This window comes from Xenopus laevis, chromosome 6L (genome assembly GCF_017654675.1).
Source record: "Xenopus laevis strain J_2021 chromosome 6L, Xenopus_laevis_v10.1, whole genome shotgun sequence".
NCBI lineage: Eukaryota > Metazoa > Chordata > Amphibia > Anura > Pipidae > Xenopus > Xenopus laevis.
Genome location: NC_054381.1, coordinates 45,088,385 through 45,232,563, shown reverse-complemented (window position 1 = coordinate 45,232,563; position 144,179 = coordinate 45,088,385). Strand labels below are relative to the sequence as shown.

The following is a 144,179-nucleotide window of genomic DNA, read 5'->3' as shown; positions in this document are numbered from 1 at the left end:
ATGAAATATTCACCACAAGGAACAGCATGAAGAAACTCCTTTGTTTAAGAGGCCCAAATAGCATGACATTTAACTGAATTCATATAAATTAGTCAGTGTTTGTCATGACATATTACTTGGAAGTAAGCAAGGGTGGTGCTATCAGTAGGACAATATTCAGATGGTACATTGCTCTGTATAAGGAATAATATACCCATTATTTAAAAAAAGCATATTAGAAGTCATGAAAGAAGTTCATTAATCACGTCAAGCTGCCCTACCTGTACGTCTGTTCTCTAAAAAGTGGATTGAGGGAGGGGATCCAATCTGCTAGGGTGAATTTACACGCTGTGCTAGCGAATCCTGGAACTAAATAAAGCAACTAATACAACATTGTCATCACTTATCCCTAATATGACCACAAATGTGTGAGTTCCAACCCCTTAAAAGTTCTAGTTAAATGCAGTCTATAGTTTTTGCAGAGTATGTTTCTGTTGACATCAAGCAGCAACCTGTTGATCCTGTGATAAAATTCTGGGCTTCTTAGAGACTTCTTTCAGCATCTGGTTCTGTTCTCAGGCTGAACAGAGAACCTGGGCAAATTAACAGTTAGAAATTGTCTCTGCCTGTCCATACAAACTACACTATACAATAATACCACAAAATGTAAATACTGGTTTGATATCCTGTTTATAACTCCGTATTTCTGCATTTTACCCACTTAATTTGACCTGTCTTGAGTTTGGCATGCCTGTTCTGTCTTTTCTTTAACAGTGTGGGGGGGGAAAAAAGGAATCTGTATGAAAGCAGAGTCATAAAAAAAATTGCAACTTAGAAATATGAATATTTAATGGATCTGTTGACCCATTCTGTGTGTAACTTCTGTTTCACACCATTTCTGCAGATTAATGGGAAATATGTATTAAATAGGTTGTTTGCCTTTAAATTACACTTGGTATGATGTTGAGGGATATTCTGAGTCAAATTTTCATTTTTTGATATTTGTGGTTAATAATTACCTTATCAGCCATGCACTGATTTGAATAACAGACTAGAATATGAATAGGAGAGGCCTGAAAAAAAATTAATAAACAATAGCAATAACAGAACATTTGTAGCCTTATAGAGCATTTGTTTTCAAATGGTGTCAGTGACCCCCATTTGATAGATGGGGGCAAATAGAAACAGAAGGCAAATATTTAAAAAAAAACTATAAAAATGAAGAAATGAAGAGCAACTGAAAAGTTGCTTAGACTTGCCATTCCATAACATAGTAAGAGTTAACGTAAAGTTGAACAACCACTTTAAATGCATACTAAATTCAGTAAGTTCACCAAAAAATTGTTCACATTTAAATTTATACCCTACAACACCTATATAGTTGCAAAAATATACAGACCCTTGGCCAAGGACATAATACTTAAAGGGGTTGTTCGCCTTTAAATTAACTTAAAGTATGATGTACAGAGTGATATTTTAAAACAATTTGCAATGGCCTTACAGAGCATTTCTTTTTAAGATGAGGTCAGTGACCCCCATTTGAAAGCTAAAAAGAGTCTGAAGAAGAAGTCAAATAATTAAAACATTATAAAAATAAATAAATAAAGAAGACCAATGTAGAAGTTCCTTAGAATTGACCATTCTATAACTTACTAAAAGTTAACTTAAAGGGATCCTGTCATTGAAAAACATGTTTTTTTCAAAACACATCAGTTAATAGTGCTACTCCAGCAGAATTCTGCACTGAAATCCATTTCTCAAAAGAGCAAACAGATTTTTTTATATTCAATTTTGAAATCTGACATGGGGCTAGACATTTTGTCAATTTCCCAGCTGCCCCCAGTCATGTGACTTGTGCCTGCACTTTAGGAGAGAAATGCTTTCTGGCAGGCTGCTGTTTTTCCTTCTCAATGTAACTGAATGTGTCTTAGTGGGACATGGGTTTTTACTATTGAGTGTTGTTCTTAGATTTACCAGGCAGCTGTTATCTTGTGTTAGGGAGCTGCTATCTGGTTACCTTCCAATTGTTCTTTTGTTTGGCTGCTGGGGGGAAAAGGGAGGGGGTGATATCACTCCAACTTGCAGTACAGCAGTAAAGAGTGATTGAAGTTTATCAGAGCACAAGTCACATGACTTGGGTCAGCTGGGAAATTGTCAATATGTCTAGCCCCGTGTCAGATTTCAAAATTGAATATAAAAACATCTGTTCGCTCTTTTGAGAAATGGATTTCAGTGAATAATTCTGCTGGAGCAGCACTATTAACTGATTCATTTTGGGGTAAAAAATTTTTCCCATGACAGTATCCCTTTTAAGGTGAATCACCCCATTAAGCTATGACATTTAAGATTTCAGGCGTTTTGTGGTCTGCCAAAAATACATACAACTTACTGTAAAATAGTTTATTTTGAAAGAAACTTATCCTATTCTACTATTGGTTGGTTCATATAGATTTATTCATGGTTCACAACTTTGAATTAAGATAATCTAATGTATGTAGCAGCATTATACAATTCCATGGACATGGTTTTGGCTTGATTACTTCCACTGTAAATTTATGGCTTTATCATTTGTTTGTTTCAGATCGCAAGAGAAACTCCTCTAGATGTTGTGAGTAATTGTTATAATTGTTACAAATCAATACAACTAATTAGCTTGGAGGCACCAGAGCATAAAACAGGAATCCATCCTTTCCATACTTTATTCCTGCATTTGCATTTATATTGCACAGTCAGTTCTAAAGCAACTTGAACATAATTACTTTCCATTTGACTGTGCACTACTATTAACAACTAAATAGAAAACATAAAAGCACATTTGTAGCGAATACTTGACTTAGTGTAGAGGCTTACGTCACTAAAATATTATTAGGGAAAGGGGTTTCAGTAATAGCAAGTCACCCTATTATATTATATAGATACCAGCCTGTTAAAGCAGGTGGTAGAAATGAATTGCACAAACACATTTCAAGGGACTCTAACGTGCCGTTCTTTATTTTAAATGTGTTAAAGTCATATATAAATTTAGGGGGTAAATGTCTTCCATGTTAATGGTTGCGTTTTGTTTCAGCTCATGGAGACTTCAGGTACTGACATGCTGAATGATGCAGATACCAGGGCACCCATAAGCCCGTTGCACCTAGCTGTAAGTACCTTCATTATGTTACGTGCCATAAATTAAGCAAATGAACTGTTACATAACCACATACAGTCATATGAAAGAGTTTGCGAACCCCTCTCAGCCTGCATTATAATTTACTCCACTTTCAACATAAAAAGATAACAGTGGTATGTCTTTAATTTCCCAGGAACATCTGAGTACTGGGGTGTTTTCTGAACAAAGATTTTTAGTTAAGCAGTATTCGATTGTATGAAATTTAATCAAATGTAAAAAAAAACTGGCTGTGCAAAAATTTGGGCACCCTTGTAATTTTGCTAATTTGAATGCATATAACTGCTCAATACTGATTACTGGCAAACAAATTGGTTGGATTTGTTTGTTAAGCCTTGAATTTCATAGGCAGGTGTGTCCAATCATGATAAAATCTATTTAAGGTGGCCAATTGCAAGTTGTGCTTCTGCTTGAATCTCCTCTAAAGAGTAACAACATGGGATCCTCAAAGCAACTCTTAAAAGATCTGAAAACAAAGATGTTCAGTATCATGGTTTAGGAGAAGGCTACAAAAAGCTATCTCAGAGGTTTAAACTGTCCGTTTCAACTGTAAGGAATCTAATCCGGAAATGGAAGGCCACAGGCACAGTTGTTTTAAAACCCTGGTCTGGGTCAGGAGCGGCAGTGAAGGATTGTGAGTGGTTACAAACAACCCAAAGATCACCTCCAAAGACCTGCAAGAACATCTTGCTGCCGATGGTGTATCTGTACCTTGTTCTACAATGCCGCGCAATTTGCACAAAGAACATCTGTATGGCAGGGTAATCCGAGAGAAGCCCTTTCTGCACTCACGCCACAAACAGTCGCTTGTTGTATGCAAAATCTCATTTAGCCACAGTCATTTTGCAACAAAGTTCTTTGGACTGATGAGACAAAAATTTAGCTATTTGGTCATAACAAAAGTGCTTTGCATGGGGGAAGAAGAACACAGCATTCCAAGAAAAGCACCTGCTACCTACTGTTAAATTTGGTGGAGGTTCCATCATGCTGTGGGGCTGTGTGGTTAGTTCAGGGACTGGGGCCCTTGTTAAAGTCGAGGGTTCGGATGAATTCAACCAAATTTCATCAAATTCTTCAGGATAATGTTCAAGCATCAGTCACAAAGTTGAAGTTACGCAGGTGTTTGATATTCCAAAAAGACAATGACCCTAAAGACACTTCAAAATCTACAAAGGCATTTATGCAGAGGGAGAAGTATAATCTGGAATGGCCGTCACAGTCCCCCAATTTGAATATCATGGAAAATCTATGGGATGATTTGAAACAGGATGTCCATGCTTGGCAGCCATCAAATTTAACTGAACTGGAGAGATTTTGTATGGACGAATGGTCAAAAATACCGCCATCCAGAATCCAGACACTCATCAAAGGCTATAGGAGGCGTCTAGAGCCTCAACTAAGTATTGATGTAACATCTCTGTTGGGGTGCACAAATTTATGCACCTGTCTAATTTTGTTATGATGCATATTGCATATTTTCTGTTAATCCAAAAAACGTTGTCACTGCTGAAATACGGTTTCCATGAGACATGTTCTATATTAAAAGGAAGTTGCTACTTTGAGAGCTCAGCCAATGATAAACAAAACTCCAAAGAATTAGGAGGTGTTCCCAAACTTTTTCATATGACTGTACACAAAACTGCTTAACAAATACTTATATTTTATGGGTAAAAATCAATAACTGCACTGTTACTAAAAAGCAAAATAGCTTGTTTTTACTGATGGTATTTTATTCATGCCACCAATACCCCTGTATGTTTAAGGCTTACCATGGTCACCATCAAGCTCTGGAAGTGCTAGTACAGTCTTTACTGGACCTCGATGTAAGGAACAGCACTGGCCGGACTCCTCTGGATCTTGCTGCATTCAAAGGACACGTTGAATGTGTAGATGTTTTGATTAACCAAGGAGCATCAATATTGGTAAAGGACTACGTAGTCAAGAGAACACCCATTCATTCTGCAGGTATGACATTGGATTATTGTTCCTAGATGTAACATGTTACAAGTACAGCTTATATGCCACTATTAGCAGAGTATCTGTTCTCCCACCCTCATACTTAACCTCTGTGACACTACCTTGCCATTTGTTCGGTTACACACATTGTAGGGAGTGTTTTTGCACTGATAATCATACTAATGTCTATGTCTATGAAATTGTAAAGCCTGGCCGATCATTTGCATGTTCCACTTTCTCCTCCGCTCATGTTTCTGCATGATGACATGCAAATGGGTTCCTATTGTATCACGTATGCCCTTTAACATCCATTATTTAAAGTGAATGTTTCACCAACAACTTACTAAAACTTTCTTGTTTTGTAGCTGAAACGCCTTTCTTGATTGAGAAACTTGTGCAAACCCGTGTGTAAAAAGCAGCATTATTTAAAAAAAAAAAAAAAAAAACTTTCTTAATGAATGCAGCAGATGCAGTGGGTGTGTGTGTGTGTGTGTGTGTATGCAGTGTGTGTGTGTGTGGATGCAGTGTGTGTGTGTGGATGCAGTGTGTGTGTGTGTGTAGATGCAGTGTGTGTGTGTGTGTAGATGCAGTGTATGTGTGTAGATGCAGTGTGTGTGTAGGTGCGTGTGTATAGAGGAGCACTACCCTGAAAAAATGTAGTTAACTGCCCGGGTGCTGGTCAAATAAAGAAATAGACTACCGCACCCACAAACGATGCTCTTCATCAGGAAGAGCACCATTTGTGCTAGAAACGTTGGATTTTTTTTAAAGGAGACATGTAGGGGCACATTTACTATTGGTCGAATATCGAGGGTTAATTAAACCTCGATATTCGACTATCGAAGTTAAATCCTTCATATATCGAAGTCGAAGGATTTAGCTCTATTCGTTCGAACGATCAAAGGAATAATCGTAGGCAAAGAGCTGGTTCCTCCATAGTGGGGTCTGTGGTACAACAAGTTGCTAATTTCTCTGTTTTCTTAAGCAGGTTGCTAGTTTTTGTGTTGTCTTCCACAATGTTCACTTAAAGGGTAACTATTGCGGAAATAAAAATTTAAAGGGATCCTGTCATCGGAAAACATGTTTTTTTCAAAACAAATCAGTTGATAGTGCTACTCCAGCAGAATTCTGCGCTGAAATCCATTTCTCAAAAGAGCAAACAGTTTTTTTTATATTCAATTTTGAAATCTGACATAGGGCTAGACATATTGTCAGTTTCCCAACTGCCCCCAGTCATGTGACTTGTGCTCTGATAAACTTCAGTGACTCTTTACTGCTGTACTGCAAGTTGGATTGATATCACCCCCTCCCTTCTCCCTCCCCAGCAGCCTAACAACAGAACAATGGGAAGGTAACCAGATAGCAGCTCCCTAACACAAGATAACCGCTCCCTGGTAAATATAAGAACAGCACTCAATAGTAAAAGCCAAGTCCCACTGAGACTGATTCAATTACATTAAGTAGGAGAAATAACAGCCTGCCAGAAAGTAGTTCCATCCTAAAGTGCTGGCAAACGTCACATGACTGGGGCAGCTGGGAAACTGACAATATGTCTAGCCCCATGTCAGATTTCAAAATTGAATAGAAAAAAAAAAATCTGTTTTGAAATAGATTTCAGTGCAGCATTTTGCTGGAGCAGCACTATTAACTGATGCATTTTGGAAAAAAAACATGTTTTCCTATGACAGTATTCCTTTAAGATGATTAGATTTAGTGCTGTTACTATTTCATTACCTTAGTGTTTGTGCCGTGTTCTATTATCTTTCAGTCTGACATTCAATCCTCTGCTTATTTACTAGAGTGCTAGTCAGCAATATAAATGCTGAAACCTGGGAGCTGGAGAATAGTAATGTGCCAAACCTGGACCCAACATGCTTTTCTTTTCTTTTTTTTTTTCTTTTTTTAACTTCTATGCCTTTGCTGACCCACCAGTGTCTGATTTCATTGGAAGATGAATACCGAAGGGTTTAGGCTTAAATAGTACAGCTAGCAGGACTTGGTCACTACAACTACAACTTGGTCACTACAACTTGGTCACCTAAAATGGGCTCTGAGTCAATAGGTAGGATGTCTCGTGATATTCCTGCCCTTGTGCAAATGAAGTAACTGGTTTATACGTTTATCATAGCACAGGGTTACTAGTCTATTCATTCTGAATAAATTGAGGCCCTATAAGTTATTAAACAATAGTACTGATTCCCTGATCTCTGTACAGCTCTACCCCCTTACTGATTCCCTGCTAGCTGCCATGTTATTTTTCTCCAGAACCCCAAGTGCTCAGTAAATAGCCTTGTCTGAGACAAGCAATCTTGCAGCTGCCAAATTAAACACAATTGCAATTCTAAATAAACAATATATAATAATATAGGATGAGGTTACTTACATCTGGGTTTTATACTATCTGTTATCAGCATATTTAGTTATTGTTGATTTATATTACAACGATTACAAAGCAGCAAACATTTCCCCTTACTTTGGTACAGAACAGAAAGCAATATAATTTAAGAACCCTAATATTAAAGAACCAGTAACATAAAAATTTAAAAAAAAATAGTTTGTAGTTAACGAAAAAAAACCCCAAGACACTTTTAACTTTAAATTCGCAAAGTCTTTATTAAGAAATAACTTACCGATTCTCCGGTCGATTTCTCCTTTTTTTTTTAAAAAAAAAAATGAATGTTACTGGTCTTAAGTTTTCCCATATTTTAATTTTTTTTATTTGTGGTCCCACAAATTTATATCGGATTTCAATGGGTGCATTTCCCTGTTTTTTAAGTAAGTGTTTTGCTTGATTTAACATCAAAATTTTGTCCTTATGTTCCCAAAAACTACTTTTTTTTCCTCTATCAATGTTATTTGTGAAATAAAGAGGTTTAAAATACTAACCAGATGCTTATTTTGCCTTGGTTCTGCCTTTTAATGGCTTATTCTAATTAGTCTGCCCCTTATACAGTCTTGCACCAATCACGTATTGCCTGACAGTGTATGTGACTGACAGAGAGGCCTTGCACTTGCCCCCCATAGTGTAACATTAAAGCTGCAATGCTTAACCCTCGTTATTAATACAGTAAATATTGTAGCTCTAAGTAAAACAGACTTTGTTCTTATATCCTTTCAGTACTTGAAGAAAAACTTACTTTAACACATTGATTTTTCATAATTTTTTCCTGGTCCCCTGAAAAACATAAAATCGTGGGTTTTGCTGTACATGCAGAAGACAAGCTTTGTTATCAACTGGGGCTAGGGAAAATGATAAAATTTACGTTAGCATGTTGTCCTTCTTTTTAATAAGTACCGACATATCAATATTAAAACATACCAGACTAATGATCTCCTTACATCTGGTAATCCCATTTATCATAAAAGCTAAAAAAAAAAAAAAAAAAAGTGATTTATTACCTAATAAAGTATCCCAGTGATCACCACTCCCCTTTACATCTGTAATCCATTTTAGAAATCCAAAAGGTTGATTCCAGAAATTCTGTTAATAAAAACAATACTGAACTTTGCAATTCTGCGCAACAAAAAGTAAGACCAAAGGACATGTCCGGTGGTAAGTTAATGAAACCAAAACTCGATTTTGGTGATACTTTCGCTTTAAAGCTTAAATGCTCGAGCTGTTGTATAGCGCCGCTTCCCAAAGTGTTTTAACCACTAAGCGCAAGGTATTGTTTGTTTTCGCCTTCCGTTTCTTGTTACATCCGCTAAGCCAGTTGTTATAATTCTGCTCAGCATCTGTTCAGTGGGTTTTGTTCTGTTGGCAAATTCCTCTGTACATCAACAATTCTACATTATCGTGCTTTTTGTTTGTTCTTGTGTATATGTTTCCTTTTTATCTGGATATGTCCAAGTAGGAATCCCTATAGGGATGTAGCCGAAACGTTGGCTACTTTTTTGTCTAAATAAACACTTTTCTCTTGTTTATAAGTCCTGCGAGTGCGAGCTTCTGTTGTGCATATATATATATATATATATATATATATATATATATATATATATATATATATATATATATATATATATATATATATATATATATATATATATATATATATATATATAGCGAAAAATACCACACTCAACAGGCTCAGTTAGAGTAACTGATTTTAATAGAAAAACAATAGAAAGTCAGTTTCTTTCACATCATAGAAGATCACTATGATGTGATTGAAACGTTGGACAAAAGAACGCCCTAGAATTAAGCTTTCAAATCAAGCAGCCTTGTAAATATGGCTTGGGTTGAAATTAAGGATGCCCCAAATGCAGGATTCGGCCAAATCCTTATGCCTGGCCGAACCGAATCCTTTGTAAACTGTAAATTAGGGGCTGGAAGGGAAAATCACGTGACTTCATCACAAAACTAGAAAGTAAACAATTCCACTTTTTCCTTTCCTGACCCTAATTTGCATATGCAAATTCGCTTTGGTAGTCGGACGAATCTTTCACAAAAGGATTCTTGGATTCGGCCGAATCCCAAATAGAGCATTTGGTGCATCCTGAGTTGAAAGTGAACCATGCAAGAGTTTTAATCACTTGAATTCTGTCCTCAGCACAGTGTTTAGATTAGATACTCTAGTAGGGGAACCTGTTTGCTTTCTATATCTGTATTTTCACTGATTTCTTTGGTTCCTTTATAGCTATCAATGGACATTCAGAATGCTTAAGGCTCCTCATAGGAAATGCTGATGTGCAGGCAGCGGTGGATATTCATGATGGAAATGGCCAGTAAGTAAAGAGCAAGCATGGAGATACTGGGGGAAGAAAGCTCTTTGTTGTAGGGCCATTTTTATTTCATTTCTTCAAAGGTGAAACTACAGTATTAAGACCCGTTTTACCATATAACTTTAGGTAAGCACCTTCCTGGCTTTCCTTCGACTGAGTGCAGGTTACATTGTGGTCACCTTCCACAGATAGCAGAATCCATGAATACTTCACAGCACTCCACTATTTTTTAAGTCTTTGCACCCATTAACCCAAAAATGTGTAACTTCTCATCTCCCATAAACCTTTAAGCTGAAAAGTGTTTTCATATAATTATTTACACTGTGCATGGTGTAAATGCCAGCGCATGTGTTTCCTATCCTTATTATATTATTAGAATGTATAATATATTTAAATGTCTTTAGTATGCCTTCACTGCTATACTTTTATGGTGCGTTGTACAGATTTGTTAGAATATACAGGCTGTGCAATTTTCTGTGTCTGGACCAAAGTTCTACCCTGTAAGGCTGGCTAATAGCCATAATGTAATTACTTTGCTGATTGATGCACTTTCCAGTAAAATACAAGTTTTTCTTGCTTTCTGCCTTGTATTACGCAGGACACCTCTGATGCTTTCTGTTCTAAATGGCCATACAGAATGTGTCTATTCTCTGCTAAATAAAGGAGCCAATGTAGATGCCAAAGATAAATGGGGAAGGACAGCGCTGCATAGAGGGGTAAGAATATTCAAAATGCAGATTTTCAGAACTGTCGGCTTTAAATTGTATTACCAATTTTAGTGTTTTACTCCCCTAACAAGGTAAACCTGCATGCTTTGTATAAACAGTATGAAAGTTGCACTGCATACAGAACAGTCACATATGCTAGGACAAAGATATGGTGTAAAATGCAGGAAAACAAGATGTAATATCTGAGGAAAACACTCCCTGTAATCAATTATAGTTGCTGGGACTGTTGGACATTTTAAAAATTGGGAACGTAAAAGAAAAAGTGACTAATTTTTAATGTTCTCTCCTAATACTTACTTTTTTTTGTTGCTGCTCTTTCCTTGTTATGCTTGTCTGCCTGCAATCTGTGATGTTATCAACTAGTCAATAATTAATTTAGAAAATGCAAATCATGTCTGAGCCTAATGAATATGTTGTAATTTATTGCACTTATGATCAAGTGTCATACTGTAAAACCTAGCTATAAAAATGTAAATGGTACACTTCAATTTTTATAAATAAAAATCCCATTGTTGAAAAAAAAAACAGCTGAACACATTTCATCGAATAAATCCAATTGAAAGAAAAAAAAATCCCAGTTCCCAAGCATTTTGGATAATGGGTCCCATGTCTGCATATGTGTTGTTGCCAATCTGATAATGTATTTTGTTTAAAATAGTAGATTTTGGTGACACAACAGTAACTCCTTCATTTTGTGTGTGCTCCCTAGGCAGTGACCGGACATGAGGAGTGTGTAGAAGCACTGCTCCAGCACAATGCCAATTTCCTACTACGCGACTGCAGAGGTCGGACTCCTATTCACTTAGCAGCAGCTTGTGGTCATATAGGAGTTCTGGGTGCTCTTTTGCAGACTGCCGTTTCTGTAGATGTTGTACCAGCAATAGCAGACAATCATGGATACACACCACTTCATTGGGCTTGCTATAACGGTAAACATCAGTGCATTTTCCATTTGTTTTCTGGAATTGTGTTTAAAACTGTAAAACCTTTGACTGCTCTTTAAAAATCCAACACATGCAACAACCTTGGATACAGAGCTATATATGGTGAATATCAATTTATAGACCTCTAGTGACCAAACAGAGGTATATCAAAACTTCTCAAAAACTTATATAAGCATGCTCTTTGATTATAAAGTGTTTTTATTCCATCATATTAAAACATCAAAAACAACCCACACATGGAGCCTAACGCATTTCATGCTCACCTATCACTTAGTCATAGGTAATCCCTATGGATTATGTACATTACATCTGTACATCTGTTCCTTATTTGTGGGCAGTTACAGTGAAAAAATGTTCTTTCTATGAAAGTTTGCATGACTGACATGGAGAATTGAAAACTTGCTGTGCTCAAGCAGAAACCACCTTGATGAGTGTTCTTTTCTTTGCTTAGGTCATGATGCGTGTGTAGAGCTGTTGTTGGAGCAAGAAGTGTTTCAGAAAATGGAAGGAAATTCTTTCAGCCCCTTACATTGCGCAGTGTATGTTCATCACAAATAAAAATGTAATTCTGTTGCCAGTGTTAGAAATTATTCTTATCACTCATTTGTTTTCTCATAGGATAAATGATAATGAAGGTGCTGCCGAAATGCTAATTGATACCTTAGGTACCAGCATAGTAAACTCAGTGGACTCCAAAGGAAGGTATGTTTTATTTACTAAATAATACCTAAAAAAGAAGCCAGCGCCACAGGCACCGGGCAAAACAAACAAATATAGGGCAGTAACGTTTTGCCAATGACCCCCTTATTTCTGTGCACAGGTTTTATTGTAGCTTCACCGTGCTATGTGTAACCCCTTCTTATCCACCACCACAATTATATATAGCCTTTTAGGGAAGAGGGGTTGCTTCTTGCCTCGTGGGCCTTATAGGTGGATACTCACAAACATATGGTTCAAATAGGCGTAAAAAATCTTTGTTGTCCCAGCGCGTATCCTTTAGAACTGTGAAGTAGATGCGGCAGCGAAATAGTGTAATATTGCCTTTAATATATTTAAAAATGTAACATTAAAATTGCACTCACATGGCATTCCGCAATAATAGCATGTATAGCATATCGTCCTAGAGAGGCTTTCTCTCCACGCCTATCCACAATCGGAAATCCTGCTGCCAGAGCGCTCGTGGCTTTAGGGTCCCTTGCAGTATATCGGCGGGTCGCTCTCCTATGGCGTGCTATTCCGTGCTCCGTGCCTTACGCGTTTCGTCTATCACTTCGTCAGAGGCTTCAAACGTGACGAAGTGATAGACGAAACGCGTAAGGCACGGAGCACGGAATAGCATGCCATAGGAGAGCGACCCGCCGATATACTGCAAGGGACCCTAAAGCCACGAGTGCTCTGGCAGCAGGATTTCCGATTGTGGATAGGCGTGGAGAGAAAGCCTCTCTAGGACGATATGCTATACATGCTATTATTGCGGAATGCCATGTGAGTGCAATTTTAATGTTACATTTTTAAATATATTAAAGGCAATATTACACTATTTCGCTGCCGCATCTACTTCACAGTTCTAAAGGATACGCGCTGGGACAACAAAGATTTTTTACGCCTATTTGAACCATATGTTTGTGAGTATCCACCTATAAGGCCCACGAGGCAAGAAGCAACCCCTCTTCCCTAAAAGGCTATATATAATTGTGGTGGTGGATAAGAAGGGGTTACACATAGCACGGTGAAGCTACAATAAAACCTGTGCACAGAAATAAGGGGGTCATTGGCAAAACGTTACTGCCCTATATTTGTTTGTTTTGCCCGGTGCCTGTGGCGCTGGCTTCTTTTTTAGGTATTATTTTGTGGACTTGAGGGATACAAGTGAGAGCCGGCAGGGGATTGTGAACACAACCAAACCTAGGACTATAATTTGGAATGTTTTATTTACTAGGCAAATTCTACACATAATCTATTCCCTCCGTGCAATGCAAATATGAGCCAGTTGTAATAAATAATTCTCCAGCTGCATTTTGGACCGTTTTGTTGATGAGTTTGCACAGTAATAACCCTATTTTAGTAATCTATTAAACAGAGCTTTGTATTTTGGGAAGTACTTCTTTTGTTTTTATAGGAGGCACCCTAAAACATTATGCTTTGTTACAATTAACACAAACTGACATGTGAGGAAGTACACACTGCTTTACAGATATCACAATTCACAGCTTTTAATGCCGAATAATTCAGCTGGATGCACAGGGAAAATTCAAGCTGCACCACTGCTTACTGCTCTTTATGTATACTGGCTGCCAACCCTGTTTTTTCATACATGTATTATTCTGTACACTACCCAATTGTTATTCAAGAATTATGGCCTGTAGTATAATGCAGCAGTGCATGTAACCGTTAAGTTAAAGCAGAATAAAGAATGGATGCATCTATTTTTTTTTCTTTTTTTATTCACATAGGACACCTCTTCATGCTGCAGCCTTTACAGACCATATTGAATGTTTACAGCTTTTGCTCAGCCATAATGCTCAAGTGAATGCTGTGGATTCTACTGGTAAAACACCATTAATGATGGCAGCTGAGAATGGACAAACGAATGCAGTTGGTAAGCCTTCACTGGACAATTGCAAAGTTTATACAGTTTGCTTTTGTTTAGCCTTAAGCTGGCCCTAGACGCAAAGATCCGATATTCGTACGATTTTCAGACCGTGTGTGGACAGTCCTGACAATTTTCGTCCCACAGAGATCGGTCGATCGGACATGTTAAAATATTTCTGTCGGCTGCCGATAATATCTCTGCAGTTATTGGCTATCAGACGATTTTCAGTGGGAGACTGTCACCAGCTTTTGTCGGACATAAACTTTCATACGTTTGCTGTCATGGGCAGAACATCGTCTGATATGTTCTTTTACTACTTTATTTAATCTGAATGGTTAGTGGCAGGTCAGGAGATGGGGAAGTCTGATCGTTTGAGGATTGGAACGATCGGATCTTTGCATCTATGTCCAACTTTATTCAGCTTCCACCGTGTGGGGCACAAGGCACGACTTATGCTAAAAACAGATGTGATCTCCAGCTATACCATGTGGCATCATTTAACTTCTGTTGAAGTCTTATCCAACTACACAGTTTAACTTTGAACAGAAAAGCTTTCTGCTTGTTGGTAGTGGCTTGAGTTCTCAGAAAGCTGCAATTCAGCCTCTTCAAGGACAAGGAAAGTTAAACTAAAGAAGTGACTAGAAATGTTGTACATTATGTTTTGGGCTTTTGCGCCAGCCAGAGGCAACCATAGCCCTTAAGCAGTAAAGATCTGTGTCTCCAAAGATGCCCCAGTAGCTCCCCATCTTCTTTTCTGCTGATTCACTGCACATTCTCTGTGCTGCTGTCACTTACTGAGCTTAGGGACCCACTCACAATATACTGTACACATAAATATAAATGTCACAGTATAAGGCTGATTAGTAATTAATATGGATAATTACTACATGGCAGCACATAAACCAGTGCAACTAGCATCAGAATTTAATAATCATCCCTGTAGCATCAGCTTATATTACAGACCAAACTCATTTTCTGCTGGATAATTAGTGAGGAGCCCTAAGCTTAGCTTCTCAACAGCTGCTCAGAGCCCACTGAGCATGTGAGTGTCACAGACACCTTCCAAGATGGTGACCCCCCTGTGACAAGTTTGAAGTCCTGGATCATTGCTGCTATTGAAAAGCTCAAACTTTAGGCTGCTGCAATAAGTTCAGTATATAAAACATGGCCGTTTTAGCCATATTGATTTTTAGGGTTTAGTTCTCCTTTAAGTCCAGCAGTCTGAGCCTTCCCACTGAAATTAATGCTGTAACTTAATTCACCATGATTCTAAACACACCCTCATTTGGACCCTTTTTTGTCTTTGAGGACCACCTTGTTTTTGAAATATTATGTTTTAAATTAGGCCTATGCTATACAGGTATCGGACGTGCCTGGGACCTGGGGTTCTCCGGATAAGGGATCTTTTCTTAATCTGTATCCCCATGCTATAAGTCTGCTAAAAAAATAGGATTGTTTTGCCACCAATGAGGATTAATTATAATTAAGTTAGGATCAAGTAAGGGTACTGTTTTAATATTACAGAGAAAAGGAAATCATTTAAGAAAAATGTGAATTAATTTAATTAAAATGGAGTCTATGGGAGATGGCCATTCTGTAATTCTGGATAACGGGTTTCCGGATGAAGGATCCCATACCTGTACAACATTACAGAAGAAGTTTTACCAACAAAGCACTGGATTTTGACTGTTAATGTTCCAGCAGGTGTCACTAAAGGCTAAGCTGATTTATTGTTTACCGTATTAAGCAGAATGTCTCTTTGCCCAACCAGCTGGTGCCGGTAGGAGCCTATGTAAAAAGTACTTAATGATAACAGATAACAGATAAGCTATGTCATTGAATACAGTTATATTCTACAGAGTGCATCTGTTATCTGCTGTGTAACCTGAGCCTTGAATGGCTGCCCCCATGGCTACACAGCAGCTTATTATATATAGTATATATATTATTATGTATAGTAGTGTTTTTGAAGCAAACACGCCAGTTTTAATCAGTGCAAGGAAGCAGTACATTTTGATTAATTTAAAACATTTTAATTTTGTTGCTGTTCCTTTAATATATATATATATATATATATATATATATATATATATATATATATATATATCTCCTATTAAACTTCATAGGAGCACAGCAGAAACATGTGTCCAATATTTCCTCTATACTCTATACCAGTAATATAGTTTGTATGGGCAAGTGAAGCAACATTTTGACCAGACCTTCCGTAAATTGCAGTCAGTCAGTAGAGTACCAGGGTCACTGAGTGTTATGAAATTCCTGGTACAGGTATAGGACTTGTTATCCAGAATGCTGAGGACCTGGGGTTTTCCTGATAAGGGATCTTTCCATAATTTGGATCTTCATACCTTAAGTCTACTAGAAAATCATGTGAACATTAAATAAACCCAATAGGCTGGTTTTGCTTTCGATAAGGATTAATTATATCCTAGTTAGGATCAAATACAAGGCACTGTTTTATTAGTACAGAGAAAAGGGAAATCATCTTTAAAAATTTGGATGAACTGGATCTATGGGAGATGGCCTTTTTGTAATTAGGAGCTTTCTGAAAAATGGGTTTCCGGATAACGAATCCCATACAAATACCTGTGATGCTTATTTTACAGATGCCCCTGCGGGTTTCTTTGCTACTATGCGATACACATCTGAAAGATGAATCATCCCAGTGGCATGTGCATTTTCATATGTATTCATTGTTTTTGGCACAGAGTTTCCAGCATGACTAATACTATATATTTGTAAAAGTATTTGTGATTCATGGCCCAGTTAAAACTCAATCTGTCTGGCAAATGATGCTGGTGCCATGATTCTTATGACTTCATTATAAGCCAGGGACATTCTATGATTGGTCTTATATTCACATTTAGTATTTCTCTGTGACATTTTGTTTCCACCAAATATTTAATGGAGAACTTGCCCTTGTTTTTTTTTCCAGAGGTAATGGTTAGCAGTGCTAAAGCTGATCTAACGTTGCAAGACAAGAATAAAAATACTGCATTACACTTGGCATGCAGTAAGGTATGTTATTATTGTCATCTCTCTATTCTTTTTGTTTTGTAAAATTCATAAGGATTCAATAGCAGGTTTTCAAAATCATTTGGAGTTTATCAAAGTGTAAAATGAGAATTCACCAGAGGAAAACTCTGTGACACTCTTTTCTCCTTTTTTTGGACTGTTATTTTAGCCTTTTATGCATTTTCTCATGTTGATTCCCCCCCCCCCAAGCGTATGTGCCCATGTAAAGCAGATATCTCATGAGTGCAGTGTTTGACCTTTAATATGCATGTGTTGTTTTCTAGGGTCATGAAACTAGTGCCTTGTTAATATTAGAGCAAATCACTGACCGAAACCTCATCAATGCAACAAATTCAGCTTTGCAAACGTAAGTATGGTTTACACATAGTAATATAGTAACTTAGATTGAAAAAAGGCACACATTCATTAAGTTCAACCTTTTATGTCTGTTTATAACCTGCCTAACTGCTTGATATAGAGGAAGGCAAAACCATCCTTCTAGAACATCTATTTGCCTCAGATGGAGGGAAAATTCCTTTCTGATCCAAGATGGCAATCTGATTAGCCCCTGGATCAACTTGGCTCTAACAACTATTTTCAATAATCATGTATTTTCTCCCTTGCTAAAAAGCCATCCAACAGTTGGTGGGGAATACAAATCACTCCAGCTTTCCCCCTTCTCTTAGTTAAATTTATTTGTGGCTCTGGCTCATCACTCACTCAAAAATGCTTTCTTATTGTGTGGACAAGACCCTCATACTGTTATCCATTCGAAAAGACCTCAGTAACAAGGCGGATAATCATACGGCTCTGACTGGATAGTCCAGCCTCCTCCTCCTTCTGTCCAATTCTTTGCTATTATTAGTGTTTAGGAAACAGATCAATGACATGCCAGATTTGTATAGTTTTATCTCTACTATGCTCCCATCAGACTGATCTATGCTATATAACTGAATCAGTGAAGGCAAACTTTCCTAGGTACCATAAGCACCTCATTTAAACGTCTTGTTTACTCTGTACCTCATACTTCTACATTCAAAGATCATAGACTGCAAGCTCTCTGGTGCAGTGTCGGACTGGGCCGGCGGGAAACCGGGAAAAAACCCGGTGGGCCCCGGCCTTCATGGGCCCCCGCCAGCCCAGCCCCCCCTCCCCCAATGTTCTGGCCCCCCTCCGCTGATGTCTGGGCCCCCAAATAAAAATGAATTGGTGCGCCGGTATCGCATGCGTGTCTGTGTTTGCGCATGCGCACCTGCGTTTGGGCACAAACCAGCGTGCGCCAAGACGTTCGCGCATTCGTGCTGGCGTGCGGCCAGACGTTCGCGCATGCGCACGGGGGGCCGGAGTATAGTTACCCGGTGGGCCCCCCCCATGTCCAGTCCGACCCTGCTCTGGTGTAGTGACTTACTGTGCATTATGCATATGTACACTGAAGCAAGCGGAGCTGTCTGGCACACAGATGGAGACCCAGACAAATGGTCTATTCTTGACTTCCCATACCCAGTTACCTGCCTAACCAAACGTTACATGAATATCCTGCCAAGGGCCCCTTACACTGTACACCTTGGGTCTCATTGATCTAGTTTATCATTGTATCAAAGTAATACAAATATAATGTAGTGTTGCTCTGAACGGGTGTATTTGCTTCAGAAACACTACTATAGTTTATATAAACAAGCTGCAGTGTAGTCATGGGGGGCAGCCATTCAAGCTGGAAAAAAGTGAATTAAATTAAAAAGTGAAAAGGCACAGGATACATAGCAGATAACAGATAAACACTATTGTATTGCACAGGGCTTATCTGTTATGTGCTATATGTCCTGTGCCTTTTCTTCTTTTTCCCAGCTTAAATGGCTGCCCCCATGGCTACACAGCATCACACGTCTTGAAAAAGCTGACATTGCGAAACGCGCGTCGGCGTTCCTGTGTCTACAGATCTTTGTCTTTTTAAACGTATTTAACCTAAAGGTTAAACTATTGGTGGGGTGGTGGAATTTGCTCAGCTCATAACTATATCTCTCTCTCTACACCTAATTTCCCAGGAGGCCGTGGATTTGTAGTTTTGTAGGATATCTTAGCCTTCAACAGCATTAGGGCTTAACTAAAATTTGAGACCACAGGCCCGGTTGCTCTGCCTTCTCAGTTTTTGTGGTGTCCCAGGGATAGAAAATATTTAGGTAGTAGATTTGGGACAACTCCACCTTCTTTTCGTTCCAATTTCTCTCTTTTTTCATGAACTCGAGCATTGATTATAATTTTTATCCCATTAATTGTGGTCTCTCTAATTAATTTACCTTTTACTATATTTATATACTCCGCACTACTAAGCACTTTAAATCCAATGAATTAATTCCTCAAGCCTAATTTGATGGGGGAATAGAATTATTCATATTTCTAAGCAACGTTGCTATTTATAATATTATAGCGGATTCATATCCCGGCTAAGGGAACCTGGTGTTTTATAATTGGTTCCAGCTTGGGCATAAGTATACATTTTTGCCTTTTAAAATCGAATCACTGAATGAACTATATTGCACTGCACTTTATTAATTTATCAAGAATCAACTTCAGTAATTGTTTATTGGATTAAATGCAATTATAGCACTGCACTTTATAATTAAATTTTTATTTATAAAGTAATTAAATAAGGCTACAGGGTAGCCTAGTTTGTGACTGCTGTTATTTGAGCGATTAAGCGGGGTACTTTTTCTCCTTTCTTTCTAATTTACACAGCATCTTGTTTATATAAACTATAGTAGTCTTTCTGAAGCAAATACATCAGCTTTACCAGTTCAGAGCAACAGTACATTATATTTGTATTACTTTGAAAAATTGTAGAAGATGAAATAAGACAGATGGTGCAATGTTTCATATGTGGTGATCCTGCCCGAATCTCTCACCATTCTGGAGTTAAGTATCGCAAATAATCACTCAAATAACCCAAAATTCAATGGTACTGACCCCAGAAAAGGCATTGCTAAACCAAAAGCTACATACCATCTCACTTACTCATAGAATGATCATATTTCATATCCTAACAGTGTCAAGATTGTTAATACCCAGACTATGGAAATCACAGGAAAATACAGAAAAAGAAAGACCTGGTATATTTAATAGACTCTAACCTTACCTTTGAAGGTCTAATTGCTAGAAGCAAAATACCTTTAAAGTTCAAACTGCCAACCAACAGTGACAGCTATGGAAATCTAAATATTTTAATCAGCATTGATGCTAAACTCGTTTAATATATAGAGAGACTAACTACCTGACTAACTATCTATTTATTTCTACCTATCTATTTACCTACCTACCCTTATATTTTATTTCCTTACCTACCCTTTTATTTACCTGTTTGTCTATTTCATCTTTTTCTTCTTTATTTCTTTTATAAAATTATTTTTCTTTTTTTTTTTCTTTTTTTTTTCTGTATTTTCTGTATTTGTTAGAAAAAAATATGCTTTAATATTCTGGTGTTAATGTTCCTTTAGTAACTACTAACTAATGTAAGTACACAACCTACAAGGCATTTCAACACTGCCAAAGCACTGATACAAACTATATATAAGCTACATCCTTTGGTAATTCTAAAACAAAATCAAAGTTAAACTACTTAAACCAAACACATTTGGAAAATTTAAAACAACTATATATCTTGGCACCTCCTTGCATAATTACTGTACATTTGTTTGCAAAATTGACTCCTGGCCAAAGTATTGGCCCTACAGGGTGACCTCCCCTTTTGCAGCTGTTGTAGCATAGAGATCGCAAACACTCATTGATGGTCTTGTGTTATTGCTAAAACATGGTATTTATGCTTTAATTAGCCTTGAAGTATTCCCACAACCCCATTTTTATCTTTGTATCTTAGCAGTTTTCTTTCAGGAATAAAGGCCAAACTTCAATTGTAACAAACCCACCCCTTCCTTGGCCTTAGAGTTTTCGCACAAAACCCCTGAGGTTTGGGTTTGACGCTGGCATCATTATTAAACTTAATCAAAAATACAAGTGGTGGGCCTGGAACTACAGACTGTACAGCCCTGGATTGTTTTTCAGGCCATGCTTAATGCTTGTGTTCTCCTTTGGGCAAAAAAATATCTGATGTGTTTGTGTCTTTAGTTTTGCAAAATGAAGTTGAATGTCCGACATTAATTGTCATGGGACATTGTATCTTGCAGACCTCTCCATGTAGCTGCTCGAAATGGACTGACGGTTGTTGTTCAGGAGCTTCTGGGAAAAGGAGCAAGTGTCTTGGCAGTGGATGAAAATGGTAAATGTTGTTTGACAGGCAGTGCATAAAATACTAAGAATTGTGTAATTTATGTTGTATTGGAGAAATAACGGTAATTACAAGTTGCTCCATTATCAAAAGTCAAAAATCAAAATATTCTGATTGTGGCTATGAAGGGAAATAGATAACAGGGCTTTGCTTCTACACATCAAACTAATAATACTGAGGTTTCCGGATTTGCCAGTGGCAGATTCAGTCTCACATAATGGTCTGACTCACAAGCTATATTATCTCCTAGACCAGTGCTGTCCAACTTCTATGGTACAGAGGGTTGCAATTTTTCTGGCCTACATGGTGGAGGGCCGATAATGGAAGTCTGTGTTGACCACTCCCTGTTTTTAAACCGCACCCATGTTACCACAAGATTACCATGTCTTCCAGGCAGAGTATGGCACACACAGGGAGCATACAGCAGGCAGAGTATGGCACACACAGGGAGCATACAGCAGGCAGAGTATAGCACACACGGACCATAGGACAGGCAAAATACAGCAGGAGACAGGGAAACCTATTGGAACTCTAAGATGAACAGTTCATACTGTGCTACACACAGTGCTGGTGCCCCTCCAGCAGTTTGTATGAGGTAAACAGTGTGGGCACTCAGTCTGAGGTGTGAACAGTACAGGGCTTTAGGGTTGTGAACAATAGAGGTGTTACAGGTGTGAACAAAGCCTTTTAAACCTACGCAAGGTAAGCAGTCCCAGCAGGCAGACTTTCATGTGGGGGGGCCACACAAGATTGGGTCGCTTGTCAGATGAGGCTATAACCTGCTTCCTTCAGTTTTCTTCATCTAGCAAAATTGCACAGCACCTATTACGAACCACACTGGGGGAATGAACAGTGTTCCACATGTAGCAGGTCTTGTATTCTTGCACTGCTTCTAGTACAACTGGGTGTATTATTATAAGTATATTTTGTTTTGGGTAAGACTGTATTGTCCTTAGGAAAGTAAATGTAGAGACATAACATAACAGTAGAAGTTACTATTGCTTCAGAAATATTAAATTTACTCTTCACTGTCCTTCTCTCAGCATCTGTCTCTTTATTGTATTCAAACAGGAGTCTGATTTTGATTGATAGATCCAAAAGGACCCCTCCCCCCATCCCCCAAAAGGCTGTATTAGATCTACATACAAAATCAGACAGATGTAGGGTGAAGATAAAACTATTTCAGAAACTGGTCTGAATTTTTCATTGATTATGTTTAGAAGATTTATTTCAGCATGATACAGCTTATATTCACTGATTATATTTAGAAGATTTCATGATGCAGCTTATATTACATTTTCATTGCCTGGATTAGGTTCAGGATTCGGCCAAATCCTTCTGCCCAACCGATCCGAATCCTAGGAAGTAAAAAATGTTTCCCCTGCGTATGCAAATTGGGATTTGATTCGGTATTCAGCCAAATCTTTCGCGAAGCATTCTGGGTTTCGGCCGAATCCAAAATAGTGAATTTGACGCATCCCTAATTTTTGTGATAGTTCCCTTTTAGAGCAGGACAGAAAGTAAACTTTGGATTGTGCACCTGTTTCATTACATTGTACCCTGTGCAAGAATATATGCAGTGTTATACGAATGTGTTTCTCTTTGGAATTGCTGACCATTTTGCTTTTCTAATACTGGCAGGCTACACACCAGCATTGGCTTGTGCTCCCAATAAGGATGTTGCCGATTGCCTCGCTCTCATATTGGCTACAATGATGCCCGTATCCTCTAGCAGCTCCTTGCCCTCTATGACTTTAAATGCCATTAACCACTACAACAACACCTCAAAAACTGTCACTTTTGACTCTCTACCTGTAATGAGAAGCGAGCACAGCTCCTACTGCAGTTTTAACAACATCGGCAGGGAAGATGGCTACCCATACACAGAAGAGGATGAACTCAATGATTCTGACTCGGAGACCTATTAATATTCTTGAATTGCTCCGCTTTTAAATTGTTCAATTTGTGCAGATTGGAAGTGTTAATAGAATGACCCACACTAGCAGATTGGCCTGGAACGCCGGGCACAATCGGCAACTTCACAGCAACAAGTGATTTTCTTTCTTTTTAAAGTGTACACTGATGTATCGAATGAGAAGAGTTTTACTTCTGACCACATTTGTCGGATGAAAATGTCAAATTAGCTGTCGTTTCCAACCCTCACTTAAATGTTTTCTACAGATTTCAGCCCAGCGGCAAGAAGAAAGGCTGGAGGGGGGGAGGGATCACTGAGAACATCTTAACCTGTCGTTACACTTTTATTTCATTTTTTATTGTCTGTGTCAAGAGTACGTTTTATATCACAGGGCACAGAGGTCCGCTTCAGCAGACGACTCCCACCACTGTACAGGAGACAATATATATAGTGACAGATGTATAAATAAAACAACCATATTGATGGCAATAAATGAATTTGGTAAACTGGCATTGTGTGTACATCAGTTTGCCAAAGGACCAAAAAAAAAAGTCTGTGTTTTTCTTTTTTTTTTTATGTTTTACAAAGTTTTTGATGTGAAATAACCAGAATTTGTTAAAATCTAAAAATTTTGCATCAGTTTTGAGCATCGTTTCTTGAAAAAACTCAAAGGGTTGAGAATTTGTATTTCCTTTCTTCGCAAGCAAAGAGGAGACGCAGCAAGGGCCTCACCAGAATACTCAGCCTTGTTCAGTGGCTGTTGGGATGACGAGTTCTTCGAATGGGAACAATAACGGTTTAATTGTTTTTACTTTTCTGGTCTTTCTGTGACTTTCATTCTAAGAACCCCTTTTTATAGTCTTTGGTGTAAGGGATTTTTCGGAGGAAACATTGGTCTGTGGCTGTTGTAGAGTTAAGATGTCTATGCATGGTACGTCATCACCCAATCGAAACACAGTAAGGGCAGCGCTACTAAATAGAAGCATCAATACATGTTCAGATTCGTCATTAACATTTCCCATGATTTTCCGCAGTTATCTGTGCAGGGATAGTCATAGCCAACCAGGTGTTGCTTTGGCTGCAACTCCCAATACTGAAGGTAGAGTTCTATATCCTATCACTGGATTCAGATTCATTGATTTAAGGCAAAAGTTAGCGGTTAGTGCACAAGCTTCTTTCCCTTGGCTATAATCAGTGCTCCCCAAGTTTTCCCTATAAACTGCAAATAGTCAATCACTTATTGCTTCCATGTTTTTTTGATTCCTTAAATATAAGTTGCTTAGCTATATTTTCCAATGGTCCTCTATGAAACGTAGCGCCCGTTGCATTTGCACAGATGGCCGTATGCGATGGTGGAACTTGACTTGAGCCCATTTGCCCTTGGGAGCTTTATAAGAAGTCATTTTCTGTTAATGCTGTAGTTAATTTTATCTGATACAAATGAAATTCCCATGTAAATGGGCAGGCACATGAATATTTAAGAAGAGATGTCTATTGCGTTTGAAAAATATGAAACATGCAGGTCCCATGTGTGTAAAGTTCATAATAAAATGGTTTCTTATTTTTATTTATAGGTTGGCAGAATCCAAAAATAAAAAATTAAAAATAAAATTCAGCCACTTAGCAGAAAAATATTGGTCTAGAATAGTGAATCAAATGCTTCTCCCGATCAGAGGAAGCCAATCAAAACAGCTTTGAAGTCTGCAGGTAATCGTAGGCTTGTCCATGAAGGAAGGATGGGGACTGATGAATGTGATTAATGTGAGTTTTCTTGGCTCTGCTTTAACAAACAGGTTTGGTTCATTTTCAAGTGAAATCAATAATGTTTTGTGTCCAGGTTTAGATACAAATCTGTTCTAAATCTAATTTTAATTTTTTTTTTTTTTCCCTTTTGTATTGTGAAACTGGAACGCTTTTAAACTGTAAATGATCTGCTGTTTTCTGACCAGGGTGAAAACAGGACAGTATTTTGATCTATTTGATAATTTTGTGAGTTTTTCATTTTAAAGACAATATGGGCATGTACATAGAAATAGTGACTGCTTGGATACTGTATTTACCTGCACTCTTTCAGTACTGAAATTCCTGTATATTTTATGGAGTATAATAAACAAAAATGTGAGTTATGTTTCATGTGTGTTTCAGTTGCAGTACATTGTTCTTTATCAACTCCACATATATGAAATGTAAAGAGGACAGAGAGTTTAGACTCTACTCGTCCCTTATTTCTACTCATCTACTGTGCAACTTAAATTCGAATGAATTCCAAATTTGACTTGGGAAGATTTATTAAAAAAATAAAATTTTTAAAAGTCTGACTAATTTAAACAACTCGCAAACTCAATTCAAATTTGATCAATTTCAATTGGAGTTTTTCCCCCTGAAAAAAACTTGAATGTCAGGAAGACTGCAAATTGATCCCTCGCCCTCTCCCATTGATTTAAAGAGAAATTCAGCAGGTTTTAGGTGGTGAATAGTCAAATTCGAATTCTTAGGGCCAGAGTATGATATATCTCTATTCAAATTTGGATAATTCCCTAGTTAAATTTGACAGTTTTGACCATAAAAAATATTAGAATTTTCAGTTGGACCCTTAATAAATCTGCCTCTAAATTTATGGTTTCAAAGAGTCATATATCTTATCGGCTATCATGAGCTAATTGTTGTTGCATTTTATTTTTGAAAATCAACCCTGACTTTTTTTTTATGGTTTTTTCAATTTGGGCTATAATGAAATTGAAACGATCAGTAGTTTCATGTCGCCATATCCTAAATGCCGTAGAAATCAATCAGAAATGAGTATTGTAATGTAACATGAGAGTCCTTCAAGGAGAACTAAACCCCCCTAAATAGAAAGGCCCCATCCACTACTCTTCATTATCCCCCCTCCCTGCTTCCTCCCCGCATAATCCATTACTGTAAAAAGGGTCCCTGAATATTAGGAATGCACCGAATCCAGGATTCGGTTTGGGATTCGTCCTTTTTCAGCAGGATTCGGTTGAATCCTTCTGTCTGGCCGAACTGAATCCTAGTTTGCATATGCAAATTAGGGGCAGGAGGGAAATCGCCTGACTTTTTGTCAAAAAACAAGGAAGTAAAAAACATTTTCACCTTCCCACCTCTTATTTGCATATGCAAATTCGGTTCGGTATTTGCCTGAATCTTTTGCGAAGGATTCGGGGATTCAGCATTTGGTGCATCCCTACTGAATTACGACACATCTATACAGGGTAGCACAGAGATTGGCACCATCTTCCACTTTCTTCTGGAAGGGTCCACCAACACTGAGTTATCTGGAGCAGTTTGAGCCAGTCTGGTATTCACGCCCACTGCGCCAGAAAGCTCCATAAATTGCGGAAGGAAGAGGATCCAAAGATGGAGCCGGCTACTCTGCATTGATAAGTTAGTGTGACATTCAGGGACAGATTTTACAGTAATGGACTATGTGGGGAGGAAGTCAGTGGGGCTTTTCTTTTTAGCGGGGATTTAGTTCTCCTTTAAATCATTTAATATGTATGAAAATCAGTGATTTTCAAAAGGTACTGTGATTATTTTCTGCGACTGAATGTGACTTATTCATGCAGACATTTTCCTAAATAAGCTCAGATTTCAGTAAATTAGAAATGATGATTGTGATCATTTCAAGGGAAAGTAATCAAGATTGTTAATGCAAAGTCTCCGTGATAAATGTGTCCCTAAAGGTAAGCCATACACGGCCTTCAGACCAATTTTGCCTGTGTTTGGGGCCTACCCAACTGATATCTGGCTGATCGGCCAGATGTCGATTGGTAGGTTTGATTTTACAGTCTGGCCAAGGTCCGTATCTGCTCGGTGATGGTGGTCTGTATACAGCCACTGGCATAGCAGCAATGATACCATTGGATCGCTTGGCCTTGGTGAAAGATCTACTCGTTAAGCAAATTCGGCAAATGATAGGATCTTATAATGTATGACGCCTTTAAGCTGGCCATACGTGCAGAGATCTGCTTGTTTGGCGACCTCTCCCTGATATGCCCACCTTGAGGTGGGCGATATTGCGCTGATCGATTGTGGGCCCTAAAGCCCAATGATTGGATCACAACAAGGAGAATACGGGAGGTTGGATCTAGGACTGCTTCAATGAACCAACGTGGTCCTCAGTCTGATGGGGTTTTTAACCCTGCCCTATTGACATCTGCCTGACTTACACTGGCCAATAATCCTCTTATCTACCTGTGTATGAGGACCTTTAGGGCTAGTCCACACGGGGAGATCGCGGCGCGTTTGCGGTCGCGGCGACAAAGCGTCGCCGCGACCGGCGCAGGCGACAGTTTTGTATGGGCGCCTATGTAAAAACGCCTGTGCTAACCACACGAGGCGATGCGCTTTTCAACAGTCGCCTGAAAATGCCTCGCCAGGCTTTTTCAGGCGACTGTTGAAAAGCGCATCACCTCGTGTGGTTAGCACAGGCGTTTTTACATAGGCGCCCATACAAAACTGTCGCCTGCGCCGGTCGCGGCGACTGTCGCGGCGCTTTGTCGCCGCGACCGCAAACGCGTCGCTATCTCCCCGTGTGGACTAGCCCTTAGTCTCCCACAGAAACCGGATGTAAACGCTCCCCCCTTTAGTTCATTTCTAACCTGCCATCTTATTTGGAAACAAACCAGCATCAGCCCCTTTCCTATGATGAACAGTATTCCTTCAGTGTATACGGACTATAGACTGCTGAGCAGCAGAAATGGCCATCAGTGGGGAAATTTACTATTTTGTTTTCCAAGATGTATCATGAGAGCAGGATTCGTTTGTTTTTTTATATACCTGTGATTTGCATTTACAGGTAAGGGCAGTTGTAGTATTTCTATAGCCAAGTTGCTACAGATACATATAAGTATTTCTATAGGTTTCTATGCCATAGCCAAGTGGAAAATAAAATGGTGCCCCCATTCACATATAGATATGGAGATGAGCTGATAGAAATGTTTGGTTCTCACAGTTAAATACAGAATTGCTCTTGTTCATCATGAGTGCAATGGATGAGTGCGGGACATACTTCTCCCCTGTTTAAATACGAAAAAAATATCTGTTTCGTTTTTTCTTGAGCCCAGCAGGGGAAACTGAATCTTCTCCATGTTTGACTAGATAATTAGATATATTATTGTGCATTTCAGCTATAAAATTCAGAGTATCATTGTACAGAATGGAGCCATCCTACAAGGTTTACTATTGCCCCTACAATTACTTTGTGTTTGGATTGAACAGGTAAATACATTTGTGTTTTGCTTTAGGCCGGACAAATGAAAAAGTTATTTATTGTTAATGATTAAGTGACTAAGGCCTCCAGGTCTGGAAAAACCAGGATTGAGACAAATTATGGAGTTTAAAAGGAAATGTGTATTACAAAAAAAAATATTCCGCCTTGGTGTGTATTGATACAATTGTGCTTCTTATGTGGCTCACTCAGTCAGGTCTATATATTGTTGCAGATGTAAGAGAGACTAGTTGCCATAGACCAGTGTGAGACTTCTTAAAGGGCTCTTGTCACCCAATTATAATATAATATATATATTTTTTTATTAAGACCTGTACCTGTTATAAAGGCATTTAAAAATCTCATCTGTCAGTCATATATTAGTGTCACTGCCTGTTTGCCTTTTACATTTCTGCACCTCCCTAATGTCATTGACACACCCACACTCTCTCCCTCCCTCCCATAGAAGTCAGTATTTAGTGGGCTGGTGGTGGCTGTGTGGGCTGATTGGGTCTCTATGTGGGCTGATTGGGCCTCTGTGTCCCTGAAATGCCAGGGCCTATTTTAATTCTCAGTCCGGACCTGTATAATAACAAATGTGCACAGAGTGTAGCATGCTGGCTCGGTGTGCTTTTGTGAAGGAAATTAGGTTTAAATCATTTTATAATGTAAGTAAAGTTAATTTGCTTGACTACACAGCAGAGAAAAGGATTTGAAATGATTGTGGCATGTGACAGCTTTAAGCAGCTGGAAGGTTCCAGATATATCAAGGAACATGTAAATATATTTCTTTTTCCTGGCACTAATCAAACACCTTGCATTATCTGCCCAACAAAACCGGATTGAGGGGTCTCACAACTCGACATAGATTTGCTAGTTTCTTTAAGCCATAATTGATTTCAGTGCCCAGAGACCCTTGTTTGCCAGTTATTAACAAATATCTGTGTATCTTGTGATATTAGACTAACATCTGAGACAGATCTCACAACACTGACTCATCCAGACATATGGGCAGACTTAATGTTCACATTGGCAAGAGCAACTAACAGCTTGTCTACAGCCGATAAGCAAACAAATTCCCAGCCCTCATATAAACACCTACATTTCTATTTTGGCAAATATTTTACTATGATTTAAAACCGCAACTTTTAACCATCCAGACTAGAAAGTCACTGTGGCTATGTACATCTCTGCTTTCTACTTGTTGTATATAGTATGTCACTAGGGCCCTTGGTTAAAGAGGAATGAAAGGTAAAACAGGACTGTGGTCCAGGAGACTTTACTGAGCCGGCTGATACTAGTCTTCAGGGGAGAAGGCAGGTTTAAAGTGGAAGTTCACCTTTAAGTTAACTTTTAGGGGCAAATCTACTTACCTTCGCTCACATTGCAACACATCCCCAGGCGTAGATTCGACAGGACAACTCTAATTCCCAAAAATCCGAAGTTGCGTCCAGGGCGTCGAACGCTGGTGAAGTTGCCCTAGCGTTGGCTAAATTGCATACGACGGGAAGTTAAAGTTGAATGGACGTATATGTAGCAGCAAATACATTACATTACACAAGTCTGGGAAACCTTAATAAAATAAAATGAAGTTGTTATAATACCCTACACATGAGCCCAGTGTATAGTTTATGTGCCATATGTTAGGAAATGTAGGGGGGAAGCCGGGTACCCCAGAAAAAATTTAACGCTATTTTTCAGCCGATCACTCTGAAAAAGGAAAAGACACTAGCATTTTTTTGGGACTTTGGAAACATTTTCAACTATTTTTTGAGGAAGCCCTATCTATTCTATTGTACTTTGCCTGGTCTGAGGTGGCGAAGGCAAGTCTGGCGAAGAGGTAACGTTCAGTAAAATCTGCATCTTAGTGAATTTGCGTAGTTACGTCCATTCGCCAGAGCGCAAATTCGTCAGGCGTTACGTCCATTCGCCAGATCGCAAATTTGCCAGGCGTTAGGGAGCGAAGTACTGCTAGAGTCTATCTCCTTCATTAGCGAAGTTACGCCAGCGACTGTTAGTAAATCAGCGAAGTATCGAAATGACGTCACGCTTTCAAACTTGCGCCCGCGTTAGTCATTTTGCCCTTTAGTAAATTTGACCCATAGTATGATGTACAGCAGCGGTACCCAACCTTTTTTGGGCCAAGGACTGGTGTAAAAAAAAAATTTTTTTGCAAGGTTGGGGGGTCAGTTACAACTCCAGTTCGGGTGCACTGGCGTCCACTTCAATGCGCCGGCGTTAATTGCGGGCTAGGCTCGGCAGCCCAGTTCAGGACTGTCCGTGGTGCAGATTTGTGGAAAAGGCACCAAGGCCCGGGCCTAGGGCGGCAGGATTTTAGGGGGCGGCATGCTGCTCAACCACACCCACATTAGTTCAGAAACACTGGGGATGCTCAGGAGAGTTTTTTAAACCTCCCATGCGCCAATCCCCATTGCTCCAAAAATTTGCGTAAATAAAGGGGAGGGGGATCGATGAACTACAGCAGGCCTAGGGGCATCCTGTATGTAAATCCAGCCCTGGCCGCAATTTGTGATTTTTGAGTTATTTTGCTTTTTATTCAGCAGCTCTCCAGTTTGCAATTTCAGCAGTCTGGTTGCTAAATTCCAAATTACCCTAGCAACCATGCATTGGTTTGAATTAGAGACTGGAATATGAATAGGAGAGGCCTAGATAGAAAGATGAGTAATAAAAAGTAGCAAAAACAATAAATGTGTCGCCTTACAGAGTTTTTTTTTTTTTTTAGATGGGGTCAGTGACCCCCATTTTAAAGCTGAAAAGAGTCAGAAGAAGCAGCCAAATAATTCAAAAACTATTAAAAAAAAAAAATAATTATGAGCAACTGAAAAGTTGCTCAGAATTGGCCATTCTATAACATACTAAAGGTTAACTTAAAGGTGAACACCCCTTTTAATGGATCATTGTGCCCAGGGCATGGATCTCATTGGTGGACCCCCATCAGCTGCCCCAAGAAAAATGGAATAGGACTAATCTCAAGCAAAAGAACTTGCCTATTATAAGGCATGAAATAAGGAAATAGTCTGTATGTAGTACATATGAGACCAACAGCTACGGGTGCAGATAAACTTTAATCACAAATACAAGCTTTACAGATTTATCAAGGGTTGAAGTGAAAATTTGAAGTAAAAAAAATTGTATTTCAAGCTATTTTTGTGTACTTTGAATAGGCCAAAATTTGATTTGAATTTGAAAAAAATTTGACTATTCGAATATCGAAATTTATCATGTACTGTCTCTTTAAAAATTCAACTTTGACTATTCAGCATCTAAAACCTGCCAAATGGCTGTCTTAGCCTATGGGGGATCTCCTAGAACCTATTTGGAGTCATTTGATGGACTTTAAAAAATCAAAGTTTTTTGGGGGCAAATACTTTGATTAATGCGCTAAAACTTCGATTCGAATGATTTGAATACAGCCTATTCACTCGAAGTTAAAAACTTTGGGTTTTTTTAAAATAAATTTTGATTGTTGTTTTTTTATTCGAATTTCTAAGTTATGGGAGTTCAAAAAACTCCCGTTACTTCGAAATTCGACTCTTGGTAAATCTGCGCCTTAGGGGTCTATTTATTAAAGGTCGCATTTTGTTTTCTCTAAAAATTCTGGGTTTTTTTGTTTTTTCTTGAGAAAAAAACAGTCCAATCTTTAATTATGCTCCAAAGCAGCAAAAAATCGAATTTAAAAATACTCGAGCAGAGGTCCCTTAAATCATTTGTACTTTTAGCCTTGATTTTCCGATGTTTTGTGGTGTTTGACGCTGGTTTTTGCTCTAAAACCCAATAAATTCAAGGTTACAGTTAAAAAAATGCAAGGTATTTAAGCATATAAACTCAAAATATTTGAGGTATTCATAAAAAGTAAAATTTTTTTCGGAAAACGAAGCGTTCCATGTGCCTGCCCCCAGGCGATTTACATTTGAGCTGGCGGAAGGCAGATCACGAAGAAGACGAGATTTGTCTCCTGGCGACTAATCTCACGAATCTGCCCATGTTGCCAGACCTTAAGGGTTGGTTGGGGTAGACGGGCAGATTCAGGGAGATTTAGTCGCCTGGCGACTAATCGCCTCTTCTGCGGGGCGACAATCTCCCTGAATGCTTTCCGTCTGCTTGAATGAAGAATCGCCTGTGCAAATGCACTTGCGACGCTTCTATTTCCGAAGTTGCTTCACGAGGAAACTTCTGGCGCCTTTGGAAATCGAAACGCCGCGAGTGCATTAGCGCAGGCGATTCTTCATTCAAGCAGACGGGGAGATTGTCGCCCTACAGAAGAGGCAATTAGTCGCCAGGCGACTAAATCTCCCTGAATCTGCCCCAACCCTAAAGGTTAAGGTTCATTGTGTTACCGCTTTGTTTTGAAGATCAAGGGAACACAACTTGCACATTGGTGTAAAAATGGTTACTGGTGCTCCCATCTAGTTGCCAAGGTCCTCAACACAGTTTAACTAGAACTGCTTCTGAGATCTTTAGAAGTACTGAGGAACATACAATATTGAGATTCTGGGATTATGATGATCAACCATTATATCTCTGAGATCTCCCTGTGATACATTTGGATTTTTTGTTTCTTTGTCTTCTACTGTGGAGAAATTCTGCTTTGGTGTTTCTGTGCCATATCCCTTGGGCAATTAGCCAAACGATTGGAGTGCACAAATGAGCAATAGATAAAAGTAAAACAAAGAAAAATGTCTAATGTCATCTAATAGCTAAATGAATTCATGCGAAAGGGGAGGCACTAGGGGGCAGATTTATCAAGGGTCGGATTTTAAATTTAAAAAACTTCGAATTTCAAATGAAAAAAGACCCGCCGAAGTTTATTACAAATAAAACCACCAAGTTATGGTCAATAGTCCATATTCAAATTAGCCTGAATTCGAAGTAATAGCACATGCGATAGAATTCGAATCAAATTCGAATCGAATTTGGACTATTCCCTAGTCGAAGTACACAAAAAATAGCTTGAAATTTTTTGTAATTCAAATTTTCATTTCGACCTTTGACAAATCTTCCCCTAGGTGTTGACTCAAGGTAAAAATGACCAAATAGTAACTGATTGTGCCTCATCTAAACCATTTACTTATATTTAGAAAGAACATGTAAACCTGACCTTTTGTACAGCTACTTTCTGTGATATTTGAACTGGGTATATAAAGGTTCATTTACTATCACTAGGCAAAGTATTTGGCATTAAAACTGGTGCAGGACTCTCCGTATAATTGTTACCCATGTATATGTAGATGTTAGTGATGTGTGGGCTGGCGCGGAACCCGCGGGTCGGTTGAGTTTGGACCAACCTCGCACCCTCCTTGTGGGTAGCGGCAGGTCCAGATCGAGCTCTTCTTCCTGTTTTCCCTGTCCGACACCTTAAACTGACCCTTCCGCTTTTATAGTCGCGCGCCTGCTGCCCCCACCCCTTTTGTGAAGTTATCAGTGGGTGGGTCGGGCTCGGGCGGTTCGCTTTGGGTTTTACTAGTACATGTGCTTCTGTATGTGAATTCTATCCCAATTTATCTCCAGTTGTATAACTCACAAACCGCAAGTCCACGTGGTTCTGCTCCCAGCCCATCCCAACTGACTCCCAATAACCTGTTCCCTTTCTTACTTATAACCCTGCCTGTTCACTCCTCTAGTTATGTATGGCTCGGCTAAAAATTGTTCCTAACTTGCCCTTCCCAACCTGCTGTGCCACAGCCCTACCCCTGCTCCACCTCTCCTGGCCGCCCCCTCCTCTTACATCTATAAAATAGAGAGAAGAGGCGCACACCCTCTAAATAAAATACAGGGTGCTGTTCCATAGGAGGCTCCCCATAAGGGTCTCCAAAAATAACTAAAGATAATCCAAATGGATAGCACACCCAATTAAAGAAAAATAAATCTATTACAAAAAAAGAAAATATATAAAAAAAAAATCACAAAATAATACTTATACGCGTTTCGACCTTAAGGGTCTTCCTCAGGTGCACAAATGATAAAGAAATCAAAAAAGGCCTGTGCTATCCATTTTTGATTATCCCTCCCCTTACATCAATCAAGCCGGCAGCCCCTAATTGTGATGATTGTCTGAAGATCAGAATGTCCAAGATTTTGTGCTTCTGGCAAATATTTGTATTTTTAAGACAGGCACCCTCCAGAGAGGATTCATGGGAAACTCCTATAAAGATATCTCATTTAATAGTTCTCTGATGAGCGGAAATTAAAAGAATGCTGTAATAATGACATCTTATTAAAATCATATGTATTTGGGGTTACAGGTCTTTTTTTATAAAGACAATATTTGTGGGAGAATGAACGGGCAGGAGATTGTGCCATAAATAACAGTGTAGCCTTGCGGAGGCCGTTTAGAGTAGAAATTGAATATCAGCCTGACGTACTCGGCTCACAATGGGCAGGCCTGAAGGACACGGCTCGAAAGGCTTTTATTTGCCACACGTACTCTGCAATTTAACAGAATAGGTGCAAATGACCCATCGTTTTTTTAAAGAACCGTACGCTATTTAATGACAGCACCCTCTCCATTCATCAGTCGCTCTCCCTCCTTCCCATTCACACACAGTCTCAATGCAGCCACTACATTAGATCTACCTTACCATTATCAGAACCTCCCTACTGTCATTTGTGGAATGCTGTTTATTACAAATGAATTTGTACAGTAAACAACAACAACCATTAGAATTGTTAAGGGTCATTCGGCCAAAGTAAGTTATTGTGAAAAATATATAACGTGTTCTGCTAATGGGTGAGAAAAAGAACCTTCCAAATAACAATGGTTCTGAGTCATTCCTGAGTGTGTAATGGCAACTGCCGCTCACAAATAAAAGTCTATTCATTTTCTTACTTCCGTGCATCCTTTAATTGGGGAACTATATTGTTTAATCATGTAAAATAGCTATGTACATTCAGCTAGATCATTAAAGGTCTGACCCCCGCCCCCACATACATATATAAGATCTATATTCCATGCCCAGAATATTTGTCTTCTAATTAGCCATACTGTAAGACGCACCGTGAGATCCTCCGGTGTTTTTCCTTCTTGGCGCGTCTGCTCGTTTAAAGGGGCGCAGGTGTCTGATGCTGAGGTCACGAGTGCGGAATGGACTCCAGCATCAATTGCTGCGCATTTCAAACCTTGGCGCCAAATCTCTTTTAAAAAGCCCAAGTGCCCAAGCTGGCTTCAGTTTTCTGATCCTGCCGAAGGGTTATATTCGTGTTTGTATTCCTGGTTATTGACTCCTGCCTGACTTCTTGACTACGATTCCTGCCACCTGCCTTTATCCCTTTGCCTGAACTTCAACTATGCTTAGGGTTGCCACCTTTTGAAGCGGCTGAGACTGGGCAGGGGAGCAGGGCCGTGATGTCATAGGGCGGGACCGTGATGGAGGTGGGCGTGTCAGTGCCATCAGGGGGCGGGCTATGACGCAGCGATCGACGATTGTTTTCCTTATTTGGAAAACCGGGCAGGAAGTTTTGACCTTTGGCAGCCCTTCAAAATACCAGGCTGCCTGGGTCAAAACTGGACAGATGCCAACCCTAACTACGCTTTTGCCTAATCCTTGCCGGTACCTTGATCTGGACTCGTTTCTATTTTGCACAGTTCAGTTCCACAGCACAAAGCCCGGGGGCCCCAAAAGGGCATCTGTGAACACCGAAAACCACAGGGGTGCCCTGTGCATCTGTGAGTACCCACAATCACATTAGGTTCCAACTAACTAGTACATTACACATACCTTCATTTTATATTGCACTCAAAGCATAAGGGGGTGGTTCACCTTTTGGTTAACGTTTAGTATGTTATAGAATGGCCAATTCAACTTACACACATTCTATCACCCTTCTAACCCATGATCACATTGATTTTCCTTTGCAATATCTTTCTCTACTGATATTTTGAACACATTAATATAAAAAGGGGCGGTTAACTTTTAAGTTAACTTTTAAGTTAACTTTTTCGGGTGTAATAGAATGGGCTAATTCTTAGCAACTTTTCAATTGGCCTTCATTTTTTCTTTTTTATATTTTTTTAATTATTTACCTACTTCTTCTGACTCTTTCCAGCTTTCAAATAATCACTGCTACTGTTTATCACTCATCTTTCTGTGCACGTCAACTCCAGTCCAGTAATTTTGGACACTAGCAGCCAGCTAAATAACTCAAGAACCACAAATAATAAAAAATGAAAACCAATCGCAAATTGTCTCAGAATCTCACTCTCTACTTCATACTAAAAGTGAATTTAAAGGAGAACAACCCGTTTAAATATTAGTTGAAAGGCTGGTTTTGCCTCCCATACGGATCAGTTATATCTTAGTTTGGATCAAGTACCATACCTGAATTCTACATTATTTGCAGTCATTTTGAAAGCACAAAATAAAGTGTCTCGTGATAAGTCAGTTATGTGGCTCTGAATACAGAGAATGACCTTCCCTTAGAGCTGAGTGTTGAGTCATACATTAGCTGGAGCATCATTAAAGGGAGGCATTTGTTTGAACAAGTGTTCTATGTGTGGGAAGAAGGTAAAGGACTTAATTCCAAGTACATATTTAATTATCTTAATTATCTAACAAAATGGTTAATCACTGTGTGTCTTTATTAACTTCTTCTTCTCATCCTAATTAAGATTAATACTTATGTCATATACATATTTCAAGTACATTAGCTCACACAGGTAATTTCCATCACATTGGGAAACATATAGCAGTACTTCAACATGCTTTCAATATACAGGTATGGGACCTGTTATCCAGAATGCTCAGGACAGGGGGTTTCCTGATAACAGATCTTTCCATAATTTGGATCTTCATACCTTAAGTCTACTAGAAAATCATGGAAAAATAAACCCAATAGGCTGGTTTTGCCTCCAATAAGGATTAATTATATCTTAGTTTGTATCGTGTACAAGGTACTGTTTTATTATTACAAAGAAAAGGAAATCATTTAAAAAAATTTGGATTATTTGGATAAAATGGAGTCTATGGGAGAGGGCCATCCTGTAATTGGGAGCTTTCTGGATAATGGGTTACCGGATAACGGTCCCATACCTATACAGAGTATACAGAAGGATTGGGACCAAGGTTAAACAAATGTATTGATATAGAGGAATGGAATTCATGAATTATATTCAGTAAGACTTGGATAAAAGAGAATTTATATAAAGTGAATCACAAGGGGTCTCCCACTCCAACAAAACCTCACAGTTGGCTCTGACCCTCAGCTCTGTGCCCCAGAGGATTCAGGGAATCTGCTAATGAACTATTGGTGGAGCTGCCCCATTCTAAAGGGACTGTATGAAGATGTTTTCAATTGAATTGATGACATTCTGGCACTAGAAACTACTCCCAATGCCTGGATTACACTACTGCTAATGAACCTTCACCACTCACTAAACGTCAAGAGAAAGGAAAGGCAGACGATATACAAGAACAGGTTGTGGTGGATCATTGAGATGGGGAAACTTAGAGCCCGAATATTACAGAAAATGGGCAAAATTTGGTTATAGAGGTGTGGGATCCATTATCCAGAAACTGATTATCCAGAATGCTCTGAATTATGAGAAGGCCATATCCCATAGATTCCATTTTAATCGAACTCTTATTTTTAAAAATGATTTGCTTTTTCTCTGTAATTATAAAAATAGCACATTGTATTTGAACCCAACTAAGATATAATTACTCCTAATTGGAGGCAAAACCAATCTATTGGGTTTATTTTATATCTACATTCTTTTTAAGTAAATTTAAAGGAGAAACAAACTGTTAATAAAAAAAAACCCTACCCTCCTACCCTACATAGAGCTATCTCCCTCCTCCCCCCAGCCTAGCTGCCCCCTGGGCAAATGCCCCTAACTCTTTACTTACCCCTTCGTGCAGATTTTGTTCAGCGACGTTCACGGGCGCCATCTTCTTCTCTTCGGTAATCTTTGGAATGAGACCAGTGAAGCGGTGAATGCACAGTTGGAGCAATTTTCTCTTTTGCGACAACTACACATGCGCTGAAATCCACAAAAATTGCTGAAGCGCCGATCTCATTCCAAAGATTACCGAAGCAGCTGAAGATGGCGCCTGTGAACTCTGCTGGACAGAATCTGCACGGAGGGGTAAGTAAAGAGTTAGGGGCATTTGCCCAGGGGAGGGGGCAGCTAGGCTGGGGGGAGGAGTGAGGGGGGGTCTATGTAGGGTTAGACCAGTTAGAGAGAGATATGGGAGGAGTGCTTAATTTCAGTTTATTCCCAGGATTTGTACATACATGACTTCTGAGCCCCACAGGTGTCTCTGCATATGGACCGTTCCATTGTCTGGCACATCTTGCTGGCATTGCACCGCTTCTTCTTTTTCAGTGTACATTATATCAGGGATGGTGTGACACAGACAGAAACTGAAACAGTCCCAAAATCTCATTCTGTGTTCCCACTAGATTGTATCTAATGGGCCTATGCCTATTCAGTTATGAATTGCTGACAGCTTGGCCTTTCTTGCATAAAGAGGTCACCTTAGACCAGAGGTTTTCTGAATTTTTGAGTTAAAGACTCCCTCTCAATAATATAGTTCCTGTTATTTCTAAGTCAGTAAATATATTTTCACAATAAATCTCACCATAACTTGGATTTCTAGGGAGTATATAAGGGAGCAGACAGTTTCCCCAAATCTCATCTGAACTGGCCTTAGGATTTGGCCCCTTCTGTGATTATTGTGGGACACATAACGGCTAGTCACAGTTTGCCTTACGTCATGCCAAATTATTCCTAAGGTTTAAGTCAGGTCTTTGAGATGGTCTATTCTAAACACAATAACCATCAACATAATGATATACATGTATTAACAGTACAAGCATGGGACCTGTTATCCAGAATGCTCGGGACCTGAGGTTTCCCAAATAAGGGGTCTGTCCGTAATATGGATCTATATGTTATAGAAAGGCCACTCCTATGCAACTTGGTCTTGATTATTTATTTTTTATAGTTTTTTTTAACTATTTGCTGTCTTCTTCTGATCCTTTCCAGCTTTCAAATGGGGGTCACTGACCCCATCTAAAAAAAAGAGCTCTGTAAGGCTACAAATGTATTATTATTACAACTTTTTATTACTCATCTTTCTATTCAGGTCTCTCCTAGTCATATTCCAGTCTCTTATTCAGATCGATGCATGGTTGCTAGGGTAATTTGCACCCTAGCAACAAGATTGCCAAACTTGCAAACTGGAGAGCTGCTTAATAAATAGCGAAATAACTGAAAAACCACAAATAATAAAAAATGAAAACCAATTGCAAATTGTCTCAGTATATCACTCTCTACATCATAGTAACAGTTAATTTAAAGGACCCCTTTAAGTTTAGAAAATGTCAGTTTTCGTTAAAGGGGTTGTTCACCTTCAAACAACTAGTTGTTTTCAGATAGATCACCAGAAATAATGACTTTTTACAAGTACTTTCTATTTTCTATTTGTGACCGTTTTTCCAATATTGAAGCGTAAAGTGTAATGTTTCACCTTCTAAAGCAGCTCTGGGAGGGGGGGGTCGCCGACTAAAAAAATCATTTAAACATTAATTAAACCCAATAGCCTGGTTTTGCATCCAATAAGGATTAGTTATATCTTAGTTGGGATCAAGGTACAGTTTTATTATTACAGAGAAAAAGGAAATTATCAATGGCAGTAATCAGTCAGAAATGATATACCACATCACTAGAGCACAGATATTCATATATCACATGGCAAGGTATGGAGCATAACATGTCAGTGTATGTGTCACATCATGAGCAAGAGGTCAGTGTATGTATACTATTACTATCACAAATGTACAGTTCTGTAGTGGAGTTTAGCATTTATCACTGGATAAACAATCGCTCTATAATAATAGATGTCATGTGAGGGCGTCAGTTATTTGCTCCACAGTGGAACTGTCGTCTATGCACCTAACACCATCAAAAACGTTTCTTTTAATAAGAGATTTATCTGTAGCTCTGTTCCAGGGTCCTTGAGCTTCAAGGTAATACACAATTTCATTATACTCTAGGAATGGACCAAATCCAGCATTTGGTTTCGAGAGTCCACCATTATTATGCCGTTTTCAGCAGGACTTGGATTCAGCCATAGTGCATGGTCAAACCTAGTCCTTAAAATCTCATGACTTTTCTTCACCCAAACAAGGAAATTGCACTTTTTTTTCTTTCCTTGTGACTTGATTTGATTCAGCCAAATCCTTTGGGAAAGATTTGGGATTCATTTTACCACTCTGTCAGTATTTTACCAGCCCAGCCGTAAATCACCAGCTAGAGCCAGGGCCGGAATCAGTGGCACAACTAGAGTGCGCCGGGCCCACCTTCAAAAAACTTTCAAAGAGGCCCAGCGCACTCCGATTCCCATCCTCCCGCCCACATCACACCGTGCCCACAACCCGACCCGACTTGCATCCTCTTCCTCGTCGTTAAGACAGTGGCTGGGGAGGAGGTGTTTCTTTTTAGCCATAGAGGATCTGGCTCCTCTGTAGTTACGCCACTGGCTGGAATTAGGAATTCACCAGTCGTGTAATTGCTGGTTTATTTGTAACTTCTGGCAAATCCCTCCCTTCCCTGACTTTCTCCACTGCAAGTAACACCTTATATGGATAGGCCCGTTCATTGCCCCGCCTACTTCACCAATGTTCCCACCTACTCCGCCCATTTTGCTGCCCAGTGATGTCACTCCACCGCATATGGTGTCACTGCCCAATCCCGACCCGAAGGCTTTTTTTTAAAAAAAAAAAAATGTGACAACTCTAGATTTAGCTGAATCCCAAAATTGTGGATTCGGTGCATCCCTAGTATACAGTTCATGTTTTAACCCTATGCTGATCACTTCGGGCATGGAGTGTTTCCCTGTAAGAAGAACTACTGTATATGAATTCTTGGTAATTGCTTGGACAGTGGCTCAGTATCAGAGGACAGACAGTGTGTGGGTGGGACATCTCTATCCTCATGCTGTTCACAGCCTAAATATCTGGTTGTTTAGGAGAATCCACTGGCTCTTGCTCTCCCATTTACAAATTCTTACTGAAAAACTCCCGCTGCCAGTTCTATATGATTAACAGAGTCCCAGGATTCTCTTGCTCAGGATTGGGTTGGGAATAGGCGTAGGCATAATAGTCACGTGCCTAGGATGCAACAGTTTGGGGGGTACTAGAACCCTAGGCACGTACCTCTTCTGCCTGATCCTAGCCCTAGTTCCAGTCCTGTGAATAAGTGCGGCTTATCCCAGCTTGTCCAGCTACTGGAGGAAGTAGAATCAGTTGACTGTATAAGAGATGAAGAGAGGGCTGGGTGAGAGGGATGAATCACAGGCAGGAGCTGGGAGGCAGGGAGTGTAGGGATTGCTTTGGTACAGGGTATTGCTGGCAGTGAGTGGTGAGGGTGTTGTGCCAAGTAGAATTGCCTCATAAGCAAATACTTGGCCTGGCTCTGCTCCAGCTTGTCTGTGACAATAAATTTGGCCTCCATCATTTCCCTGATCCCATCACAATCTCCTAAACTAACTCAAGTCAGTTGCTGTAGAATGTTGCATGCACCCCCCCCCCCCAGTGACACCTACTTTCCTCTGGTGAAGAATTTAATTTGCATTAAGTTAGAGCAAGAGATTTGTTGGGGGTGGAGGCCATAAAAAAACTTGTGCCAGGTTGGTGCAGTGCCTAACTACAAACTCATCCGTATAACAATGGTGATCTCTGACCAACACTGTCCTCTATTAATGGTGTTTGTGTGCATTTCATTTGACAAAAGTAGAAGTGCTTAAAGGTGAACTAAAGCTTAACAAAAGAAGTAGCTAGAAATGTTTTACATTACATTTTACATTATTTTTTGAGCTTCTGTACCAGCCCAAGGCAACCACAGCCCTTTAGCAGTAAAGATCTGTGTCTCCAAAGATGCCCCAGTAGCTCCCCATCTTCTTTTCTGCTGATTCACTGCACATGCTCTGTGCTGCTGTCACTTACTGAGTTTAGGGACCCACTTACAATATACAGTACACATAGAATATAAATGTCACAATATAAGGCTGATTAGTAATTAATACAGATAATTACTACATTGCAGCACAGAAACCAGTGCAACTAGCATCAGAATTTTATAATCAGTCCTGTAGCATCAGTTTATATTACAGACCAACCTCATTTTCGGCTTGATAATTTGCAACGACCCCTAAGCTTAGCTTCTCAACAGCTGCTCAGAGCCCACTGAGCATGTGAGTGTCACAGACACTTTCCAAGATGGCGACCCCCTGTGACAAGTTTGAAGTCCTGGATCATTGCTGCTATTGAGAAGCTGAAACTTTAGGCTGGTGCAATAAGTTCACTATATAAAATACGGCACTTTTAGCCATACAAATATTTAGGGTTTAGTTATCCTTTAATGGAGAAGCACTCAAAAGGGCACACATACTGGAATTTAGACTGATGCCAATGGTGCAACTAAGATGGAGCATACCTCACAACTAAAGGAGGCCAACAGACAGAGGGAGACGCAAAGAACATATGACTCCATTCCCCACCCACACTGTGGCCCATATTCTCTGTTCTGGACCATGCACATCTTGTGATCCCTGTTCAGGACCACTCCTCTCCTGCTTTTACATTTAGTGCAGGGGGGGGGTCTCTGAGTGTAGATATCAATGAGGCCTGTGGATCCCTGGCCGCTATCAAAAATTGTAGAGGTAGAAACAGACCAGAAATCAGCAGTACTAAATGGCATGTTTACTAATACTGGCCCATGGCAACCAATCAGCAATTAGATTTAAATAGTCACTTACAAGTTATAAAAGATCTTGGTAGATATTTATTTCCAATGTTAGTAAACATGCCCATTAGTCTGAAATCACCCTTTATTTGTGTTTTATAATAAAATGTTTCAGGAACTAATCCCTTTTTCTAGTTCCCAAAACATGTTGTGATAAAACACAGTGATAATAAAGGGTGATTTTAGACTAAGTACTGCTGATTCCTGTTCTGTCCTACCATTTTGGGTAGTTACCATACGGTGGATGGTGTGTGTTGGAAACAGCAGGTCTAAATTTATATTGGATTTTTCACTCTGCTACTTTTGTATTGATCCATAGCCACTGACTAGTGCAATTGTGCTCTGAGACTTGTGTCTAGCCATGTGCCTTGCAAAGACAAACCTTTTAGTTTTCTATTTGTCCCCAGCCATAATTACCTTTATAAGTAATGTAATTTGGGAGTTATCTGTTTGTCACTTTTTTGACATTTCTCTGTCGAAATTAGAACTGTACATGCACAATAAGTAATCCGTGACACCAGCAAGGCTTTGTGCGCATTTGTAGTGATGTCTTCAGGCTACACCAACAAGCCTTGCATACAATTTCTCAGCAGTATCTTATGTTGTCATTTGGGGTTGCCGTCTCCAGTCAGTCCTGGGAGTTATGGAAAGACAGTAATTGTGTTACTGGTGCTTGAATAATAAACTTTTAGACAGTCCCTGGCCACGGGATAAGGGGCTTTCTGATGCTGCCCCTCGCACCAAAAGTTCAGAGCTTCTGATTTAAAGATCATAATTTCGGGTTCTTTAAATTACCAGGAGTGATTAATTGCTGAATGAAAAGTTATCTAAATGAATCCAGATCTGTTAATACATATTAGATAATAATATGCCTTTTCTTGTATGAACATCTAGTTAGGAGTTGAAATCCCAGGGCAAGGCAGTGTATGTGTGTATGGCATACATTACTATTGTTTGTTCTTACACCCCAGGTCAACCTTGATGTGTGCCATTAATTGTGTGCCTCAGATTGCAAGGGCCACATCACTGCATACGGACCAACCTTAGTTCTATAGAGTGTCCTCTTTTAAGTCTGAGGCAGGAATTCATAATTAAGTGTAATAAATGGTTGCTAATACTATAAGCTCTAAGTCTATTTAAATGGTACATCCATACATTTACATTTCATTATCTGTCCCTATTCATTCCATACAAAGCCTGTCCTACTAGCAGGAACATTCCTATTGGCTTGAAGAATCTAGTGGTGAGTCTCTGGCTTCTTAATCCGTAATCTATTCAATATGCGCTGTCCTTGGAGAGCTCTTCATTAGAGGTACTTTAGTGAGGAGCACTTCCTATTCTCATTATGTTAGCAAAGGAATAGGTAAGCGTGCATTCTTGTAACCATCCTCTTTGAAATAATGAGCGCATAAACTCATTAAAAATATCTGTAATTATTTTCAAGCACCGTGCATTTTGAAATATACCATTATCCTTAAACTACACCGAGGGCCGTGTGCAATAATAATAATCTTTTGTGAAAAATGGCAACTTTGCCAAAAGACACTGTAACCATTGAGGTGCATGAAGGTTTAATCTTGATTATACAATCTTCCATACAAGGCAGCAGTTACTAAACCAGAAGACATGTTTTTGTTGTTCATGTAGCAGTGAGCGTCCTTCCATCCCCAAGAATTAGGGAGGTGCAAAGTCATCCCAGAGGTAAGCAGCATAGGAAAGATGTGTTTGGTGGTGAAATTGCCCCACAGCTGAAAGTTTATTATGGTACCGGCCTCAGTGACCTCCTGTCCGCATGTTTCCGGCTCCAGGCCACCGCACTTGACCAATGCACATATCTGAAGGTAATATGTTCCATGCACTGTGTGGAGACCATCAAAAACACCCAGGGCATACAATTCATTTGATACCATGGTTTTTGTATAATTCAGATAACAGCAGAAGGAAGAAGAACATACTTTTACTGCCCCTTGAACCGCTGGCAGGGGGGTAAAAGTGAAATTATCATACATCATTTCTGCCTGGAACACTGATGGTGGCATCTGGTGCCTGAGTGGTGATCCCCTACAGTGTTCTCCTCTTTCTGCTTCACAGACTTCACTATGTATCCAGTGTAACTGATTGCTATACATATTGTCAGTCCCAAAAGAAATCTGTGCATTGTGACCTGCGGACAATTCCTCAGATGGATCCACCGGAACCTTACCTATAATCAGCTTACCATTTTCACTTGTCATATCATAGTAAAAGAAGGACTTGGATGGACTGTAAATGCCACTGCCAGTCATGCCCAGTTCTGTATGGTGAATATTTGCTGCCAAGAAATTAACACCAAAAGCAGAAGCAAAAGCCCTCTGGATCTGAATGGCTGACAAAAGAGGAAGCTGGTTCATCCAAGCTGTTGGGTACAAGATATGTTTCACCATATGCTTTTCTACAAGGCCTACTGCAGGCTTGTAAAATAGTATATCAAAGCATGTTATCATTCCAAACTTGCTGGCAAAGGGCGTGTCGAATACCACATACTGTTCTTTATTAGGTGTATCAAAGCCATATTCAAAGTACAAGTTTTGCTTGAAGTAGCTGGCTACAAATGAGCCATTGGAACTAAATACAACGTTTGTATTGAATTGGTACCTGCCATCTGGGCACTGAAAATGATGAGGCTCACACGGTACTTTAGTTCCCAGATTTGCAACCAAATACATTCCACCCTTCACTGCCATGCAGCTTAGCCTCTGGAGCACCTGTCAAAAGAGTGTGAAAAATAATATATGAAAATACATTTATTGAACCGAGGCCAAATGTTGGCCTGCCTAAACCAACAGAGTACGGAGTAGCCCAAAAATGTAATGTGGATTGGCTTTTAAGGGCTAAGAATTATCAATTCAATGCAATGCCCTTTTATCTCGCAGTCTTTTGCCGTTTTAGGGACATTGAAGGTTAGTGTCTATGAATGAATGATGTCGGAGTAATGATATTAATCACCACTTCATAAGTGCTCTTTATGGGATCTTCCATTTATATCCCTAGAGAAAGTAGTAAAGTATAAGGACATACATTACTGAATGCAGACCTTTTCTCTGCATAATTTGGTTTATGACCCCTTAGGTCCTATTTGTATTCTGTAGGCCTTCTCTCTTCTCTGATCCCTGTTTGTAAAGCACTGTGTAACTTACTGCCAGTATAAAAATGAATGATGATAAGGATGGGTCCACTTTACCATCAGAGGGAAAAATGGAAGTTAATCACTAGTTATAAATAGGGTGTAATTAAGGCTGCGTGTAGGAGGCATGAAAAGCCTAGTTTTTAGAGAAAATAACATAACGACAATATAAATGACAATGGAGGGAGCTTGCACTGTTTTTAGCAGTCAGCAGACAACCATGCACAGTGCATTTCACTTATACATAACACAAGTGCTTGTCTGTGATATTATTATCTTCACATAAACTAACAGAGAAAGAACATAGGCTACTATACCTGAGAAGTGCCCATTTCCTTTGATGTTTTTAATGATACTGGGTTAGAATGCAAGCAAAAATCAAAGCTATGGAATAATGTTTATATCTTGTAGGTTCCCACCCTTTCATCTTCACTTTCACAATTTAATATTGCATCTTCTTATACCATATTTCACTCACTTATGAAGGAACCAGAAGTACTGATCCTATTGACTTTAGCTTGGATGAACTCACATAACACATATGGGTAAGGGTTGCATGTGCAGAAGGTACAATGCATGATTTAGGGGGTTATTTATCAAAGGTCAAGTTGTGTTTTTCCCGAAATATTGGGAGTTTTCGAGGGTAGTTTCAGTAAAAACTCCAATTTTTTTCAAGATTTATTATGCCCTAAAGATGGAAATAGCTCGAATCCGAAAATACTCAAGCTAAAGGCTGTCCAGGTCATGTAGAAGTCAATGGCAGGGGTCCCTTGAACCATTTAAAGATGTTTGTAGCCTTGATGATGTCTGGGTTTTTTTCTGGTGGTTTTTGCTCGAAAACTCGAGTGATTTGAGTTTTTTTTCCACCATAATTTTTTGTTTTTCCCGCAATTGCATAGATTCGATTGCATGGATCCAAGTTTTTTTACATTCACTTTTTTTCATAAATAAGCAAACATTCGAGTTGTGAGTTTATTCAAGGTATAAAAAAACCTCACAAACTTGACCTTTGATAAATTACCCCCTAAATGTAGCAATCTCTACTTAATAAAAAGGATAGAAAGAAATATGTAACATTGTACTAATTCTGGCTCCATCACCGCTACCTCTTCCCCTGCCTGGTCATGCTATTACTTCATGGGACCGATTTATCAAATGCAATTAATAACACATTAGCCTATTAAATACACAGTGCTGTGTAGCCTTTATAGTATGCCTTTTCCAGATGCAGCAAGATGCACTACTCAATCTCTCATAGACATAATCTCTGCCAGTAGTGTGTTTGCAATATATTCATAACTCCCAATATTTTAAGATTATACATTGAAAAGATTTGGCCATGCTACTGATCTGCCATAATTACACCAGGTCATGCCAGAGAATACAAGCAAGTAGGAACAACTCACATAAAACTTCTGGCACCTTGCCTTTATTTAAAGGGATTCTGCCATGATTTTTATGGTATAGTTTTTATTATTAAATTACACTGTGTACATTGCATGTAATTCATTCTACTATTTTTGTAGTTGTAATATTGGTGTGTAGGCAGCCATCTCAGTGCATTGTGCCTCATCCTGTGATTTCAGAAAGAGCCAGCACTTTACTACAGAACTGCTTTCATATATCGTTTCTCCTACTCAATGTAACTGAAGGAGTTGTGACGTGGGTATTTAGTGCCGTTCTCATATCTAACACTAGGTGGGGCACTAGGTGGGGCATGGGAGCATTTTTGGCAATGAAAGCTTCAGAGAGCTGGCTACCTTTCCATTGTTCTGTTGCTAGGCTGCTGGGGAGTAGAAAGGGAACGGGTGATATCACTCCAACTTGCAGTACAGCAGTAAAAAGTGACTGAAGTTTATTGCTCTGGGCTCTACAAGTCACATGCCTGGGGGCACCTGGGAAACTGACAACATGTCTAGTCCCATGTAAAATTTCAAAATAGAATATAAAAAAACCTGTTTGCTCTTTTGAAAAATGGATTTCAATGAGGATTCTCCTGGAGGATCACTAGTAACTGATGCATTTTATAAAATAAAACATGTTTTCCTATGACAGTATCCCTTTAAGTAACAGACTGACCCTCAATTTGTTATTCCTGTCAAAGGAAGGGATTGTAATTTTTGTACCATTGTCCTATGGCTTTACTGCCTTCTCTAACTCCGGTCATGTGGGTATTACATATCCAGAAGCAGAGCTGGACAACATGGAGTGGGACAGGTGTTGAGGGGAGAAGGGAATAGGACCAGGGTCCAGCTGGTGGAAAGGCAGGATGCTTGTGTTGAGTGCCAGTACCCCCTTGGCCCAACTCTCAAGGAACCAGGGCTACAAACACAAGAAACAACCCCACACAGAGAGCACAACTAATCATGTGTGAGCAAGCAGGGGGAGAAGCGGTATACACTGAAAAATATTTTTTTCTAAAAAAGTGGTGCAGACCAGGGGTACTTTGCCAATGAGGCGAGTTGAGGCTGTCGCCTCAGGCAGCAGCGCCCCACTAGGTACCAGGGGCAGCAAAAATTCTGCTCCTGGTACTTTAAGAGCGAATTTCCGGGGGAGGGGGGGCAGCAGCAACTGCGGAGGGGCCAGGATCGCCCCTGGTGTAGACACAGAAAGTATATTAAAGATACGTTTTTTGAGTCTTGAACCTAAAAGAAATACTTTTATGTTTGGACTATACGTCCCCTTTAACAGAATAGTGTATACATGTTTACCTCTGTATCATTGAATCTGTCAGGCTCTAGACATGGATTCCAAGGGAGTAGGTGAGTAGGCGGAAGAAAATCCAAATATGGGTAAATAGATTGCCTGGTGTAATTAAATCCATGAATTCCATCCTCAGGAAACACAATGATCTGGGCACCCTAGTATAGGATAAATGGAAAAAAAAGATTATATCCAAAATGAATGTTATCTATAGTAACATCCTATGCTTGTTATTAACCTGATACTCTCAATAATCAACAATGATATTTTCACAATAACAATGGAAAATGGTTTGTTCTTAAACAGCATTATTATTTTATTTTCAGTAGTGAGCATCAGGACAAACTACAATTACATTCAAGCAAGGTATAAGAAGGCAAAAACAGTCCAGAAAAAAAAGTATAGCAAAGAAACTAAGGATCCAACCCTCCATTAGACCGCAGGTTATTTATCATTTAATTTCATAGTGATTTTGACACTTTCCTGTACTTTTATATTATCTATATTTATACAGCTATTTCGTTCAGCCCATCTAGCCTTACTGCTGGAATAAGGTGACAAGTTTTTACTTTTTTGGTTCACTTACACATTTTGAAAAAAAACTACTCGACTGCACTAAAATCACACTCTACTATTGATTTTCTGCCTATTTACTTTTAAAAGTGCAAATTTGAAGACACCTTGAATTTTAAACATATACCACCCATCGCCTTCTCTTTTTTTTTCGATTGATAAAGCTTGAAGAGTCAAGATTGGAAAACTTGAATTCCAGAATAATCAGTCACATTTACTGTATATACTGCGATGAACAGGATTGGTGGAAAAATTGCAATCAGGGCTTGAATAAATCAGCCTCTTAGTCTTTATCAATTACCTTACCAGACCTGTATTTCAATTTACCACCAGGAGATGAACAGCCACCCATGTACCCCTTAGTACAGTGATCTTTGCTGTGTTCCCCCCATTACAGCATTGTCTGCCTTGTTCCCCAGTACAGTGGATTTCCTGAATACAAATAAATTAAAGAGCAGCCTCGCTAAGAAGTGCTCAGTCATCATGCCTGCTGTCCAGCTCATTGTGTTACTCTCATGTTCAGACTTTGGCCCTACTTTGGCCCATATCACAACTTATCCTATAGATGTCGATATCAGACTTACCTATCATCTTATATGCTAGGGATCTATATACTACAATCAAATAAATACTCGCTGTATGGTTATCTGCACAGAGATTTACAACATAAGAGCTGATTGGATAAAGCCTTGTGCTGAGCACCATAATACTAAAAAGGAAAACCACCAGGACACCCTGGCCTCTCGAAAAAAATAGGTCCGGTGCTCAGTGAGAAGGGTCGGCACCCTTCAATAAACGTGAACTAAAAAGAAAAAATACTGGCACTCAGGACTCCATGCAAGCGGGCCAGGCCCTGCCTGTTTATTACAAAGTAACGTTTCAGGGGCACCAGTGTCTGCCAAAGGGGCATGCCCCTGAAACGTTACTTTGCAATAAACAGGCAGGGCCTGGCCCGCTTGCATGGAGTCCTGAGTGCCGGTATTTTTTCTTTTTAGTTCACGTTAATTGGAGGATGCCGACCCTTCTTACTGAGCACCGGACCTATTTTTTTTCGAGAGGCCAGGGTGTCCTGGTGGTTTTCCTTTTTAGTATTATGGTGCTCAGCACAAGGCTTTATCCAATCAGCTCTTATATTGTAAATCTCTGTGCAGATAACCTTTGGCAGACACTGGTGCCCCGAAACGTTACTTTAAAATAAACAAGCAGGGCCTGGCCCGTTTTTTTTTTTTTTTCTTTTTAGTTCACCATAACACTAATCCATTAATGTAAACATTCGGAACATCTCACTATAACTTTAATACATGCAAATAATCCTCTTTAATTGCATGAGAGACATGTATGCTTAGTTAGAACAGAACTATAATACTGGTGGCCTGGGGACCAGATAGAAAGTTATTCTATGGCCTCCATCCACTTGAGATTCCCGAAACTTTATTTGTGTGCCTCTGTGACTTGGAATAAAATACCAATGGCAAGGCAATGAACAACAAGCTACCCGTCCAGATTATGACACACAGGGAGTTGTTACTTAGAGAAATGATGGATTCAGAGAGTCAACATATTGTGTTTTGTTTTTTTTTTTCTTCAAATGTTGTGACTTGAGCTATTGATGACGAATACTTAACATTTCAGTTTGGAGACTATGTTCATCTGGTACAATATGTATGCGTGCAAGATCCAAGAAAAATGACTGAAAACAATGGGACATGCCAGCGATACAGCCACGATTGCTGATGTGTGTCTCAAACATTGGCAGCTGAAGCTTTCTCTAAACACTTTCCCACCCTCACATTACTGGGTGTCTTGCCCAACAAGTGTTGTAGGTCTTACAGTGGTGTAAGCAGCTTATATGGAGTGTATACACACTGCAGGGTGCAGGTATCATTTATTTACAACACGGAGACTAACAATATTTGACCATAAGAAACAGTCTGATGAGTACAGACAAATTTAGCAATTTCCAGCTTTACTGAGCAAATCAAAACTTGTCACATCAATTCCCAATAATTAATCATCACCTTAATTTATAAATCTGAATACAGTATCTAACAGATGAAAACATAGGCGTTAGAACTGGGAAGGAAGGTTGTAGAACCCCAGAATTTTACCTCTGGTTCCAGATTTTTATGTGGAGAAAAGAAAGGTTTTTGGTGTGGTGTTCACAGGCTGATCCCACATCCTGTAGTCATTATAGAAGTGAGATCTCCAAGACATGGATGCCCATACAGACATGGTGGGGCCAAGCTCAGAGCCCAATGCAGTTTGTGCTTAAAGAAACAGTGAAAAAATAAAAACTGGGTAAATAGATAGGCTGTGTAAAATAAAAAATGTTTCTAATATAGTTAGTTAGCCAAAAACTTAATGTATAAAGGCTGGAGTGACTGGATGTCTAACATAATAGCCAGAACACTACTTCCTGATTTTCAGCTCTCTTGGTTTCCACTGATTGTTTACCAGGCAGTAACCAATCAGTGACTTGAGGGGGGGCACATGGGTCATAACGGTTTGCTTTTGTGGCCCCCCTTAAAGTCGCTGATTATCTCAAGAGTTAGAGAGCTGAAAAGCAGGAAGTAGTGTTCTGTTCTGTTACACATCCAGTCACTCCAGCCTTTACAGATTACATTTTTGGCTAACTAAGGCTAAGATTTTTTATTTTGCACATACTATCTATTTATCCAGTTTTATTTTTACACTGAACGGTCTTTTAATGTGATCCATTCCAATAACAGGTGTGGAGGCTCTCTTTTCAGCCGGTCAGATTGATTAAGAATGGCTTCTTACCTTTTCTGCTGCGGCAGCCACTTGCATTTCATAGATGTCAAGATTCTGAAGCATAAATTCCAGCGCAGCTTTGCGGTCAGTCAGAGTGGTGGAATTCTGGTTGAGGATGGCATGGTGTTCATACACAGCAGCAGTGTAATAAGCCACAATGTGGCCACTCAGGGAGGCAACCAGGCAGCAGAGGATGCAGATACAAAATGCGCTATATTTTTGTAACATTTCCGCTGAAAGAAAATAATACATAGATATTCCCAATAAGGATATTGTATTTTTGGGGGGGGGGGGGAGAAAACAGTTATTGTCAGTTCAACCTATATAGGTATGAGATCTATATCTTTAAACCGAATACTTGCTCATTATGCGCATGCATCTGACCAAACATGGTTTTCTCGAAAACGTTTCACTACTCATCCAAGTGGTCACTCCAACTGTGAAAGGAACTCAGCTGAATGATGAAACGTTTTCAAGAATTCTCAGAAAGTCCAAGTTGCTTTAGACGTCTTGAATGTATTCTAGTCAAAATTTTAAAGAACGTATAGAAGTCAATGGGACATGGGGCTCATGTATCAACTCTATAGTCACCAAACCGTAAACGTATTTTTTTTTTCACCCACCTGCAGGTAGAACAATGAATGCAACAATTTGATTGGTTGCTATTGGTTAAGGTGGCCATAGACGTAACAATTACGATCTTTCTAGGAAAAGATCTTTCCAAGAAAGACCGTTTGTTTCTACACACACGTGTAGAGCTAAATCGTCAGATATACAGGTAGAAACAATAGAATTCTATCTGTATCTGACAATCCAGCACTAAAGGTGGCCATAGACTCAAAGATCCGCTCGTTTGGCGACATCGCCAAACGAGCGGATCTTTCCCCGATATGCCACTAAACTGCGTGGCTATATCGGGGGTCGAATTACGATGCGCCAAGCGGCTCCGATGGGTGGGTTGGGTAAAAATCCAACCTTCCTGATCGATATCGTGGCCAGATATCGATCGGGAAGACCCTGTGAATTAAGCCTCTGACTATAAGGATTGCTGCTTACCCTGGTGGTCTAGTGGCCGACGGAGGCACATGCGGTGTCTCCGGCGGGGATGCCCGCTACGTTGATGTTGTCCTATCCAGCACCGGTTCACCTATGGTGCGCGCGGCCACGCGCTTCCAGGTTTATGTGCCGGCGTGATAACGACATCGCAAAACGGTGCTAAATTCTAAGTATTTAAAGGGGCTTTGTAATAAAACACATTGCTCGTTGTTAGGTTCAATTTGTTTTTTCCTGGTGCTATTTCTATTGAAACCTGCTTGATCTTCTGGTTATTGACCCTTGCTTTGCCTGACTATTCTGAACTCTGTATCCTGATCCTTGCCTGCCTGTTTATTCTGACCTTTTCAAGCTGATCCATGACCTCTCCAATCCTGAATCCGGCCTGTCTGACTATTCTAACTCTGCTTGTGTTGGCCCGGCCTGCCTGTTCTATGCTGTGTTTTCTGGCCTGCCTTCCAAGTTGTGTTCTTCCATCTCCTTGGTGAGACGATCGTGCCCCTTTGCTTGTCTAGAACCTGTAGCTTTGCTCCTCTCTTAGTAAGACTTGGCGGCATCCAATTAGCCGAGGGCTCCTCCCGAGGTGAAAGGCGGCTGTTAAAAGCAGAAGCAAGAGCCGAGACCAAGGAGCCTAGCATTGGTTCTTCCTTATTTATTGTGGTCACGAAATTGATCATACTATGTATGTGCAAGTCTAGAAACATAACTGACGGTGCAAGAGATAACCTGGGAAAGAAGGGTTAGACAGCAGTGCAGCCCTTAAATAGAACCCTGGGCCAGTATTTGTTTTTCACCAGTTAAAAGAGAGCAATTGAATTCACTAGGGTAGCCTAACATACTAACAACCCCCATGTAACAGGCTTTCCTTGCCCTTTAAAGGAACAGTAACACCAATAAATGTAGTGTTTTAAAGTCATGAAAATATCATGTAGTGTTGCCCTGCATTGGTAAATCTGATGTGTTTGCTTCAGAAACACTACTATAGTTCATATAAACAAGCTGCTGTGGAGCAATGGCGGAAATTGAAAAATGGCTATATGGCACAGGTTAAATAGTGGATAACAGATAACACCATTTAATGATACAGAGCTTATCTGCTATCTGCTGTGTAACCTGAGCCTTTTCTCCTTTGAATGTCTGCCCCCATTGCTACACACCAGCTTATTTATATAAACAATAGTAGTGTTTCTTAAGCAAACACATCAGTTTTACTAGTGCAGGGCAACACTGCATTATATTTTTATTACTTTAAAACACTTGAATTTTTTGACATTACTCTTCCTTTAATAGGGATTATTGTCAACCAGCCTAAGCATCATGGGACGCCCATTTTATGGCTCTGGCCTATAGGATAATTACCATTTCATTCTTAGCTATAATGGTTACTATATACAAAAGGTTATTTACCAAAGGTAGAACTAAAATGAAGCAATGCAGCGTTCCAATCCACGCAAGTAACTTGGTTCAGAGGATTATACCTGTTGCTCTGCAATGTCAAAAATTGATTTCCCTGACATGAAAAAGTGATATAGCCCTTTTCCATTATAGTATTACTTTCCCTTATTTTTTGTAATCTAGTTACAATCAAAAGTACATTCTTCATATTAGGTCACTATGGTCTGAAAAGGACAAATTGTGGCTCTATATAGAGTTTATGCTTGAGAGCGGGGTTTTTTCTCCAAAAGGCAAACTGAATACCAAACATAATTACAACTGGAACATGGAGATCATTGTATTATGTTATGGTATTATATATAAATAAGGAAAGAAAAAATTCAATTACTGCTGGCCAAATTGCAACTGGCACATTGTTCTTTGGCCAACTAAATATGCCTGTACATACAGACAGCTGGTACCATCCAAATCCTGCATTGTTTGTATAATGAAAGACAACGTAATTCTAATGGCGCTTTCCAATATACACTAATTACATATTGCCAGTGATTTTAGTTATTTGTAAAAGTTATTTCTATTAGAAGCAGCGCCTGCCGCTTTTTAGGAAGCAGCTTGGGGGTTCAAAACGCGTAAGCTGCCATGGTTTTACTGAGGATTGATAGATTGAGATGTTTAAAGGAATTGGTCACCTTTGAGATAACTTTTAGTATGATGATTGTAGAGAGTGATATTCTGACACAAATTGCAATTGGTTTTCATTTTTTTTAGTTATTTGACTTTTTAATTAGCATCTCTCCAGTTTTCAATTTCAGCTATCTGGTTCCTAGGGTCCAAATTACTCTAGCAATAATGCACTGATTTAGATTAAATCAAATTTAAAATTATTTATATAATTAGGAGAGGCCTGAATAGAAAGAGGAGTAATAAAAAAGCAGCAATACCTATAGGTTTGCAGCCTTACAGAGCATTTTCTTTTTAGATGGGGTCAGTGACCCTTATTTTGAAAGTCAGAAGAAGACCCTAAATAATTTAAAAACTATAAAAAAATAAATAATAAAGATCAGTTGAAAAGTTGCTTCTAATTGGCCGTTCCATAACATACTAAAATTACTGAACCACCCCTTTAAAAGTTTTCCTGACCCTTAAGGCACCGTGACCTTTCTGTGCAGTATCTGTCTGCCTGTTTAAATTTTCTGAACTGCTGGTTGCTGACTCCCAAAACATGTAGCAGAGGCCAGCTGATTAATAACAGATCTGTAGGAGAACTGACTTCTGAACAGAAAGAGATAAACAAATATTGCTTTCAATTGCAATACCCTAGACGGCTGAGTCGTCCTGCATGCAATAGCTAAAGATATCATAGTGGTTTGGGGCAGTGACGTAACTAGAGGGGGCGGGCCCTGGCGCGGGACGCGCTGCTAGGCCCCCCCGCCCCCCTCCGTACACCCGTAACCGCCGGGAATCGTGGCGCGTGAGCTGCCGGGGGGGCCCTGAGGGGGTGCGTGCCCTGGCCCAATCACACCCCCTGCTCCCCCGGTAGTTAAGTCACTGGTTTGGGGCGGAACCAAACGGGCAGTATAAAAAAAAACTGTATACAATGATAAAATATGCATTGCCTTGTCCTTTAAATACAGTTAAAGAAATTAAGGCAAAATACTGGCGGTGTGACTGCCCCAGGGTCTGCACCCCCATAGGGATTGATATAATTAGAGTTCAAAAAGGGGAGCTATTATGAAAATTCAATAAAAGCTTCAGCATACTAAAATAAGAAACTTTCTAAATACAATCAATTAAATATTTTGCATTGTTTCTGAAATAATCAAGTTTATGTTCACTATTCATCTCTTAGTATCTGTTTCCCTTAATTCTCTCTTCATTCAGGTGCTGGGTGTCAGATAGTCATTGACAGTTAGATCCAATATATCTTATAGGGGGGCTTCTTTTGCTTAGAAAACGTATTACAGCTCACGCTATTAAAATCATCAGACATCATGTTTCTCTACATGCAGTATTTGTGCAAAAGGCAGTTATTTTGTTAGATTTTGTTTGTACAGGTATGGGAACCGGTTATCCAGAAAGTTCCGAATTACGGAAAGGCTGTCTCCCATAGACTCCATTATAATAAATTAATCCAATTTTTTAAAATGATTTCCTTTTTCTATTTAATAATAAATCAGTACCTTATACTTGATCCAAATTAAGATATAATCAATCCTTGTTGGAAGCAAAAGCAGTCTATTGAGTTTATTTAATGTTTACATGATTTTCTAGTAGACTTAAGCTATGACGATCCAAATTACGGAAAGATCGGTTATCCAGAAAACCCCACGTCCTGAGCATTCTGAATCCTGTCTCTCTACATGCAGGATTTGTGCAAAAGGCAGTTATTTTGTTAGATTTTGTTTGTACTGGAATCAGGTATTTGAATGAGCTCTAATTCATCTGCTAGGAAAGGAAGCCTCCCTGTAAGATATATTGGATCATTCATCTGACACCCAACTGCTGCATGAAGACAGAATTAAGAGAAACAGATGCTGAGCGAGGGATAGGGAACATAAACTTGTTTTTTTTTTAGAAACGATGCAGAATATTTAATTTGAAATGTAAATTTAATAGAAATTTTCTTATTTCAGTATGCTGAAGCTAATATTACATTTTCATTTCGCGATAGTTTCCTGGTAGGCTTTGCGCAGTAGTGGGCAGGTGTAAAGTTTTTTTGTTACATTACTGCAGACATCTTTTAAAAACTGCTCTGCTGGGAATGAATGCTATGAACTTTGTATATCAGGCATGCCTATAGAGATTATTGATCTCATAAAAATGCCAGCAAGTTATATAGCAACAGCTACCTTCTGTTAGCCACGGCACAGGCATTGGGGCTTGCCAACCTAACCAAGGATTCTTCTCTTGCTCAAAAACTAATTCATTGCAGCACAGGGGTTAAGTACATAAACACACATTGCCTTTTACAGGAAAATTGCTGAAATTATAACTACAGATAATACCAAGAGTCTAAAAAAGGAGCGAAGAGCGTCTATGACGTAGGAGTAGAGCATCTCTCCAAACACAAGAGTCTCTTGAAGTTTCATCAAACAAGAAATTTCATAAATCTCCTCTTCATGCGCAGCCTTTGCCGAGCGAAACGCAGCAACCCTCTTACTCATGACAAATACACTCAAAGGGCACTAATTGCTGCTCCATTTGTGGGTGAACAAAACAGGTCAATTTATAATGCTCATCTGCACACAAACTCAGTGTGGGAAGAGTATTGTCATTAAGATGTATAAATTGAAGCTGGGAATTTGGCTGTAGCGCATTGTGCTGGATGATAAGACAGGAGTGGGACAGAGCTGCAAAGGGAACACTGTGATTCATCAGGTAAGGACACTATTCCCTACACACACAGCTTCATATATATATATATATATATATATATATATATATATATATATATATATATATATATATATATATATATATATATATAGGCTGCTGACTATATTTACATTTTGCTTTTTTGCCAGGATGAAAGAGTCGCAGTTGGTATTAGTCACTATGATATCTTTAGTTATTGCTTGCGTGGCGGCTCAGTCGTCCAGGGAAGGTGAATGGAAGTCATTGGAAAACCCGTACAACAGAGATCTGGTAATGTGCCTCTCTCATTGCTCTTGCCAGGTCATTCATTCTTTAGCTACAAATGTGCCGTATTGTGGAAGCTCACATCAAGTTTGCAAAATATAAGCATTTAGCGTGAGTGTAACTCCTGCATTATTAGTTAAATATTCATTGTGGAAGTCATTCAATTATTTTTCTAATTGTTTTATGGAAATACAGATACGAATAAACAACATTATATTGGTAGAAGAATACGTTTATTTCATAACAATCTCTAGCCCACTTATCTTTTATAGGCAGCTGGCAATTCCTCTCACTAACATTCTGCATACACGGACTGGGGAATATCGACATGTGGCTGTTTATTATAACCAGGTTACTGATATTTCTTAATTAGATTTACTCTGGAATAGATTTAAATATTCTGTCATTTGAAGGTAAAGGGAGCTTTTTTTAAGACCTGTTTTTTTTTTTGTATGATGAAAGGGAATATTATTCTAAGCAACTTTCACACTCATTAAAGGGGTTGTTCACCTTTAAAATTAACCTTAAGTATGATGTAGAGATTGATATTCTGAGATAATTTATTGATTAAATAAATGATAATAATTGATTTTCATTTTTTATTTGTGGTTTTTAACTTATTTAGCTTTTTTTTCAGCAAGTCTCTAGTTTGCAATTTCAGCAATCTGGTTGCTAGGGTCCAAGTTACCCTAGCAACCATCCATTGATTTGAATGAGAGACTGTAATATGAATAAGAGAGAGGCTGAATAGAACGTTTAGTAGTTAAAAGTAGCAATAACAATACATTTGTAGCCTTACAGCGAATTTGTTTTTTTTAGATGGGGTCAGTGACCCCCCCCATTGAAAAGTTGGAAAGAGTAAGAAGGCAAATAATTAAAACATAAAAAAGAAATTATGAAGGCACAGTGAAAAGTTGTTTAGAATGACCTAGTCTATAAAATACTAAACGTTAAATTAAAGTTGAATCACCACATTACATCTTTACAAATGACTTTTAAAACCATTAAAAACCATTAAACTTGTTGGAAAATTCCAACTGAAATCAGTAATGGTTTATCCCTTTCTTTGCCCTGGCTCTTACTCTACATAGTTTCAGAACCAGAAATACTGTGAATATGAACCAGGCAGATACTGCTTCCAATAACAATTACAAGTAACTTTAAAGCCAATTTTTAATAAGTCTATATTGAAAAGTTCCTTAGTATTACATTTGTATTTCAATATGTAAGATTGGGTGGAGGTGCCTTTAAAGTTTCTTCAAAAAACAGCTAATTTACTTCTTTAACGGGGTTCACCTCTAAGTTAATTTTTAGTATGATATAGAATGGCTATTTTAAGCAGCTTTTCAATTGGTCTTCCTTTTTTCTTTCTTATAGTTTTTGAGTTATTTGCCTTCTTCTTCTGACTCTTTCCAGCTTTCAAATGGGGCGTCACTGACCCCATCTAATAAACAAATGCTCTGTAAGGCTACAAATGTATTGTTATTGCTACTTTTTATTCCTCATATTTCTATTCAGGGCTCTCCTATTCATATTCCAGTCAAATTAGTGCATGGTTGCTAGGGGGATTTGGACCTTAGCAAATGCTGAATAAAAGCTAAATAACTCAAAAACTACAGATAATAAAAAATGAAAACCAACTGCAAATTGTTTCATAATAGCAATCTCTACATAATACTAAAAGTTAAAGGTGAACAAAAGTTTAGAAAATGTTTTCGTTAAAGTGTTTGTTCACCTTTAAAGGGGTTGTTCACCTTCAAACAACTAGTTGTTTTCAGATAGATCACCAGAAATAACGACTTTTTCCAAACACTTTCTATTTGTGAACGTTTTTCTAATATTGAAGCATAAAGTGTAATGTTTCACCTTCTAAAGCAGCTCTGGGAGCTTACAATCTCAGGTACCTATCGCACTATATGGTCAATGTCCATAGCCTGTCTGCATGTTCTGTGTGAGAGGAAACTGAAGTACCAGGAGAAAGATATTGATCAGGTTGGAATAAATCTATGACCCAGAACCACTGTACTGCCCCATCATTTTGCTTTAAATAATTAGATCCATGTGCAACACAAATCAAACCATACAAATAATATAATTGCCATATTTTTCTGAGTAAATAAGTTGGAGCAAAGAATATAGTACAGTGAAACCTGTATTTTAAGTACCCTGATTTAAAGTTTTCCCGCATTTTACATTTTTTATTTGTGGTCCCATCAATTTACAATGCATTGGGGGTGCATTTCCCTGATTTTACATCAAAATTTTGTCCTGATATACTCAAAAACTGCTTTTTTTCCTATATGAATGTTATTATGTATATTTTGCCAATTCTAATTAGTCTGCCCCTTATACATTCATGCACCAATCACTTATTGCTTTAAGTTGTGTATGTGACTGACAGAGAGGCCTTGTACATGACCCCCCCATAATATAACATTAACGCTGCAATTAACAAAGTGGGGGTCATTTATCATCACTGAGCAAATTTGCCCATGGGCAGTAACCCATGGCAACCAATCAGATTGCTGCATTCATTGTTCTACTTGCAGCTGGCATTAAAAAGCTAATCACTGATTGGTTGCTATAGGTAACTGCCCATGGACAAATTTGCCCAGTGTTGATAAATTACCCCCACTAAATACTGTATCTCAAAGTAAAATGGAATGGAAGAAAAAGTTGCTTTAACACATTTCCCTGATTTTACATTTTCCTTAATTTTACATAATTTTTTCCTGGCCCCCAGAAAAACGTAAAATGGGGGTTCTACTGTAATTGTGGGTGGTGATGAGCAAATCGGGCCCGTTTTGCTTTGCGGAAAAATAGTCAAAATTTTATTTTGTTGTGTGTCATTTTTGACCTCTTATCCACTATGCTACAACTGTATTTTCAAAAGAAAAAAAGGCTTCCGTGCAGCCAATTCCTTAAAAACATGTCTGTGATTTTTCACATTACCTCTGGTCGACTGGTAATAAATCTGACCACCAAAAGATAATACCTGGGTGCTATGCATCCCACATTGAAATGACTAAACCATATACCGTATGTCCTCATACAGACAGTGGGACGGAGAAGAGGGAAAGGATAAAATGACATATGCGTCTGTCGTCTCTTTTGTTTTGTCGCGCGTCTTTTTTTTTTTTTTTTTGTATCATTTTTGTTTTGACATGCAAAGCAAAAAGTTTCCCCCCGCCATCGAAACTCGGTAGTTCACGTTGAATCTGTACATGAAATTTTTCACTCATCACTAATAGTGGCCACCTTTGCTATAAGCACATCTCATAAATGCCTTTGGTATCCAGCCAAAAGTCTTTACATTTTTGTTCTAGGAACTTTTCCCACTATTCCTTGCACATCACTTCTCATTCCACGATTCTCTAAGGAATCAGGGGACTGTGAGGGGCATTCCAAAATCTTTAGCTTGCTTTGTTCAAGTTTATGGTGGCATCATGGCACATTTATATTCACTGTTTTGTTGTAGAAGCCGTACCCCATTTTCAGCTCCAGCTTCTTGTCTGCTTCACATTGGCACTCAGAATTTGCTGCTATCTAGTAGAATCTATTCTTCCCTCTACATGTACAATGTTGTAGAGTATAAAGTTATAAAGTTACTGTGTGTGTATGAACCAGGACCTTAGATTGTAAGCTTCATGGGGGCAGTGAATGATGTATAATCTCTGTAAAGAGCTGTGAAAAAATGCCGGCACTATATATAAGTACCAGGAATTAAATAAGTTTCCTGCACATGCTGCAATTACTATTTTCTTGGTTCCTATGTTTTAAAATCAAATAAAATGTAACTGTGCATTATCATTGGCATATCTGCTGGGTTCTTACAGAAGTTGGTTACTACTCACAAAACGAACTATATTAAATACGTCATTTGGCAAGGGGTGCCCAAACATAGATGGATACACCGTCATTCCTAAAGAATACAGTAAAGCAGTGGCGTAACTAGAGTGCACTGGGCCCCCCTGCAAAACAATCTTCAGAGGGGCCCAACTCACTCCGATCCCAATCCTCCTGCCCACTTCCTGCCTCAGCCCACTCCCCACCTGACTCCACCCACTCACTGTCCTGACCCTATCCAACCCCCGCCCGACTCCACCCACTTGTCCGCTCAGTGACTTGCACTCCAATACCCCGCTGCAGGTAAGAGAGCTGCTGGGGAAGGGGGGTTGTCATTAACTATAGAGGAAGCAGACCCCGCAGTCCGGGCCCTCCTCCGACTGTGGGGTCTGCTTCCTCTACAGATACGCCACTGCAGTAAAGGATTATTATATGTACCAGACACAGATTGGCCAGATAAGCAGCCAGGTCCCTCTAGATCAGTGATCAAAACATAGTGGCCTCAAAGTAGGAGTTAATTGAATTCCTCCTTTGGGGCATCTTTTGGCTGTATAAAAAACAGGTGTACTGTAGTGATGTGCAGGTCGGGATTTCCCCGACCCGCACCCGACCTCCCTTGGCCCGCACCTGCTTCCGGGTTCCTTTTATAGACCCGTGCCGCCCCGCCGATGACTCCACAAAAACGGCGGGGCAAGCAGGCGCAGCGTCTATAAAAGACGAACTCAGAAGCCGCCATTTGACGGTGGCGGGGAGAGCAGGAGAAGAGCTCAACCTGTACCTGCCCGCGACGAAGCGTGCGAGGTCGGCCCAAACCCACCCGAGGGTATCATGTAGGCCCGCACATCACTAGTGTACTGCCAGAGAGAGGCTCCTATAGATTGCCAGACCACATAGGGGATATTTTGCGGCACCCTGGAACATTTTTCATGCTCATGTTGCTCCCCAATTCTCTTTATATACAAATGTAGCTCATGGGTAAAAAGGTTTGGGGACCTCTGCTCTAGATTCATAGTTACAACTGAGGGGGGACAGGAACTGTAGACTTGCTAATAATTTCCTTTTGCTTTCTTTTGGTTCAGTTCTTCAAGTTCTTGAAATCCTATATTACTGGGAGGGGAAGCCACCTGATGAACCCTGGGACAAAGGATAAAGCTGTGAATGACTTGCGGAGTAACGCAGATTCAAAGTATGGCAACCTACAGAGGATTCTAGACAACAATGAAATAGCCGATACCTAAATCCCCACATCTGAAAAACCTTCATGTTCTAACAACTGTAAATGTAAGGGGGTGCAACATCGGCCGACCAAACATGCATACTCCTGAAAGACAATTTTTGCTGTTTTGTTTAGTCTTAGATAGAAAAACATATATATTGCAAAAAAAGTACTTTTGTTTGGAACTAATAAATAAAACTTGTACATACATGTTATGTCCCACTGCAGCATTAAAAATTATTCTAAAAACACGTTTGCCACAATATTATACAAACTCTCCTTTTAGATTAGAGTTATCATTTCATTGCGAATGCCCGTATGCCTTTCTCTAGCCTGGCATGCCAGCGGATCTCTGAAGTGCCAAGTTGTGTGCTGCCACATTACACTGGCAATGCACAAATCAAAGACCCATCTATAGCCAGGCCCGGACTTGCAATCTGTGAGTTCTGGCAAATGCCAGAAGGGCTGCTGTATGGTTCCATAGAAAGTTACCATAGAGTGGGCTGGTTGGGGACTGTTTGGGCTGGTAGGGGGCTGTTTGGGCCTCTACGTACTTGGAATGGCAGGGCCTATTTTGACTCCCAGTCCAGGCCTGTCTATAGCTTTGGGAGTATGGTGATTATATAGCCAGGGTCATAGATTTTAAAGGAGAACTAAAGCCTAACTAAAGAAGTAGCTAGAAATGTTGTACATTATGTTTTGGGCTTCTGTACCAGCCCAAGGCAACCACAGCCGTTTAGCAGGGAAGATCTGTGTCTCCAAAGATGCCCCAGTAGCTCCCCATCTTCTTCTCTGCTGATTCACTGCACATGCTCTGTGCTGCTGTCACTTACTGAGCTTAGGGACCTACTCACAATATACAGTACACATAGAATAGAAATGTCACAATATAAGTCTGATTGGTAATTAATACAGATAATTACTACATGTCAGCACAGAAACCAGTACAACTAGCATCAGAATTTAATAACCAGTCCTGTAGCATCAGTTTACATTAGAGGCCAACCTCATTTTCTGCTTGATAATTTGTGACAACCCCTAAGCTTAGCTTCTCAACAGCTGCTCAGAGCCCACTGAGCAAGTGAGTGTCACAGACACTTTCCAAGATGGTGACCCCCCTGTGACAAGTTTGAAGTCCTGGATCACTGCTGCTATTGAGAAACTGAAACGTTAGGCTGGTGCAATAAAATCAGCATATAAAATATGCATTTTGAGGGTTTAGTTTCCTTTAAGATCTGCATATAAAAGGTTGAAACCACTAGAGCTGCTGTGATAGACATGGCTTGAATGCATTTGAAGATATTCCCTATCATTCTCACCAGGGCACCAAGTGATACATAGCTGTGATCACTCTAGTAGTAAATAAAGAAATGGAGTCATGTATGTCTGAATGGATTGGTTGCTTCATTGCTGGAAAGTTGAAACAGCAGTGAATTTCTCTCCATGCAGTAACGTAACTAGAGCACCCAGGGCATGGCCCCAGGGGGGATCGCACCCCCTGTACTTCCGCTACTGTCTGCATGTATACATTTTAGGGATGCACCGAATCCACTATTTTGGATTTTCCTTTGTGAAAGATTCATCCGAATACCGAACCGAATCCTAATTTGCATATGCAAATTAGGGGTGGGAAGGGGAAAACATTTTTTACTTCCTTGTTTTGTGAAAAAAAGTCATGCGATTTCCCTCCTGTAAGGGGGGCCCTGGCACCAATGTTTTTTTTAACTTATAGGGGAGCCCTGGTCACCAAATTTTTTTTTTAACTTGTAGGGGGGCCCTGACCAGCAATCTTTTAAAAATAGTTTTACAAGGTGCCCTGGCACCACAGTTTTGTAACTTATAAGGAGGCCCTGAACATCAATAGTGTATGTATGTTACCTTCTAATGGCAGCCCTACTGACAGCACTAGCATGCAGATTTGAAAATGGATATGATCCTGTGGGACTGAGACATATAGCAACTCTAGGAGAGACAGGCTTGGGCACCAGCCTGAGAGCAAAACTGTAATGGAGCTTAAAGATGTCCAACCTGTGCCCCACTACATGTTACACTACAACTACCATCATCCCCCAACAGCCTTAATCTGTACAAATTGGATATAACTGATATGAATTCCTTCCTGTAATTCCGGGGGCTCAGGTGCAAACAACCACTGTAACTAAGGTTGCCATCTGTTCGGTTTTGACCTGAAACAGTTCGGTTTTTGTAAGGCCTGTTCGGGGCTCAGCTTTCTGTTCGGTTTTCAGCCTTATGAAACCCGAACAATAATCTGGCCAATACATGAAAAACATTTACAGGTAAATACTAAGATACTCACCTCAACGTGGCTTAGATACTATCAAGGGCAGTTAATTTCTTATTATTACAAGTACAAAAAAAGCAAATCAATCAAAAATAGGTTTTTTTCTGTATTTCAGAGCTTTCTGGATAACTGATTTCTGTATAATAGAACTCATACCTGTAATTAAAGGATTGGGCTTACTCATCAAGCAAAATATAGCTATAGATATGGTAGTCACCTGTGTGGTTTTGAACTGGGCATCAACACTTTAAAACATTTAGAAAACTGGATAGAAATCAAACCAGTTGCATCTAAGTGATACAATAGCCCTGTCCTGGTGTCATAACTCCACCAACATCATTGTGCCCACCTCTGATGTCATCATGCCTGTTATAACATCACTGCTTCGCCCCCAGAAACATTCAGGGAAGCCACGATAGTGTTAATCCATAAGGAAGGTAAAAACCCACTCCTCCCTAGCTCCTACAGGCCCATTTCGCTATTGAATGCAGATGCCAAAATCTTGGCGAAAATACTAGCCAACAGACTCAAGCAAGTAATTACAGAGATAGTGCATGCTGACCAATCCGAATTTATGCCTCAGAGAGCAACTGCAAAAAATAAATATCAGGAGGCTGTATTCCAACCTACATGTAAAATACTCAATATGAGAACGAGAGCGGTGCTTGCTTTAGATGCAGCCAAGGCATTCGAATCGGTGGAGTGGGTCTTTCTTTGGCAGGTTCTTGACAGGTTTAATATAGGGGAAAGCTTCATCAACTGGGTTAAGCTACTATTCAAATTGCCAGAAGAAAAAGTAAATAACTGCAGGTCCCGACCATTCCACCTTAAGAGCGGTACTAGACAGGGCTGTCCCCACTTCTTTTTGCACTGGGAAGGGTGGAGGAATGGATTTACCTATATATGGATGACGTCTTACTATACCTCAATGACCCGGGAAAATCACTGCAGGAAGAACTAAAACTAGTGGACACATTTGGGACATACTCAGGACTTGCCATCAATCCAATAGACACAGACATTGACCCCTCTGCATACCCAGCTACTCCCCTGACTTGGTTGGAAACCTTTAAATATTGGTGCATGGTAATAACAAGAGATTGCAACCAATACCTAGAGGTTAATCTGAAACTGATTACAGAGAAGATGAACCATACACTATGCTCCTGCTGAAAATGATTTTCCTGCCCAAATACTTGTATGTCTTCCATAACTCGCCTATATACATAGCCAAATCAAAATGCACTCATATAGAGGGCATCCAGGCTGCTTTTATCTGGGGGGAAAAATCCCCTAGATTTGCAAGATCCAAGTTGAAGGCCCCCATAACAGAAGGTGGTTTAGTGTTCCCTGATCTCAACTACTACTTCCTAGCTGCACAAATTTATTATATTGCCTGGTGGTTCACCCCAGACCCCAACAATCCTAACTTTCAACTACAGGCCACACAAGCCGGGGTGGTGGAATCTCTTAAATATATTTCATACAGGAAGCTATCTGATCTCGGGAATAAGCACCCTATTCTAATAACTGCCTATATAGCTTGGAAATCAGCCTTCCAACTGTATAAAGTGAAAACCCCTGTCACCTGCCCTACCATTATGGGGAAACGCATATCTACCCCACTTCCAGCAGTTAATCACTTATATGGGCTGGCAGAGAGTGGGGATTAAAATTAGCAGATGCAACACCTGAGGGGCAACTGGTGATCAGAAACCAACTTGTCCATAATAACCCAGAAGCCTCAATTACTCATTTGGCATACCTACAATTGCAGCACGCATTCCTCTCCCAATTCGGCTCCGCCCAGCCGATAGATATGATAGACCTGGAAACAATCCTATGGAAACCCACACAAACAAAAATGGTCACCAAAATATACAATAAGCTGATTTCCAAAATCCCCTCACAGTCACAGACATACCTGAGCTTACTGAGGAGGATTGGGAGGAATGCACAGGAAAAGCATATCACACGGGACAGGTTGATACAGTTTAAAACATTCCACAGACTGTACACCACTCCACTAAAACTCAGTCAAATGGGAGAAACCACCAAAGCATATTGCCCCAAATGCAAGGAATACAGGGCCACCTTTATACACATGGTATGGACATGCCCCAATAGCCAGATTCTGGGACAATGTTACTGGATATATACAGGACAAAACAACATTTGCAAAAATTCTCTCCCCACAAGTCTGCCTATTAGGCATAATAGACAAACTGATACCTACTAATGCCAAATGGCGATCCTTACTTTATTATGTGAGGAAGACACTGGTATTAACATGGATGAGTGCGACCTCCCCTCAAAAAAGAGGTGGCTTGGGCTGATCAACAACAATTTACCAATTATGCAACTGACCTATCTAGCCAGAGGCTGACCAGATAAGTACAATAAAATTTAGGATGAATGGACGGAGGCTTGTTCCTGAAAAAGGAAGTATATGAACAGCTCATAAGTAAGGTTGACAGTATATAAAAGAACCGTTAATAGTGATAATGTGATAACAAACTGGTATTGCATAATATTGATACTGTACCCCCCTCCCCTTTGTTTTCTGTACCCCTACCCCAAGAAAATTGGAAAAATAAAAACTGTTAAAAAAAAAGAAAGATGAGCATTTGTTTCTTAGACAGGGTCAGTGACCCCAAGGGCCGCCATCGGGGGGGGGGGGGGACAGGGGGTACAAGTGTCCCAGGCCTGAAGGGGGGCCCAGCAGAGCTGTACTTTTGAAAGAGCAGGGCCCTTGACAGCGATGAAGCCGTGCGGCCATTTCTGAATTCCCAAACAGCCGAAATGCGGAAGTGGTGAAAAGCTGAAGTCTTGAAGCGGCGAAAAACCGAAGCCACGAAAACAGCCGAAGCTGAACTCCTGAAGCGGTCAAAAAAGACCCAAAGTTACGAAAACAGCCAAAATGTAAGTCCTGGAACGGCAAAAAGAGCCAAAGTCACGAAAACAGACGAAATTTAAGTCCTGAAGCAGCGAAAACAGCCAAAGTCACGAAAACAGCCGGAATTGAAGTCCTGAAACGGCAAAAAGACCGAAAGCCACGAAAACAGACGAAATTTAAGTCCTGAAGCGGCGAAAAGAGTCGAAGTCAAGAAAACAGCTGGAATTGCCATGAGTTCAATTCTACTGAACACCAATTTGTGTGTTTTTTAATCCCCTGGCCGCCAATGTATTATTTTAACATTCTATAGGCCCCTGGCGCCAATGGTTTTTTATAAAAAATATATTTTAGGCCCCAATTTATAATATTTTTTTTTTTAAATATTCTTTGGGGGCCCCAAAGGGTAGCCTTCAGGCCCTGTACGGCAACATTTTCGCCCACCCTCAAGCCCCACCCCATATCTCGACCACCCCACAGTAAAAAGGCCACACAGACATCAGAGCTAAAACATTAAACCCCCCTAAGCTATAAAAAGCCATTGGTTGCAAGCCCCCCCTCCCCACATGTTATAAAAAGCCATTGGTGATCAGGTTACCCCCCTGCAATTAAAAAAAATAATTGATGGCCTGCCCCCACAAGTTATAAAAAGCCATTAGTGATCAGGGGCCACTGCAAGTAAAAAACAATTGATGTCCTAGGCCCCTCCCACAAGTTATAAAAAGCCATTGGTGGCCTCCTTTAAGTTAAAAAAATTGGTGGCCAGGCCCCCCAAAATGTAAATGCCAGGGGGCCCAGCCATCCTTCCTTCACTTGATTAGCCGAGCCCCCTTCTTTCAGAGTGCTGCCAGCTTCAAATAATGGGACTTCTTTATCAACACAGGGCAAATTTGCCCATGGGGCAACTAATCAGTGATTAGCTTTTTAAAGCCAGCTGCAAGTAGAACAATGAATGCAGCAATTTGATGCCATGGGTTACTGCCCATGGGCAAATTTGACCATTATTAATAAATGACCCCCAATAGGACAGCAGCTCCGTGCAGGCAACATTTTTCTCCTATTCAGATTCTCAGCATCCTCATTGGTTCTTTAAGGATAAGTCCCGGGAAAGCTGCATTGGGATTGGCTAGGCTGAAGGAGAAGTTCCTACTCCACCTATCCAATCCCTGTACGGCTATACCAGGACTTATCCTTAAAGAACCAGTGAGGGTACAGAGAATCTGAATAGGAGAAAAATGTTGCCTGCACAGAGCTACTGTCCTATTATGTGAAGCTGGCAGCACTCTGAAAGCAGGGGGGCCTGGATAATCAAGTAAGTGAAGCATGGCTGGCCCCCCTTAGACACAAAACCATGCGGGCCCGGGTCAACTGTCCCCCCTGATGGTGGCCCTGAAGATAACTGTACCAGCCCAAGGCCCTACTGCCCGAATCCTTACAATGTTCTGCATATCTGTAAATGTTGTGTATGTAGTTTGTTCATGTAGGGACCCATGTGCTTCGCTATGGCTTTACATGACAACACTTCTTGTACTCTGGTTGCTAAGCAAAAGCCCATGTGACTACTGTAGCTCATTAGCATAATGTGTACAGTGTATCATTGGCCCAAAGGCTGATGACAAGTTCCTGACACTAGTGCTGGGCAGAGGGCGGGACTTCCTCTTTCCCCTGTCACTTCAGGAGGAAGGGGATTGTTAATGGGAGTCTGGTGCTTAGGCACCAGTAAAGATAATGCCTTGGTCAGGGATACAGGGACCCCGTGAATGAGGTGTAGTCATGACAGGGTAGTTCTCTGTACCAGCACTTTCTAGGTAAATGAGGCAGATAGAGCTAGTTTAGCAAGACCAGCCTGTCTCCAACTAGGAGGAATAGCAAGGTGGTAGCTCTCCCCTCAGGCAAGACTGGTCTTTAGTGTCAGGATCACAGACTAATAGGGATTTAGGTTTAGTGCTTTCACGGTACAAATGCTCTGCAAGGCAACAAATGTATTGTTATTGCTACTTGTTGTTACTCATCTTTCTATTCAGGGCCTCTCCTATTCATATTCCAATCTCTTATTCAAATTAATGCATGGTTGCTAGGGTTATTAGGACCCTAGCAACCAGGTAAAATTGCAAACTGGAGAGCTGCTGAATAAAAATCGAAATACCTCAAAACCCACATATAATAAAAAATGAAAACTGCAAATTAACAACCCCTTTAAAGTCCACTGATAATATTTTGACTGGACCTGAGCTTCTATGGGGGGTGCACAGTTTTACATTCAGATGCCATTGCATGCAGGCTATGGCACATGCCAGAGTGTCAGTTGGAATCAGAGGTCTAGAGACAAGTACCAGTGGCAGTTGGGATCAGTACTGGTTTGTCTCAGACCAGAGAGCATCTCTTGGTGATTTGCGAATTTCCAATCGATTCAAAGAGATTTCACAGTGCGGAAAAGCGATTTTTATTTTTGCAGCTGAAAGCAAATTCACAAACTTTCGTTGAGGTTGCTTTTGAAGAAAGAAGAAAATCCAACTTTAGTCCAATATTTGAGATCTTATTGGTACCGTCAAGATGAAGAGACGAATCGACGACAGGAGCAGCACCGAGCAAAGAAGTGGGAGAAAAAGGAGCAAAAAGGCGAAAAAACACGGGTGCAGCTCAGACAGGGAGCAAAAAACAACGCAAGGAGGAAAAAGACCCCGACGCAGCTCCTCAACAGAACGTAAGTAGAACCGGCTGATTTTATACGTCTGCATCAACTGTTTTTTTGTTTTTCTAATCCTAAAAAATAATGAATCCTTATTGGTGGCAAAACAATTCTATTGGGTTTACATGATTTTTTAGTTAACAAAGTATTAGTGATCTGTATCAGTTAAATGATCTCAGTCTATTTCAACTGTCAAAATATATTTCTAAAGAAGTAATATATTATATATTTAACTGTGTCTCTCTGTTAATCTGTATCAGTGTAATTATATATATCATATATTTGTGTGTTTATCTATATATAGATAGTAAATATCTACAGGTGTCTCTGTTTATTGGTGTCAATATATGTTTGTATCTGTTTAGTGAATGGCTGCTTCTATTGCAAAAACTTTTGCAGAGAAGAATTATTATTCCTGTTACGCTTATTTTTTCCATTAAAGTGGTGGTTTTGCCTTTTTCTTTTGACTCTTTCCAATTTTCAAATGGGGGTCAATGACCCCATCTAAGAAACAAATGCTCTGTAAGGCTACATATTTATAGTTATTACTCCTCTCCTATTTAGGCCCTCTCCTATTCATATTCCAGTCTCTTATTCAAATCAGTGCATGATTGCTAAGGTAATTTGGACCTTAGCAACCCAATTGCTGACCCTGCAAACTGGAGAGCTGCTGAATAAAAAGCTAAATAACGCAAAAACCACAAATAATAAAAATTGAAAACCATTTGCAAATAGTCTCAGAATATCCCTCTTTATATCATACTTAGGGAAAAGTCACACGGGGAGATTTAGTTGCCTTGCGACTAATCGCCTCTTCTTCTGGGCGACAATCTCCCAGAATAGCTTTCCCATGCCTTCTTGCCAGCTATAATGAGAAATCGACAGCGGGATGGCACTCGCAGCTCTTCGTTTTCCAAAGTCGTCCGAAGTTTCCTCATGAGGCTGGCGATTTCTCATTATAGCCGGCAGGAAGGCAGGGAAAAGCAATTCAGGGAGATTGTTGCCCAGAAGAAGAGGCGATTAGTCGCCAGGCAACTAAATCTCCCCATGTGCCCTTACCCTAAAAGTTAACTCAAAGGTGGAAAACCCATGTAACTACTACTTACCATTCTTTAAATTTGTTTATAGCATTTCTCTCAGAAGGAGAAAGTGGATTAAAGAGGCCCCGTGTGGAAGAAGAGATTCCTCTCCCAGTAGCAATCAGCAACTGCACCATCCATGCTGAGCTTGGGAGTGGAACATTCGGCAAAGTAAGTGCTGGGCTTCTGGGTAACCATACCTGTGTTTTCTTATTTAGTATTAAGGAATATAAGAAGCAGGGAATTCCCATATATCTTTACTGAGGTTTAACTTGACCTTTAATGGGGTTTAACTTAACATGGTATGGAGGCTTACCAATTTTATAATCACAACTTTGTAACTAAAAACCCTGTTTTTGTAAATACATGTACTTCCAGAGATACTAAATTACTTATCAAACAGGGGACCAGGGAATGTGCATTGATCACTCCCCCTCTTTTTTTATATATCTTTACTGAGACATTATAAATAACTGTTAAGGAAAGGCCAGATAGACCCTGGTCTAGAGGGCAAATATTCTGAGCTAAAAGGCGGCCCTTTTCATAAATGTATCACTAGCAAATGTATTGGGATGAATAGTCTATGTTTATTATATACAGGTAGAAACAATTTGTTACTGGCTTGTGGGGGAGTAGAACAAAAGTGGCCTATGGTGACAAAGGTAAATCCAGCCATAGATCACAGAAGTGAATTTCTAACATTTTATTTCTTATTCTGCCTTTTTTAGGTATGGTTGGTATCTTTTCCTAACAGGAGCCAGCATATGGCCATCAAGGTCATCAAGAAGAGCGACAAGACCAACATGTCCAGCATCATCACTGAGGCAAAGGTACTGAAGACGGCTGCTGGATGCCCCTACCTTTGTCATGGTCATGGATCATTCCAAACACAGGTACAACATATCATCGCTACCTTTATAGGGTAGTTCACCTTTAGGTTAACTTTAAGTATTCCCAAAGGGGGCAGGCCATGATGTAAACAGGGTGGGTCATGGAATCTGCAGTGGAGTACCTGGGATACCATAGTTGCAACTTTATATAAGAATACTCTTACAATACCAGAGAACCACAAAATGTGTATAAAGAACCCCAATTACATTTTTACATTTTCCTTGAGCTCCAAAATAGTATTCTTCAGAAAATGCCACCTGTAGCTTTCCCTTGCCAGTCTACTACATAGGAAGCTAGAAGAGCTGGCATTCTAGTTATTTTAGTAAAGGCCAAGGACAGCAACCCTGGGTGCAGGGTGAGTAAAGGTTTGGGGCAGCTCAAGCTAAAACACACATTGTGCGCAAGATGAGCAGATCCGCCATCGGGGGGTATTGAGAGAGGAGACTGCATCCAAAGGGGGGGGGGGGGTCAAGCCGTATAATGAGAGTAATGCAAATTGTGTACATTATGTATGAATTTACAGTAATTTACATAGAAGCTTATGTAACTTGCATATCAAGCAATGGCAGGGGCACATTTCACTGACCCCTAATGAATAAAAAAACATATTCCACTGGCCCGAATAAGCTGACTGACTTTATATACTGCAGCTACTTATCAGTCTCACTGGGCCCCCTATAGTTCCTGGGCCCTCCAGCAGTTGCACTGTCTGTGTTCTTTATAGTTACACCCCTACTTTTCAGTACAGGTATAGGATCCCTTATCCAGAAACCCAATATCCATAGACTCCATTTTATCCAAATAATCCAAATTTTTAAAAATCATTTCTTTTTCTCTGTAATAATAAAACAGTACCTTGTACTTGATCCCAACTAAGATATAATTAATCCTTATTGGAAGCAAAACCAGCCTATTGGGTTTATTTAATGTTTAAATGAATTTCTAATAGACATAAGGCATGAAGACCCAAATTACGGAAAGATCCATTATTCGGAAAACCCCAGGTCCCGAGCATTCTGGATAATAGGTCCCATACCTGTAATTTGATAGTGAGACTGTATTGCAGTAGCTGTGACTGGAAAAAAATACATTCAACAACTTTAACATTTTGTCCAAGTAAAACCTACCTAACTGCTAATTGATCATTTATTTAGCACACAAGGAGATTGACCAAAAATGTTGCTACTGTGCGCACGCGTTCATGTCTCAAAAAAAAACATTTTGCGTTTTTAGCCATATGAGCTTGTAGTTTAGTAATTTTGACTTTTTGTTTCTTTAACCAGCGGCATGCTCTGCTCGCTATGGAGTATGTCAGTGGAGGGACCCTAAGAAATGTCATCAAGAATGCCGGCCAGCTGGAGATGGACTTAGTAATGTAAGTGACTTTATGTGTTTGTAATGGGGTAACAGAGCAGGAGCTGGCCTAGAGTACATGCAGAAGGAAGGATGGAAAGAGGTCAGCATTCAGTATCTTCAGCCGACTGAATTTCATATTTTGTTTTTGTAAAGGAAATCACCTAGGGAATCTATGTATGTAATATATCTGTAGTGGCACAACAAATAATATCTTTCTCTTCTATGAAGTGCTGTCCTGTAGCTTCACTTCATATTGCAGTAAGCCCAGTGTCCCTACAGTAAGCAAATATGTATAAAGCATCTTGTGTTGTTCAATTTACACATCACCTCATTATAATTTGCTAGAATGGTGCAAAAAGAGTTGTGTCTCATCCTGTATGGAGTGCTGCCTTTGTTAAGACATATGGAGATGTGACAGTCATTCAGAATGCTTGAAGGACTAGGGCGACCCCTTGCATTGAGCTGTAAGGGCCATGGTTTTATGTCCCATAGCACTCCTACAGGTGTGCCTAGCCTTTAGTTAGTGGGCCCTCATATATTACAGCAGGGTCAAAGCATCTTTATAATAATAACTATAGTATAAACAAAGCAAACAAATGTATTCACTACAGAAATGTTAAATGATTTCTTTTCTCCAAAGATTCTACGCAGCAGAACTGGTGTGCGGCCTGCAGTTTCTCCACTCCAAAGGGATTATTCATCGGTATGTAAAATTTATAAACATCCCATATATTATCTTTCTGTTCATATATTGTTTCTGCATTTTAAACTTAAACCCATTGTTCGCTCAAATAAAATGACTCTTATGTAAATGGCACATGGTGCATTTTGCCGTCTGTATGTTATACAGCTTTTCATTGCAATGCATTGAAATCACTGCCAGGACATCAGTAATAAAGTATTAAAAATAGAGTATTAAGAAGATGGAGTATTAAACAGAGTATTAAATAAACTGTAACACCTCATGAATTTGGGGAAGAGGGTTCACATTCCTTCTCACCCCCACTCATAAAATAGTACTGGCTGACTCCCAACATTTACCTCTCACTCTACTTCCCTGCTCTTTCTCAATTCCTTTTAATTTTTTAACCCTAATGTCTACCTTGCAGGGATCTTAAACCAGCTAATATCCTGGTAACCAACGAGGGGCATATAAAGATCGTCGACTTTGGATTGGCAGCTGAGGGTGTGTTTGGCAAGAAAAGAATCAAAGGCATAAAAGGAACACTGCCCTTTATGGCCCCAGAGGTATGTGACTGTGATTTAATTTAAATGCATATAGCAGAGAGGTAATAGATTCTCTAAGTTGTGCTTATACTTATGTCTATTTCATGCATTTAAATACTCAACTAAAAAATATGTGTTTTTTGTGTTTTGCTGGTATATGATTTTTTTCTATACAAGGCAATTCAGATTAAAAAGGGGAACAAAAGTCAATCACTAGGTGGGGGTGCATCATACATCATTTTAACTGTTCCCAGGTAACCACTGTGCTGCCCAGGGTGGGACACATGCACCATAGAGTAATTGTTGGGAGTTTACTACACATGTGAACAGCTTCAGCACAAGAGAGAGTTACAGAAAGAGCAGAGATTTAGTTAAATGCATGCACTAGAGGATTTTAATAACAATATTTTTTTTTCAAATCTAGGTGTTAAAAGAGAAGAGCTATAATGGAGGCGTAGACTGGTGGGCATTAGGGATCATCATATGTAAAATGGCATGTGGGAGCTCACCATTCATGGAGTACGGCAACAGGACAGAATGCCGTTTGTCTATTCTTATTGCACAGCCATGCATTCTGATAAGGTTCAGCTTCGAATTGCAAGATCTCCTGAGAATGGTAAGTATTGGAATTTATGGAGAGGGTATAACTAGTTCTGCTATATTATATAATTTGCCAGAGAACTGATACTGTTCCTAGAGATCTAGCAGTGACACTAACTGGATATTCTTGTTTGCTGAATAGTGTATAGGCAATTGGACAAAATCCCTGTGCTATGAGGGTATTAGTGAAGGTGTGTAGCTTCATATTAGCAATAAATATCTGATAATGTTTTCTTTCTTTAGCTCCTGAAGAAAAATCCAAAAGAACGACTGGGCTGCAATGGAAATATTCGGGAGCACCCATTTTTTCATGCCATTGATTGGGTGCAACTAGAAAAACGGACTCTACCACCTCCTTCCCAGCCAGAAGCAGTAAGTACATGACTACATGTGTTTTGGTATGCTACTGCTTATTATGAATAGGCACTTATCTTGAAATCTCTAGATGTTTGTGTTTTAATACATATTCAGGGCTAGAGACCCATGTCTTCCTGTACTACAGTATCTACATAGCCGGTTAGGACTAGGCCTAGGTTTATTAACTCTGTGGAAAACTCTCTATGGCATTCCACAACAATTACAATTGCACTCAATTGTGTGTATTGTACTAATGCCATCTACTTTACTTACATTTTTTTTTTTAGTAACAACCTAATTTATATTTTTTTAACTGCAGTTGTCACCTGTGGATTTTAAGAAGACATGTGAGGAGCCACCATCATTCTTGGAGTCCCTGAAACATACTATCACATCAGGTGATCAGGTATCTCTTCAAGTTATGGCATGTCTAGATTAAATTTCACAGGTTCAAGCCATTTCTGGACCTTCTAGCACTGATGGTGTTCTTATACCCTACCATCGACCCCATGCCACGACAAACATCAGGCCCAATTATCAATTCCATGACTTCCAGTCTTCTGTCCTCATTATTGTCCATCAGTTGCCATCTGCCCCAGGGTTTGGCCCTTGATATCAAACTCTGCCTTTGGCGTTTTTTTTTGTTCAGCCCCTGCCTCTGCCATCAGCCTCTTCTAACTCTTGCCACTAATCATTACCATCAGCCTTTGCCCTGCACCAGTGGTCTATCATTCACCATTTCCATTATTCCCTTCCTAAAACATCAACACCCATCTATGGGCCTTTCTATCTGGTTCTGTCTGACTCTTTCTATCAGTCACTGTCTCTGGCCCTCAGCCAATCAATGGTCCATTTCATCGGCTCCTCACCTCTAGTCCTATTATCTATACTAGTGTCATTCACCGTCAGCTCCTACTATTGGGTCCTGTATCACCATGAATCCAGCATTACCATTGGCCCTAAAACCTTTGTACCCAGGGGTGATTCTGCCCTCACTTCCACCCTGAGCTGGCCTACCTGATGTCACCCCTTTTAACCACTGTGCTTACATTTTAACCAGGTAGAAGTGGGCTGTATCATTGTGCAGAGAAATTGCTCACTCTGCACTAAAATAGTCTAAATTCCCCTCTAAAAAAGGTAATGTTGACACTTAAAGGTACTAGGAACAAATTTTTGCCTCCCCTGTAACACATAGGCATTACTGTCTGAGGCAAGTACCTCAACTTGCCTCATAGTGGGAGCACCCCTATTTGCACCACATACACTTTACACTTTAATATTGTCCCCACTTTTCATTCTAACTCCATTTCCTTCATTTATATATGTTATGTTTGGCGAAGGTATATAAATAAAGGCCTCATTATTTAAATATGGATTTATTTAAAACATGAATTGATCAAGACAACCTGAAATTGTATAGGCCCTTATAGAAATAGACAGAAAGTAAAACAAGAAAACATTAAATAGGAAACTAGAGTATAGTCTAACAACAATACTGCACACAGTTTACTACTGATCCAGGGATTCATCCGATTGCCATATTGGAGTCAGGAAGGAATTTTTTTTTCTCTTCTAAAGCACACTGGACACAGCTTCAGATGAGTTTTTTTTGCCTTCCTCTGGATCAAGATAAATAGGAATTTTATGAAGATAAACAAGATTTTATGAATGACAGATTGAATCCTGAGGTCATAAGTCTTTTTTAACCTTACATATTAAAGTACTACTAATTACTAAATTATGCAGGATAAGGCAGGATGAAATGTTTAAAAATTACAGAATGTAGGAACAAAACCTATATAATTAATAGTTGAAATAAAATGTCAACAACTACGTTGGTAAAAAGAACTCATAGTTCCGTATTCCCTCATTAGAACCCCCCTATTATAGCACCACCCTCATGTATTGGTAATTTAATTTTTTTTAACAAATTTGCCTTAAATTATAGGAAATAAATTAAATATTCAATGGTATAGGCACAGCAAGGGAACATAGTATAGCTTAACTAAAATAAAATTAGCTAAAATTGATTTCAATGATTAAATATGGTCGAAAATATTTTGGACCGGCAATAAAGTAGATGAATTTTGTACAAAATAACTAAAATAGACTAATTTAAAAAGAACATTTGCAGCCATATTAATCCACAAGTGAAAGGTTAGTATTTGTGATATTTATTTTGATTAGCAGTATTTTTTAGGGCTCACTGTTAAATGAAATACCTTTCTCTTCCTCAACCAGCAATCTTTATTATTAGTAGTTCTTCAACATATGTTCAGAAATGTCTCTCTCAAATGCTAGCTGTAATAATTCTTAGTCCAAATAAAAATGATATCCCAACAATACTTACTTTTTGCCTCTCTAATAAGATGGTTAGGATACAGGGGCAATTCTAGTGATGCCGCCCCTGCTCCCCAGGTGTTACTTTTACTGCGCCAGAGTGGGTCCAGCGGGGCAGTGTCACTAGTGCTTTCTGCACTAGAGGAGCCAAATTTCCAGTTTAAAAAAAGAGAAATTCGGATTTTAAAGTTACCAGGAGTGGCTATTTGCCACCCCTGTTAAGTTGTGGGCTGCTCCAGTCTGAGGCGAATTTCTCAACTCGCCTCATGGTGGCAGCGCCCCTGTTAGGATAGGTTAGGGACCTGCTCAGAGAGTCTACCTTGACGTGGTGGCAGGCTTGATATCCTTTGGCCAAACATATGTCATTTTCCTAAAGTACCAGAATGATTATTGGATGCCATTCAGGTTGTACAGAACTACACGATTATTGATTCTTGAGTCTTGACCACAGAAGAAACCAACTGAGACGACTGAAGATAAATCCCATCAGCGAATATTTATTTAACTCAGTTTGATATTCCTCTTTCTGTAATAAAGTTTTCCAGGAATCCTATTGTTATGGTGTTTTCTGTGTATCATACCATTTATTGGCCAACACCTCCACTGAGTTATACCTTAGTAATCCTAGCGTCAGAGGTTTTACCCCTTTAAAACCAAACACATAAGGAATACACAACCTGCATGGCTAATTAGCAAATCATTTAGATGCATGGCTTCACATACAGTGAATCAGTTCAGTCTGCAGCATGCATCTAAATGAATTGCTAATTAGCCATGCAGGCTGTTGATTGCATAGGTGTTCAGTTTTAAAGGGGTGAGGTGGCAACCCTAGGTATGTGTCTCATTCACCCATCCATGGATAGATTTACTATAGCTCTGGCACAGAAAAAAAGGTTACTATAGAGACACTGGCATGTGAGCAAGAGTTTAGTCTTTAATGTAGCAATATAGAGAAACTGGCAGTGCTACATCCAGAAGTCCTTTGGGACGTGGCAGTAAAAGGCAGTGAATGTAAGGGAATGATTGTTTCCATTTCAGGATGATTCTGCTAAGTTCATCTTTGGTAAAGTTGCAATACTTGCCTCCCTGGAATGGGAAAACAAATGCAGGCGAGGAGGACCTCTGTGGGAAGTGACTTTGTTATAAGTGGCCATTTATAACTAGGAAAATAGGAACCACACACAATACTGAAATTGTGCAACAACATCCGCAGCCAGTTGGTTTATTTGGAGCAGCATGCACATATAGGCGCTAGGACTTCAGCCCCTTCGTCAATGCAATGCTCACAACACACAGCAAGTCATGTGACCTAATAAACCACATTCCCATCTCCCAGCAAACTTGTCACTGCACCCTCAGCTTTGTGTGCGGTTCTTATTTCCCATTTATGGATCTCTGCTAGTTGATTCAAGGGGAATGCTGAGATTGTTTTGGTCTTAGACATTGGTATTTTGTCTGCCCTCCTAAAAACACTACAAAATACTGCAGCCAAAAAATCTTTTGCCCTGAATATGCCCTAATATTAGCTGCCAGAAAACTCTTGTACCCAATCTGCCCACTATATGTAGAAACTGGGACAGCGCTGACCAAGGCTTATGTACTGATTCTAAAATATTAGGCAATATCTATAAAGCAATGTTTGGTTTGCATTTCAGCATCTTAAAGCAAAATAGCTTAAAGGGGTCGTTCACAGCTATTTGTTTTCAGATAGATCACCAGACATAACAACTTTTTCCAATTACTTTCTATGTTTTATGTTTTCTATGTGTCACAGTTTTTCAAATATTGAAGTGTAAAGTCTAATTTTTCACCTTCTAAAGCAGCTCTGGTAGGAGGGGGGGTCGCCGACCCTGTAAACTGTTCTAAATTGATACATTTCTTATCTTTGTTCCTGCTGAGCAGAATCTCTTTGTTTCATTACAGGCGGCTGTTAGAATTGATACAATAGTTGCTTATACTCCAGAGTTGCTGCTAATTGCTCCATTTAAATAAGGTCTCTTACAGAAAAGCGGTTTTACCTGCGCTCCCCTGTGTTGCACTTTCTTCCTTTCAGCCGCAGGGGAGCGCAGGAGTAGACACACTGAATTAATGTCAATGGGGCTGTACTCACACAGACGCATGTAAGCGTCAAACTCAAGTTGGGATGCAGTATGTTGCATTTTACCTGCGTTTGGCGCATACATGCATCTGTGTGAGAACAGCCCCATTGACAATATTTCAGTGCATATTCTCCTGCGATCCCTGTGACTGAACGGAAGAAATCGCAATGCAGGGGAGCACAGGTAAAACCACTTGTCTGTAAGAGCCCTAAAAGCTGATTGCCCTTTAGTCGCTCTGGGTTATTTTATTAGGACACACATTTTACATGTTTCTACATGGTTTATGTTTATCACAAAACTGCACAAAACATTCAGACAGTGTTTGGCATAGAAATGGTAGCACTCAGATTAGTATCATTTACTCAAAATAAAGATAGAAGGCGCACACCCTAAAGTTAAACTACAGGGTGCTAAATCCATAGGTGACTCCCCATAAGGGTCTCCATATGAATTACAAATATAAAAATAATGGATAGCACACCCGATTTGAAAAAGCAATACATTTAATACAAAAAAGAAGAAAAAGGCCTGCCTTTTTGATTTTTTGTTTATTTTGTGCCCCTGAGGAAGACCCTTAATGTCGAAACGCGTTGGGCTCACTTTATTATTTAATTTTTCGTATATTTTTATTTTTTCTTCTTTTTTGTAATAAATGTATTGCTTTTTCAAATCGAGTGAGCTATCCATTATTTTTATATTAGTTTAATTTACTAACAGATCTACTTCAATATTCTAATTAAACCCACCTGTGTCCAGTGCTGCTAAACTCTGTTATTGAACACTGTCTTCAGGCAAATATGGCACTTATTAGGTGTTTCATTAATTTGCTTCCCACTATAATCAGAAATCTGCAAAATAATTCTCACTGTAACACTTTGGCAATGAACAATAGTAAATAAAAAAAAAATAAGTGTTGTCAGGTTGATCCCAATATTGACTTACTGAAATTATTATTATCTTAAATATCAGCTTGATAATAGGAGTTTGATGGTTCTGAAAGTTGTCCAAATGCATGTATAGCCTATCACAGCATATTTGAGTTCCATGTACAGGTATAGGATCCGTTATCCAGAACCCCTTATCCAGAAAGCTCTGGATTATGGAAAGAACATCTCCCACAAAATACTTTTATGAGGTGTCCTGGCACCACAGTTTTGTAACTTATAAGGGGGCCCTGAACATCAATAGTGTATGTATGTTACCTTCTAATGGCAGCCCTACTGACAGCACTAGCATGCAGATTTGAAAATGGATATGATCCTGTGGGACTGAGACATATAGCAACTCTAGGAGAGACAGGCTTGGGCAGCAGCCTGAGAGCAAAACTGTAATGGAGCTTAAAGATGTCCAACCGGTGCCCCACTACATGTTACACTACAACTACCATCATCCCCCAACAGCCTTAATCTGTACAAATTGGATATAACTGATATGAATTCCTTCCTGTAATTCCGGGGGCTCAGGTGCAAACAACCACTGTAACTAGTGTTGCCATCTGTTCGGTTTTGACCTGAAACAGTTCCGTTTTTGTAAGGCCTGTTCGGGGCTCAGCTTTCTGTTTGGTTTTCAGCCTTATGAAACCCGAACAATAATCTGGCCAATACATGAAAAACATTTAAATACTAAGATACTCCCCTCAACGTGGCTTAGATACTATCAAGTGCAGTTAATTTCTTATTATTACAAGTACAAAAAAAGCAAATCAATCAAAAATAGGTTTTTTTCTGTATTTCAGAGCTTTCTAGATAACTGATTTCTGTATAATAGAACTCATACCTGTAATTAAAGGATTGGGCTTACTCATCAAGTAAAATTTAGCTATAGATATGGTAGTCACCTGTGTGGTTTTGAACTGGGCATCAACACTTTAAAACATTTAGAAAACTGGATAGAAATCAAACCAGTTGCATCTAAGTGATGCAATAGCCCTGTCCTGGTGTCATAACTCCACCAACATCATTGTGCCCACCTCTGATGTCATCATGCCTGTTATAACATCACTGCTTCGCCCCCAGAAACATTCAGGGAAGCCACGATAGTGTTAATCCATAAGGAAGGTAAAAACCCACTCCTCCCTAGCTCCTATAGGCCCATTTCGCTATTGAATGTAGATGCCAAAATCTTGGCGAAAATCTTAGCCAACAGAATCAAGCAAGTAATTACAGAGATAGTGCATGCTGACCAATCCGAGTTTATGCCTCAGAGAGCAACTGCAAAAAATAAATATCAGGAGGCTGTATTCCAACCTACATGTAAAATACTCAATATGAGAACGAGAGTGGTGGTTGCTTTAGATGCAGCCAAGGCATTCGAATCGGTGGATTGGGTCTTTCTTTGGCAGGTTCTTGACAGGTTTAATATAGGGGAAAGCTTCATCAACTGGGTTAAGCTACTATTCAAATTGCCAGAAGAAAAAGTAAATAACTGCAGGTCCCGACCATTCCACCTTAAGAGCGGTACTAGACAGGGCTGTCCCCACTTCTTTTTGCACTGGGAAGGGTGGAGGAATGGATTTACCTATATGCGGATAACGTCTTACTATACCTCAATGACCCGGGAAAATAACTGCAGGAAGAACTAAAACTAGTGGACACATTTGGGACATACTCAGGACTTGCCATCAATCCAATAGACACAGACATTGACCCCTCTGCATACCCAGCTACTCCCCTGACTTGGTTGGAAACCTTTAAATATTTGTGCATGGTAATAACAAGAGATTGCAACCAATACCTAGAGGTTAATCTGAAACTGATTACAGAGAAGATGAACCATACACTATGCTCCTGCTGAAAATGATTTTCCTGCCCAAATACTTGTATGTCTTCCATAACTCGCCTATATACATAGCCAAATCAAAATGCACTCATATAGAGGGCATCCAGGCTGCTTTTATCTGGGGGGAAAAATCCCCTAGATTTGCAAGATCCAAGTTGAAGGCCCCCATAACAGAAGGTGGTTTAGGGTTCCCTGATCTCAACTACTACTTCCTAGCTGCACAAATTTATTATATTGCCTGGTGGTTCACCCCAGACCCCAACAATCCTAACTTTCAACTACAGGCCACACAAGCCGGGGTGGTGGAATCTCTTAAATATATTTCATACAGGAAGCTATATGATCTCGGGAATAAGCACCCTATTCTAATAACTGCATATATAGCTTGGAAATCAGCCCTCCAACTGTATAAAATGAAAACCCCTGTCACCTGCCCTACCATTATGGGGAAACGCATATCTACCCCACTTCCAGCAGTTAATCACTTATATGGGCTGGCAGAGAGTGGGGATTAAAATTAGCGGATGCAACACCTGAGGGGCAACTGGTGATTAGAAACCAACTTGTCCAGAATAACCCAGAAGCCTCAATTACTCATTTGGCATACCTACAATTGCAGCACGCATTCCTCTCCCAATTCGGCTCCGCCCAGCCGATAGACATGATAGACCTGGAAACAATCCTATGGAAACCCACACAAACAAAAATGGTCACCAAAATATACAATAAGCTGATTTCCACAATCCCCTCACAGTCACAGACATACTTGAGCTTACTGAGGAGGATTGGGAGGAATGCACAGGAAAAGCATATCACACGGGACAGGTTGATACAGTTTAAAACACTCCACAGACTGTACACCACTCCACTAAAACTCAGTCAAATGGGAGAAACCACCAAAGCATATTGCCCCAAATGCAAGGAGGGGATATCCTAATAAGATTTTGGAAGGAGTTGAAATTGAGTCTAGGAGAACAGATAGAAACAGTGTTTCAGGTAGAAAGAGGATTCCATTTGTAAATCAATACAATGTGTTGAGTAATGAGATCTCGGGTGTAATACGGAAGGAATGGAGTTTATTGACTAGAAATTTCCCAGATAAAATTGCTTTCCGATCTCCGCCAGTTATGTCATATGTGAATGCAGATACTATTGAAAATAAATTGGTAAAAGCAGATCTTGGCTCATCTATAAAATGTAAACAAACCTTTCTTAAAACGCCTAAAAATGGGACTTTCCCTTGTTGTGGGTGTAGCCACTGCAGTAATGTTTTGAAAGGAGAATGGGTACACCATCCCCTACAGGACACTCGTATCCCCATTAAAGGTTTCTTCACTTGTGCATCCACATATGTGGTGTACAACATTAAGTGTCCCTGTGGAAAAATATATGTGGGAAAAACAGTTAGGTGCGTGAGGGATAGGCTTACTGAACATAAGTCAGCCATTAGGAATAAACTAAATCAACCTGTTGCCAAGCACTTTAATGAAAATGGTCACACTATAAGTCAGCTACGGTTTCAAATTCTAGATTCAGTCTCAAGAAGGAGACGTGGGGGAGACCGAGATAAGGAACTATTATGCAAGGAGGCGCAGTGGATAAGGAGATTAGGGTCATTGTCCCCAAATGGACTTAATCATGAATATGATTTGAATCCATTTTTATTGAAATAGCTGCTGATTTTAAAATGATTTTATCTCTTATAGGTTGTTATATGGATACTTTGTATCTCTTTTCTGTGATTGTAACCAGCACTGGATATATTCAAGATAAGTTATTTTCTGATATGATAATATGGATACATTTGAAGAAAGCTAACCCATGTAAAACAAAGAGATACATGTGACAATTTGTAACTTTTAAAATGTTTTATATCTTGTTAAAATATGTGGTGACACCAGGGGGCACTGTGCTCCATGGTATTTAAGGTCAGGTGGTGGTGTAGTGTTTTCACGCTCGAAACGTTGCATTTGTGCTGCTGTCCTATAAACAATAAAGACGGTTTTAATACAATTGGAGTGCTGTCTATTGGAGAAAAATACATGCATGGTGGAGAACCCTTGGGTGCACGTCCAGAAACCTGTTCACAAGGATTAATTGGCCAAAACAGCAGGTGCGGTTTAATTGTAATCGTTCCCAAATGCAAGGAATACAGGGCCACCTTTATACACATGGTATGGACATGCCCCAATAGCCAGATTCTGGGACAATGTTACTGGATATATACAGGACAAAACAACATTTGCAAAAATTCTCTCCCCACAAGTCTGCCTATTAGGCATAATAGACAAACTGATACCTACTAATGCCAAATGGCGATCCTTACTTTATGTGAGGAAGACACTGATATTAACATGGATGAGTGCGACCTCTCTTCAAAAAAGAGGTGGCTTGGGATGATCAACAACAATTTACCAATTATGCAACTGACCTATTTAGCCAGAGGCTGACCAGATAAGTACAATAAAATTTAGGATGAATGGACGCAGGCTTGTTCCTGAAAAAGGAAGTATATGAACAGCTCATAAGGAAGGTTGACAGGATATAAAAGAACCGTTAATAGTGATAATGTGATAACAAACTGGTATTGCATAATACTGATACTGTACCACCCTCCCCTTTGTTTTCTGTACCCCTACCCCAAGAAAATTGGAAAAATAAAAACTGTTAAAAAAAGAAAGATGAGCATTTGTTTCTTAGACAGGGTCAGTGACCCCAAGGGCCGCCATCAGGGGGGGACAGGGGGTACAAGTGTCCCAGGCCTGAAGGGGGGCCCAGCAGTGCTGCACTTTTGAAAGAGCAGGGCCCTTGACAGCGATGAAGCCGTGCGGCCATTTCTGAATTCCCAAACAGCCGAAATGCGGAAGTGGTGAAAAGCCGAAGTCCTGAAGCGGCGAAAAGAGTCGAAGTCAAGGAAACAGCTGGAATTGCCATGAGTTCAATTCTACTGAACACCAATTTGTGTGTTTTTTAATCCCCTGGCCACCAATGTATTATTTTAACATTCTATAGGCCCCTGGCGCCAATGTTTTTTTATAAAAAATATATTTTAGGCCCCAATTTGTAATATTTTTTTTTTAAAATATTCTTTGGGGGCCCCAAAGGGTAGCCTTCAGGCCCTGTACGGCAACATTTTCGCCCACCCTCAAGCCCCACCCCATATCTCGACCACCCCACAGTAAAAAGGCCACACAGACATCAGAGCTAAAACATTAAACCCCCCTAAGCTATAAAAAGCCATTGGTTGCAAGCCCCCCCCTCCCCACATGTTATAAAAAGCCATTGGTGATCAGGTTACCCCCCTGCAAGTAAAAAAAAAAATTGATGACCTGCCCCCACAAGTTATAAAAAGCCATTAGTGATCAGGGGCCACTGCAAGTGAAAAAAATTGATGTCCTAGGCCCCTCCCACAAGTTATAAAAAGCCATTGGTGGCCTCCTTTAAGTTAAAAAAATTGGTGGCCAGGCCCCCCAAAATGTAAATGCCAGGGGGCCCAGCCATCCTCCCTTCACTTGATTAGCCGAGCCCCCTGCTTTCAGAGTGCTGCCAGCTTCAAATAATGGGACTCCTTTATCAACACAGGGCAAATTTGCCCATGGGCAGTTACCTATAGCAACTAATCAGTGATTAGCTTTTTAAAGCCAGCTGCAAGTAGAACAATGAATGCAGCCATTTGATGCCATGGGTTACTGCCCATGGGCAAATTTGACCAGTGTTAATAAATGACCCCCAATAGGACAGCAGCTCCGTGCAGGCAACATTTTTCTCCTATTCAGATTCTCAGCATCCTCATTGGTTCTTTAAGGATAAGTCCCGGGAAAGCTGCATTGGGATTGGCTAGGCTGAAGGAGAAGTTCCTACTCCACCTATCCAATCCCTGTACGGCTTTACCAGGACTTATCCTTAAAGAACCAATGAGGTTACAGAGAATCTGAATAGGCGAAAAATGTTGCCTGCACGGAGCTACTGTCCTATTATGTGAAGCTGGCAGCACTCTGAAAGCAGGGGGGCCTGGATAATCAAGTAAGTGAAGCATGGCTGGCCCCCCTTAGACAACAAACCATGCGGGGCCCGCGACAACTGTCCCCCCTGTGCCCCCCTGATGGTGGCTCTGAAGATAACTGTACCAGCCCAAGGCCCTACTGCCCGAATCCTTACAATGTTCTGCATATCTGTAAATGTTGTGTATGTAGTTTGTACATGTAGGGACCCATATGCTCCCCTATGGCTTTACATGACAACACTTCTTGTACTCTGGTTGCTAAGCAAAAGCCCATGTGACTACTGTCGCTCATTAGCATAATGTGTACAGTGTATCATTGGCCCAGAGGCTGATGACAAGTTCCTGACACTAGTGCTGGGCAGAGGGCGGGACTTCCTCTTTCCCCTGTCACTTCAGGAGGAAGGGGATTGTTAATGGGAGTCTGGTGCTTAGGCACCAGTAAAGATAATGCCTTGGTCAGGGATACAGGGACCCAGTGAATGAGGTGTAGTCATGACAGGGTAGTTCTCTGTACCAGCACTTTCTAGGTAAATGAGGCAGATAGAGCTAGTTTAGCAAGAGCAGCCTGTCTCCAACTAGGAGGAATAGCAAGGTGGTAGCTCTCCCCTCAGGCAAGACTGGTCTGTAGTGTAGGGTTCACAGACTAATAGGGATGTAGGTTTAGTGCTTTCCCTGATCCAATGTGTGGGGATCCAGGTCACGGTACAAATGCTCTGTAAGGCAACAAATGTCTTATTATTGCTACTTGTTATTACTCATCTTTCTATTCAGGGCCTCTCCTATTCATATTTCAGTCTCTTATTCAAATTAATGCATGGTTGCTAGGGTTATTGGGACCCTAGCAACCAGGTAAAATTGCAAACTGGAGAGTTGCTGAATAAAAATCGAAATACATCAAAACCCACAAATAATAAAAAATGAAAACTGCAAATTAACAACCCCTTGAACGTCCACTGATAATATTTTGACTGGACCTGAGCTTCTATGGGGGGTGCACAGTTTTACATTCAGATGCCATTGCATGCAGGCTATGGCACATGCCAGAGTGGCAGTTGGAATCAGAGGTCTAGAGACAAGTACCAGTGGCAGTTGGGATCAGTACTGGTTTGTCTCAGACCAGAGAGCATCTCTTGGTGATTTGCGGATTTCCAAGCGTTTCAAAGAGATTTCACAGTGCGGAAAAGCGATTTTTATTTTTGCAGCTGAAAGCAAATTCACAAACTTTCGTTGAGGTTGCTTTTGAAGAAAGAAGAAAATCCAACTTTAGTCCAATATTTGAGATCTTATTGGTACCGTCAAGATGAAGAGACGAATCGACGACAGGAGCAGCACTGAGCAAAGAAGTGGGAGAAAAAGGAGCAAAAAGGCGAAAAAACGCGGGTGTAGCTCAGACAGGGAGCAAAAAACAACGCAAGGAGGAAAAAGACCCCGACGCAGCTCCTCAACAGAACGTAAGTAGAACCGGGTGATTTTATACGTCTGCATCAACTGTTTTTTTGTACGTAATCCTAAAAAATAATGAAAAACAATAATGAAAACCTTATTGGTGGCAAAACAATTCTATTGAAACACAATAATGAAAACCTTATTGGTGGCAAAACAATTCTATTGGGTTTAAATGATTTTATGTGTGGACAAAGTATTAGTGATCTGTATCAATTAAATGATCTCAGTCTATTTCAACTGTCAAAATATATTTGTCAGTTGGTTATCTAAAGAAGTAATATATTATATATTTAACTGTGTCTCTCTGTTAATCTGCATCAGTGTAACTATATACAGTATATCATATATTTGTGTGTTTATCTATATATAGATAGTAAATATCTACAGGTGTCTCTGTTTATTGGTGTCAATATATGTTTGTATCTGTTTAGTGAATGGCTGCTTCTATTGCAAAAACTTTTGCAGAGAAGAATTATTATTCCTGTTACGCTTATTTTTTCCATTAAAGGGGTGGTTTGCCTTTTTCTTCTGACTCTTTCCAATTTTCAAATGGGGGTCAATGACCCCATCTAAGAAACAAATGCTCTGTAAGGCTACATATTTATAGTTATTACTCCTCTCCTATTCATATTCCAGTCTCTTATTCAAATCAGTGCATGATTGCTAAGGTAATTTGGACCTTAGCAACCCAATTGCTGACGCTGCAAACTGGAGAGCTGCTGAATAAAAAGCTAAATAACGCAAAAACCACAAATAATAAAAATTGAAAACCAATTGCACATAGTCTCAGAATATAACTCTTTATATCATACTTAGGGAAAAGTCACACGGGGAGATTTAGTTGCCTTGCGACTAATCGCCTCTTCTTCTGGGCGAAAATCTCCCAGAATAGCTTTCCCATGCCTTCTTGCCAGCTATAATGAGAAATCGACAGCGGGATGGCACTCGCAGCTCTTCGTTTTCCGAAGTCGTCCGAAGTTTCCTCGTGAGGCTGGCAATTTCTCATTATAGCCGGCAGGAAGGCAGGGAAAAGCAATTCAGGGAGATTGTTGCCCAGAAGAAGAGGCGATTAGTTGCCAGGCAACTAAATCTTCCCATGTGCCCTTACCCTAAAAGTTAACTCAAAGGTGGACAACCCATGTAACTACTAATTACCATTCTTTAAATTTGTTTATAGCATTTCTCTCAGAAGGAGAAAGTGGATTAAAGAGGCCCCGTGTGGAAGAAGAGATTCCTCTCCCAGTAGCAATCAGCAACTGCACCATCCATGCTGAGCTTGGGAGTGGAACATTCGGCAAAGTAAGTGCTGGGCTTCTGGGTAACCATACCTGTGTTTTCTTATTTAGTATTAAGGAATATAAGAAGCAGGGAATTCCTATATATCTTTACTGAGGTTTAACTTGACCTTTAATGGGGTTTAACTTAACATGGTATGGTGGCTAACCAATTTTATAACCACAACTTTTTAACTAAAAACCCTGTTTTTGTAAATACATGTACTTCCAGATATACTAAATTACTTATCAAACAGGGGACCAGGGAATGTGCATTGATCACTCCCCCTCTTTTTTTATATATCTTTACTGAGACATTATAAATAACTGTTAAGGAAAGGCCAGATAGACCCTGGTCTAGAGGGCAAATATTCTGAGCTAAAAGGCGGCCCTTTTCATAAATGTATCACTAGCAAATGTATTGGGATGAATGGTCTATGTTTATTATATACAGGTAGAAACAATTTGTTACTGGCTTGTGGGGGAGTAGAACAAAAGTGGCCTATGGTGACAAAGGTAAATCCAGCCATGGATCACAGAAGTGAATTTCTAACATTTTATTTCTTATTCTGCCTTTTTTAGGTATGGTTGGTATCTTTTCCTAACAGGAGCCAGCATATGGCCATCAAGGTCATCAAGAAGAGCGACAAGACCAACATGTCCAGCATCATCACTGAGGCAAGGGTACTGAAGATGGCTGCTGGATGCCCCTACCTTTGTCATGGTCATGGATCATTCCAAACACAGGTACAACATATCATCACTAACTTTATAGGGTAGTTCACATTTAGGTTAACTTTAAGTATTCCCAAAGGGGGCAGGCCATGATGTAAACAGGGTGGGTCATGGAATCTGCAGTGGAGTACCTGGGATACCATAGTTGCAACTTTATATAAGAATACTCTTACAATAGTATTCTTCAGAAAATGCCACCTGTAGCTTTCCCTTGCCAGTCTACTACATAGGAGGCTAGAAGAGCTGGCATTCTGATAGTTATTTTAGTAAAGGCCAAGGACAGCAACCCTGGGTGCAGGGTGAGTAAAGGTATGGGGCAGCTCAAGCTAAAACACACATTGTGCGCAAGATGAGCAGATCCGCCATCAGGGGGTATTGAGAGGGGAGACTGCATCCAAAGGGGGGGTCAAGCCGTATAATGAGAGTAATGCAAATTGTGTACATTATGTATGAATTTACAGTAATTTACATAGAAGCTAATGTAATTTGCATATCAAGCAATGGCAGGGGCACATTTCACTGACCCCTAATGAATAAAAAAACATATTCCACTGGCCGGAATAAGCTGACTGACTTTAGCAAATATACTGCAGCTACTTATCAGTCTCACTGTGCCCCCTATAGTTCCTGGGCCCTCCAGCAGTTGCACTGTCTGTGTTCTTTATAGTTGCACCCCTACTTTTCAGTACAGGTATAGGATCCCTTATCCGGAAACCCGATATCCAGAAAGCTCCGAATTACGGAATGGCTGTCTCCCATAGACTCCATTTTATCCAAATAATCCAAATTTTTAAAAATCATTTCTTTTTCTCTGTAATAATAAAACAGTACCTTGTACTTGATCCCAATTAAGATATAATTAATCCTTATTGGAAGCAAAACCAGCCTATTGGGTTTATTTAATGTTTAAATGAATTTCTAATAGGCATAAAGACCCAAATTACGGAAAGATCCATTATTCAGGAAAACCCCAGGTCCCGAGCATTCTGGATAATAGGTCCCATACTTGTAATTTGATTAGTGAGACTGTATTGCAGTAGCTCTGAATGGAAAAAAATACATTCAACAATTTTAACATTTTGTCCAAGTAAAACCTACCTAACTGCTAACTGATCATTTATTTAGCACACAAGGAGATTGACCAAAAATGTTGCTACTGTGCGCATGCGTTCATGTCTCTAAAAAAACATTTTGCGTTTTTAACCATATGAGCTTGTAGTTTAGTAATTTTGACTTTTGTTTCTTTAACCAGCGGCATGCTCTGCTCGCTATGGAGTATGTCAGTGGAGGGACCCTAAGAAATGTCATCAAGAATGCCGGCCAGCTGGAGATGAACTTAGTAACGTAAGTGACTTTATGTGTTTGTAATGGGGTAACAGAGCAGGAGCTGGCCTAGAGTACATGCAGAAGGAAGGATGGAAAGAGGTCAGCATTCAGTATCTTCAGCCGACTGAATTTCATATTTTGTTTTTGTAAAGGAAATCACCTAGGGAATCTATGTAAGTAATATATCTGTAATGGCACAACAAATAATATCTTTCTCTTCTATAAAGTGCTGTCCTGTAGCTTCACTTCCCATTGCAGTAAACCCACTGTCCCTACAATAAGCAAATATGTACAAAGCATCTTGTGTTATTCAATTTACATATCACCTCATTATAATTTGCTAGAATGGTGCAAAAAGAGTTGTGTCTCATCCTGTATGGAGTGCTGCCTTTGTTAAGACATATGGAGATGTGAACGTCATTCAGAATGCTTGAAGGACTAGGGCGACCCCTTGCATTGAGCTGTAAGGGCCGTGTTTTTATGTCCCATAGCACTCCTACAGGTGTGCCTAGCCTTTAGTTAGTGGGCCCTCATATATTACAGCAGGGTCAAAGCACCTTTATAATAATAACTTTAGTATAAACAAAGCAAACAAATGTATTCACTACAGAAATGTTAAATGATTTCTTTTCTCCAAAGATTCTACGCAGCAGAACTGGTGTGCGGCCTGCAGTTTCTCCACTCCAAAGGGATTATTCATCGGTATGTAAAATTTATAAACATCCCATATATTATCTCTCTGTTCTTATATTGTTTCTGCATTTTAAACTTAAACCCATTGTTCGCTCAAATAAAATGACTCTTATGTAAATGGCACATGGTGCATCTTGCCGTCTGTATGTTATACAGCTTTTCATTGCAATGCATTGAAATCACTGCCAGGACATCAGTAATAAAGTATTAAAAATAGAGTATTAAGAAAATGGAGTATTAAACAGAGTATTAAACAAACTGTAACACCTCATGAATTTGGGGAAGAGGGTTCACATTCCTTCTCACCCCCACTCATAAAATAGTACTGGCTGACTCCCAACATTTACCTCTCACTCTACTTCCCTGCTCTTTCTCAATTCCTTTTAATTTTTTAACCCTAATGTCTACCTTGCAGAGATCTTAAACCAGCTAATATCCTGGTAACCAACGAGGGACATATAAAGATCGTCGACTTTGGATTGGCAGCGGAGGGCGTGTTTGGAAAGAAAAGAATCAAAGGCATAAAAGGAACACTGCCCTTTATGGCCCCAGAGGTATGTGACTGTGATTTAATTTAAATGCATATAGCAGAGAGGTAATAGATTCTCTAAGTTGTGCTTATACTTATAAGTCTATTTCATGCATTTAAATACTCAACTAAAAAATATGTGTTTTTTGTGTTTTGCTGGTATATGATTTTTTTCTATACAAGGCAATTCAGATTAAAAAGGGGAACAAAAGTCAATCACTAGGTGGGGGTGCCAGATAGCGTGCTCTGGGTTCCTTTCTATACATCATTTTAACTGTTCCCAGGTAACCACTGTGCTGCCCAGGGTGGGACACATGCACCCTAGAGTAATTGTTGGGAGTTTACTACTCATGTGAACAGCTTCAGCACAAGAGAGAGTTACAGAAAGAGCAGAGATTTAGTTAAATGCATGCACTAGAGGATTTTAATAACAATCTTTTTTTTTCAAACCTAGGTGTTAAAAGAGAAGAGCTATAATGGAGGCGTAGACTGGTGGGCATTAGGGATCATCATATGTAAAATGGCATGTGGGAGCTCACCATTCATGGAGTACGGCAACAGGACAGAATGCCGTTTGTCTATTCTTCTTGGACAGCCATGCATTCTAATAAGGTTCAGCTTCGAATTGCAAGATCTCCTGAGAATGGTAAGTATTGGAATTTATGGAGAGGGTATAACTAGTTCTGCTATATTATATAATTTGCCAGAGAACTGATACTGTTCCTAGAGATCTAGCAGTGACACTAACTGGATATTCTTGTTTGCTGAATAGTGTATAGGCAATTGGACAAAATCCCTGTGCTATGAGGGTATTAGTGAAGGTGTGTAGCTTCATATTAGCAATAAATATCTGATGTTTTCTTTCTTTAGCTCCTGAAGAAAAATCCGAAAGAACGACTGGGCTGCAATGGAAAAATTCGGGAGCACCCATTTTTTAATGACATTGATTGGGTGCAACTAGAAAAACGGACTCTACCACCTCCTTCCCAGCCAGAAGAAGTAAGTACATGACTACATGTGTTTTGGTATGCTACTGCTTATTATGAATAGGCACTTATCTTGAAATCTCTAGATGTTTGTGTTTTAATACATATTCAGGGCTAGAGACCCGTGTCTTCCTGTACTACAGTATCTACATAGGCGGTTAGGACTAGGCCTAGGTTTTTTAACTCTGTGGAAAACTCTGTATGGCATTCCACAACAATTACAATTGCACTCAATTGTGTGTATTGTACTAATGCCATCTACTTTACTTACATTTTTTTTTTTTTTTAGTAACAACCTAATTTATATTTTTTTAACTGCAGTTGTCACCTGTGGATTTTAAGAAGACATGTGAGGAGCCACCATCATTCTTGGAGTCCCTGAAACATACTATCACATCAGGTGATCAGGTATCTCTTCAAGTTATGGCATGTCTGGATTAAATTTCACAGGTTCCAGCCATTTCTGGACCTTCTGGCACTGATGGTGTTCTTATACCCTACCATCGTCCCCATGCCACGACAAACACCAGGCCCCATTATCAATTTCATGACTTCCAGTCTTCTGTCCTCATTATTGTCCATCAGTTGCCATCTGCCCCAGGGTTTGGCCCTTGATATCAAACTCTGCCTTTGGCGTTATTTTTATCAGCCCCTGCCATCAGCCTCTTCTAACTCTTGCCACTAGTCATTACCATCAGCCTTTGCCCTGCTGCAGTGGTCTATCATTCACCATTTCCATTATTCCCTGCCTAAAACATCAACACCCATCTATGGGCCTTTCTATCTGGTTCTGTCTGACTCTTTCTATCAGTCACTGTCTCTGGCCCTCAGCCAATCAATGGTCCATTTCATCGGCTCCTCACCTCTAGCCCTATTATCTATACTAGTGTCATTCACTGTCAGCTCCTACTATTGGGTCCTGTATCACCATGAATCCAGCATTACCATTGGCCCTAAAACCTTTGTACCCAGGGGTGATTCTGCCCTCACTTCCACCCTGAGCTGGCCTACTGATGTCACCCCTTTCAACCCCTGTGCTTACATTTTAACCAGGTAGAAGTGGGCTGTATCATTGTGCAGAGTAATTGCTCACTTTGCACTAAAATAGTCAAAATTCCCCTCTAAAAAAGGTAATATGGACACTTAAAGGTACTAGGAACAACTTTTTGCCTCCCCTGTAAGCCATAGGCATTACTGTCTGAGGCAAGTACCTCAACTTGCCTCATAGTGGGAGAACCCCTATTTGCACCACATACACTTTACACTTTAATATTGTCCCCACTTTTCATTCTAACTCCATTTCCTTCATTTATATATGTTATGTTTGGCGAAGGTTTATAACTAAAGGACTCATTATTTAAATATGGATTTATTTAAAACATGAATTGATCAAGACAACCTGTAATTGTATAGGCCCTTATAGAAATAGACAGAAAGTAAAATAAGAAAACATTAAATAGGAAACTAGTGTATAGTCTAACAACAATACTGCACACAGTTCACTACTGATCCAGGGATTTATCCGATTGCCATATTGGAGTCAGGAAGGAATTTTTTTTCTCCTCTAAAGCACACTGGACACAGCTTCAGATGAGGTTTTTTTTGCCTTCCTCTGGATCAAGATAAATAGGAATTTTATAAAGATAAACAAGATTTTATGAATGCCAGATTGAATCCTGAGGCCATAAGTCTTTTTTAACCTTACATATTAAAGTACTACTAATTACTAAATTATGCAGGATAAGGCAGGATGAAATGTTTAAAAATTACAGAATGTAGGAACAAAACCTATATAATTAATAGTTAAAATAAAATATCAACAACTACGTTGGTAAAAAGAACTCATAGTTCCGTATTCCCTCATTAGAACCCCCCTATTATAGCACCACCCTCATGTATTGGTAATTTAATTTTTTTAACAAATTTGCCTTAAATTATAGGAAATAAATTAAATATTCAATGGTATAGGCACAGCAAGGGAACATAGTATAGCTTAACTAAAATAAAATTAGCTAAAATTGATTTCAATGATTAAATATGGTCGAAAATATTTAGGACCGGCAATAAAGTAGATGAATTTTGTACAAAATAACTAAAATAGACTAATTTAAAAAGAACATTTGCAGCCATATTAATCCACAATTTAAAGGTATTTGTGATATTTATTTGGATTAGCAGTATTTTTTAGGGCTCACTGTTAAATTAAAGACCTTTCTCTTCCTCGGGTTCAACCAGCAATCTTTATGATTAGTAGTTCTTGAACATATATTCAGAAATGTCTCTCTCAAATGCTAGCTGTAATAATTCTTAGTCCAAATAAAAAGTATATCCCAACAATACTTACTTTTTGCCTCTCTAATAAGATGGTTAGGATACAGGGGCAATTCTAGTGATGCCGCCCCCTGCTCCCCAGGGGTTACTTTTACTGCACCAGAGTGGGTCCAGCGGGGCAGTGTCACTAGTGCTTTCTGCACTAGAGGAGCCAAATTTCCAGTTTAAAAAAGATTAAAGTTACCAGGAGTGGCTTTTTGCCACCCCTGTTAACTTGTGGGCTGCTTCAGTCTGAGGCGAATTTCTCAACTCGCCTCATGGTGGCAGCGCCCCTGTTAGGATAGGTTAGGGACCTGCTCAAAGAGTCTACCTTGACGTGGTGGCAGGCTTGATATCCTTTGGCCAAACATATGTCATTTTCCTAAAGTACCAGAATGATTATTGGATGCCATTCAGGTTGTACAGAACTACGCGATTATTGATTCTTGAGTCTTGACCACAGAAGAAACCAACTGAGACGACTGAAGATAAATCCCATCAGCGAATATTTATTGAACTCAGTTTGATATTCCTCTTTCTGTAATAAAGTTATCCAGGAATCCTATTGTTATGGTGTTTTCTGTGTATCATACCATTTATTGGCCAACACCTCCACTGAGTTATACCTTAGTAATCCTAGAGTCAGAGGTTTTACCCCTTTAAAACCAAACACATAAAGAATACACAACCTGCATGGCTAATTAGCAAATCATTTAGATGCATGGCTGCACATAAGTCAGTTCAGTCTGCAGCATGCATCTAAATGAATTGCTAATTAGCCATGCAGGCTGTTGATTGCATAGGTGTTCAGTTTTAAAGGGGTGAGGTGGCAACCCTAGGTATGTGTCTCATTCACCCATCCATGGAAAGATTTACTATAGCTCTGGCACAGAAAAAAAGGTTACTATAGAGACACTGGCATGTGAGCAGGAGTTTAGTCTTTAATGTAGCAATATAGACAAACTGGCAGTGCTACATCCAGAAGTCCTTTGGGACGTGGCAATAAAAGGCAGTGAATGTAAGGGAATGATTGTTTCCATTTCAGGATGATTCTGCTAAGTTCATCTTTGGTAAAGTTGCAGTACTTGCCTCCCTGGAATGGGAAAACAAATGCAGGCGAGGAGGCCTCTGTGGGAAGTGACTTTGTTATAAGTGGCCATTTATAACTAGGAAAATAGAAACCACACACAATACTGAAATTGTGCAACAAAATCCGCAGCCAGTTGGTTTATTTGGAGCAGCATGCACATATAGGCGCTAGGACTTCAGCCCCTTCGTCAATGCAATGCTCACAACACACAGCAAGTCATGTGACCTAATAAACCACATTCCCATCTCCCAGCAAACTTGTCACTGCACCCTCAGCTTTGTTTTTTTGTGTATTTCCCATTTATGGATCTCTGCTAGTTGATTCAAGGGGAATGCTGAGATTGTTTTGGTCTTAGACATTGGTATTTTGTCTGCCCTCCTAAAAACACTACAAAATACTGCAGCCAAAAAATCTTTTGCCCTGAATATGCCCTAATATTAGCTGCCAGAAAACTTTTGTACCCAATCTGCCCACTATATGTAGGAACTGGGACAGCGCTGACCAAGGCTTATGTACTGATTCTAAAATATTAGGCAATATCTATAAAGCAATGTTTGGTTTGCATTTCAGCATCTTAAAGCAAAATAGCTTAAAGGGGTCGTTCACAGCTATTTGTTTTCAGATAGATCACCAGACATAACAACTTTTTCCAATTACTTTCTATGTTTTATGTTTTCTATGTGTCACAGTTTTTCAAATATTGAAGTGTAAAGTCTAATTTTTCACCTTCTAAAGCAGCTCTGGTAGGAGGGGGGGTCGCCGACCCTGTAAACTGTTCTAAATTGATACATTTCTTATCTTTGTTCCTGCTGAGCAGAATCTCTTTGTTTCATTACAGGCGGCTGTTAGAATTGATACAATAGTTGCTTATACTCCAGAGTTGCTGCTAATTGCTCCATGTAAATAAGGTCTCTTACAGAAAAGCGGTTTTACCTGCGCTCCCCTGTGTTGCACTTTCTTCCTTTCAGCCGCAGGGGAGCGCAGGAGTAGACACACTGAATTAATGTCAATGGGGCTGTACTCACACAGATGCATGTAAGCGCCAAAGTCAAGTTGGGATGCAGTATGTTGCATTTTACCTGCGTTTGGCGCATACATGCATCTGTGTGAGAACAGCCCCATTGACAATATTTCAGTGCATATTCTCCTGCGATCCCTGTGGCTGAACGGAAGAAATCGCAATGCAGGGGAGCACAGGTAAAACCACTCGTCTGTAAGAGCCCTAAAAGCTGATTGCCCTTTAGTCGCTCTGGGTTATTTTATTAGGACACACATTTTACATGTTTCTACATGGTTTATGTTTATCACAAAACTGCACAAAACATTCAGACAGTGTTTGGCATAGAAATGGTAGCACTCAGATTAGTATCATTTACAGGGCCGCCATCAGAAATCACGGGGCCCCGTACAGCAAAATTTTCTGGGCTGGGCCCCACCCACCCCAGATCTAGCCCACACCACCGTAAAAAGTCCACACAGACACCAGCGCTAAAAACGGTAAACCCCCTCACTTGCAAGTTATAAAAAGCCATTGCTGGTTAGGGTCCCCTTATAATTTAAAAAAAAAATTGGCGACCAGGGTCCCACATAAAAGTTTTTAAAAAACATTAGCGGTCAGGGCCCCCCTACAAGTTAAAAAAAAAATCATTGGTGGTTAGGGCCCATAAATAAAAAATTGTGCCAGGGCACACCATAAAGTTTTTACAAAAACATTGGTGTTCAGGGCCCCCTACAAGTTTAAAAAAATCATTGGTGGTCAGGGGCCCACTTATAAATAAAAAAAATTGTGCCAGGGCCCCCCATAAACATTGGTGGTCAGGGCCCCATAGAATATGTTTAAAAATCATTGGTGGCCAGGGGTTCGATAAAAAAAACATTGGTATTCAGTGGAACTTTTACCTTAGGTTCTTCTTCAGCTTCGGTTGTGGGATATAGGTGGTACAGTTGGAGAGGCCTTTTGCTGGAGCCTTGTAAGCCAAAACTGCATGCACATGGTTTCTTATATCATAGGCAGCCCATATGTTATTGTACTGGGGAGAAATAGTTAGGCTTATGATGGTAGCCATAATTATGACATGGGAGCACTTATTGTAGGGGGATCGTACTCTCCTGAAATTAAAAGGAAATTGGTGTATGTAAGTCCCTTGCTGCAATCAAAACCTTGAATTGTGCTGCCATGCTAGTGCCCATTGGCTCCTCCTGCTGCTCAGTGTCACTCAGCAACAAGCGCTCCTTTGCACAGATGGAGGGGGAGGACACTGATTCTGTTAGGGCCCGCCCGCCTCCCGTGATTCTGTTAGGGCCCGCCCGCCTCCCGCCCTGTTCTTATTTTACCAGCCCTCGTGTTTACTGACTTGCGCTGCTGGCATTAGGCACATGCGGCTTTGCAAAAAAGATTCTGTCACTCATTGGTTAGAGCTTCACATGGAGTTGTAACCCGAGCCACTGCCTTAGAGCCCATAACATGCTGATCACAGCTGGACATTGCAAAAGTCTTCATCGTGGCTTCAAGTCTTCAGCGCCGCATTAACTTTTTCAGCACAGCCGGGCCCCCCTTTAGCCCCGGGCCCGGTACAGCTGTACCCCCTGTGCCCCCCTGATGGCGGCCCTGATCATTTACTCAAAATAAAGATAGAAGGCTCACACGCTAAAGTTAAACTACAGGGTGCTAAATCCATAGGTGACTCCCCATAAGGGTCTCCATATGAATTACAAATATAAAAATAATGGATAGCACACCCGATTTGAAAAAGCAATACATTTACTACAAAAAAGAAGAAAAAGGCCTGCCTTTTTGATTTTTTGTCTATTTTGTGCCCCCGAGGAAGACCCTTAATGTCGAAACGCATCGGGCTCACTTTATTATTTAATTTTTTGTATATTTTTCTTTTTTCTTCTTTTTTGTAATAAATGTATTGCTTTTTCAAATCGGGTGTGCTATCCATTATTTTTATATTAGTATAATTTACTAACAGATCTACTTCAATATTCTATTTAAACCCACCTGTGTCCAGTGCTGCTAAACTCTGTTATTGAACACTGTCTTCAGGCAAATATGGCACTTATTAGGTGTTTCATTAATTTGCTTCCCACTATAATCAGAAATCTGCAAAATAATTCTCACTGTAACACTTTGGCAATGAACAATAGTAAATAAAAAAAAAATAATAAGTGTTGTCAGGTTGATCCCAATATTGACTTACTGAAATTATTATTATCTTAAATATCAGCTTGATAATAGGAGTTTGATGGTTCTGAAAGTTGTCCAAATGCATGTATAGCCTATCACAGCATATTTGAGTTCCATGTACAGGTATAGGATCAGTTATCCAGAACCCCTTATCCAGAAAGCTCTGGATTATGGAAAGAACATCTCCCACAAAATACTTTTATGAGGTGTCCTGGCACCACAGTTTTGTAACTTATAAGGAGGCCCTGAACATCAATAGTGTATGTATGTTACCTTCTAATGGCAGCCCTACTGACAGCACTAGCATGCAGATTTGAAAATGGATATGATCCTGTGGGACTGAGACATATAGCAACTCTAGGAGAGACAGGCTTGGGCACCAGCCTGAGAGCAAAACTGTAATGGAGCTTAAAGATGTCCAACCTGTGCCCCACTACATGTTACACTACAACTACCATCATCCCCCAACAGCCTTAATCTGTACAAATTGGATATAACGGATATGAATTCCTTCCTGTAATTCCGGGGGCTCAGGTGCAAACAACCACTGTAACTAGGGTTGCCATCTGTTCGGTTTTGACCTGAAACAGTTCGGTTTTTGTAAGGCCTGTTCGGGGCTCAGCTTTCTGTTCGGTTTTCAGCCTTATGAAACCCGAACAATAATCTGGCCAATACATGAAAAACATTTAAATACCAAGATACTCCCCTCAACGTGGCTTAGATACTATCAAGTGCAGTTAATTTCTTATTATAACAAGTACAAAAAAAGCAAATCAATCAAAAATAGGTTTTTTTCTGTATTTCAGAGCTTTCTAGATAACTGATTTCTGTATAATAGAACTCATACCTGTAATTAAAGGATTGGGCTTACTCATCAAACAAAATATAGCTATAGATATGGTTGTCACCTGTGTGGTTTTGAACTGGGCATCAACACTTTAAAACATTTAGAAAACTGGATAGAAATCAAACCAGTTGCATCTAAGTGATGCAATAGCCCTGTCCTGGTGTCATAACTCCACCAACATCATTGTGCCCACCTCTGATGTCATCATGCCTGTTATTACATCACTGCTTCGCCCCCAGAAACATTCTGGGAAGCCACGATAGTCTTAATCCATAAGGAAGGTAAAAACCCACTCCTCCCTAGCTCCTATAGGCCCATTTCGCTATTGAATGTAGATGCCAAAATCTTGGCGAAAATACTAGCCAACAGACTCAAGCAAGTAATTACAGAGATAGTGCATGCTGACCAATCCGAGTTTATGCCTCAGAGAGCAACTGCAAAAAATAAATATCAGGAGGCTTTATTCCAACCTACATGTAAAATACTCGATATGAGAATGAGAGTGGTGGTTGCTTTAGATGCAGCCAAGGCATTCGAATCGGTGGAGTGGGTCTTTCTTTGGCAGGTTCTTGACAGGTTTAATATAGGGGAAAGCTTCATCAACTGGGTTAAGCTACTATTCAAATTGCCAGAAGAAAAAGTAAATAACTACAGGTCCCGACCATTCCACCTTAAGAGCGGTACTAGACAGGGCTGTCCCCACTTCTTTTTGCACTGGGAAGGGTGGAGGAATGGATTTACCTATATGCGGATGACGTCTTACTATACCTCAATGACCTGGGAAAATCAAAACTAGTGGACACATTTGGGACATACTCAGGACTTGCCATCAATCCAATAGACAGACATTGACCCCTCTGCATACCCAGCTACTCCCCTGACTTGGTTGGAAACCTTTAAATATTTGTGCATGGTAATAACAAGAGATTGCCACCAATACCTAGAGGTTAATCTGAAACTGATTACAGAGAAGATGAACCATACACTATGCTCCTGCTGAAAATGATTTTCGTGCCCAAATACTTGTATGTCTTCCATAACTCGCCTATATACATAGCCAAATCAAAATGCACTCATATAGAGGGCATCCAGGCTGCTTTTATCTGGGGGAAATAATCCCCTAGATTTGCAAGATCCAAGTTGAAGGCCCCCATAACAGAAGGTGGTTTAGGGTTCCCTGATCTCAACTACTACTTCCTAGCTGCACAAATTTATTACCGTATATACTCGAGTATAAGCCGACCCGAGTATAAGCCGAGGTACCTAATTTTACCTAAGAAAACTGGGAAAATGTATTGACTCGTGTATAAGCCTAGGGGAAGAACTGGCACTTAAGCAAAATAAGTTTAGTGAAGATCAGGTGTCTTTGGTGTTGCCCAGCATCTTCATTGACAATAATACGGTAATCCCATAATGTTTTATTTTTAATTGGAAAACTTTTTTTTTTTATCGTTTTGCTGCTATAATATCCGTTAGGTTGCCTGTCTGTGTATTCCCCCAGATTCAGCTCAGCACTCTTGTAAAGAAATCCTCACGGCCCGTCTGATCTGCCAACCCACCCACCCACCAATGAAGAAACAGTAGGCTTGTTTAAAGATCAACTTTGTAGAAGTGCAATGCTTCCTGCTTTTTCTTACTGTGTCTTCATTAGTGGGGAGTAAATGAAGTTCAGTCAGCAGTCATGGCTGGCAGGAGAGTGTTATTGTGACACACAGTTCATAGCAATACACATAGCTAGAAGACATCTTTTCCATAACTCTAGCTCTATCTATCCCTTCCTGTCCCAGTAGCAACCTGTCAACAGCTAGTGACTAGGCCCCAAAACCCCGAGGCTGGAGTTACAGCTTAGAGCAGCGCCGCCCGCTTTCCTTTGCCTGTCAGACCCTGCTAGGGGCAGGCTTAGACGGAGACCAACCCTGCACGCTCAAAACGGATATGAGCATGTGAAGCTCACTCACCATGTTGGTGCTCGGCATCCAGGTGAGTGTGAGTGGCGCTTTCCGCTCTAACGGACTCTCTGCGATCTCGCTCATGCGCAATGAGGCCGCGGCCTGCGGGAGAAGGAGAGAGGGGAGGCCGGGCATGGGGAGGCAGCGCGGGCCACACACACAGGCAACACTCTGTCCGCACAGAGGAAGGGGCGGGGAGAGTGAAAGGGCAGAGATCTTTAAACACGCCTACTGTTTCTTCATTGGTGGGTGGGCGCGTTAGGCAGAACAGACAGGCCATGAGGATTTTTTTTTCAAGAGTGCTGAGCTGAATCTGGGGGAATACACGGACAGGCAATCTAACGGATATTATAGCAGCAAAACGGTAAAAAAAAAAAATAATGATTTCCTAAAATGCTGACCCGAGTATAAGCCGAGGTAGACTTTTTCAGCACATTTTGGGTGCTGAAAAACTCGGCTTATACGCGAGTATATACGGTATATTGCCTGGTGGTTCACCCCAGACCCCAACAATCCTAACTTTCAACTACAGGCCACACAAGCCGGGGTGGTGGAATCTCTTAAATATATTTCATACAGGAAGCTATCTGATCTCGGGAATAAGCACCCTGCTCTAATAACGCCATATATATTGTGGAAATCAGCCCTCCAACTGTATAAAGTGAAAACCCCTGTCACCTGCCCTACTATTATGGGGAAACGCAAACTACCCCACTTCCAGCAGTTAATCACTTATATGGGCTGGCAGAGAGTGGGGATTAAAATTAGCGGATGCAACACCATTTGGCATACTCATTTGGCATACCTACAATTGCAGCACGCATTCCTCTCCCAATTCGGCTCCGCCCAGCCGATAGATATGATAGACCTGGAAACAATCCTATGGAAACCCACACAAACAAAAATGGTCACCAAAATATACAATAAGCTGATTTCCACAATCCCCTCACAGTCACAGACATACCTGAGCTTACTGAGGAGGATTGGGAGGAATGCACAGGAAAAGCATATCACACGGGACAGGTTGATACAGTTTAAAACACTCCACAGACTGTACACCACTCCACTAAAACTCAGTCAAATGGGAGAAACCACCAAAGCATATTGCCCCAAATGCAAGGAATACAGGGCCACCTTTATACACATGGTATGGACATGCCCCAATAGCCAGATTCTGGGACAATGTTACTGGATATATACAGGACAAAACATTTGCAAAAATTTGCAAAAATTCTCTCCCCACAAGTCTGCCTATTAGGCATAATAGACAAACTAATACCTACTAATGCCAAATGGCGATCCTTACTTTATTATGTGAGGAAGACACTGATATTAACATGGATGAGTGCGACCTCTCTTCAAAAAAGAGGTGGCTTGGGATGATCAACAACAATTTACCAATTATGCAACTGACCTATTTAGCCAGAGGCTGACCAGATAAGTACAATAAAATTTAGGATGAATGGACGGAGGCTTGTTCCTGAAAAAGGAAGTATATGAACAGCTCATAAGTAAGGTTGACAGGATATAAAGAACCATTAATAGTGATAATGTGATAACAAACTGGTATTGCATAATATTGATACTGTACCCCCCTCCCCTTTGTTTTCTGTACCCCTACCCCAAGAAAATTGGAAAAATAAAAACTGTTAAGAAAAAGAAAGATGAGCATTTGTTGGAACGGCAAAAAGAGCCATAGTCACGAAAACAGACAAAATTTCTGAAGCAGCGAAAACAGCCAAAGTCACGAAAACAGCCGGAATTGAAGTCCTGAAGCGGCTAAAAGACCCAAAGCCACGAAAACAGATGAAATTTAAGTCCTGAAGCGGCGAAAAGAGTCGAAGTCAAGAAAACAGCTGGAATTGCCATGAGTTCAATTCTACTGAACACCAATTTGTGTGTTTTTTAATCCCCTGGCCACCAATGTATTATTTTAACATTCTATAGGCCCCTGGCGCCAATGGTTTTTTATAAAAAATATATTTTAGGCCCCAATTTGTAATATTTTTTTTTTTAAATATTCTTTGGGGCCCCAAAGGGTAGCCTTCAGGCCCTGTACGGCAACATTTTCACCCACCCTCAAGCCCCACCCCATATCTCAACCACCCCACAGTAAAAAGGCCCCACAGACATCAGAGCTAAAACATTAAACCCCCCTAAGCTATAAAAAGCCATTGGTTGCAAGCCCCCCCCCCCCACATGTTATAAAAAGCCATTGGTGATCAGGTTACCCCCCTGCAAGTAAAAAAAAAAATTGATGGCCTGCCCCCACAAGTTATAAAAAGCCATTAGTGATCAGGGGCCACTGCAAGTGAAAAAAATTGATGTCCTAGGTGTTTTGATGTCCCACAAGTTATAAAAAGCCATTGGTGGCCTCCTTTAAGTTAAAAAACAAATTGGTGGCCAGGCCCCGCAAAATGTAAATGCCAGGGGGCCCAGCCATCCTTCCTTCACTTGATTAGCCGAGCCCCCTGCTTTCAGAGTGCTGCCAGCTTCAGATAATGGGACTCCTTTATCAACACAGGGCAAATTTGCCCATAGGCAGTAACCTATAGCAACTAATCAGTGATTAGCTTTTTAAAGGGGAAGGAAACCTCCTCGGCGCTAACCCCCCACCCCCCCTCCCGTGTATTGCCCCCCTCCCTCCTCCCCCCTGGCCTACCCCTCCCGCTGGGCAAATGCCCCTAACTTGTTACTTACCCTTCTGCGCAGGTCCAGTCCAGGGAGTTCACAGGCGACATCTTCTTCCACGCGATCTTCTTCCTGCTTTGACCGGCGCATGCGCAGTAGGATCGTTTCGCCGGTACGATCTACTGCGCATTCGCGTGACTTTTGGCGCATGCGCAGTAGATCCGTACCGGCGAAATGCTCCTACTGCGCATGCGCCAAAACGCCGGTCAAAGGAGGAAGAAGATCGCGTGGAAGAAGATGTCGCCTGTGAACTCCCTGGACTGGACCTGCGCAGAAGGGTAAGTAACAAGTTAGGGGCATTTACCCAGCGGGAGGGGTAGGCCAGGTGGGAGGAGGGAGGGGGGCAATACACGGGAGGGGGGAGGGGGGTTAGCGCCGACGAGGTTTCCTTCCCCTTTAAAGCCAGCTGCAAGAAGAACAATGAATGCAGCAATTTGATGCCATGGGTTACTGCCCATGGACAAATTTGACCAGTGTTAATAAATGACCCCCAATAGGACAGCAGCTCCGTGCAGGCAACATTTTTCTCCTATTCAGATTCTCAGCATCCTCATTGGTTCTTTAAGGATAAGTCCCGGGAAAGCTGCATTGGGATTGGCTAGGCTGAAGAAGAAGTTCCTACTCCACCTATCCAATCCCTGTACGGCTTTACCAGGACTTATCCTTAAAGAACCAATGAGGGTACAGATAATCTGAATAGGAGAAAAATGTTGCCTGCACGGAGCTACTGTCCTATTATGTGAAGCTGGCAGCACTCTGAAAGCAGGGGGGCCTGGATAATCAAGTAAGTGAAGCATGGCTGGCCCCCCTTAGACACAAAACAATGCGGGGCCCAGGACAACTGTCCCCCCTGTGCCCCCCTGATGGTGGCCCTGAAGATAACTGTACCAGCCCAAGGCCCTACTGTCTGAATCCTTACAATGTTCTGCATATCTATAAATGTTGTGTATGTAGTTTGTACATGTAGGGACCCATATGCTCCCCTATGGCTTTACATGACAACACTTCTTGTACTCTGGTTGCTAAGCAAAAGCCCATGTGACTACTGTAGCTCATTAGCATAATGAGTACAGTGCATCATTGGCCCAGAGGCTGATGACAAGTTCCTGACACTAGTGCTGGGCAGAGGGCGGGACTTCCTCTTTCCCCCTGTCACTTCAGGAGGAAGGGGATTGTTAATGGGAGTCTGGTGCTTAGGCACCAGTAAAGATAATGCCTTGGTCAGGGATACAGGGACCCCGTGAATGAGGTGTAGTCATGACAGGGTAGTTCTCTGTACCAGCACTTTCTAGGAAAATGAGGCAGATAAAGCTAGTTTAGCAAGAGCAGCCTGGCTCCAACTAGGAGGAATAGCAAGGTGGTAGCTCTCCCCTCAGGCAAGACTGGTCTGTAGTGTCGGGATCACAGACTAATAGGGATTTTGGTTTAGTGCTTTCCCTGATCCAATGAGTGTGGGGATCCAGGTCACGGTACAAATGCTCTGTAAGGCAACAAATGTATTGTTATTGCTACTTGTTATTACTCATCTTTCTATTCAGGGCCTCTTATTCAAATTAATGCATGGTTGCTAGGGTTATTAGGACCCTAGCAACCAGGTAAAATTGCATTGGAGAGTTGCTGAATAAAAATCGAAATACATCAAAACCCACAAATAATAAAAAATGAAAACTGCAAATTAACAACCCCTTTAAAGTCCACTGATAATATTTTGACCGGACCTGAGCTTCTTCTGCAGGCTATGGCACATGCCAGAGTGTCAGTTGGAATCAGAGGTCTAGAGACAAGTACCAGTGGCAGTTGGGATCAGTACTGGTTTGTCTCAGACCAGAGAGCATCTCTTGGTGATTTGCGGATTTCCAAGCGTTTCAAAGAGATTTCACAGTGCGGAAAATCGATTTTTATTTTTGCAGCTGAAAGCAAATTCACAAACTTTCGTTGAGGTTGCTTTTGAAGAAAGAAGAAAATCCAACTTTAGTCCAATATTTGAGATCTTATTGGTACCGTCAAGATGAAGAGACGAATCGACGACAGGAGCAGCACTGAGCAAAGAAGTGGGAGAAAAAGGAGCAAAAAGGCGAAAAAACGCGGGTGTAGCTCAGACAGGGAGCAAAAAACAACGCAAGGAGGAAAAAGACACCCACGCAGCTCCTCAACAGAACGTAAGTAGAACCGGGTGATTTAATAAGTCTGCATCAACTGTTGTACGTAATCCTAAAATATAATGAATCCTTATTGGTGGCAAAAAAATTCTATTGGGTTTAAATGATTTTTTTAGTGGACAAAGTATTAGTGATCTGTATCAGTTAAATGATCTCAGTCTATTTCAACTGTCAAAATATATTTGTCAGTTGGTTATCTAAAGAAGTAATATATTATATATTTAACTATGTCTCTCTGTTAATCTGTATCAATGTAACTATATATTTCATATATTTACATCTATATATAGATGTGTGATAGTAAATATCTACAGGTGTCTTATGTTTATTGGTGTCAATATATGTTTGTATCTGTTTAGTGAATGGCTGCTTCTATTGCAAAAACTTTTGCAGAGAAGAATTAATATTTCTGTTGCGCTTATTTTTTCCATTAAAGGGGTGGGTCACCTTCAAGGTAACTTTTAGTATGCTATAGAATGGCTAATTCAAAGCAACTTTTCAATTGGTCTACATTATTTATTTTTTATAGTTTTTGAATTGTTTGCCTTTTTCTTCTGACTCTTTCCAATTTTCAGATGGGTGACCCCATCTAAGAAACAAATGCTCTGTAAGGCTACACATTTATAGTTATTTCTTCTCTCCTATTTAGGGCCTCTCCTATTCATATTCCAGTCTCTTATTCAAATCAGTGCATAATTGCTAAGGTAATTTGGACCCTAGCAACCCAATTGCTGACGCTGCAAACTGGAGAGCTGCTGAATAAAAAGCTAAATAATGCAAAAACCACAAATAATAAAAATTGAAAACCAATTGCAAATAGTCTCAGAATATCCCTCTTTACATCATACTTAGGGTAAGGTCACACGGGGGGGAGTTTTAGTTGCTTTACAACTAATCGACTCTTCTTCTGGGCGACAATCTCCCCGAATTGCTTTCTCCTGCCTTCCTGCCGGCTATAATGAGAAATCACCAGCGGGATAGCACTCGCCGCTCTTCGTTTTCTGAAGTCGTCCGAAGTTTCCTCGTGAGGCTGGCGATTTCTCATTATAGCCGGCAGGGGAAAGCAATTCGGGGAGATTGTCGCCCAGAAGAAGAGGCTATTAGTCGCCAGGCAACTAAATCTCCCCATGTGCCCTTACCCTAAAAGTTAACTCAAAGGTGGACAACCCATGTAACTACTAATTACCATTCTTTAAATTTGTTTATAGCATTTCTCTCAGAAGGAGAAAGTGGATTAAAGAGGCCCCGTGTGGAAGAAGAGATTCCTCTCCCAGTAGCAATCAGCAACTGCACCATCCATGCTGAGCTTGGGAGTGGAACATTCGGCAAAGTAAGTGCTGGCCTTCTGGGTAACCATACCTGTGTTTTCTTATTTAGTATTAAGGAATATAAGAAGCAGGGAATTCCCATATATCTTTACTGAGGTTTACCTTGACCTTTAATGGGGTTTAACTTAACATGGTATGGTGGCTTACCAATTTTATAATCACAACTTTTTAACTAAAAACCCTGTTTTTGTAAATACATGTACTTCCAGAGATACTAAATTACTTATCAAACAGGGGACATGGGAATGTGCATTGATCACTCCCCCTCTTTTTTATATAAATCTTTACGGATACATTATAAATAACGGTTAAGGAAAGGCCAGATAGACCCTGGTCTAGAGGGCAAATATTCTGAGCTAAAAGGCGGCCCTTTTCATAAATGTATCACTAGCAAATGTATTGGGATGAATAGTTTATGTTTATTATATACAGGTAGAATGAGAACAATTTGTTACTGGCTTGCGGGGGAGTAGAACAAAAGTGGCCTATGGTAACAAAGGTAAATCCAGCCATGGATCATAGAAGTGAATTTCTAACATTTTATTTCTTATTCTGCCTTTTTTAGGTATGGTTGGTATCTTTTCCCAACAGGAGCCAGCATATGGCCATCAAGGTCATCAAGAAGAGCGACAAGACCAACATGTCCAGCATCATCACTGAGGCAAGGGTACTGAAGACAGCTGCTGGATGCCCCTACCTTTGTCATGGTCATGGATCATTCCAAACACAGGTACAACATATCATCACTAACTTTATAGGGTAGTTCCCATTTAGGTTAATTTTAAGTATTCCCAAAGGGGACAGGCCATGATGTAAACAGCGTGAGTCATGGAATCTGCAGTGAAGAACCTGGGATACCATAGTTGCAACTTTATATAAGAATACTCTTACAATACCAGAGAACCACAAAATGTGTATAAATAACCCCAATAACGTTTTTACATTTTCCTTGAGCTCCAAAGTAGTATTCTTCAGAAAATGCCACTTGTATCTTTCCCTTGCCAGTCTACATATGAGGCTAGAAGAGCTGGCATTCTGATAGTTATTTTAGTAAAGGCCAAGGACAGCAATCCTGGGTGCAGGGTGAGTAAAGGTTTGGGGCAGCTCAAGCTAAAACACACATCTGTGCGCAAGATGAGCAGATCCGCCATCGGGGGGGGGGGGTATTGAGAGGGGAGACTACATCCAAAGGGGGGGGGTCAAGCCGTATAATGAGAGTAATGCAAATTGCGTACATTATGTATGAATTTCTGCAAAAACTTACAGTAATTTACATAGAAGCTTATGTAACTTGCATATCAAGCAATGACAGGGGCACATTTCAATGACCCCTAATGAATGAAAAAACTTATATTCCACTGCCCCCAATAAGCTGACCGACTTTAGCAAATATACTGCAGCTACTTATCAGTCTCACTGGGCCCCCTATAGATCCTGGGCCCTCCAGCAGTTGCACTGTCTGTGTTCTTTATAGTTACACCCCTGCTTTTCAGTAATTTGATTAGTGAGACTGTATTTTAGTAGCTGTGACTGGAAAAAAATACATTCAACAATTTTAACATTTTGTCCAAGTAAAACCTACCTAACTGCTAATTGATCATTTATTTAGCACACAAGGAGATTGACCAAAAATGTTGCTACTGTGCGCATGCGTTCATGTCTCTAAAAAAACATTTTGCGTTTTTAACCATATGAGCTTGTAGTTTAGTAATTTTGACTTTTGTTTCTTTAACCAGCGGCATGCTCTGCTCGCTATGGAGTATGTCAGTGGAGGGACCCTAAGAAATGTCATCAAGAATGCCGGCCAGCTTGAGATGGACTTAGTAACGTAAGTGACTTTATGTGTTTGTAATGGGGTAACAGAGCAGGAGCTGGCCTAGAGTACATGCAGAAGGAAGGATGGAAAAAGGTCAGCATTCAGTATCTTCAGCCGACTGAATTTCATCTTTTGTTTTTGTAAAGGAAATCAGCTAGGGAATCTATGTATGTAATATATCTGTAATGGCACAACAAATAATATCTTTCTCTTCTATAAAGTGCTGTCCTGTAGCTTCACTTCCTATTGCAGTAAACCCACTGTCCCTACAGTAAGCAAATATGTCCAAAGCATCTTGTGTTATTCAATTTACACATCACCTCATTATAATTTGCTAGAATGGTGCAAAAAGAGTTGTGTCTCATCCTGTATCTCCATATGTTAAGACATATGGAGATGTGACCGTCATTCAGAATGCTTGAAGGACTAGGGCGACCCCTTGCATTGAGCTGTAAGGGCCATGTTTTTATGTCCCATAGCACTCCTACAGGTGTGCCTAGCCTTTAGTTAGTGGGCCCTCATATATTACAGCAGGGTCAAAGCATCTTTATAATAATAATAACTATAGTATAAACAAAGCAAACAAATGTACTCACTACAGAAATGTTAAATGATTTCTTTTCTCCAAAGATTCTACGCAGCAGAACTGGTGTGCGGCCTGCAGTTTCTCCACTCCAAAGGGATTATTCATCGGTATGTAAAATTTATAAACATCCCATATATTATCTTTCTGTTCATATATTGTTTCTGCATTTTAAACTTAAACCCATTGTTCGCTCAAATAAAATTACTCTTATGTAAATGGCACATGGTGCATTTTGCCGTCTGTATGTTATACAGCTTTTCATTGCAATGCATTGAAATCACTGCAAGGATCTCAGTAATAAAGTATTAAAAATAGAGTATTAAGAAAATGGAGTATTAAACAGAGTATTAAACAAACTGTAACACCTCATGAATTTGGGGAAGAGGGTTCACATTCCTTCTCACCCCCACTCATAAAATAGTACTGGCTGACTCCCAACATTTACCTCTCGCTCTACTTCCCTGCTATTTCTCAATTCCTTTTAATTTTTTAACCCTAATGTCTACCTTGCAGGGATCTTAAACCAGCTAATATCCTGGTAACCAACGAGGGACATATAAAGATCGTCGACTTTGGATTGGCAGCTGAGGGCGTGTTTGGCAAGAAAAGAATCAAAGGCATAAAAGGAACACTGCCCTTTATGGCCCCAGAGGTATGTGACTGTGATTTAATTTAAATGTATATAGCAGAGAGGTAATAGATTCTCTAAGTTGTGCTTATACTTATAAGTCTATTTCATGCATTTAAATACTCAACTAAAAAATATGTATTTTTTGTGTTTTGCTGGTATATAATTTTTTTCTATACAAGGCAATTCAGATTAAAAGGGAAACAAAAGTCAATCACTAGGTGGGGGTGCCAGATAGCGTGCTCTGGGTTCCTTTCTATACATCATTTTAACTGTTCCCAGGTAACCACTGTGCTGCCCAGGGTGGGACACATGCACCCTAGAGTAATTGTTGGGAGTTTACTACTCATGTGAACAGCTTCAGCACAAGAGAGAGTTACAGAAAGAGCAGTGGTTTAGTTAAATGCATGCACTAGAGGATTTTAATAACAATCTTTTTTTTTCAAATCTAGGTGTTAAAAGAGAAGAGCTATAATACTGGAGTAGACTGGTGGGCATTAGGGATCATCATATGTAAAATGGCATGTGGGAGCTCACCATTCATGGAGTACGGCAACAGGACAGAATGCCGTTTGTCTATTCTTCTTGGACAGCCATGCATTCTAATAAGGTTCAGCTTCGAATTGCAAGATCTCCTGAGAATGGTAAGTATTGGAATTTATGGAGAGGGTATAACTAATTCTGAGATATTATATAATTTCCCAGAGAACTGATACTGTTCCTAGAGATCTAGCAGTGACACTAACTGGATATTCTTGTTTGCTGAATAGTGTATAGGCAATTGGACAAAATCCCTGTGCTATGAGGGTATTAGTGAAGGTGTGTAGCTTCATAATAGCAATAAATATCTGATAATGTTTTCTTTCTTTAGCTCCTGAAGAAAAATCCAAAAGAACGACTGGGCTGCAATGGAAATATTCGGAAGCACCCATTTTTTAATGCCATTGATTGGGTGCAACTAGAAAAACAGACTCTACCACCTCCTTCCCAGCCAGAAGCAGTGAGTACATGACTACATGTGTTTTGGTATGCTACTGCTTATTATGAATAGGCACTTATCTTGAAATCTCTAGATGTTTGTGTTTTAATACATATTCAGGGCTAGAGACCCGTGTCTTCCTGTACTACAGTATCTACATGGGCGGTTAGGACTAGGCCTAAGTTTATTAACTCTGTGGGAAAACTCTCTATGGCATTCCACAACAATTACAATTGCACTCAATTGTGTGTATTGTACTAATGCCATCTACTTTACTTACATTTTTTTTTTTTTTTAGTAACAACCTAATTTATATTTTTTTAACTGCAGTTGTCACCTGTGGATTTTAAGAAGACATGTGAGGAGCCACCATCATTCTTGGAGTCCCTGAAACATACTATCACATCAGGTGATCAGGTATCTCTTCAAGTTATGGCATGTCTGGATTAAATTTCACAGGTTCCAGCCATTTCTGGACCTTCTGGCACTGATGGTGTTCTTATACCCTACCATCGACCCCATGCCACGACAAACATCAGGCCCCATTATCAATTCCATGACTTCCAGTCTTCTGTCCTCATTATTGTCCATCAGTTGCCATCTGCCCCAGGGTTTGGCCCTTGATATCAAACTCTGCCTTTGGCGGTTTTTTTATCAGCCCCTGCCATCAGCCTCTTCTAACTCTTGCCACTAGTCATTACCATCAGCCTTTGCCCTGCACCAGTGGTCTATCATTCACCATTTCCATTATTCCCTGCCTAAAACATCAACACCCATCTGTGGGCCTTTCTATCTGGTTCTGTCTGGCTCTTTCTATCAGTCACTGTCTCTGGCCCTCAGCCAATCAATAGTCCATTTCATCAGCTCCTGACCTCTAGCCGTATTATCTTTACTAGTGTCATTCACCGTCAGCTCCTACTATTAGGTCCTGTATCACCATGAATCCAGCATTACCATTGGCCCTAAAACCTTTGTACCCAGGGGTGATTCTGCCCTCACTTCCACCCTGAGCTGGCCTACCTGATGTCACCCCTTTTAACCCCTGTGCTTACATTTTAACCAGGTAGAAGTGGGCTGTATCATTGTGCAGAGAAATTGCTCACTCTGCACTAAAATAGTCTAAATTCCCCTTTAAAAAAGGTAATGTTGACACTTAAATGTACTAGGAACAACTTTTTGCCTCCCCTGTAACCCATAGGCATTACTGTCTGAGGCAAGTACCTCAACTTGCCTCATAGCGGGAGCACCCCTATTTGCACCACATACACTTTACACTTTAATATTCTCCCCACTTTTCATTCTAACTCCATTTCCTTCATTTATATATGTTATGTTTGGCTAGGTATATAACTAAAGGACTCATTATTTAAATATGGATTTATTTAAAACATGAATTGATCAAGACAACCTGTAATTGTATAGGCCCTTATAGAAATAGACAGAAAGTAAAACAAGAAAACATTAAATAGGAAACTAGAGTATAGTCTAACAACAATACTGCACACAGTTCACTACTGATCCAGGGATTTATCCGATTGCCATATTGGAGTCAGGAAGGAATTTTTTTCCTCCTCTAAAGCACACTGGACACAGCTTCAGATGAGGTTTTTTTGCCTTCCTCTGGATCAAGATAAATAGGAATTTTATGACGATAAACAAGATTTTATGAATGCCAGATTGAATCCTGAGGTCATAAGTCTTTTTTAACCTTACAGATTAAAGTACTACTAATTACTAAATTATGCAGGATCAGGCAGGATGAAATGTTTAAAAATTACAGAATGTAGGAACAAAACCTATATAATTGTTAAAATAAAATGTCAACAACTACGTTGGTAAAAAGAACTCATAGTTCCGTATTCCCTCATTAGAACCCCCCTATTATAGCACCACCCTCATGTATTGGTAATTAAATTTTTTTAATAAATTTGCCTTAAATTATAGGAAATAAATTAAATATTCAATTGTATAGGCACAGCAAGGGAACATAGTATAGCTTAACTAAAATAAAATTAGCTAAAATTGATTTCAATGATTAAATATGGTCGAAAATATTTAGGACCGGCAATAAAGTAGATGAATTTTGTACAAAATAACTAAAATAGACTAATTTAAAAAGAACATTTGCAGCCATATTAATCCACAAGTGAAAGGTTAGTATTTGTGATATTTATTTGGATTAGCAGTATTTTTTAGGGCTCACTGTTAAATGAAAGACCTTTCTCTTCCTCGGGTTCAACCAGCAATCTTTATGATTAGTAGTTCTTGAACATATATTCAGAAATGTCTCTCTCAAATGCTAGCTGTAATAATTCTTAGTCCAAATAAAAAGTATATCCCAACAATACTTACTTTTTGCCTCTCTAATAAGATGGTTAGGATACAGGGGCAATTCTAGTGATGCCGCCCCCTGCTCCCCAGGGGTTACTTTTACTGCACCAGAGTGGGTCCAGCGGGGCAGTGTCACTAGTGCTTTCTGCACTAGAGGAGCCAAATTTCCAGTTTAAAAAAGATTAAAGTTACCAGGAGTGGCTTTTTGCCACCCCTGTTAACTTGTGGGCTGCTTCAGTCTGAGGCGAATTTCTCAAGTCGCCTCATGGTGGCAGCGCCCCTGTTAGGATAGGTTAGGGACCTGCTCAGAGAGTCTACCTTGACGTGGTGGCAGGCTTGATATCCTTTGGCCATACATATGTCATTTTCCTAAAGTACCAGAATGATTATTGGATGCCATTCAGGTTGTACAGAACTACGCGATTATTGAGTCGTGAGTCTTGACCACAGAAGAAGCCAACGGAGACAACTGAAGATAAATCCCATCAGCGAATATTTCCTTTACTCAGTTTGATATTCCTCTTTCTGTAATAAAGTTTTCCAGGAATGCTATTGTTATGGTGTTTTCTGTGTATCATACCATTTATTGGCCAACACCTCCACTGAGTTATACCTTAGTAATCCTAGAGTCAGAGGTTTTACCCCTTTAAAACCAAACACATAAGGAATACACAACCTGCATGGCTAATTAGCAAATCATTTAGATGCATGGCTTCACATACAGTGAATCAGTTCAGTCTGCAGCATGCATCTAAATGAATTGCTAATAAGCCATGCAGGCTGTTGATTGCATAGGTGTTCAGTTTTAAAGGGGTGAGGTGGCAACCCTAGGTATGTGTCTCATTTACCCATCCATGGATAGATTTACTATAGCTCTGGCACAGAAAAAAAGGTTAATACAGAGACACTGGCATGTGAGCAGGAGTTTAGTCTTTAATGTAGCAATATAGAAAAACTGGCAGTGCTACATCCAGAAGTCCTTTGGGACGTGGCAATAAAAGGCAGTGAATGTAAAGGAATGATTGTTTCCATTTCAGGATGATTCTGCTAAGTTCATCTTTGGTAAAGTTGCAGTACTTGCCTCCCTGGAATGGGAAAACAAATGCAGGCGAGGAGGCCTCTGTGGGAAGTGACTTTGTTATAAGTGGCCATTTTTAGGAAAATAGGAACCACACACAATACTGAAATTGTGCAACAACATCCGCAGCCAGTTGGTTTATTTGGAGCAGCATGCACATATAGGCGCTAGGACTTCAGCCCCTTCCTCAATGCAATGCTCACAACACACAGCAAGTCATGTGACCTAATAAACCTCATTCCCATCTCCCAGTAAACTTGTCGCTGCACCCTCAGCTTTGTGTGCGGTTCTTATTTCCCATTTATGTATCTCTGCTAGTTGATTCAAGGGGAATGCTGAGATTGTTTTGGTCTTAGACATTGGTATTTTGTCTGCCCTCGTAAAAACACTACAAAATACTGCAGCCAAAAAATCTTTTGCCCTGAATATGCCCTAATATTAGCTGCCAGAAAACTTTTGCACCCAATCTGCCCACTATATGTAGAAACTGGGACAGCGCTGACCAAGGCTTATGTACTAATTCTAAAATATTAGGCAATATCTATAAAGCAATGTTTGGTTTGCATTTCAGCATCTTAAAGCAAAATAGCTTAAAGGGGTCGTTCACAGCTATTTGTTTTCAGATAGATCACCAGAAATAACAACTTTTTCCAATTACTCTCTATGTTTTATATTTTCTATGTGTCACTGTTTTTCAAATATTGAAGTGTAAAGTCAAATTTTTCACCTTCTAAAGCAGCTCTGGTAGGGGGGTCGCCGACCCTGTAAACTGTTCTAAATTGATACATTTAGTTGATACATTTCTTATCTGTGTTCCTGCTGAGCAGAATCTCTTTGTTTCATTACAGGCGGCTGTTAGAATTGATACAATAGTTGCTAATACTCCAGAGTTGCTGCTAATTGCTCCATGTAAATAAGGTCTCTTAAGCTGGCCATAGATGTTGAGATTTTTAAAAGATCAGATCCTGATCGTGAGACCACGATCTTCTCAGAACGATCGTACGAATTTACCATCAACTAAAAAGACCAATTAACCAGGAAAACAAAGGGGAGCTGCCTGCTTGGCCCTGCAAACATAGAGAGATTGCACTGGGACCGACAAAGATTTTTTGACCTGGCCGATCAATTTCCCGACAAATGTCAGCTGAAAAATCGTAAGATGTACGATCGATCAAATACCACTAACCGCGCAATAATTTAGAAGGATTGGTCGGGCTTCCCTAAAATCGGACGTTCAGCAAGAAGAATCGTCTATGGGGAGCTTTACAGAAAAGCGGTTTTACCTGCGCTCCCCTGTGTTGCGCTTTCTTCCTTTCAGCCGCAGGGGAGCGCAGGAGTAGACTCTGAATTATTGTCAACGGGGCTGTACTCACACAGACGCATGTAATCGCCAAACGCAGGTTGGGACGCAGTATGTTGCATTTTACCTGCGTTTGGCGCATACATGCGTCTGTGTGAGAACAGTCCCAGTGACAATAATTCAGTGCGTCTTCTCCTGCGCTCCCTGTGGCTGAATGGTTGAAATCGCAATGCAGGGGAGCACAGGTAAAACCACTCGTCTGTAAGAGCCCTAAAAGCTGATTGCCCTTTAGTCACTCTGGGTTATTTTATTAGGACACACATTTTACATGTTTCTACATAGGTTTATCAAAATCAAAACTGCACAAAACATTCAGACAGTGTTTGGCATAGAAATGGTAGCACTCAGATTAGTATCATTTACTAACAGATCTACTTCAATATTCTAATTAAACCCAACTGTGTCCAGTGCTGATAAACTCGGTTATTGAACACTGTCTTCAGGCAAATATGGCACTTAGGTGTTTCATTAATTTGCTTCCCACTATAATCAGAAATCTGCAAAATAAGTCTCACGGTAACACTTTGGCAATGAACAATAGTAAATAAAAAAATTAATAAGTGTTGTAAGGTTGATCCCAATTTGACTTACTGAAATTATTATTATCTTGAATATCAGCTTGATAATAGGAATTTGATGGTTCTGAAAGTTGTCTATAGCCTATGACAGCATATTTGAGTTCCATGTACAGGTATAGGATCCGTTATCCAGAACCCCTTATCCAGAAAGCTCCGAATTATAGAAAGAACATCTCCCATATACTCAATTTTATCCAAATAATCCAGGTTTTTAGAAGTTATTTACTTTTTCTCTGTAACAATAAAACAGTACCTTGTACTTGATCCCAACTAAGATATTATTAATCCTTAGTGGAGGCAAACCCAGCCTATTGGGTTTATTTCATGTTTTCTACTAGGCTTAAGGTATGAAGATCCAAATTACGGAAAGATCTGCTATCCCGAAAACCCCAGGTCCCGAGCATTCTGGAAAACAGTCCCATACCTGTAACTGTACACTTGTAATTGTCTATTTTTTGGTCCCTGTTTCTAGTTTCACCAAACCCTAAAATATCGATCTCATTCAGGATCCAAATTCCATTAGAGTTTAATGTGTCTACATGCATAAGTGCCAGAGCTCAGAACTAACAGGAACCCAAATTACTTAACTGGCAGGGTTTCCTAGGGTCCCAGCTTCTTATAGCTATGTTTTATCAGGTCCTTGGCTGGGACCCTGCCAAATAAATAGAACATGGATTTGTAAAGGGATTTAAGTAAAATATTTGAAAAATGACACGGCTGTAGAAGAAATAGAAATCACTCACAAATATACTATATATAATGCAACTATCAAGTTTAAACTTGGCCACAATAACTCTATTGCTCTCTGATGCATTCACTTCCATAGCAAAGAGACAAAGCTAAACACTGCCAATTATGAGTTTGATACAGTAAGAATTTACACATGTAGCTGGTGTGTGGCATAGCTATTAAGCCTAAAGCCTTAAAACAAGATCAGATGAGACAAGAATGGAATTTAAAGCACAACATAAAGGATTATATTAATTCTACATGTGGCCCTTTCTCTGCAAACTTGCTGGAATTTAAAAAAACAAGCTAATGGAGCAATCTAAAGTCAGTCCCCAAATATTATCATGAGATGGCTTAAGCTAATTATTCAAATAAGCTAAAATGTCCTAATGGTTGGGTGTAGTTGTCGGCCGTTGAACAAACAAACCTAGGCAGATTTGCAGCAATACTTTTTTGATGCTAAAAGTCAGTATTATGCTAATTTCAGGGCTGGATTTAAAACTCATAAGCCCCTAAGCCACTCTTACGCCTCACACACGACCCCCCTGCATACATACCCCCATCTGCTCGCACCTACTCTAGGCTGCTGCTTCTGCAGTTCCCCCAATCTCCAGCACTGGGAACTGGGTGTGAGATAGATTCAAAGAACTGTCAAATTCTCCCACCCAGTTCCCAGTTTCGATGCAGCCCCCAAATCAGAAATCCAGGAATGGTTAATTTAGTATATAATACTGTAATTTATAAAGCTATTAGATGTCACTGAGGAGTCAAGTGACATACTAATATTGCTTTGGCTATTGGCTACAAATACAGATGTATGGCAGAATACTTGGATTAAACCTCCAGGAAGATCTTGGCCAACAGTTCATTCATCTGAGATCTACCAGGGCCCAAAGCACACGATCCACTAAATACCTAATAGAACTTATTAAGCTCTGCTAGGACCCAAATTATATAAACCACTAGCTGGTACTTGTTGAGGCCAGCTGGGACTTCAACATATGAACCACTAGATGCCTCATGGTGCTAGTTAATGTCACATGACTCACTGAAACGTGTGTATTATAACATACTTGAACTGGGCGCCGAGTCGGAATTATGTTCACGTAAATCCTTTGATCCCCAATAGCAACCAGCTCGCAAGCAACACGTTATCACCAACCCACTGAATCTTGCTGCCAATAGCCTCAAAGCAGGCACTTATTTTTTAATTCCAGGCTTGGATGCAAGTTTTGGCTGCATAAAAAACAGGTGTACTGCAAATCAGAGCGCTGCCAGTCCACATATGGGCTACCAAATAGCCAATCACAGCCCTTATTTGGTATATGGGCTCATGGAATGTGGCTCATGGGTGAAAAAGGTTGGGGACCCCTGCTCTAAGCAGCATGCTTGCCTACATGAAGACATTGTAGGAGCATACCCACACAAACAAATATAGCATACAAAAGAAATTATTTAATACCATTCTTAAAAAGCTTTTGTTCAGCTCTGTGTTTACTTCAGTTTAATTAAGAAGGAAATAAAAAGTGAGGTAAATAGATAATTAAAGGGGTTGTTCACCTTTGAGTAAACTTTTAGTATGGGAAAGAGAGAGATATTCTGATATAATTTGCAATTGGTTTTTTATTTTTTATAATATGTTGTTTTTGAGTTATTTAGCTTTCTATTCAGCAGCTCTCTGGTTTGCAGTGTCAGCAATCTGGTTGCTAGGGTCCAAATTACCTCAGCAACCATGCATTAAAGTGAATGAGCAGGGCCTGATTTAGATAACCCCTAGGCCCGCTGACATTCGTCGCCCCCGACCCCTCCCTTTAATTTGCGCACATTTTCATCATCATTCGTATTTTATCTCCTGTGCATCCACAGGGATTCTGAACCAAAGTGGGTGTGGTTGTGAGGGGGCCTATCGGCTCCCAGCCGGGGGTAGTCAGTACCAAGGAGGGAGCTGTGTCAAAGTTCTAGTTCGCAGTATCAAAGGGTTAAACAGGAGGATAGCAAATGTCCAGGCAAGATTTCAAGAGGCAGGCAGCGAAGGGTCAATGTCCAGAACAAAGCAGAGGTCAAAATCCAAAAACCGATCAGGAAGCAATAATAATAGCACCCAGGAATGCAGAGAACTGATTCACAAACAATTCCTAAACTTGGGCAGCGTTTCAGCGCCCCAGGCGCCTTTTTATTACGAATTTGGCCACAGCTTGTGCAACGCCACTCGCTGCATCACTGCACCAGCGCTGCCGCCACCCACGTGGCAACGCTGGTCGCCGCCATCTCGGACTGGGAGCCGACGGGAGGAGACGTGTCGGATGACGCTGGCTTGTGACAGTGGTTGGGCAGAACGCCGCCCCCCAAAATCCTGCCACCCTGGGCCCGGGCCTTGAGGCCTTAACAACAAATCGAATATGGATAGATATGGATATTCCAAAAACTGGATAGAAATCAAACCAGTTGCAACTAAGTGATGCAATAGCCTCGTCCTGGTGTCATAACTCCACCAACATCATTGTGCCCACCTCTGATGTCATCATGCCTGTTATTACATCACGGCCCCGCCCCCAATGATATCGGCCCCGCCCCCGTGTTCGTGTTTAGCCATCAGCAAAGGTGGCATCCCCAACTGTGACCTAAAGTCTAAAGTCTTCTGTTCGGGCCACTCAGACATAGTCTGGGTTCTCAACAAGCACACAAATGTCCTGCAGTTAGGAGTCCAGATAGTAGAAACACTGTACATGACGGTAATGTCCCTGCTGCCCGTATATAATACAATAACAATGCCGCAGTGCCAGTGTATAGATATATAGGTATAGCAGGGAGTCACGCTACATAGTAAGACTGTATACATTATCTCACAGGCTTCCATGCCATATGAACACTCACCTCTGTCCCGGATCAGCAGTACAAACAACTTGTATATACCCGCCTCCTTCACACGCTCCGATTGGCTGATCCGAAGACACGACCAATCCCCTTGCTATTAGGGAGGCTGTGACTGTAGCGAGTGAAAGGCAAGGGGCAGAGTTCAGTGCGGGAGAGATGGCTGCTCAGCGAGGCTGCGAGGAGCAGGAACCTGTCACTGGAGCACAAATCATTGCAGAGGCGCTAGTCGCACAAGTAAGGCTGATTTTATACTCACGTGGCCTGCTGCCCTCCAATCATTCCTGCTGGGATTTGTAGTAGGTTATAAGCAAGAGAGGTCAGACGCCCCCATAATTCTTTGCAGCATAGCTATTGTTGTCAGTTATACAACATGCCATGTCTGGACAGAAAAGTCCAAAGTCCAGCCAGGCTCAGAAAAGCAGAGATATGCTGTGTCTCACACAGACTAGTTACAAAGCTTTGGCAGTAGCATGTGAGGGCAGTACCATTCATAGAGGGCACAGGACTGACCATGCAATAGAAAAACTCTGCTCACAGGCTCTTCTGTAGTCTGAACCAATGCGGTACAAATATACCCAAGTTTCAGGGAGTCTTGTGACAGAAATGACATCACTACTCACTGTTTATAAAACTATAATTTACAAGATATTCATGGCTTTTGTGTATTACATAGTGAATAAATTACCCCCTCTTGTAAATTATAAGGATATTCTAAGTTACAGAGGAGTTTCATGACCATGGAACTCCGAAGTGACTTCTAATATCCTCATATTTTGCAACTGGGGGTACTTTATTATAATACACAAATTTCAGTAAGTCATGTGACAGAAATGACATCACTGCTCACCGTTTATAACTGATGACATCACTACTAACCGTTTATAACTGATGACATCAGTACTCACCATTTATAAGGATATCATTTATTAGATATTCATGGCTTTCGTGTACAATGTATCTATATTGTACAAAATGAGAATATTAGAAGTCACAGAAAGGTTCCATCATGGCGACATAAAGGGACAAAGCCACAGGCAGAGGGAATCTTGGGGGAAAGGGAATGAGCTGCCTTCAGCCAAGTGCAAACAAAACCATTTAATTTACATTTTAATCAACCAGGGCCTGATGCAAGAAGAAAGATACACATAAAATAGAAATATATAGCGTAGTACCCAGTGTGGTATCATACCTTTCTCTTAATATACGTGTTCATGTATACCATGGTAATCTTTTTACTAAGGCTGAGGGCACACGTATCGTTGATTCTGCTGCTCTCTGTTTTACTGTGAGTTTTTTTTCTGCATGCTGAGAGAATCTCCCTTCCCCAGCTCTGGTTATGTGCACTAGAAAGTACAGCTTTCACTTGGGTCTAAGCACACAGAGCAGAGGTCGGCCCGAAAAGCCTGCTTTCGTGTTTTCGGGCTGACCTCTGCTCCACGAGCCTGTGCTAAAATGGAAGCTGTACTTTTCAGTTCAGATAACTGGAGCTGGGGAAGGAAGTGGAGAAATCACAGGCTGAGAGTGGTGGAGCCAATGCTCCGTGTACCCTCAGCCTCAAGGTGCAGAGATACACTAATTGCGCTTATCTCCTACAAAAGTGAAGCCTATATAAAGTGCTAGTGCAACAACCATACAAGAGTTGTAGTTCCACAATAACACTAGGAACAAATGTCTTCCAACAAAGTAAATATTTTTGGTATCAAACCAAATATCTATAGGACAATGCTGTGCAACTGGGGGCCCACAGGCCACAACCAACCCATGGTCCTCCATTAAAGTGTGGTAGCTGTGACAGTTTACCTTTCTGTAAGATTTACAAGGTATCAAAACCTGCTTCACACCTTCACTTACCTAGGCTGTAATAGCCCTATGTTGCTCACACCTGTAATCTCATATATTGTTCATCCCTGTAAAATTCTGCATTAACACCTGTAAGACCCTGACCTGTAAAACATTGCATTGATCACAAAACAGACAGACAGACACATTATTCACACCTCAGAGAGTCTGTAGGAGCAGTGGCATAACTAGCCACCATAGGACATCCTGCACTCTGACCCCCTGCTGGGTTCCCCCCTACATAATCGCACAGCAGCACTCTCCAGGAGTGTGCATTGAAAAATGACTCCCATTCTGCCTGTCTGTGCAATACTCTGCCTGCCCTATGCTCCCTGTGTGTGTCATACTCTGCCTGCCCTATACTCCCTGTGTGTGCCATACTCTGCCTGCCCTATGCTCCCTGTGTGTGCCATACTCTGCCTGCCATATGCTCCCTGTATGTGCCATACTCTGCCTGCCCAGGTCCAGAAGGTGTTTAATCATGTGTTTCGAGTTGCTGTGTTAAAGGGTATGTCTTAATATGACATAAACATTTTCACATACAGTATGAGTTATGAGTGATATCTCTGCAGTGAGCATTTGCTGTTTTGGTGTGCTACCACCATTAATGTAGACATGGTCAGGGGCGCTGGACCAATGAGGTGAGTTAAGAAATTCAGCTCCGTAAGTGATGATATACAGCTGTCGTATATAGCAAAGTGTGTTTTCCTTTTTGATTTCAGAATGTAAAGTATATGTTTGGCATAGTTGGAATCCCTGTCATTGAAATAGCTGTGGCTGCGCAGGCTGCTGGGATCAAGTATGTGGGGATGAGAAATGAACAAGCGGTGAGTGGTACAGTAACATTCAGCTACAGGGAGCATTCCTCTTACGCTCCAACAAAGTCTTCTGTTTTCTATCTTCCTTTATCATTTGTTTAGCTCTCCCCTGGCTCTTCTTTCATATTTCACTGACAGACTTCCACAGGACCGCAAGGTGGCCATACACGGGCAGATTAAAGCTGACGATATTGGTCCTTTAGATTCGTTCCGATTCATCCGATATCGCCAAGACGATAGTGAGCGTATCAGGTTAAGATCCGCTCGTTTGCCGACCTTGCCAAACGAGCGGATCTTATAGTGTATGGCCACCTTAAGGCTACAAATATTGTTGTTGCAACTTTTTATTACCTCTCCTTCTATTCAGGGCCTATCCTGATGGTTGCTAAGGTAATTTGGACCATAGCAACCAGATTGCTGAAATTGCAAACTGGAGAGCTGCTGAATAAAAAGCTTAATAACTCAAAAACCACAAATAATAAACCCCAATCTCTAGATCAGGGGTCCCCAACCACCAGGCCGTGGCCCAACACTCCTCCAAACTTGTTGCCGACCCCTAGCAACCAGACTGCTGAAATTGCAAACTGGAGAGCTGCTGAATAAAAAGCTAAATAACCCAAAAACCACTAATAATAAAAAATTTAAACCAATTGCAAATTGTCTCAGAATATCACTTTCTACATCATACTAAAAGTTTCTTAAAAGGTGAACAACCCCTTTAATTAACTCTGTGCCCTACAATTCTTTTACTTTACTGTTTTTATTTATGTCCTGCTTGTCTCTTACAGGCTTGCTATGCAGCCTCTGCTGTGGGCTATCTAACTGGCAGGTAAGTTTAAACTCGATTTATCCATGACATTTTTAATTATTAAAAATTATACCTCTGCCTTCAGAAGAAGCCATTTATAAGGATAGAAGCTGCATGGAATGGTAGCCACACAACCAGTTCTTGTTTATTTCCAGAAAGTAACATACATAATGCGATTTTTACCTAACGAGTACATGATCTTTGCTATTTGTTATGTCTGCTTCTGCTAAACCCTGATACTTTTGAATACATGTTGAGAATTTTTAATAGTCTATGCTATGAAACTAATTTAGCTGAGTATATTTATTTTTAGGCCAGGAGTATGTCTTGTTGTCTCTGGACCAGGCCTCATCAATGCACTAAGTGGAATGGCAAATTCTAACATGAACTGCTGGTAATTAATATTATTTTATCATTTATTTCTTATCTATTTCTTATAGATAAAGGGTGTGTTCAGAAAATACAATGTCAAGGCTATTGCAAGGGTTGTAAATCTATACTCCATACCTTTAGCTTACTACAGTTAACTAGGGTTCCATATTATACAATAACATAATGTAATATATAATACTGTATCATAATAATATAATGTCCCTAGTTCTGTATTGTTCTCTAACACTTTACAAAGATTGACCTAAAGCTGCCCATACAGAGATTTTGTAAATAAGTCATGGAGAGTATTCCTCCGAAGTCACAAAAACAATCTATACAGCAGATTTGGGGCTATAATCACCATATCCACACCCCATTGGATCTTATGAGAATACTGGCATACGTAATGTGACAGACTTATCTTTTTATTATAGGCCACTCATTGTGTTGGCAGGATCATCCGATACCAATCAGGAGACAATGGGAGCTTTCCAGGAGTTCCCACAGGTACACTATATTAGTTTTAACTATATTAGTAGTAAGTTTTGTTTTGCCCTTGATTTAAAATGACTTTAATATTTCTGCAGGGCCTTCCTTCCCTGGCACCTGATATTCTGATGATGCCACCATTTTAGAAATTGATATATTTTCTTGGCTACAGGCTCTGTACATCGTAGTCTACAGCGACTACCTATTTGCTGCCTACTTATTTATATGGGAACTCATGCAGCAAAATAAATGTGTAAAGCACTCCTTAAATATCTGAACTTTTTATTTTTGGGTTGCTATAATAAAACAAAACTGCCAACTCAATGATATTGGCTACTGGAGACCCAACCGAAATCACAACAGATCCCTTGAAAGTAGAGATGCACCAAATCCACTATTTGGGGTTTGGCTGAATACCGAACCAAATCCGAATTTGCATATGCAAATTAGGGGTGGTAAAAGAATACTGTAAGTCTAAACATTTTTTTTCACTTCCTTGTTTTCTGATGAAAAGTAACATGATTTCCCTCCCGCCCCTAATTTACATATGCAGATTAGGATTCAGTTCGGCCAGACACAAGGATTTGGCCGAATCCTGCTGAAGAAGGCCGAAGGCCGAATTCCGAACCGAATCCTGGATTCGGTGCATCCCTACTTAAAAGTGGGTTGTAAAGTACATATGTATGAAATAATTGTAGCATTTATTAATAGTTAAAGTTTTTTGACTTTACATTCTCACAGTGGATCTGAAACAATGACCAACAATATATATTTTTTTAATTTCCATATAAGTGTTATAACCCTTCTGTGCTTGGTAGTGCTTCCATTGAATAGATTTCAGATGGTTAAATCAACTAGATTTATGTGCACATGTTAAGGCTGACCATTTAATGCACATTGCTTGACTGGAGGATTCAGTGGTTATAAGCTTACAGTTACGCTCTTTTGAAATGTTTAGGTTGAAACATGCCGTCTATACAGCAAGTTTTCAGCAAGACCCAGTAGCTTGGAGGCTATTCCAGTTGTCATTGAAAAGGTAATACATAAAGTTTTTAATATTTCACTGAACTAGTCCACTGACTAAACCTATTTAAAAATAATATCAGAAAGCTTTGTTCAACTCTTTAATAAGCTGTTGGAATGCTTTATCTGTGGGTGTAGGATTTATTATACAGAATGCTTGGTGCCTGGGATTTTCCAGGCTTTCAGTAATGTGAACACCAAACCCTAAGACATACCTCCCAACTGTCCCGTTTTTGACAGCTCAACTCGCAGTCCCTTGTTTGTATTGGAAAGTCCCGTTTTTCTCTGCACTGAACAGCCAGAAAAAGAAACAAAGTTTCTAACTTAATTGGCTTTTGGCAGAGAGCCCAGAACAGCCACAGCTGCATATAAGATACTTTTGTAACAATTTTGAGATAAGCAAATAAGTAATTGCAACAATATAAGATAGCAGGTCCCTTGGGAAATGTTAGACTCACAGCTTAAAGGGCAATTCACCTTCATTAGCAAATAACTGAAAAAAAAACACAGAAATATGTTCAAACTTTCATAACCTGCCAAATTTTGTAGAATGAACATGGTAATTAGGGGGTGTGGCCACAAAATAACTTTTTTTTTGTTTGTCTTTTTATTTTGAAAATGTTGGGAGGTATGCCTAAGAGAAGTAAACAATTCTACTGTACACTCAAATTATTTTATGATACCGTAATTTTTATTTCAAGTACTGGAACACAAAATCTTTTTTTCAGTTTGCATAAGTGTTCATTCTCTTCTCTTAAATATTTTGTAGCAACAATAGCATCTATAAAGAACTAAAGCTCAACAAAAGATTTAGTTTATTCATGTTAGGCCATATGGTATGGGCAACCATAGTCCTCTATCAGAGAAGATCTGTGCAGATACCCCTAGTAGCTCCCCATATTCTTTTCTGCTGATTCACTGCACCTGCCCTGTGCTACTGTCACTTACCTGAGCTTAGGGTCCAACTCACAATGTACAGTGTGAATAATGTACAATAATTGTAAAATATAAAAATATTAAAAGTCACTGAGGAGTTCCATGACCATATAAATGCCTGAGGCCAAAGGTCTACTGCTTTTATAAAGTTCATGGAGCTACAAGCTTACTTTCAATATCTAGTGATGAACGAATATGACCCGTTTAGCCCAAAAAATTGCGAAACGGCAAAATGGGTCAAAATGTAGGTTTGATTTGGTCTTCAAATGACCAGAAGTTGGCACAGCCCCAATAGTATAAAATTAAACAACTCTTAATACAAATTAATAGTTTATTTGCTCATATAATATGGGTTAATATAAGGATGAGTTAATACTATGTATTGCTGGTTTTGTTATCCAGGCTGTAAGAAGCAGTATCTATGGCCGACCTGGTTCCTGCTACGTAGATATTCCAGGAGACTTTGTAAACAAAATGGTTAACAGGAGTGATGTCAGGTGTGTTGAACATTATATCATGTTATGTCAGGGTGAACAGCTTAATAAAATTTAGGAAATTACAAAAATTTGAATTTAACAAAATTCATCATAACTGTTATAGAAGTACGGTACATTGCTGAAATGTTGCAAAGATGAGGCCAGTGCATAATATACTAAAAGTTAACTTAAAGGTGACCTATTTCTTAAAATTACATATTTTGACTTAGCTTTACTTATTCCAAGGATTGCAATATAAAATGTGTAAATCTCTACAGCTGAAAATGTCTTAAATCCATGCTTTAAATGAATTATAGATTATTTATTTTTTTACCTTTAGGTACACTGAATGCTGTTTGCCACCTCCCACCAGCCTAGCAGATCCCACCACTGTAAACAAAGCAGTATCATTGCTAAAGAATGCTCAACAACCTCTCATCATAGTGGGAAAAGGTACATGACAAATGAGTTATAGGAGCAGGTAGTTAAAGGGCAATTTCACCTTTTTGGGAAATTGTTTCACAAAAGTCTTTGTTACTAAAATGAGCATTATTGTGTTAATATAAATCAATCCATTCATTAAAATCTAGTGGTGCTTACCCAATTGGGTTAAGCACTGTCCCCTCCAATGCAACCAGGCAATTGGTTTGTTATAAGGTTGTGGCTAATGCAACCAATTTTTTGTAGTTCATTTATTTGTCATAGGCAATAATGTAAGAACCACACCCTAGAAGAATATCCCTGGATGGAATGAAAACACTGGCATCCACTTTATTTTATTGCCCTGTAGAGAAGATATTTTTGGGTGGTTGCACGTTTGAATGTCTGGGTATTCCTGTTTTTGTTTTGAAGGTGCTGCTTTTTCACATGCAGAAAAAAGCATCAGAAAATTGGTGCAAGATTATGGACTTCCATTCTTACCTACTCCAATGGGCAAGGGAGTAGTGCCAGATAACCATCCAAACTGTGTGGCAGCAGCCAGATCCAGGTATTCCTAAGTGTTTCATTGACATGATCTTACTATCCAATGCTTTTGTCATCTCTACTTAGTTACTACCTTCAGATAGCTGCTCTAGTGGCAATAAGGCATTATTTAAATACAGCTAAACTTACGTTTTCAATACTTTTTATTGGAGTTTTTACAGCTAAACTTAAAAGACCAGTAACATATATTTTTTTTAAAAAAAAATTAGTTTTTACTTAACGAAAAAAAACACCAAGTTAGTTTTAACTTTCAATTCGCAAAGTCTTTATTAAGAAATTACTCACCGATTTTCTGCTTGCGCTCCTCTTCAGAGAGACGGCGACAGGGCGATGATCCATTGTGCGGCGCTCGATTTTCTCCTGAATTGAGTGCCTCACGATGGATCGTAGCCCTGTCGCCATTTCTGAAGAGGAGCGCAAGCAGAGAATCGGCGCATTGTTATTTACACAGATAGACTTACATTTACAAAAATAGACTTACACCAGGTTTGCTTTGTAACAGGAAGAGAGGCTAGAGGCATTATTAATGGTTAATTAATTAACTACTAGATGCTGCTGCTCTTGACTGATACTGAAAGACCTACAGTAAGGTCAAGTTGGCCTTCATGATAGCATTGCCAGATCAAGTATGGCTTTACAGACATAAATAATGTGTTGTTCTCAGAGTTAGGTCATTTAAAATTATTTTAAAGGTCCAGCATTATTATTTGTATGGCTGACAGCAAGCCTGCACTTTAAAAGCATTAGCAGCCCCCTACCATTCCATATGCTACATTTATAGGGGTTATAAAAAATTACCCATTTATGTTTAGAACTGATGCAGGGACTTGGGGCAAGCCGATGCAGGGACTTTTGGGGCAAGCTGAGGAATGGTTAGATGGGCTCCATGATCTGTAATCCAATGCATGTCTCATAACAAACAACATAATTCTTACAACATGCTCCACTCATAATAGGCTAGAGAAAATTAAGAGACAAACATGAGATTGTCTATTCAGTGGAGCCACATTTATTAAATTCACAAATTAAGGAAATGATTTAAGATTAAGAATAATCTATCAGTTTCTGGAAGTCTCCACTAGTACTTAAGGACAATTTACCATACTTACTGGCAGGTGGTTACTCTGTCATATCCCAGTGTAACATTAAACCTTTATCTTTGATTACTGACTTGCCTGTCTTACATATTTTACTGGATGTGGCAGAGATACTGGGGCTATATATTGTCATATGCTGTATAAGAATCAACTGATTTTACATACAATTTGATGCCCAAGTTGATATATTGCACTGTTTTATATCTTTATTTTATAGTAATAAAATGTTATATTATGTAGCTGCCTGCAAGGACTTGCTGCCTAACAAAGGCCCTTAGACCCCTGGCACATGGGGATTTTTTTCACCACTTCAGATGGAGAACATCAATGAACAAAATACATCTCTGCATCTTCACTACTGTGTACATTCAGTAAGGCATATGCCATTCATCAGAATAAGAAGTCTGAGAGGGACATTTTGCCCCATCATTGTTCTTTGTCTAAGGGCAACAGTGTACAAAGTGTCCATGTGCCATAACTGTATACTGAAGTGCAAAACAAGGTAGAAAGTTTCCTTGTGAGGCAACTTCGGCCGACTTCGCAAATCGAAGCGCCTCGAGTGCTTTGGCGCTGACGTTTTCTCATTATAGCAGGGGGAAGGCATTGTCGCCCCGCAGAAGAGGCGATTAGTCACCAGACGACTAAATCTTCCCTAATCTGCCCGTGTGCCTCTACCCTACAGCTATTTCATTGGTACCATGAGAAAGGTTAGGGGCTATATAAAAAAAAAAAAACACAGCTGGGCTTCATCAGACCCATGGACTTTCAGTTGTATAGTGTTAATTCAGCAAGCAAAGGATTAGGGTTATCGTGTGTTACCTTGACTAGACATTCTATTTTTCTTAGATAATGGTCTCTATAAACCTTGCGTTTTTTATAAAGCTGTTACTTTGTATTACAAGTGCACTTCAGAACGCTGATGTTATACTGCTTCTCGGAGCCAGACTCAACTGGATTTTGCACTTTGGGCTTCCACCAAGGTTTCGACCAGATGTAAAGATTATTCAGGTATGTAAAAATAACTGTGTGTCTTCTAGACTTTTGCAGCATTGCATTACTGAAAGGCTTTCTCCCATAGACTCCATTTTATCCAATTAAGCCAGATTTTTAAAAAAGATTTCCTTTTTTCTGTAGTAATAAAACAGAACCTTGTACTTGATCCAACTAAGATATAATTAATCCTTATTTGAAGCAAAACCTGCCTATTGAGTTTATTTAATATTTCTATAATTTTCTAGTAGACTTATGGTATGAAGATCCAAATTACAAAAATATCCATTATCCAGAAAACCCCAGGTCCAGAGCATTCCCGATAACATGTCCCATACCTGTACTGTATGTGGTATCATTTATGTTCAGTGAGTAAATATTTGTGAATGTTTCTGCCAGGCTTGTGTTAAACAGAGTTTTTTGATATTTGTCAAAAAGGTTGATATATGTGCAGAAGAGCTTGGCAATAATGTAAAACCAGCTGCAAGCCTTTTGGGTGATATTGATGCTGTGACACAGCAGGTAAGTGGACATCGTGACCTAATGGGGTTCCACCAATAAACCAATTATTGTTTGTTTGTTTGTTAGATAGTTAAAAGGAATGTGTAAACTTTTTGTTGGGATTTCTATGATTTTTTACTTTTGGTTTAAAGGGGTGGATCACCTTCAATTTTACTTTTAGTAATTCTAAGCAATTTTTCAAGTGGTCTCCATTTTTTTTCCATAGTTTTTTAGTTATTTGCCTTTTTCTTCTCACTCTTTCTAGCTTTCATATGGGGGTCACTGACCCTAAAAACAAATGCTCTGTTACAAATGTATTGTTATTGCTGCTTTTTATTGCTCGTCCTTCTATTCAGGCCTCTCTTACTCATATTCCAGTCTCTTATTCAAATCAATGCATGGTTGATAGGGTCATTTGAACCCTAGCAAACAGATTGCTGAAATTGTAAACTGGAGAGCTGCTGAATAAAAAGCTAAATAACTCGAGCTACAAATTTTTTTTTTTTTATCATAATGCAGTATATATTCTTCACAATTCCAGCATACTTGTAGTGATTGGGCGGTGTGGGTCACAGAATTGAGCAAATGAGCATGTTCTTCTGTGCTTATTGAATGGCATCATTTCTAGCAAATGGTGTCAAAAGGATGTATGTGCCCAATTCTTTAGGAACAAATTTTCTGCATCAATTGACGCAAACCATTGTAAGAACCCTGGATCTTCCAACACTTTTGAGGGCAGTATCTGCAGGGCTCTCCTGTATACAAAGCACAATATGTGTAATTTGTAAAAGGGACTAGCAGATGGCAAAATCTGATTTTATTTAAGGCATATGCTTAGCTTAAAGGGATTCTGGCATGATTTTTATGATGTCTTTTTTATTTTTAAATTACACTGTTTTACACTGAAAATAATTCACTCTACAATATAAAATGTCATTCCTGAACCATCGAGTGTATTTTTTTTAGTTGTAATATTGGTGTGTAGGCACCATGACAGTATCTCTTTAAACTTGACAATCATGGCAGATACCAAGCATTGTAACAACAGCACCTACTCGCATATATAGATGTACAGTATACACCATGAAATTATGTGTAGCATAGTGTTGCTCTGTACTTTGTGTTATATTGCAGTAATGCAGACAGGCTGTTAACAGTTCACCATCTTTAACACACACACACACACTTCTGAAAAGTGAATGCTATAAAACATAACAAAGCTTATGCAAACACATAACACTTTGCATAAATAAACAAGACTATTTTAGTGTTTGAGAATCTGTGTGTCTGTGCAGTGTCATAGTAAAAAAACAAAAGGGAGCATTCTCAAATTAAAACAGGGGTAATCCAGCATAACATACTTGCACAACAACATTAAAAGGAATTGAAATATACATCTTGGAAGTATCAGAGTTTGGTTCTAGATTTACACATCAGTTGTGTCCAGCGCCATAGGCCATAGACAGTTTGCGTCTGCAGACTCTCCCTAAAGGTGGCCATACACAGGCATATTAAAGCTGCTGATATTGGTCCTTTAGACTGATTCGGCATCTTATCTGCCCGTGTGTGGGGGCTTCTGACAGGTCACCGAGATTGATATCAGGGAAAAATCAGCATGATATCGATAGGGCAGGTTTGTTTTTTCCTGCAGTCAAGGACAGTGTCGGCCCATTTCCTTTATTATTCCTAGGGCCAAACGATGGGATTAACCCATTATTGCCCTGCCTTTGGTGGGCATATTGGGTTCAAATCTGCTCATTTGGCAACCACACCAAATGAGAGGATCTCATCTGTTATGGCCATCTTAAGTCAGGTGATAGGAATAGAGAATGCAAAATGTGCCATCCCAGCCCACCCCTCATAAATGCATTGCTGCTGAAACTTGGCAACACTCTATATTTTTTGGGAGGTACAGGGCATTTTGGAGCATTTGTGGAGTGCAAAGACAAGCATAGCAACAATTTGCAAAGTGCACAAACCCGTCCCGTGTAGGTTTACATTCATTTTTATAAAATTATTGGTATTCTTTTCTTTTACTGATTCTTGCATGCCACAGTTTTTAAAATTCCTTCTGTCGAGTAAGATGGGGAGAAGAACACAGTGCTATGCAATATGTTGGCGCTATATAAATACATGTTAATAATAATAATAATAATATTTCATTCTAAGTATATGTTTAACCTTTTTCTTTGGCTGTACACAGCTCTGTCGCTGTTAATCTGTAATAAATTAACTTCCATTTCAGTTTAATTATATTTATTTTGGATGATTATATTTTCGATTTACGTGAGGCAAATGAGTTAAAACCTTGTTATTCTCTAGCTTTTAGAGCACCTTGGTAAAACATCTTGGAAATATCCAGCCAACACTGAGTGGTGGAAAACACTTATGACGAAAATAAGAGCCAATGAGGAAAACTCAAAGGTGATTTTTTATTTATTTTTTTTAAAAATCTGCCACTTGAAGACAAACTGTTCTGTGCTTGTATCGGTGTATAAAATTGTAGAATAGCTTCCTAGGGGTAGGAATTAAGCTGGCCAGATGTTTTCAGATACACTTGTTTCACAAGGTCGCCAAACCAGTGTATATTTTACCAGTATTCCCAACTTGGGGTGGGCAATATTGGATGATCCAATTGAGGCAGTCAGTATGATTGCATCAACGCACAAATGCAGTCACTGATCCGACAGCAAAAAGCTATATATTCCAGATATTGGTCAGGCAGGAACATCGGCCAGCACCATAAATGGGCCATTAAACTGCAGGACCAGTAAAGCTGGCTTGGTGAAGGACCATGTCATCAGATTTTATTTATTTTATCGGGTCATGTACAGGGCCTTTCAAAATATTTGCATTTGTTTGTTATCCCTGCTTATGTATTTATATACTATATATTTAAAATATATTTATTTTAATGTTTAAAGGTTTTGGCATCACAGACATCACTTCCTATGAACTATTACACTGTGTTCCAATATGTGAAGGAGTCCCTTCCTAATAACTGTATCATTGTGAGTGAAGGAGCCAATACAATGGACATTGGCCGCACTATACTGCAGAACTACCATCCACGTCATAGGTAACAATTCAAATTCAGTTTAAATGGCACAAGCTATCGATAGTTACTTAAAATGGAAGGTCAGTTCTTATAGTCTATAATGTCCTATAATTCTATTTCTTATTACCTCTTCCAAAGGCTTTCCTAACAGTGATGTCAAAATAACAGGCCTATAGTTCTCAGACTGAGAGTGGGATTCCTTTTTGAATAATTGTTGTGGTCAGGCTTTGCAAACAGGTGTTTGTGAGTTTTAACCTTGAAAGCAGCATGTAAGTTGCAAGTAAAACGTAGTCCCTGTGTAAAATCTATTATAAAGCAAATAGAATTCTTAATGAATCAGATGACAGTTAGTTTAGGACTGGCCAGACCAGGTAGGACTTTGACATAGTTGGCCAGCTTAAATATATGGCAATATATGGACAAACAATCCCTGTTTTTGTTTAAAGGGTAAGGCATTTTTTGTTTTTTTTAGTAGTTTAAGGAGCAAAATGTCTCCATGTCCTTCATATATTGATAATGGGTTGAGTGCAGAGGACCTCTTGTATTTGTCTATTTGCAAATAGATGTGATATTCTAGAGGGCAGAGAAGAGGGAAACCGGGACTTGGTAGTATAACAAATACTTGTTTCTACTCTTCATAAGAAGTGAAACTGCATGAGTGTATTTGTAGTTTAGCTATTGGCATTAATCTGTTCTGCATTGTTAGATATCAACTACCTACAATATTGTAAATGTCTCGATATTCAGTTTGCCTATATTTTTCTTATATTTTTTCTTAGCACTTTTCTTTCTTCTTAGGTTAGATGCTGGCACATTTGGTACCATGGGAGTTGGACTAGGATTTGCTATAGCAGCAGCGATGATTACAAAAGATGAGTGTCCTGAGCAGCGAGTGGTCTGTGTTGAGGGAGACAGTGCTTTTGGTTTCTCAGGCATGGAAGCTGAAACAATGTGCAGGTAATACTCCAATTTATTTGAGAGCTTGTGTTTAATGTTGACCATCAATCCTGACGATAATATAATATACTTTCAGAAGGGTGTGCGTTATCTCTAAAAATGATATATTCTTTTAGAAATAATGTAATTATATTAGTAGTTGGAATATTTCACAATTTGTACTAAATAGTACAGACCAGTGAAATGGAATTCTACCTCCATGGATCTTCAAAGCAGTTGTGAGAAGAGTAAATGTTATTCATTTGATTTCCTCCTAATTATAACCCCTGCACATTAAACACATCCTTATCTGTAAGCCTGGAACAGGAAGTGCAGGAATTAGGGTAAAATAAAATCATAATCATTTGCCCTGATGTCCTTTGTATCACCAATATTATTATTTTTTTTTATATATTCCGTATGCATATTACAGAGATCATACATCATTAAGATCAGTTGTAGCCCCTTTGGAATTGACAATATACAAGCACACTGAGAACATACAAACTCTTTGCAGATAGTGGAGCAAGGCAATAAAAACTGGTCTTGTTAAGGAAAGAATACACCACACTCCTGCAATTCACTTTTACTGCACTGGTGGTGCTAGCCCTCTGTTGACCCGGCTAGGTCCATTAGTAACAGCAAGATTTTCACGGATCCGCACACAATAAAACTGCAGAAAATTGTAACACACACTGTTGCAATAGGATCTACATACCTTTGTAAAACAGGTGTCTCTAAAATGAAAATTGTTTACAAAGTCTGTATGTAATCCTGATCAGTGTCAAGATAACCACTGAATAAATCCCCTTGCTAAGAAAAATAAACTCTTTTCAGGTATAACCTACCGATCATCATCATTGTTGTAAATAACAATGGAATTTACAATGGATTTGATGAGGGCACATGGAATGAAATGATAAAGTCTGGGGACCCAGCAACCATGTGAGTATCAAAAACATCAGAAATGTCATGTTAACCTGTTGTATAGTGATATAATAATTATGTGTATCAAATCAGGTTGACTTTAATGAAGATCAGTGCAATCTATACATGCCACCAATCATTGTGCCTACTAGTGAAGAGGCTGCTTATTGTTTTGCACTGGAGGTATACACTGGCAGTAGTTGGGGGGGAAAAGTTAGAGAGAGTCAGTGATTCTGTAAAGCACATGGGCAGAATAGAAATCTTGGGAAAAAGTTACTTAATGAGCATTACAGAGGATGCATGGAGAAAAGCAATGTGGTGCAGTTCTCCTCAAACAGTACCCATGTAACAGCCACTGGAATCATTGGAGGTGCCTTACAACTTGGCAACCCCCAGTGATTTTACCTTTTTTTCTCCTTTAAATAGTACTGGCTAAATGTTCATATACTATATATAGCAGGCCAGTTAGTCTGTATACCAAAGTTTCTAGTATTTTTTGTAATAATTTATCCACCAAAGATGTGTGGACTCTTTTTACAGGCAGAGTCCAAATAATTTTTTTTGAGGGCCATATCCAACCTCCATAATTTAGTTGACTGGGTAAAATCAGGGAGCAGTTTTGTATAAAACCTCGGACTTGCAATACTAAAATGCACTTTTTTCATCTGCCATGTCCAACTCTGCAACTGCTGTGAGTCCCAATAACTTTCACTACTAACATGGACATGACATAGCAAAACATGTCCTTTGGAGATAATCTTTTGCAGATAGGAAAGTGTTGCAGGCTCCCCAGCATTCTGGGCCCTGAGATGCCAGATAACAAGTCCAATACCTGTATGTACTGTATATAAATATTTTTATTTTTTTATAAGGGATACATCTAACCCTTTCTATCCATTATTAAACCTAGAAATACAATATATTGGTTTATTTCTAGAGCTCCTCCGGTTGCACTGATGCCTAATGCTCACTATGAACAGGTTATGATGGCCTTTGGTGGCAAAGGATACTTCGCTCGCACCCCTGAAGAGTTGCAGAATGCTTTAAAAGCCAGCTTTGCAGAAAAGAATGGACCCTCATTGATCAATGTTATGATAGATCCAGTTTCAGACAGGAAAAAGCAGGTAAAACTAGCAATGATTTATCAAGGTTCTAACAAAGCCATCATATACACACAGATTATATACAAGTAATGACCAAAACAGGAGATAATCCAATACAGGAGATGAAGAAGGTCCTCCTAATCTACTTGTGTGTCTTGAAGGAGAGTAACCGTGAAATTAGTAAAGGATTCCTCATACAGTGATATTACAGTGTTTGTGGCCACATTATTTGGCTGCTTGGCTTGCTGTTGCCTTAAGGGATGCTAAACTGCACCAACAATCTATTCCTCCTTGTCACGAAAACGGGACTTTCAACCACATAACTCTTGAGTTTGGCTATAAGTGGTTACTCAGTCTCTCAAACACCATACAGACAGGTTAGACTAACATCAGACAGCCCAAAACACACCAACACCCAAAAAATTCATTTACTGCCACCATCTATCATTAACGGGCGATAGAAACCTAATGTGACTATTCCCCTGCCATTTATAACCGGTAATAACTCATATTACAAAAATGCATTGAACACTCTATCCTATGGTAGTTAGTCCAGGTAAGATCCTACTAGTTTAACAAGCACTCCAGCAGCGAAAGGGTTCATTTACATTCAAACACATTTTCCTGCTAGCCTTTTCCCTTTCCACACATACAAAGAGTTCATACACTTAGGCACAAGCATTCATATGGGCTATGAGTTTGTTAGAGCACAGGGACAAATTTATTAAAATGTATTATTTTTAATATTAACAGTGCATGTATATAAAAGAATATACAGTATTACAAAGAATCTAAAGAAAAATTTGAAATTTGAAAAAATGTGATATATTCCTAAAATATTTGATGGATCTATACAGGGGTCTGACTTGATCAGTATGTATAATTAAAGAAAATAAAGAAAAAGTACCCCGTATAATTCCAAACTCTTTAAGTGCACCACCCTGTAATTATACTGCGGCTTGTAAATTCTATTTTATGGCTTGGCACATTTAAATCAAGTTAAAATTAATTGTTAGCTAATACCTAAATTATAGGTGATACTTATTATGTTAAAGTGCTTGGTGCCTGGTAGGAAAATCAGACCACCATTCTAATCTTAAAAAATCGTATATTATCGATTTGAAGGAAATAAATCCTTAAAGATTACAAGTGCTAGTGCTTCCAAAATCAGGAGATTTAATCAATCCTTAACAACAGTGTATAAATATAAAGTGTCAAGTGCTTCAATTAAATTGTTCAAAATTACTAAAATTCCTTGGTGCACTTAAAGAGTATCGAATTATATGGGGTACTTTTTTTCTTTAGTATTACAAAGAAGATATAGAATTGCAAAAACAGTACGTAAAATAAAAGGGAGTAAAAATACTAGGACAAATTTATTAAAATGCATTATTTTTAATATTAACAGTAACAGTTCATGTATATAAAAGAATATATTACAAAGAAGACATAGAATTGCAAAAACAGTGAATAAAATAAAAGGGAGTAAAACACTTGCAAAAACAGTGAATAAAATAAAAGGTAGTAAAACACTAAGACAACACTATATACTTTACCAAGTTTAGAATTTCCTGTTGTGTCCTCTGAGGCAAGAGTTAGGAAACACTGGGAATACAATCCACGGATATGGAGTCTCCTTGCATGTCATGGGGTACTGGGATTGCCTGCTAGAACACTCTCCTCATTACCTTATGCATGAGGTAGGAGTGCCCATGAACTTGTCATTTATGACCCCCTGCAGGGGGCAAGATTCCCCAATATAATATTGGTACTTGCCAGTACCCAATATTATAATAAAAACACGGGCAGGCTGGGGTATCTTGTGTTCCAGTCCCCCATGAACCATCCCTCCTAACTGGTGGGTATTGACTGGTCCTGTTTGGTATCATTAGGAAGCATGTGACCTCCTCATAAACAATTTGTTTAAAGTTATGAGGATGTGAATCCTATGACACAGGAAATATGGATCCTTTCCTATAATCCATATTTTTCCACAAACTATCCCCCCCTACTGCTCTAGGTCCACAGCTCTGTTTTTGATCAACTGATCAAAGAACTGGCCCAGCTTCCTTGCCCAACTGGTGTGACTTCATATTGTCTCAGAAGGTAGATATGGATGTCACCTTTCCACATACAGCCCCCTGGTGAGATATGCAGTCAATTGCCACTTTGTGAGCCTGAGACCAAGTATTTCCAGTGTTCACTCTTGTGATGCCAGAGCAATACTGCCCTGGCATGACACTCCCTTTGCAGCAGCACTCTGGCAACAACGCACAAAGCTTCTGCCGCCCACGGACGTGTTAGTTTCCCAACTTCACTATCATTAAAATCTTTGCGGCAAATTTGGTAAGATCCCACCACAATGAATAAATGATATATAATCTTTGCTCATTGTAAGAAGGAAACAAAAGGTAAAGCTGCTATTTGCAGGGATCCTGCTGGCAGCTCCTGCTGCATTCCCCATTTGTATAATTAAGATTATAGTTTAAAATATCTTTAAAATCTCTGGTATGTTTTGTAGTTTTGAGAAGGGCATTCAACCTTGCAGTATATTTTCTAATATTCTATATCTTAAATTGTAACATAAATCTTACATTTTCTGTTGCAGGACTTCCACTGGCTGACTCGATCTAACCTGTGATTGCCTTCATCCTATGAAACTGCACTTAGTAGCATCCATCTTACTATATGAGAACTATGTGTAGTTCTTGTACATGACTGATAGCCTTGCCATATTAGTGAGATTGCTATTAATGGGGAAGTTCATCAAGTTGAGTATGTTATAGATGAACCTGTTCTAATGAACCTTTTAATTCATATTATGCTTTTGTTTATTGAATAAAAAACCTGCCCATCTCCAGCCTAAGCTGTGATAGCTGAGTAGTAGTGGTGACCATAAAGTAGCTGGGCAGCTTTGTGCTCCACTGGAACAGGAATGCTAATCACTGCAAAACCTGGAATAGGGCAGTGATCAGGGAGGCAGTTATACAGAGTCAGCATTTTTCAATTGTTGGTTAAATCCTCAGGAATAACTGCAGGTTTCTTTATATTTCAACGACTTGGTTCACTATGTGATATGTCTCCTCCACCCTAACTTATTTACGTATCTACTTACTAAATAGGCTATAAGATTATTTTATCAATCTATCTGATATAAAATATCACAAAAACACACCATCTTTGTACAAATCTTTATTTTGTATAAAAATAGAAATATATATATATATATATATTTAAAGTAAATATAAAAATATAACACGCAGCCGTCACATTTTCTACTTCTTTTTGCAAAGTCTTGATGTCCATTGAATACGTTTTTGGGGGGCTAACTGAAGTGCTGAAATAAAAGATTACCAAGTTAATAAAAGCTAATTGGGAAACTTTTTATGATTTTATATAAAGCTCATATTTGGGGTGGACATGTGTCTTTTCTCTCACTGAGCAATGATGGATAATTCTTCAACCTCTCAAGAAAACAAGTTTTGTTTTTCTGATGTTACAAAAGGGAAGCTAAAATAACATTTACACATAGTCGTAATGTTCACGTGTAATCATGAACATAATATGTACATGCCTGTTTATTTCTGTTTGTGATCACACATGTCTATGCCTCTATCCATTAAAAATCTATAACTGGGAAAAACACATCTACAGTATATGCAGCCAGGTATAATAAAAAAATACAAAATGCCACTGTACCTTACAGCATTGCTGGATCTAGTTACTTGATTAAGAGTCCGTTTCAAGATATGTTGTTGGTGGAGGAGTTGTAGTTTTCACTGTCCAAAAAATCAGAAGAAACAAAATTAACCTTGCATAACAACATTTTTAATTCCATTTAAATTGATAATTCAAAGTAAAAGTTTGAATCTTCTATCTGCTTTATCTACCTGTCTGTCTATCTGTCTGTGTATTTATCTTATCTATAATATCTATATATCTATCCATCTGGTCTGATTGACACATATAAGGTGCTACTTATCTATGCTAGTGTGTCTCTTGGGAGGTTATAAGAATTGAAAAAAATACT

At 39.8% G+C, this 144,179-nt stretch overlaps 4 protein-coding genes and 1 long non-coding RNA gene across 7 annotated transcripts in view; 4 read left to right on the top strand and 1 right to left on the bottom strand.

The window, feature by feature from the left end:
* LOC108718914 (serine/threonine-protein phosphatase 6 regulatory ankyrin repeat subunit A) overlaps positions 1 to 25,441 on the top strand; it is an 89,887-nt gene extending 64,446 nt beyond the window's left edge. For 2 of the 3 annotated variants that reach the window (XM_041565994.1, XM_041565993.1), the window contains exons 16-29: positions 2,561 to 2,587; positions 3,047 to 3,121; positions 4,912 to 5,113; positions 8,559 to 8,657; positions 9,742 to 9,829; positions 10,425 to 10,542; positions 11,264 to 11,483; positions 11,950 to 12,037; positions 12,117 to 12,200; positions 13,952 to 14,097; positions 17,045 to 17,127; positions 17,409 to 17,491; positions 21,300 to 21,391; positions 23,042 to 25,441. In XM_041565994.1, coding sequence (XP_041421928.1) covers positions 2,561 to 2,587; positions 3,047 to 3,121; positions 4,912 to 5,113; positions 8,559 to 8,657; positions 9,742 to 9,829; positions 10,425 to 10,542; positions 11,264 to 11,483; positions 11,950 to 12,037; positions 12,117 to 12,200; positions 13,952 to 14,097; positions 17,045 to 17,127; positions 17,409 to 17,491; positions 21,300 to 21,391; positions 23,042 to 23,328 — 1,692 coding nt within the window. In that variant the 3' untranslated portion in view covers positions 23,329 to 25,441. The remainder of the gene's footprint in view (positions 1 to 2,560; positions 2,588 to 3,046; positions 3,122 to 4,911; positions 5,114 to 8,558; positions 8,658 to 9,741; positions 9,830 to 10,424; positions 10,543 to 11,263; positions 11,484 to 11,949; positions 12,038 to 12,116; positions 12,201 to 13,951; positions 14,098 to 17,044; positions 17,128 to 17,408; positions 17,492 to 21,299; positions 21,392 to 23,041) is intronic. The other variant, XM_041565995.1, reaches the window with a different exon arrangement.
* Positions 25,442 to 44,860: 19,419 nt separating this feature from the next.
* Positions 44,861 to 123,920, bottom strand: btd.L (biotinidase L homeolog). Its single transcript, XM_018267431.2, has 4 exons — positions 123,793 to 123,920; positions 52,527 to 52,750; positions 49,181 to 49,330; positions 44,861 to 46,050 (listed from the first exon to the last, which is right to left on the bottom strand). Exons 2-4 carry the CDS (start codon positions 52,743 to 52,745, stop codon positions 44,878 to 44,880), a joined length of 1,542 nt encoding a protein of 513 aa, XP_018122920.1. The 5' UTR covers positions 52,746 to 52,750; positions 123,793 to 123,920; the 3' UTR covers positions 44,861 to 44,877.
* On the top strand, positions 58,154 to 63,617 carry LOC121394582. Its single transcript, XR_005961795.1, has 3 exons — positions 58,154 to 58,343; positions 58,490 to 58,610; positions 63,530 to 63,617. It is a non-coding gene; the product is annotated as an uncharacterized LOC121394582 (long non-coding RNA).
* Positions 114,360 to 115,442, top strand: LOC121394581 (protein kinase C delta type-like). The gene is made up of 3 exons (XM_041565992.1): positions 114,360 to 114,507; positions 114,735 to 114,863; positions 115,173 to 115,442. Exons 1-3 carry the CDS (start codon positions 114,382 to 114,384, stop codon positions 115,290 to 115,292), a joined length of 375 nt encoding a protein of 124 aa, XP_041421926.1. The 5' UTR covers positions 114,360 to 114,381; the 3' UTR covers positions 115,293 to 115,442.
* Positions 123,921 to 123,930: 10 nt separating the features above from the next.
* hacl1.L (2-hydroxyacyl-CoA lyase 1 L homeolog) lies at positions 123,931 to 143,009 on the top strand. Its single transcript, NM_001093353.1, is given in 17 exon segments — positions 123,931 to 124,026; positions 126,354 to 126,458; positions 127,238 to 127,278; positions 127,571 to 127,651; positions 128,064 to 128,136; positions 129,077 to 129,154; positions 130,480 to 130,574; positions 130,894 to 131,006; positions 131,406 to 131,541; positions 133,537 to 133,642; positions 134,063 to 134,146; positions 136,448 to 136,549; positions 137,050 to 137,204; positions 137,982 to 138,140; positions 138,957 to 139,064; positions 139,984 to 140,170; positions 142,758 to 143,009. Coding segments are annotated over 17 exon segments (1,734 nt in total). The 5' UTR covers positions 123,931 to 123,948; the 3' UTR covers positions 142,791 to 143,009.
* Positions 143,010 to 144,179: the final 1,170 nt, after the last annotated feature.

Excerpts from the sequence above, each read along its gene's own strand:
- btd.L (XM_018267431.2), bottom strand. The coding sequence starts at position 52,745 with ATGTTACAAAAATATAGCGCATTTTGTATCTGCATCCTCTGCTGCCTG. Across the intron at positions 49,331-52,526 it reads TGGCTGCCGCAGCAGAAAAG|GGTGCCCAGATCATTGTGTT; the intron begins GTAAGAAGCCAT and ends ATCCTATACTAG. Across the intron at positions 46,051-49,180 it reads ACAGATTCAATGATACAGAG|GTGCTCCAGAGGCTAAGCTG; the intron begins GTAAACATGTAT and ends CTCTTTTGACAG.
- LOC121394581 (XM_041565992.1), top strand. The coding sequence starts at position 114,382 with ATGGCATGTGGGAGCTCACCATTCATGGAGTACGGCAACAGGACAGAA. Across the intron at positions 114,508-114,734 it reads TGCAAGATCTCCTGAGAATG|CTCCTGAAGAAAAATCCAAA; the intron begins GTAAGTATTGGA and ends TTCTTTCTTTAG. Across the intron at positions 114,864-115,172 it reads CTCCTTCCCAGCCAGAAGCA|TTGTCACCTGTGGATTTTAA; the intron begins GTGAGTACATGA and ends TTTTAACTGCAG.